Consider the following 144,179-nt stretch of genomic DNA (forward strand, 5'->3'; position numbering starts at 1 on the left):
AAAATCAGGTTAGAAATGTGCATATCCTTAGTCAGTACAATTGGATGTTTAGCTTCTTCAGGAATTTCTGCATTACTAAGACGACCACCAACTCTTAAAATACCAGACTGAAGTATGGGATTGAGATGGTAGAGAGAACTACTTCTCTTGACTACTCCGTTCTTTTGCAGACTTGTCAACTCATCAGAAAATTTCAACTCTTGACACAGTCGTATGATTTCCATTTCTGACTTTTCCAACTCCTCCAATGAAAGCAGGTCCTTGTGTCTAATAGATGTTAACTTTTGTATTCCTTTATCGACAGTTGTCATCTGCTGATATGGATCCACGGCCTGTGGCTGTTTCCGCTCTCTGACACGATCCAACAGTATTGTCTTTAAGCGAAGAATCCATGCAACAGCCTTTTTCAGTCGCATCAAAGAAGAAAAGTAATTAAAGAAGCGTAATAAGGAGTCTGATTCTTCCTTGACTTCTATCCTGTTTACCAAGACACTTCCTTTCATTTCAGGATCATTAGCCATCATTACATCTTGACATGTAGGATCTACTGGCCATTCTTCTTGTGGCTGGACAAGAAATGTAGGACCAGTAAGCCACATACTATTTTGTAGAAATGAAGCCACTTTTACTCCTATTGATGTCAAATCCGCTGGATTACTCAATGAATTCACATATTTCCATTGTGATATGTCAGAGTTCTTCAGAATTTCTGACACTCTGTTAGACACAAAGCACTTGAATGTTGTGGTCGTATTTCGTAAGTACTTAAGAACCGAAGTACTATCTGTACAGAAGACTGATTCCTGAAAGGGCATCTTAAGCTCTCTCATCCTTATGTTGTTAATGCGACTAGCAAGTGTGGCAGCTGTAAGCTCCAAGCGAGTGTAGCGGTAGGCCCATAAGGGAAAACATTTTACAATGTAGCTGCCTACGCCACCCTGTAAAACAGGGAAATAATATAATATAAATCAATTTTATTGAAAAAGGCTCACAGGAACACTGCTTCACAAGAAGGGGTCTTGAGACATGGATACCAAAAAATACAAAACTTTATTATGTTAAAACAGGAATATTAAAATCAGTTATGTACGATGGCATCAGGCTAGAAGATCTAGAAGTTACTATAAAGGAGACCGAGGCCTGCCTATGGTAGTCCAAATGAATTAAGGAGCACACAGCCCCGGGATCACTGCAACCTTAAACACCCGGTGCTCCACTCTCACCACACTACACACACAGGCATCAATGGTGAACACACTGCACTCCAAAAGTCCCACCACCGTACTTGAGGCCTACTAATGGACAGCCGGCAGCCTCGGCTCCTGTAACAAAGGAAGAATGAACCAAACAAAAGAAATTTTAGTATGAGAAACCTAAATTAAATAAGCAAAGAAAAAATTTCCAAAAGAAAACTACTAAACCACAAAATAACCCAGCTACAGAAATGAGGTCTTAGCAGAATGAAGGAGTGTACCTCCAAACTCACAGCAATTATCAAATGCTAGACCACATACAAAATACGTAACTGGGGCAAATACATAAAGAAAACAATGAAAACAAATGAAATTCAACACACAAACCAAATAAACAAAATAAGACAAATACTTACAAATAAACAAAAACCAAAACTACGTAAATACCACAAAATAATTCAAAATAAGTATTACACAAAAGAACCACAAAAGCTACCTGCATTACGATCAAAAGTCCAGCCAACTGGGGGAATGCACCTCAAGTTCAGATTAATGGTGCAGGACAATTTACAATCAAAGCAGGCAGAAACATAAGAAATACAAATAAATGAATAAACAAATTTAACCAAAAAAGACCCAATTATACATTTATTTAACTGGCTTTAGCCGACGCCTTAGCTTTAACTGGCTTTAGCCGACGCTCTGTCCCCAACGTCACGCAACGTTGATGCAAGCGGCTTTAAAGTTGCACCGTAGAAACAATCACAGACAAAGCAGCAGCATCATCATAAATAGTTGCCAGCTAATCATAGTCCCAAATCCAAATATTCCTCCTACAGGGAATTAATTTACAATTTTTCCAGCCTCATTAGAAATATTCCAGTGCAATAAAACTACACGTACCTTAAACGTCACTGCGATAGCGCACACACCCAATCGCAGCAGCCAGCACCAGTTTACACAGGAGAACATGCAGGAGCAGCCACGAATAGTAATTATTCACGAGCCATCCAAGAGCTATGAATCGAATGTTTAGACACTTATTTCAAGTCACACATTCAATAAGCGATAGGCTACACAACACACTCGCAAACCAAACACGTACCTTATTATGTCTTCACTGATCATGCACACACAAGGGCGGCGGCCGGCACGAGATTACGCCGGGGAAGGTTAGATACAGGAAGTGTCACAAATGATAATCAACACGAATGATCCAAGAGCTGCAAACAGAACAGGGCAAATGCGGAAGCGGGAGGAGCGAACCGGAAGGGGCGATCCCTGGCAATGACGCACGGAAGCGCTTCAACACACAAGCGGCATCTTACAAACCTGCTTATACCAGGCTACGTGATATCTAATTGGACCACTTGTACAGCTGTAGCAAATAAAAAAAAAGCCTAATAGAAAGGACATCCCACTACACGAGGAATCGTAGTGGATTTCAACGGCATAACTCTTGCCTTGCTTGCTAGAAGAGTTGAATGTGTCAAATTATTGGCGTTGTGAATCAACAGGTAAGACACCACACCGAATCCTTGTTCACTTGCGTCTGAAAAGTGGTGCATTTGAGCAGATGATACTTCACCAAATCCATCAGGCTTTATACACCTTTTGACCTTGAAACTTCCCAAATGATGCAGGTCATCTAGCCACTTCCTCCAACGTTGTATATAGTCTTCAGGAATAACATCGTCTCATCCAATTTCCTTTCTGCATAGATCTTGTAGGATTATTTTTGCTGATAGAATCACAGGTGAGAGGAATCCTAAAGGGTCATAAATGGAACTAACGACAGAAAGAATTCCCCTTCTGGTAAAAGGTCGTTCATGGACTACCACCTTAAATTGAAAGGAGTCTGACTGAGCACACCATTGTACTCCCAGGGCTCGTTCTAGTGGTAATACATCATGATCCAAATCCAGGTCCTTTACCTTGCTCTCACTGTCCTTTTCAGGTATGGCACTCAATACGACACAACTGTTACTCATCCACTTAGTTAAGTGAAATCCTCCATTGGCACACATATCAGTGAGGTTCCTGTACAGATGTACGGCATCAGATACAGATGTTACAGAGACGAGACAGTCATCCACGTAGAAGTTATTAAACACAACGTCCTTTGTCTTGTCATCATATAGGTCCTTTTGATCTGTTGCACATTTCCTTAATGCAAAGTTTGAGCAACTCGGTGATGATGTAGCACCAAATAAATGTACCACCATTCTGTATTCCTCCAAACTGTTGTTCACATTACCTTCAGGCCACCAAAGAAACCTTAAAAGATCACGATCTTCTGGGTGGACTTTCACCTGATGAAACATAGACTCAATGTCGGCCATCAGGGCAACAGTTTCTAGTCAGTTTCTAGTACGCTAACTAGTGAACTAGTTAGATCAGGGCCATGTAAGAGATTACCATTCAAAGATGTACCTTGATAAGAAGCGCTGCAATCAAACACAACCCTTATTTTGTGTTTTTTAGGATGGTATACACCATGATGTCGTATATACCAAAGATGTCCATCACATCTTTCCAACTCAGCCATGGGTACTCTTTCTGCATAACCCTTACTAATGACATCTTCCATGAAGGTGGTGTAGTTTGCATGAAAGGTAGGATTCACATTGAACCTTCTTTGCAGATCTACAGCACGTGAAGAAGTTTTATTTTAATCCCAATCTACATTAATATGATGAATATGAGTTTACCATTATAATCACACGTAATTTGTTTACTATGAAGTTATGCAGGTCATGTGTTATGTTGTGTGGATCGGGAGTTTGTTTGCCATGGGATTGCTATTGGAACCCAGCTGTGTGTCTTCATGTTTCAGGGCACAAAGGATTTTAGTATTAGCAAATAGCCAAGGGTCAAATAGGTCAAGGAAAGGAGACACTGGTCTGGTCTGGGGACTGTCATGTGATTCTTCAAGTTACAAGCCTGAACAGAAACATATTGTTAAAGCATATGGAGGGGAGGGACAAAGACCATATATATTTACCAAGCCTGGCTCAGAGCTTCAGACTGATTTGGAGAATGTCCCCAGAACTTCACTCGGGTTCTGGGGAGATTCATCAGGCAGCCTCGGCTTTTGTTTTGTCCGGAAAATAAAAGTCTATCTCTTGAAATCGGAACCTAAGACTGAAGATTGTTTTATTTGAGGAAAAGGAAAACCACAACATTTGGTGCCGAAACCCGGGATAGAAAAGAGCTGGACAGTCACACCACCTGGGCGAACCCGACGAGCAACACAAACAACGTATGGCCATAAGGTAAGCACTTTTTGCTTATTAAATTAGGTTTGTGTTGTTTGGCAGACTTTGCTCAACGTGGTGAGAAATTTAAGCTCTTCTAAATTTAAGAACCATACATGTGAACTGGGTTTTGATTTCAAGGGTACAATCTAATTAAGGCATGCATGCATGAATCTGTGTTAATTACTTTGGCTTTGAGGATCAAGGTGAATTGAAACAGATTTTAAGTTAAGAGAACGCGTAAGAGTTTTGTATGCAAGGTTGCATATGCTGCGTCTATCGGGGAAAAGGATGACGTAGAGGTTTAAGTAAAAGAGAACGCGTAAGAGTTTTGTATGCAAGGTTGCATATGCTGCGTCTATCGGGGAAAAGGATGACGTAGAGGTTTAAGTAAAAGAGAACGCGTAAGAGTTTTGTATGCAAGGTTGCATATGCTGCGTCTATCGGGGAAAAGGATGACGTAGAGGTTTAAGTAAAAGAGAACGCGTAAGAGTTTTGTATGCAAGGTTGCATATGCTGCGTCTATCGGGGAAAAGGATGACGTAGAGGTTTAAGTTAAGAGAACGGATAAGAGTTTTGTATGCAAGGTTGCATATGCTGCGTCTATCGGGGAAAAGGATGACGTAGAGGTTTAAGTAAAAGAGAACGCGTAAGAGTTTTGTATGCAAGGTTGCATATGCTGCGTCTATCGGGGAAAAGGATGACGTAGAGGTTTAAGTAAAAGAGAATGCGTAAGAGTTTTGTATGCAAGGTTGCATATGCTGCGTCTATCGGGGAAAAGGATGACGTAGAGGTTTAAGTTAAGAGAACGGATAAGAGTTTTGTATGCAAGGTTGCATATGCTGCGTCTGTCAGTAAGTGGATGACGTAGAGGTTTAAGTTAAGTGAACGGATAAGAGTTTAAATCGTTATGTGAATTAACGATTGGTTATTTGTTGAATGATTTGTGTTTGAGTGTGTATGTAGGCCTATGCAGCTGCATAATGTGTGTTAGTGAGAGAAATGTGAACGTGAATCTGGTAAACCAGGGAGAGGCTTTCCCTTGGGCAGTTGGGCTGTTAAGGGGGGTTTATCCTGTGAGTATAGGGTAAATTACTATGTTAGAGTGTGGAATAATGAGCCCTAAAAAAATTAAAAAAAAAAAAAATAAATAAATAAATAAATGCTAATGGGTTACTACTGAAAAATGGTTGGGTTAACAATTTGGTTTATAAGTTATCAAACATACATTTGAAATGTAAGGTTTGGTAAAAACAATTGACACCAGATGGGACATCAAAAGGAGCACAGAACCTGAGACCACAGCTGGCTTTCTCAATGGACAATGCAATCAGGTGGCCACCTACAGAGATGAGCAGTTTTGCTTGTTTAAAGATTGTATTGTTCACCTGAGATGGCTCGGGGTGGTCAAATCACAAGTGCTGGTCAAATCACAAATGCTCTTCCAAATTTAAGAATAAAAAGGGGAAATTAAAGATTACTAGATTAATGATAAGAATAAAGGGTTTCATTTTCAAAAGGAATGGGTGCTAGGACAGATGATGGTTTATGGTGTGAATGAGTTTTATTTTTGTCGTTGAGTGGCTTGGATAAAGAGTTAATGTTAAGTTGAGAAAATGCCTAAGAAGTTTCGCGAACCTGAGTGTTACCGTGTCGGGGCAGACACGTTGGGGTTCGGAGAGAAGAGTTATTAAAGTCCTGCAGGTCAGGTACGGTCTATGTGTTATTTGTTTTGTTGTTTTGGAAGGCCCGGGCTGATGAAAGATATTGTTTTTGTTTTATTTGTCATGTCGGATTGGTAAATTGTGTAAGTGAATCTTTTCCATGTCGACTGAAGTGTAGTGGAAAGATGAATTTGGCCAGGTAGTCTAGATAGAGTTGTTTTATTTTATTTGTGTGAGAATGCAATGTGTCTGGGATATAAGGAGTCTGAGTGTGAATGTATGAGATGGAAAGAGTGGGGGCTGAGTGAGTAGTGGGTGTGTCTTTCTTCTGTTGCTCTGTAGAGAGCACAGAGAGGTGTTGTGTTACAGGGGTGAAGATTGTTTAAAACTATAAAAAAGGGAGATAAAGTTTGAAATTATGAGTAAGAGTATGAATAAGAGACAGTTATAAATGCTGGGTATTAAAGATTAGAGTTGAAGACATTGTGGTTCTGAGGTATTGTAGCCAAAAATATTAGTTAGTACAAAAAGTATACAGCTAATTCTAGAAATTAAATAATTCGTTTAAATGATTGATTAAAATAAAAAAAATTGTGCTCAATAGGAAAAGATTGCTTGTCCAAAAAAGGACAGATGTTGGTGATGGTATTTGATTCTATTTGACGAAACACTACAAAATATTATAAAGGAAATTTTATTTTAAAGACACATTGGAAATCTAAGTAATTATTTGGATAATATATAAATTGGATAAATAAAAACAATAAGTTTGTGAAGTGGTTAAATGAGAAATAACTATAAAATATAAGGTGTGTTATATTGCAAAGGAAAGATTATGGCAGTCACATTAATGGAAAAATAAGGATTAAACAACTGTTGTGTGGAGAATTAGAAAATAGAATAATTGGGTGTTCAAATGAGGAAACATTTGATGTGGCATTGTGTGAGGAGAAGTACAACTAAATAAAAATATAAACTAATGAAATATAAGAGTAGATAAATCACAGACAAAGACATGCTCAAAGTGAGAAAGAGAGAGAGAGAGAGAGAGAGAGAGAGAGAGAGAGGGAGAGAGAGAGAAAGGGAAAAGGAAAGCCATAGTTCAAGGGAATTGTGAGATTAAAATCTAGCAGGAAGACAGAAGTAAAGCCTTGAAAAGAAAAAACAACAAATTAGAGAAAAAAGTAGAGACCAAGTTATTAAAGGTGGAAATAAAGAGGAAAATAAAAAGGTCAGAAAATTATTAAAAGGTGAATGACACAGATAAATTTTACAAAGATAAATTATTACAAAATGAAGAGGAGTCTTCATCTGATGATGGAAGGTGGTCACAAAATAAATTTTATTTTAAATCAAAAGGCAATATTTTGCATGGGTCAAGCTGAAACATTGAGGGGCTGATCATTCCCATCCTTTGACATTCAAGAAAAGTGAATAAAAAACTGGCAAGAAACAGACAATGAAAAACTGTGTGCAACAAAGTGTTGGAGGAGCAAAGAGGACTATATGAAGCAGTGAAGGGGGGCACTGCGCTGACAATTACAAAGACAAACACCAAAAAGACTGAGTGGAATCCAGAAAGAGACCCACAAAGACAATAATGTTCTTGGAGACAAGAGAACAACTGGACTATACTTTTTCTTCTTCATACAAGCCTTTGAATGAAAGAGGGGAAGAGTGAAAGCAGCCGTCCAATGTTTAGTTTGTAATTATAGGGACACAAACAATCTTTAGGGGAAAATCAGCTAGTCAAATTTAAAGGCTGATCAAGAACTTATGTTGTTAGGTGTGACTACCTTTTCTGAAATCAAATCAGACTCCTATTAATCTGACAGGAAGAAATGCATAATGAAATTTGGGGGGGGTTTGAATTTGGTATCTACAGAGGAAGTTAGAACTCCAATGATGGTACTAAGCTAAAAAGCAAATATAAATGGCATCGAACAGCTATGGCAGAAAGGAAAATAAAATAGATAAAAGAAATAAATTGAAAAAACACCATAGGATACTATAAAAGGTAACAAGAAAAAGCTGTGAGAATAGAAAAAAGAAATAACTAATTATTGTAACAAACATACGATTTAAGGAAATAAAACTAAATTGTATCTAGTCACGATTTAAGACCAATTAATGACAAGAAAAGATTGATGATCCAAAAAATTACATACTTTGCTTACAAGTGTTTCTCCATTTGATAAACATTTTTACTGTGAATTAGGATTTGCATAAGAAGTAGATACTTGCATTTACGTATTTAATTATAAGGAAAAATATTATACAGGTTTAGAATGGATGAACTACTATTACAACATGCGGAAAGTTAATTTGGTTGATTAATGCTAAAAAGTTGATAAAATGATTGGTTGTTATTGAGTTATAGGGACACAGGAGAACAGTTGATTTGCCAGCATGGGCAAACAGATGTGGAAGCTAAAAAGGGCCTCAGAGTGTCAGGAGATCTTTTTAGATTGTATAGAAGTGAAAAATCTCAGTCATAAATATTATTATCATAGATGTACATGGGGCAAATAAGTGGAATGAAAATAAATTATTTGATTCATGAGAAGAATAAGGATTTTGAGTTGAAATAAGAAGGGAAAAATTGATGTGACGGATAAGAGAGAAGAAAAATTTGACTATCATCTATAATCACAAAGGATGGTAGATAAAGATGTATAGAAAAGGAATAATCATCAAAGCCATACTTAACAAAATGTGTAAAAATACTAATCATAACAGAACTTATGTTTTACCTAAACTAACAACCGTACACCTTTAACACTGCATGAAATATTCGCCGATAGACCTATGCGTATTGTAAAAACATCTGGAATTAAGTGTTATATGAACAAACTAATTGTCTATGTATTGAGTTATTTGTGTACAGAAAAAGCTGAAAGGAGTGGAGGAGGAGATGAGAAACATGACTCCTTGTGTGAGATGATCTAGCTTATCTGAGGGTCGAGAGGTCGGAGGAGGCCAAACACGGCCACAGGGCGCCTAACTGGGGGAGACAAGATGAGACCAGCCCCAGAACGTCCAAGTGGGAGGAGCAGCCAATGTAGCAGAGCTCATAGGAAGGAGAGAAGGAGAAAGAATGCCAATGATATGAAAGAAGAAACATCAAAACCAAATCAAAGTTAAAGCAATTCGAGTATATCGACGGATGGAGAGCAAAGTTTTGAGCACCGAGAGGAAGAAGTGAAAAAGAGAAATTGTCAAAAGAAATTGATTTGAAAAGAATGAAACCGATAACTACAGAAGATTTGCATTTCTACAGTCAATTAAAGAACGAAGCTGATTATTACAGAAGATTTACATTGCTACAGTCATTTAAAATACAAAGCCAATTACTACAGAAGATTTGCAATGCTACAGTCAATTAAACTTCCTGGCGATGGACTTTTGCCTTGATGGACTTTTGCCTTAAACGAGGCCCAGTGAAAGATCTGCAATAATAATAATAATAAGGAACAGACTCTGAAAGAAAGACTGAAAACATAGAGACATTGAACAGAGAACTTAAGGTGGACATTTTATGGGAAACATCCCAAAGATAACAATGATACAAATGGGGAATATTTACAGTTAAGGAAATATATTTGCAAAACCAGATTTCAATAATGCAATAACATTTTCAAGTCCACATACTTTGGGGTGATAAATTCAACAAGAATTCTTATGGATTACGAGAAAAAGTTTAAGGTCAATTTATCTGGATAATATTTAGGTCTTTTGGGAAATTCTGAGTTTAAAAAATACATCTGGTAGGCCACAATTTGGAAATTTGTGTCAATGGTAGTAAATAACACTAAAAATAAAAAAGGAAAGATAGATATTTCAGAATGGTACAGTAAAATTCTGAATGGTACAGTAAGATTACAATCAAGAAAATATAAGCCTTATGGAATTATAGACTTAAGAAAATTAAATAGGAAATGTTTTATAACAAGAATTTTGAATGAATCAACTAAGAAACCTCTAGATCTATTATGAAGACATCAAAAAGTATAACTTAAGGTGTAAAAGTGAGAAGAGAAATGCTATTAGAAGAATAATATAATCAAATCAGAGCAACATATACAATGAAGGTATTGGAAGATCAAATAATATCGATTGGAGAATTATTTTGGATTGGTAGAAAAAGAAAATGCTTGACCTCATTAGGAGGGAGAGAAAAAGTACTTAAATATGATGGAGACAAGAAATCACTACAAAAGAAGGGTATTTAGAATCCTTATAAAAGGATGAACACAACAATTAATCATCAATTATATGTAGATTCTGTTGATCAACCAAATGGATACCAAATTAGATTAAGGCATGGGATTAAGCTAAATAAGGAACTTAATAAAGTTTTGTCAGAATAAGAATACAGAACAAATAAATTATGTACAGTACTACAATCAAAAAGTAGATTATTAAGTTTACAAATAAGGCATTAATTTATATCTTAGGATAACAACTAGATGCAGCCATTAGAAATACATGATAACATATACTGAATCAATTTTAATTAGAGGTTAGTGGGTAAATGAGGCATTGGTGTCTGGTTAGAGAACCAAATGAAAGTTAAAATATGATGGAAAAATTTACTTGAAATCAACAAGAATGTTATCAGGAATTACGTTACAAGACAGTAATGAATTTACAAATAGTAAACGAGAATTCAAGCAACTCTGATAAGGATGGAAAAAATTTATTTAAATTGTGATCAAGAATTATTATGGATGATTTACTTAGTTATATTATGGGTTATTTCCATTTACTAGTTTTATTTGAATTAATTACATTTATGCGTGTAATATGCAATCTTTAATTAGTTTATTATTGGTTATTTACATTTAATTGTTTTATTTGGAGTAATTTACTTTCATTTGTGTTGAAATCTTTCTTTACCTAGTTTTATTATTGGTTATTGCTCTTTACTTTGTTTATTTGAATGAACTTACATTTATACTTGTTTATTATAATTAATTTTTACTTTTTATGCTTCAATTCAGTATCAATTAGTTATATTTACTTGTTTTGAATTTGAACACTGAATCTATAACATTTAATTTGTGTTTATTATGCATACTTTACTTTTGTTTTATTATTTTTTACTTGGATTCATTAACGTTGACTTTACATTTACGATGCTTTATCATATACTCTACATAGCTAAAACGATAACTGTAAGCGTAGAACCAATTGCGCACAAACTGTTTAGGGCTTAAGTACTTTTACTTTTACATTCAAGTCAAAATGAGAATGGAAAGATGTTTGTCTTATTGTCCATAGTTCGAAGTGCAGTGGCATAATTTAGTAATTGGTAAGGTATAGTGGCTTTCTTTAGCCACAAGATATTAATAATTGAAACGCTGAATTATGAAACTGCACTCCGGATTAAAATAAACAGGAAAGGTGAGGCTAAATTAAGCCTCAGAGCGGGGATTATGAAGAAGTTTTATTTTAATCCCAATCTACATTAATATGATGAATATGAGTTTACCATTATAATCACACGTAATTTGTTTACTATGAAGTTATGCAGGTCATGTGTTATGTTGTGTGGATCAGGAGTTTGTTTGCCATGGGATTGCTATTGGAACCCAGCTGTGTGTCTTCATGTTTCAGGGCACAAAGGATTTTAGTATTAGCAAATAGCCAAGGGTCAAATAGGTCAAGGAAAGGAGACACTGGTCTGGTCTGGGGACTGTCATGTGATTCTTCAAGTTACAAGCCTGAACAGAAACATATTGTTAAAGCATATGGAGGGGAGGGACAAAGACCATATATATTTACCAAGCCTGGCTCAGAGCTTCAGACTGATTTGGAGAATGTCCCCAGAACTTCACTCGGGTTCTGGGGAGATTCATCAGGCAGCCTCGGCTTTTGTTTTGTCCGGAAAATAAAAGTCTATCTCTTGAAATCGGAACCTAAGACTGAAGATTGTTTCATTTGAGGAAAAGGAAAACCACAACACACGCTGCTCCACAACTTTATGATTCATTGGCATGATTACATCAGTGTTTCTGAATGGCAGTCCAATATGATAGTGACCATCAATGAGTTTTGCTGAACGGGACACAAAATCCATAAATTGTTGATCTTCGCTCGATGATCCAATCTGTTCATCATGAGCAGTCTCAGGAAAATCTGCCTTAAACTGTTGCTTCCACAGTTCTTCCAATTTCAGTACCGAAATCCTATTCACCATTACAGGAGATCGATTAATAGCATCTTCATTTGTGACCATTCCTTTAAGTGGTCCATTAATCGTCCAGCCAAACATAGTTTTTATTGCATAGGGACCATTATTCTGACTTCTTATGATCTGCCAAGGTTCTAATGCCTGTGGAGCATTGGCTCCAATCAAGAGTTCAACATCAGAGTCTATTGCAGGTAAGTTGAGGTGACACAAATTTGGCCAAGACTGAAGATCATTTTGTGAAGCTATATTAGCTGTGGTTACAGGCATAGCATCTTGAGTATATACCTCAGGTATTAAACAATAATGTTCCTGATTCAACCTAGACACTTCCAAATCATTCAGGACATAACTGCTGACTGATTTGTCTTGACTTATGGTCTTGAGAAGAACATTCACTTTTTTCCCAGGGAGATTGAGCTTATTCATTAAACTGAATGAAGCAGAGCTGCCTGAATCCAGAAAAGCGCAAGTTTTTACAACATTATTTCCCTTTTTTGACTTGACACACACAGGAACAATGGATAATGCACAGCAGTCTGTACCAGCCCCAGTATGAGCATTGGACTGTAGGGAAATCATAGCACTACCAATAGCAGTTTTGAATTCAGAATGCTTGTGTAAAGTATCTGACCTTTCACGTGGGAATATGTGAAGAAGATCTGGATGATTAAGATTACATACAGTGCAAGTTCTTCTCTTTTTGCAATCTCTGCTGATATGTCCAGTCTGTAAACAACCAAAACATATTCCTTTAACTTTCAGGAAGTTCATCTTTTCTCTGTGCCCTTTTTTGAAAGTTTATGACAAACACTCAATGCATGTTCTCCATCACAAAAGATACATTTGTTGTTAGTTAAGGTCTTACTGTGCTCCTTTACATCAGACATGGAAGAAATTGTGGTACCAAAACTACTTCTGGACTTTTGCTGAGTCATTTTTGCATTCACTTTGTTAGTTCCTGTGGAGGGTGTATCCTGTATACTCCCAAACACAGGATCTGAAAGGATTTTCACATGTTTCTCAATAAAATTGACAATATCAACAAAGGTAGTCTGACTGTTGTTTCGTTCCTTTAACTCGTATGCAACAATTCTCCATTTATCTCTGTATTTGTATGGAAGTTTTGAGAGAATGATCTGCATGTTGGAAGTGAGGTTTAACTCATTCATGTAATTCATACTTTGCATAGCATTGCAACAACTCCTTAGGAAGAGAGCATATTCTTCTTCAAATTTAATCACTTTCCATGAAAGAGCTTTGTTCATGTAAGAAGCAGCTATTTTCACCTCATCTCCAAAATTCTCCTTGAGTAAAGCTTTTGCCTTCAAGTAGCCTTGTAATGGAGTCATGTGTTGGCAACTTCGAACGATTTCTTTGGGCTGTCCTCTTGTATATTGTTCCAAAAAATGCAAGCAGTCATCTGGGCTATCTGCCATTTTTTCCACCACTTCCTCAAATGAGCGTAAGAATTCATGAAAGCGTAATGGATCTCCATCAAAGTAAGGTATTTCTCTAGGTGGAAGTGAAGATAGGGTATTCTGTTTAACCAACAAGGTAGTTATTTCATTCTGCTTATCAATAAGCTGTAGCATATTCATGTAACTGAGATCATTTTGAGTACTCATTCTATTACCAGTTCCATTTCCAGTATTCCGATTGTCCAATAATGACATGCTAGATGTAGGAATCTGAGAATGTTGTATTTTAGGTCTGGTTGATGGTTGTTGTACTTGAGCTTGAGCATGAGCTGAGATCCCCTGTGCAGCATGAGCTGACATCCCCTGTGCAGCATGAGCTGAGATGCCTTGTGCAGCATGAGCTTGAGATGTTCCATAAGCAGTCAAAGTTTGTGATACAAATGGCTCAGTATCTGAAGGAATCAATGCTTCCACATTAATATGACGAGAACTGGATTTAATTCTATTAGCAGAGGTATATGATCCTAGTTTTGCATTTTGATACACCTTTAATTTAGCCATTGACTCAGCCAGTTTGGTTTCCAACTCCAGATTTTCTCTTGTTTTCCTCAGTTGCTCTTCTTGCTCCTCCAATGCATGTTTCCTGTGTAACATTTGTTGAGCAGCTAATAATGCGGCCAATTCTGCTTCAGCTTTAAGACGTGTAGATGACACAGAAGAGCAGCTGGATCGAGATCCATGGGACATTACTCCAGAAGACCCTTTTTGCTTGTGTTTGAAACACTGTCATTTGGTTGAACATCGTCATTACAATCACCAGACTCAGTTTGTACAGGCTTGTGTTGAATATTACATGCTGTAGCAACAACAGAAGTAGATAACTCTGGTATACATGTCATTTGTGATACGATGACTGGTTCATGAGGGTTAAAAGCTTTTGGATTTTTAGCTTCAAAGAGCCATAATTCCAAATCCTCCACAAAACCATGATAACGGGTACAGATGGCATCAAACCATTCATTTTGTTTGCTCAGTTCATCCAGAGGTACAAGAGGTAGTAAACATTTGTGTGACACAATAGCTTCAGACATAGTCAGTTTTATACTTTCCAACATTGAGCTCAGTTGAGACGCATTTTCATCACATTTCATCAGTTCCATCATGATTCCAATCATACCTTTCACTTTGTTCACTTTAATCTTCGATCCTTTTGTAGCGATTCAATTTTTGCCAACAAAGCCTTAGCCGTGAGCTTACGCTCTCGTTTGCCACCATCAGCGTCTTGGTCGCTGCCATTAGCATTTTGCACGCCCCAATCGGCGTCTTGCTCGCTGCTATTAGCGTCTTGCATGCTGCAATCGGCGTCTTGCTCGCCGCTATCAGCGTTTTGCTCCATATAGTTCATCAACACAACAACGGAGTAAACTCAATTCCAAACAGCGCTGTCTTCGCTTACACAGAGCAACATCCACAATCATGAGCTCCAATTCCAATCCAACGTAGCAGTAGCATATAGCAGCGTCTTCCACAGCAACAACAAACACAGCTCACAAATAATTGAAATCGCTGACATACCTCAATTGGCGTTTTCGTGCGACAAGTATGTGTGGTGATGAGTCTTCTTATACAAACACAGGTAAGCAAATGAAGCCATTTCCAATTGCGTCCAAAACTTCCAAGCAAAGCCTTTTCTGTTGACTTATGTATAGCGGCAACCAATAACCGCTCAGGGGCGAAGTATCGAGAAGAAGCATTTGCTGACGCGTTCCAGTTGTTCTTTGATGATATTTATTGTTGAGACATTCATGTATACAAACAAACGAAAACAACAAATTCATAAACAAAAACGCATACGATGATGCAAAACACTAAAGACAGACATACTTTTAACTGATGATGAAGTCCATAAAGTCACATTAAAATAGACCAATAAAGTTTACGTGATGAAGTTTTACGTTAAGTTTTACGCCACAGTTTTACGTTCAACAGAAAGTAAGCTTTCCCGCTTACTTCCCCCCTGTTCCAATACACACACACACTAACAAACAGGAAATGGTAGTGATGGTCGTTTTCGAAGCACCGCTTCATGAGGCTTCGAAACATTTACGAATCTTTTGTTTCGAATCAGTGGTTCGGAGCTTGTTTCAAACTGGCCCAAGTCACATGATTTTAGCAAATGAGGCTTCATTACGTCATAACTGTTTCAAAACGTTTAGAAAATCCGATGGTTCACCACTAGGGGCATTTGATCACATGACCAGTGTATAATATGTTTAGGTGAACTCGGGTCAGTTTTACTATGAAAGTTCATAAAACATTTATCCTTCTGACTAATAACACTGCCATTTTGTCTGCTTTTTGTTTATAGACAGATTTAATTACAAAAATGTTCATAACTAAAAGGGTAGTTAGTTTTAATCATTTGTTTGCCCTAAATAAAACTAAAAACACATAATACACTTTGAACTATGTCTTAATTAAGCTAAATAATTTTTTGTAACATATTTTAATAAAAATCTTGCTATTATTTTGTAAAAAAAGTGTAAAATGTTTGGACATCTGCTTTTACACTATTTTGACCAGCAGGGGTCGCTAGCGTGTGTGGGTTTCGAACTGCTTCGAAAAACTGAATACATTTTCGAAGCAATTGGTTCAATTGATTCGAAGCTTCGAAAAGCTTCGTTTCTCCCATCACTAGGAAATGGAGTGAAATACTTATACAGGTGAAACCAGTGAAATACCATGACCTGGAAGTGAATCCTCAAAAAATTACAAAATAAAGGTTCAAACATATAGTGCCCTTACAATAACCTAAAAATAACTTATACATAACGTTCTCTAATGGTTATTTTTTGGTTATGTTTTTTTTTTAGGAAATGAAGTAAATGCATAATTAAACCCATTATTCCTTTAGTGTGCACGTCTAATATGCGCGTGCTTGTCTGCACGAGCTTACCGCCTTCTTCACGAGTACCCACTTTATCTTGTGCTCAGGAAAAGTTGTTAATTTAAAAAATAACGGTCCTTTCGTTTTTTTACCTCAGAGACTAACATTAGCGGTTCTTTTGTCTCTTTCTTGATATAGTAACTTAAATATGTGAGAAGAAATATATATATGAGTGATTTCCAATCGATTTGAGGAGAATTTGAGGAGAATATAATGTTAGAAACTTTTTATTGTTGTAAAAACAGATAGCCGACTAACTGTGGTAAGATCTTTTAACCTAAAGTGACTGATATTTGTCATTGCGTTTTTACTTCAGAGTATAACATTCTAGCGATTTCTTTTTTGTTTCTTCATTAGTAGCTTAAATATGTGAAAACGAAAATATATTTTAATTATTTCCATTAAGAGAATATGAAGTTAGAAGCTTTTGATTATTGTAAAAACTGAGAGAGAGATGCTGATTGTTGTTACTTAACCCATTTCAGCCAACCGGCAACTATAGTTGCCACAGTGCATAGTTGTCATTTTCCTTTTTAAAAGAATTTTTTAGATGTTATCCATGTTTTATTTCTCAATGACATGCAAGCTAACAATCAAATAAAGGATTTAAAAAAGAAAGAAAAGGTATTTATCTCCTTCCTGTCACATGAGGCTGTCAACTTCTTACCTCTTCTTGCAAGAAACATGGCGAAGGCAAACCCTCCCAAAGAAAGGTAATTTTCATTTTACTAACAAGTATTTTTGGTTGACATTTATGTATCTACATAATTATGAAGGTCTCTAGAGTCATCCAAACAAAACAAATCTTACAAGAGATCTATAGTTTTTTATATTGCCGGTGGGCAAATGCCTTGTAAGTACATATATCATGGGGAAATAGTGTATACTGTGTCAATAGGTTAATAATCAAGGTTATTGGTCTTTTTAGTGCTTTTTTCTTTCATAATATCCTAAAACCCTTTAACTAACATCTCTACTGTCCATTAGACCTTAATTTGATAGGGAATAAAATCCATTCATACAGGTCATTTAAAGTGGGAGACAGAGATCTCTTCTTCAATAGACTGGTTGCCCATTTTATTGATTTATTTTCATATTATTTTCATTAAAGGACAACTCCGGTGAAAAATGAACCTTGGGGTAATTAACACATGGTGACCGAGTAGATCGTTCTCTGGGATGCGTTTTCATGATAATCGAATGTAAAGAGTTTTTTATAAATAAAAACAGATTAGCGTATAGCGCTAGTATATGGGGCAAAGAGTAAGTACAAGTAAATCGCTAGTTAATTCCACTAACAAGGCTCAAAATAGCCTCACACTACCACAGTAGCATAATGAGGGTCCTTACATGCAAACCGAAGCATTGAGAACTTTGTAAGTGTACAAACAGTTTAATAAGAAGCTACTTTATAAAGACAGCACATTACGCGTATTCAGACAACAGACATCTTGAAAAACAGACTCGACAAGTCGAGCCACGAACGATGTGCTAAGTGATATGAACTAAGTGATATGAACTGACTTGGAGCTGACATATGGTCCGTTGTTTCTGGAAAAAAGCACTGAATGCAACAGAAAAATAAATAAATAAAAATAATAATAAAAAACCTGAACAAGTCACAGTTTATATCACTTAGCATGCGTTCGTAAATCTAAACTTAAGACATTCTTCTTTAACAAAGCATTCACATAAAATGTCCAGTAATTGTACTTGTCCCGCAATAGTTATTTTGTCTAGAACAAAGCACTCACATACCTCCTATGGGTAATATACTATTGCTGCAATAGGTAGCCTGTCTGGAACCGAGCGTTTTTAAACTACAATACTGCATGACACTTGCGTTTTATGCGACCGGCCCCTACGCTAATAGAATTCTGTTTCTCTCTCCCTGTCTCGTCCTCGACCCCGAGGACAATGGGACAAACAGACCCATTTCTTGTTGCTGTGAAGGTCATCACACCACTGATCTACTGGCTGTCCTTCAACGTGATGCCCAGCCGATGCGCGACCACCCGCTGAACCAGTTTAATCCGCTTATCCGCCTCCTATCCCTACCCTGTTTATATACTGTATATAAATATATATATTAATTTCTCCCAAGGGTTTTTGTCCTTCTAGGAGTTTTTCCCACAGGGTTTTCTCCTAGGGGGGTTTTCGTCCCCGAGAGAGTCAGCCAACTTTGGCTTAACTTAGCACTTTACTGTATACGTTACATTATTAATACGCTCGCTTGTACGGTTTATCCTTAGCTGCTATATTCTACTTCTACTTCTTATATTATCTATTGATTTTCTGTGTTCTCCTTTACATCTACTCATGTAAATCTGCTTTGCAACAACTAACAATTGTGAAAAGCGTTATATAAATAAAATTGAATTGAATTGAATTGAACAAGAGATTGTAAGCTAGATGCATTTTTATTTGGGGGGGGGTTCGCATCAAATGTTCTTTGACTGTTATACATAATAAATGTGTTTATGAACAAAGGTTGATCTGTTGAAAGCCGTTATTTTGAGTAAGATGCCAAATGTATTAAAATTTGACATTAAAGGGGTGCATACAACCTTTTTGCCCACCGGCAACTATAGTTGCCGCACATTCAAATATGATTTTCAAAAAAATAAAAATGGGGAAAATAAATGCAGAACATGTTTACAGAGGACAATATTAACACAATTATATGCATGAAACCATTCAGAAAAATTTGGGCACAAATGGGTGAATAATGGAGAGGCGGCTGCTGTAAGGTCTGTTAAACTAAAGTGAATTAAATGTTTATATATTTTCAATAAATATCTGTTTTAAGTCTTCTTTATTGTGTTGAAGTCACTGGTTATTTATATATTTGATAAAATAGAATGTTATCTAAATACATAATATGTGATGTGTTGAGGTATTTTTATATAAAATAACCTGTGTTATAATGGTATAATATTTTAATAGACATTTTTCCAGTAATAGCATAATTTAATTATTATGGATTTTGTATTAAATAAATTATTTTATTCCTCCTTATATGTGTTTTACTTATTTTAGATAGATATGATAGATAAAAACACAGCATGGGATGTACTAATAGACGTGCCGTACTTTTGTAAGCCTTCACTTCTTCACTGAGGCTGGAGTCTTGAACTCTGCGTGCTCTGTCAGTGCGTGCACGGAGCCGCGGCAAAGCGCCCTCGCGCCCTGGTGGTAGATCATTTTTCACTCCATGTCAACTGTGCATTTTCCAAGGTTTGTTTTTAGTTAGCCAGGAAAGTTTTCTTTACAGAAATACAACGTTATTTTTAGGTTATTTTAACGCTTTCCTAACGTTAGTTTTTGGTTCCCATAACGTTATTTTCCAAGGTTTGTTTTTGGTTAGCCAGGAAAGTTTTCTTTACAGAAATAGAACGTTATTTTTAGGTTATTGTAACGTTTTCCTAACGTTAAAATAACCTAAAAATAACGTTCTATTTCTGTAAAGAAAACTTTCCTGGCTAACCAAAAACAAACCTTGGAAAATAACGTTATGGGAACCAAAAACTAACGTTAGGGGAACGTTTTGAGAACCAAAAACTAATGTTAGGGGAACGTTTTGGGAACCAAAAATTGTTAGCTGGGAGGCCATTTTCCAGACAAATGTGTAAATAATTTAACAAAATAAATAACAGTAGCCTACTACGAATAGACGTCTTATCACACTATAATTTCATATATGTAATAAAATTATAAATATAATTAAAATATAAAATATAAGTGCAAGTTTGCATGTTCAGGCAGTTTCGCAGTTTTCTTTTACCCTATAGGTGCACACGCTTGTCAACATGAAACGTTGAATATGATTCGTCAGTCATTGTTAGTTCCGCCTACGTTGTTAGTCGCAAATCATCGAGTTTAACAGCCTTTCCACGATGACATCTGGGGCCCGTTTCAATAAGGAGGTTCAACCAACTCTGAGTTTAAACTTGAACTCTGAGTTGACTTACTCTGATATAGTAAACTCTGAGTTTTCGGTTACAGAACAGCTCATTTGAGTTAGTTCAATCGACTCAGAGTAGGTTGACTCTGAGTTAAGCGCGTGCACAGCCACAATGAAAAGCCATCATCAATGGAGCTCAGATTTTACGATTTACCATGACAACAGCACATGACAAAGAGGTCTTAATCATTTTTACTACTAAAACTGAAAGTGTTACTGCAAGTGTACAGCAACTACGAGCATATATTTTAAAGAAAAGAGTTGTTTTTGTAAATTGCTACTCTAGTAAATGCGTACATTTAATTTTTCATCACAGTTAAAAAATCTGAAGTAAATAAACTGAGGACTGTACGTTATTATATTCATTTACATGCACATGCAATCCCATGGACAAAAAGATGACAGCAGCTCAGCTAAAATAAAATTAAGCATAATACTGTGGCATATAAGGCTACGAACTTTACAAATGTTTGTCATTAATAAAAAAAAAAAAAATGTGCCCAGCCAGGATTCGAACTCCGATCGCCGACAGTACGTCTGGCCCAACTACTACACACAGCACTTCCCACTAGACCAGCGATAATGACGAGTGGATACATAAGAAATGTCAAGGCATCTGTATAAATGTAAGAGCACCACAAAGACTGATATTAGTCATATAATGATATTTACGTATATATCTAAAATTACTGCAAAAAATAATAATTTTGCTCACATAAATGTAAGCGGATATGATAAAAAACACTCGGGGTCTCAAAATCCACAAGCGACATAAATTTAACTTCTTACAAATGAATGCAACATCATCATCTACAAGATTCTCTATAAAAGTACATAACATTTTAGTCACTAAGACGATGCACCTAAGTATATCATATTAGCTTTACAAGTCATTTCAATTTACGGTTTTAATTTTTTTAGTTGAAAGTTTAGTGTAATATATAAAAATATAAAGTCGTAAGTTAAAATGGTTTGCACTGGCAATTTAATTATAACTTAAAGACAGGTAAAAAATATTTTACAGTGTACATGATAAAAATGTGCACAATGAATGAATGTACTAAAGCAACTAACAAGATTAAACACCGCTACTCCTTTAAAAATGGGGAGGAGACCACAAGAAACTCAGAGTTTACAGGATAAAACCTGCTCCCGACCAGGTTAGGTTTAGAGAGTATGTTATTCCGGAAACAGACTCTGAGTATAAGTTACCTCTCCTTCTGAAACAGGCTTGACTTACCCCGCCATCTCAGGTTTAACCTACCTCCCTTTTTGAAACGGAAAACTCAGAGTTTCCCTTATTTCAGGGTTAACAAACTCAGAGTTTGCACTTAACCACCTTTCTGAAACGGGCCCCTGCTGTTGTCTGTTTACTTTTGGAGACAGAGACAATTACAACACTCATGGAAATGTTGGATTACTGAGGACATTTTTTCAAACAAAATGAAACAAGCACTATTACTTTGATAATGACTTCATGCTGTGTTGAAAGACTGTTCTCCACAACATATACTGTATAAAAAACATATAACGTTACACTCATCGATGATAAATGCTCGTCTGAGAAATGTATTTCTGCTTTTCTTTGTGCGAAGGGACATATTATGATCAAAGATATTGGACTTTGTTATTATGATCGAGACTTTCTCCATCTTTAACATCTAGAAGCCCCGTCTCAGACTAGTAGGACATGTAATGGTGAGTTTAGACATTTTCTTAATGTTTATAGTGGTGTCATTATTATTTACAATTTATAGTCAGGAGTATTACTCCAGTCAACTATTTAGGGGGGCAGACTCTGTGTCGTGTGACTGTATGATTTACTTTTGTTGGAATAAAATGTACACTTAAATGACAACACATGCAATTTTGTATTGCGCCATGTTGTTTGATGGTCATTTTATCATTAAATAACAATCTCTCAAACGAGTTCTTTAGTAAAATCACTACCTGTTGAATCTGTCGTAGCCTACACTCTAAAAAATGCTGGGTTGTTTTTTCAACCCAAATGCTGGGTTGAGACTGTTGGGTAATGATGTTGGGTTAATGTAACCCAATTTGGGTTGAAAATCGTTTTTAATCTGTAACCCAGCGGTGCTGGGTTGGGAACGCGGATGTGAAAGAGAGCATGCACGTCACGCAACAACTCGGAGGACACCAGTTGGAGAAGCCGCCATTTTCTTAGCGCCTTCAGGTGGAAGAAAAAAGACGTTTATGCAGTTTAAGGTAAATAAACATACAAATTTCAAGTAATTATCAATTTGTTTTTATCCAAGAGCATTTTAAGATTTCGTGGAAGGTGGAAAAGTCAGAAAAGAGTTATAAGGAAAATTCGCGCTTTTTGCCTCAAGTCTTAACTGCCGCTTTTATTGGTTTTCTTATGTCTTATTTCCAAAAATGTTGTTAATAGAGTCACAATACATTATCACTATCATATTCACTATTTCTGTAACGATTTTACTGTATAAACGCAGTTTTACACATCTCTGCTGCTCAGTCGACTGCGAAGAAAGTGCGCCACACACTGTCATTGAGACGCTGGGCTTATGAAGGGAAAATGTAAGTCTATATTTTAAAATTGCTTCTGAATATGTTAACTTTATTTTATATGATTTGCTGTATTAGCTTTGAGTTTGATTCGGTGAAGTTTATCTTACTTTGCTATGTTTATCTTAATTTAACCATAAAAAGGCGCAAAAGTGAGCAGTTTTCTGTATGCACAGACGCACATGTGGTGTGTCCGGTCCAAATCCGGACAAAAAGTAAAACTCAAAAGGTAATAGGATGGTTAACAGCAACAAAATGGGCAGCCTACGGCTGTACTTCGTTTAAACATCCACATACTGCGATACCTATTCTTATTAAAGGAATTATAATCTGTAAAACTAAATCAGTTATCTATCAGTTATTATCTGCTGTGACGGATCGCAGTTGATCCGTACGGATCACGAACCACGGTTCGGTTCCCATGCGATTCGCGGATTAATACGCAAAATTAAATAAGGAAAGTTCATTTGCAAGATCATTTGCACGTGTTTCAAAGGCTTGCAAATTTTAACATTCAAGTGATCTTAAAAGTGAGCAGCATTCTGAACGCACAGACGCACATGCGGTTGATTGTGTTCGGTACAGTTCCAAACAGATATCCTCACTGTGCCCTTCAAAGATTAAAACGCTTGATGTGTAAACTTTAGAGAGAGTTGCGCAACTGTGTCTCATACTGTAGTCGATTAAAATACATTTGGTGAATAGAGCAATGAAAAACAACGTAACGTTTTTATGTGGAGCGATTGCATATGCTGCGTCGTTTGTAATTCGTTTTGTAATTCATCTTTTGAGTGCACTTAATGCTTAAGTGCACTCAGAAGTGCACACACGGAGAGAAAAGCAAGAGAACATACAACCTTTCTGTTCTTGACAGGGCACAAACAAAATGATCTCCGCAGTATTCTTTTTCTAATGAAAACATTTGATTATGTCTAAAGTTTATGTATAGATTACAGTCAGAAACCAGTCACCTATAGTAACTTATATTAACCTACTTAAGTTTGTGTCATTAATGTTAATCAAACAACCCAAGACAAAGAGAAAATCACTTCTGTAGCTCTAAAAAATAATTTTATTTAATTCATACAATAAAGACTTGTAAATTATGATTTATTTGATTCAATTTCTGTACCTAATGCTAATTGTAGACGTTACTTAATGTGCAACTTTCTTCTTTTTTATAAATGTTTGTAATTTTTTGTTATTAGATTTTTCCCACCCCTTTTTTTGCTGAACCGTGAGTTGTGTCATCTGTCACAACCCTATTATCATAGTAAATCATATGTCTGATGTCACATGAGTTATCCCTTGGCTGGCCATTTTGTTGAGTTTAACCATCCTATTACCTCCCTACATTATGTAGGCATTGAGCGAGTTCCTTTACCAAGGAGAGGTGGTGATTTTCTATTTATGCTCGTTTCATTCTGAGTGAAAATATAGCTTGAGTTTGAGTGTGCTGTCACAGTTTTTTCTTACACATTTGGATTTATCAATTAAAGAGCAATGAGACATTATACATGTTTTCAGTTCTATAGAGACACAGAGCGCCATAACCACACTGTCAAAGTCCCCATTGACTTTGTATTCCGAGAGGCTGCCTCCTTGTCATTTCTGGCTTATAACAAAAAACAGAATAATGCCTAAAAGCTGCTGTGTGACAGTATGTATTCAGCTAATAAGCAAAAAAAAAACAGAAATACCTTTTTATAAGCTGTCGACCCCAAAAAACGAGCGTTTAAATACACAAAAGTGGAAACAGGCAACTTTTCAAAGATCTACTATTAGTAGAACAGCACCCACTAGGAGGATCCACTTTTTTAAAGGCTGGGTTTTTTCCTTAAAGGTGCAGTGTGTACATTTTAGCGGCATCTAGTGGTGAGGTTGTGAATTGCAACCAACGCCTCAGTCCACTGCTCACCCCTCGCTTTTGAAACGCATAGAGAAGCTACGGTAGCCACCACCGGAAAACAAAATAAACACATAACGGTACATAATGAAAGGTCTTTATACACCCCTGATCATATAGTTTTGTATATTATTTTGCATTTCTGTCAAGAGATCTTTCTAAAAATGACACACTGCACCTTTAAAGGCTGGGTTTTACGACTCGACAGCTTATAAAAACTTATTTCTGAGTTTTTTGGCTTATTTCTGTTTTTTTACACCTTGTCACACAGCAGTTTATAGGCATTATTCTGTTTTTGTTATAAGCCAGAAATGACAAGGAGGCGACCTCTCGCAATACAAAGTCAATGGAGACAGTTGCATTGTTTTCCCCCTGGTGGGCGTGGTTTTCAAATTTGCAAAACTGCGCTCCGTCTCTATTGAACTAGGCAACTGTAGTCAGGTTTATAATGTTAACTAGCATCATGACCGACAATTTTGCCTTGCCACTTGATTGGGAATTGGGAAACTTTATTAAATTGGGATGTACATATTTTTGTCATAAAATGTATTTATCTGTTATTTTCTCTTAGATGGACGAATGTGAAAGCTAAACTAAGAGAATGGAATCTTGAAGAGTTAATTCCCACATTTGAAGGTATGTAGTAATATTTTACAGGGTTCATTGTAATCATAAGCAGTGGTAGGTTAATACAGAAGCAGAAAAACAACCTAAGGTGGGTAAGTGCTCACGTGAATATGTGACTAATCTCACTTGAGGTTCTTTCAGCTCACAGTTTGCAAAATGTTTTATGAACAATGTCTCAGGCAGGATGGACACACTTGATCCTGTATCCACAATTAATTCCACTGGAATTTTGTTTCCTTGTGGTGCTTCCAGTTCTACTTGGCAGCGGATTTTGTCAGGAGACTGATTTACAAGCAACACAGTCAGTTCAGGCACTATAACTTCTTTCACTTCTTTGACACTGGCCGTTTTACATACCTTAGCAAAATGTCCTTTCTTTCCACAGTGGTGACATGTAGCAGAGGCAGCAGGACAAGTGTGTGCGTTGGCCAAGTGAGTATTTGATCCACAGTGAAAACAGCATCTTTTATTTGAAGTCTGTGGCTTTCCATATTGTGATGTCTTTTGTTTACCTCTTTTGAAACTGGATTTTGTCCTCGAGATGGCTTGAACCTGAGCAGGATTTGAACTAGCAGTTGAAAAAAGTGTTGCATTTTGTACGGCCGATTCCACCTGAAGCGCTAACGTAGTAGCGCGATCTAATGTAAGTTCCGACTCGAGTAGTAGTCAGGAAAGGCCGTTCAATGAGTTGGTCCCATAGCATTTCATCCTCAATTTCTCCAAACTGACAATCCACTGCTAGATGACGTAACTCCGATATGTATTGACTTACGGTTTCATCCGAGCGCTGTGCGCGCTGTCTGAATTTATGTCGTGCAGCAACAACGTTCACTTTGGGCGTGAAATGAGCATCAAGAGCCGCCATGGCTTCATTATAAGTCGTACCTCCATTTGGCAGTGTGTAGAAAAGTCTCTGGCCCTCCGTACCGAGACAATGTAATAAAACTGCACAAACTCTGGCATCAGGCCATGCATCACCCTGTGCTCCGATAACAAGCAAGTAGTTTTGGAAGATTTTCTTCCATGTAGAAAACGGAACAGTGGGTTCTCCGACCGTTGGAAGAAAAAATGCAGGCATGGGTACAGATGCAGACATCGTCGCCAATTTTTGTAATGTTTGGAGCTTAATATGTAAGGATTGTAAACGAAGAAAGCATCACACGGTTCCAACATTACTCTTACTTTATTCTTCTCAATCAGTATTTCTACAGAACATTTAACTCCTGCAGCCTCTAGCGGGCTGGTTCAGTATTGCAGTATATTAACATTAACACAGGACATAACATAAATCAATATGTCTCTGCATCCCCTTGTTCCTACGAATGCACGTTAAAAGAGATCGCATTCAGCCATCGTGGTTGGTTTTTGGAAGAGAGACGCTATAAAGGTTGTCTCTGCACATTCTTTTGTTAAATGGATTTCGGTTTAATAATGTGGTTAAAAGTTGATTTCACTTTGCACTGTAGTTGCAACCCAACGTTTTTCCTTAATTTATATTTGTTAATAATTTGAGTGACAGGCGTCCTGTTATATTTTTTTCTGTGACGAAAAACTAAACAGCAATAAAAATCTTATTGAAACAATAAAAATCTTGCTTATATTAAACAGCTTTTTATTAATAAAACTAATTAGACGGATGATATGGTATCTGGGTTGTAACAAAAATAAATGAAAGACAAGTTACTACGAATGCTTAGTATTTGTCCATAATTCATTTTATTAAAACAGAACAACAATAATTTGTAAAAGGGAGTTGCTTATTTTAAACAGAACATTTAACAAAAACAAATAGACCGAAAACGTAGGCTACCCGAGTTTCTGATAAATTGATTTACGTTTTTTTATTTATAAAACGACAACAGTATAAAACATGAACAAACTCACTTAAATTAAGTGAAGAAAATAAACTTTTATTATTTACCGTATCCTATGTATTAAACAAGATTTCAGATTTTCACATAGCCTCTAAATTCTGCTGGTTTATTTTTAATACTGCGTACTAAATATCGGACAGAACACATGTTGGGTTACTAAATACACCTATGTTGGGTTGTTGAATGCAGTATAATTTAATCAATAAATGAATTATTAAATGTACTTTAAGTAACACTGGTAACGCTTTAGATTATGACCCTCAATGTACTGCGTAATTAAACAGAATTTACAGCGTACCACGGAGTAGCCTATCTTCAGTAGGTTACGTATAAGGGAATATGTTATATGTTTGTGTAAAGGGTTAAGAAAATGTAAAATTATAAATTATTTATACCACATTTTATAAAATTTTATGTTACACTGAAAAAAAATTATTCACTCAATTTACTCATTTTTTAAGGTAAGTGGTTGCAATCAGTTTATTTAGGCTACATTTGAAAAAAAACAATAATAAAACTTTTGTTTAAATGGAGCTTAAATAAATTGATGAAAGTATGTATACAGTGGACATCTACGAGCCACGTTGGCAAATAAAATATAACACATTACTTTTATTTTAGTAGCCTAAATGCCTGTTAATAGCAAAAGTCCAGCTGATTTAATGTGGTTATCCGTTTTTTAAGGCAAGCACATTATAAATAGCAACTTCTCCCCTATTTACCAGCTATAACATATGTGGGCTGTAATTTGAAGTGGTGTTCTATGAAATCAAGTAAAGTGTGCTGTATAAGAACACATGCATAGACTGCAAAATATTGTAAAATTTGATTAGGGTCAGCGTATTGGAATTGATACTGTAAATGTTATTTACCCTTTTTATGTATGTTTTTTTTTCTCTTTTATGTTTTGTGTTTTTATTCATTATATATTATAAAAGCAATAATTATTTTATAATTTTATTTTCTATTTTTACTTATTGTCACCATTAGAATTAGGCAACTATTTTATTATTTCTCTAATCTTTGTTGGTCTTTTTATGTTTTGTCTTGTTGGTCGTAAGATGTATGTATACATAAATGTTAAAAATCTAAAAAAAAAAAAAACAATAAAAAAGTGTGCTGTATAAAATCGGATATGCTTGACTTTGAAACTTATGTCAAAAATATTTTATTTCAAATGACACAATAATGACAACAAAGCCGCACCTATTTTATTTGTTTTAATGAGTGTTATTATTGGGAGAATGAAACGTTGCAGTATGTGTGTAAATACAAGCATTTTAGCCAAATATATTTATGCAACGTCAAACCAGAACGAAACAACAGATGGGTATCGCGCTGAAGCAGGCTATGATCCATATTGCGCAAATGCAGAGCGCACGCCTGTCTGCTTGAGGCTTGCTGGAACGCGATCCTGAGGCGAAATCTATTTAGGGTTTAAAAACTTTCTACACTATGGAGTACGGCTGTGAGTGATGTGGGCAGACTGGATAAGGTGACTGGTTTTGTTAATGTTTTTTTTTTAAGAAAGTTGTCAGCTAGCAAGTAACAACAGGTTAAGTTAAGTTAGCCTAAAGTCAACAATACCACAATAACTGGCTTGATTTCTGTCAAGGCACAGTGAAGAAACATTTAGGCTTTATATGTAATGCAGAACAGCTACATTTGTGAGATTACAGCAACTCAACATCTGAGTCCTTGTTGGAACAGAAGACCAACAATTGGAGAAAGGCGAGCAGCAAAAACATCGGAAAATTGTCATTACTTTTTATTTCACAAAAAAAAAGGATGAGTCTTGACTTAAATAGTGTTGTAAAGATGTTTTGCAATAAGTTGTTTTATAAAATAAAGATGACAGTATTGTGTATGTTTATGGGTTTTACCTATAACTATATTTGTAACAAGAGGTAAACAAAGCACCACTTTTTTACACTCTGCAAACGTAAGAGTTACTTGGTAACTCATATAGCTTATACAGAACAAAGAGGTACAAGTTGCTAAATTTTATTGTACTACACAGATAACCAAATTAAGTCAGCTGCACTTTTTCTATTATAATACAGTCTATAACGAAATAAAGTGATGTGCTGTTATATTTTATTTACTGGCGTAGTTCGTGTACAATGCACTTTCATAAGGTATATTAAATATGAACAAATCAAAATAAAATTATTTTAAAAAAGTAATAAAATACTACGTAATATTACAATGTTATAAAAAACGTAAAGATTATAAATAATCCATAATTTTCCATTTTCTTAGTTTTAGCAGTCATGTCAAAGGAATTAGCCAATCAGTTTACTACCATCTTAGAAGCCAGAATTGGATTACTGTAATGGACTCATCACAAGAGGGGGCGAGTCAGCATTTTACCGTATCTATCTGGAATCTGCTTTAACAAGAGATCAGATGTACACTTTTACATTGAGATAACATTCGTTTTTTTACTAACATTTGTTTATTTTACCTCAGTCTTCTTCTGTTGCTTAATTCTTTTAAAAGATTAAACCAACTTTATTCCCTTTTTATTGCCATTTTAAATTCTTTAATGTCATGTAATTTTACACAATTTGCAGGCGTAGACGTCACGTTGGGCACGCGTTCGAGTGAAGTGCAGACGTAGACGTCACGTTGGGCAGACGCAGACGTCACGTTGGACAGGCGTTCCAGTGAAGTGTAGACGCAGACGTCGCGTTCGGAAGACGCAGACGTCGCGTTGGGCAGACGCAGACGTTGCGTTCAGTGACACGAGTGTGTGTTGCAGAGTCATAATTTAGATCCTTTTGGAACTCTATACGAACAAGCCTATTCTCTTCTCATCAGTTCACCAGCGCAGCGCGTACACTGGCGCGGAGCAGAGCGAGACCTCTATGGATTTTAAACCCTGCATATGTATCCGAGTCCTGATCGGGAGACAACGTCCGATTCCGATCGAGTCTGAAACCACGTAATCGGGGCATCCCTAGCTTCATTTTCCAGGTTTCAAAATTATTTTAAGATAATGTAAAAAGTTAGAGAGGCTGAAGTACATTGTAATAAAATAAAAATAAAATCTTTTTTAATACTAAAAATCTTAATGATAAATATGTGTGTGTAAGACAGTGGCGAAGCTACCCAATCAGAAGCCCAGCAAACACAGAACGTTCCCCTAACGTTAGTTTTTGGTTATATTTTGGTTATTTTTTTGGGAACCAAAAAATAACGTTCTGGGAACATTATTTTTAGGTTTTATTTTTTGCAACCATAAAATAGCGTTCCCATAACGTTGTAGGGTGGTTATTTTTAAATAACCTAAAAATAACTTATACAGAACGTTATTTTTGGGGAATTTTTTTGGAACCATAAAATAACGTTCCCATAACGTTGCAGGGTGGTTATTTTTAAAATAACCTAAAAATAACTTATACAAAACGTTATTTTTTGGAACCAAAAAATAACGTTCCCATAACGTTGCAGGGTGGTTATTTTTAAAATAACCTAAAAACAACTTATACAGAACGTTATTTTTTGGTTATTTTTTTGGAACCATAAAATAACGTTCCCATAACGTTGCAGGGTGGTTATTTTTAAAATAACCTAAAAATAACTTATACAAAACGTTATTTTTTGGTTATTTTTTGGAACCATAAAATAACGTTCTCATAACGTTGCAGGGTGGTTATTTTTAAATAACCTAAAAATAACTTATACAGAACGTTATTTTTTGGTTATTTTTTGGTTATTTTCTGGAACCATAAAATAACAGTATAGCGGCAACCAATAACCGCTCAGGGGCGAAGTATCGAGAAGAAGCATTTGCTGACACGTTCCAGTTGTTCTTTGATGATATTTATTGTTGAGACATTCATGTATACAAACAAACGAAAACAAACTAATTTATAAACAAAAACGCATACGATGATGCAAAACACTAAAGACAGACATACTTTTAACTGATGATAAAGTCCATAAAGTCACATTAAAATAGACCAATAAAGTTTACGTGATGAAGTTTTACGTTAAGTTTTACCCCACAGTTTTACGTTCAACAGAAAGTAAGCTTTCCCACTTACTTCCCCCGTGTTCCAATACACACACACAATAACAAACAGGAAATGGAGTGAAATACTTATACAGGTGAAACCAGTGAAATACCATGACCCGGAAGTGAATACTCAAAAAATTACAAAATAAAGGTTCAAACATATAGTGCACTTACATTCCAGCCCCTGATTATTACACAATACATCTGTAATAATCATCAAATATAATTAAGAATAAATATAATCATTTACACTGCACTATGGCACATACATTTTCATTGAGTTTTTTCTTTTTCTTTTCAATAAAAGTCTGTTTAGTTCATCTTTGTAGATACAAAGTTTGTCCTCAATAATGTAAGAGTTATGTCATGTCCGTTGAGAGCTCTCAAATGTCACTATAAGAAGTTAGTCCGTAGATTCCTTATGTTCCTCAGCTTCAAGAAGACAACAAATTTTTGTAATTGGTCTAGTTAAGAGGGAACTCTTAGTCTTGATTTTGACTTGTCGTACAAATCCTTTTTTGTCCTTTATGGTGTCCACAATTCTACCCATATTCCAGGAGCTCCTTGGTGCATTGTCGTCAACTACAAGCACAACATCTCCCAACTGAAAGTTGCGTGTTTTTACAATCCACTTCTGTCTCTCCTGTAGTAGAGGTAGGTAATCGGTTATCCATCGCTTCCAAAAGAGATTTGACATGTACTGAACTTGACGCCATCTTCTACGCGTATACAAGTCCTCTTTTGTGAAGGTTCCAGGAGGTAATGTCAAATTTGTCTTCAATAGGAGAAGATAATTAGGTGTTAAGACTTCTAAATCATTAGGGTCAGAAGAAGCTCTTGAAGCTCAGAAAAATGTAAGACCTTCTTCGTCCAAGCGCTGACCTTGAACAATAGCATTCAGGATTTTCCTTATAGATCGTATTAATCTCTCCCAAATTCCTCCATGATGCGAACCAGTAGGTGGATTGAATGTCCATTTTATCTTCTTTTGAAGAAGAACGTCGTTGATCTGATTTTGGTTCCAATTTTGTATTGCTTCTCGTAATTCACGTTCAGCTCCGACAAAATTTGTCCCATTATCGGAGCATATTTCAGCCACTTGTCCACGTCGTGCAATAAAGCGTCTTAATGCATGAATAAATGAATCTGTATCCAAGGATGTAGTCATTAGTCACAAGATAACACCGTAGCGTTTTAGAGTGACTCTTCCACGTTTTATCTCAAAGGGACCAAAACAATCTACTCCAACATGAGTAAACGGTGGTTTATCTGGTAAAACTCGATCTGGTGGTAAATCTGCCATTTGTTGATGTCCTGCAGTTCCATGGAACTTTCTACATACAACACATTTTGATAGAATTCTTCTTATGGCTGCAGCAGCTCCAGTGATCCAATATTGTTGTCGAAGGATAGCCAGCATGTAGTTTCGCCCACTATGTCCAACCTGTTCATGAATGTGGTGCAAAATCAGGTTAGAAATGTGCATATCCTTAGTCAGTACAATTGGATGTTTAGCTTCTTCAGGAATTTCTGCATTACTAAGACGACCACCAACTCTTAAAATACCAGACTGAAGTATGGGATTGAGATGGTAGAGAGAACTACTTCTCTTGACTACTCCGTTCTTTTGCAGACTTGTCAACTCATCAGAAAATTTCAACTCTTGACACAGTCGTATGATTTCCATTTCTGACTTTTCCAACTCCTCCAATGAAAGCAGGTCCTTGTGTCTAATAGATGTTAACTTTTGTATTCCTTTATCGACAGTTGTCATCTGCTGATATGGATCCACGGCCTGTGGCTGTTTCCGCTCTCTGACACGATCCAACAGTATTGTCTTTAAGCGAAGAATCCATGCAACAGCCTTTTTCAGTCGCATCAAAGAAGAAAAGTAATTAAAGAAGCGTAATAAGGAGTCTGATTCTTCCTTGACTTCTATCCTGTTTACCAAGACACTTCCTTTCATTTCAGGATCATTAGCCATCATTACATCTTGACATGTAGGATCTACTGGCCATTCTTCTTGTGGCTGGACAAGAAATGTAGGACCAGTAAGCCACATACTATTTTGTAGAAATGAAGCCACTTTTACTCCTATTGATGTCAAATCCGCTGGATTACTCAATGAATTCACATATTTCCATTGTGATATGTCAGAGTTCTTCAGAATTTCTGACACTCTGTTAGACACAAAGCACTTGAATGTTGTGGTCGTATTTCGTAAGTACTTAAGAACCGAAGTACTATCTGTACAGAAGACTGATTCCTGAAAGGGCATCTTAAGCTCTCTCATCCTTATGTTGTTAATGCGACTAGCAAGTGTGGCAGCTGTAAGCTCCAAGCGAGTGTAGCGGTAGGCCCATAAGGGAAAACATTTTACAATGTAGCTGCCTACGCCACCCTGTAAAACAGGGAAATAATATAATATAAATCAATTTTATTGAAAAAGGCTCACAGGAACACTGCTTCACAAGAAGGGGTCTTGAGACATGGATACCAAAAAATACAAAACTTTATTATGTTAAAACAGGAATATTAAAATCAGTTATGTACGATGGCATCAGGCTAGAAGATCTAGAAGTTACTATAAAGGAGACCGAGGCCTGCCTATGGTAGTCCAAATGAATTAAGGAGCACACAGCCCCGGGATCACTGCAACCTTAAACACCCGGTGCTCCACTCTCACCACACTACACACACAGGCATCAATGGTGAACACACTGCACTCCAAAAGTCCCACCACCGTACTTGAGGCCTACTAATGGACAGCCGGCAGCCTCGGCTCCTGTAACAAAGGAAGAATGAACCAAACAAAAGAAATTTTAGTATGAGAAACCTAAATTAAATAAGCAAAGAAAAAATTTCCAAAAGAAAACTACTAAACCACAAAATAACCCAGCTACAGAAATGAGGTCTTAGCAGAATGAAGGAGTGTACCTCCAAACTCACAGCAATTATCAAATGCTAGACCACATACAAAATACGTAACTGGGGCAAATACATAAAGAAAACAATGAAAACAAATGAAATTCAACACACAAACCAAATAAACAAAATAAGACAAATACTTACAAATAAACAAAAACCAAAACTACGTAAATACCACAAAATAATTCAAAATAAGTATTACACAAAAGAACCACAAAAGCTACCTGCATTACGATCAAAAGTCCAGCCAACTGGGGGAATGCACCTCAAGTTCAGATTAATGGTGCAGGACAATTTACAATCAAAGCAGGCAGAAACATAAGAAATACAAATAAATGAATAAACAAATTTAACCAAAAAAGACCCAATTATACATTTATTTAACTGGCTTTAGCCGACGCCTTAGCTTTAACTGGCTTTAGCCGACGCTCTGTCCCCAACGTCACGCAACGTTGATGCAAGCGGCTTTAAAGTTGCACCGTAGAAACAATCACAGACAAAGCAGCAGCATCATCATAAATAGTTGCCAGCTAATCATAGTCCCAAATCCAAATATTCCTCCTACAGGGAATTAATTTACAATTTTTCCAGCCTCATTAGAAATATTCCAGTGCAATAAAACTACACGTACCTTAAACGTCACTGCGATAGCGCACACACCCAATCGCAGCAGCCAGCACCAGTTTACACAGGAGAACATGCAGGAGCAGCCACGAATAGTAATTATTCACGAGCCATCCAAGAGCTATGAATCGAATGTTTAGACACTTATTTCAAGTCACACATTCAATAAGCGATAGGCTACACAACACACTCGCAAACCAAACACGTACCTTATTATGTCTTCACTGATCATGCACACACAAGGGCGGCGGCCGGCACGAGATTACGCCGGGGAAGGTTAGATACAGGAAGTGTCACAAATGATAATCAACACGAATGATCCAAGAGCTGCAAACAGAACAGGGCAAATGCGGAAGCGGGAGGAGCGAACCGGAAGGGGCGATCCCTGGCAATGACGCACGGAAGCGCTTCAACACACAAGCGGCATCTTACAAACCTGCTTATACCAGGCTACGTGATATCTAATTGGACCACTTGTACAGCTGTAGCAAATAAAAAAAAAGCCTAATAGAAAGGACATCCCACTACACGAGGAATCGTAGTGGATTTCAACGGCATAACTCTTGCCTTGCTTGCTAGAAGAGTTGAATGTGTCAAATTATTGGCGTTGTGAATCAACAGGTAAGACACCACACCGAATCCTTGTTCACTTGCGTCTGAAAAGTGGTGCATTTGAGCAGATGATACTTCACCAAATCCATCAGGCTTTATACACCTTTTGACCTTGAAACTTCCCAAATGATGCAGGTCATCTAGCCACTTCCTCCAACGTTGTATATAGTCTTCAGGAATAACATCGTCTCATCCAATTTCCTTTCTGCATAGATCTTGTAGGATTATTTTTGCTGATAGAATCACAGGTGAGAGGAATCCTAAAGGGTCATAAATGGAACTAACGACAGAAAGAATTCCCCTTCTGGTAAAAGGTCGTTCATGGACTACCACCTTAAATTGAAAGGAGTCTGACTGAGCACACCATTGTACTCCCAGGGCTCGTTCTAGTGGTAATACATCATGATCCAAATCCAGGTCCTTTACCTTGCTCTCACTGTCCTTTTCAGGTATGGCACTCAATACGACACAACTGTTACTCATCCACTTAGTTAAGTGAAATCCTCCATTGGCACACATATCAGTGAGGTTCCTGTACAGATGTACGGCATCAGATACAGATGTTACAGAGACGAGACAGTCATCCACGTAGAAGTTATTAAACACAACGTCCTTTGTCTTGTCATCATATAGGTCCTTTTGATCTGTTGCACATTTCCTTAATGCAAAGTTTGAGCAACTCGGTGATGATGTAGCACCAAATAAATGTACCACCATTCTGTATTCCTCCAAACTGTTGTTCACATTACCTTCAGGCCACCAAAGAAACCTTAAAAGATCACGATCTTCTGGGTGGACTTTCACCTGATGAAACATAGACTCAATGTCGGCCATCAGGGCAACAGTTTCTAGTCAGTTTCTAGTACGCTAACTAGTGAACTAGTTAGATCAGGGCCATGTAAGAGATTACCATTCAAAGATGTACCTTGATAAGAAGCGCTGCAATCAAACACAACCCTTATTTTGTGTTTTTTAGGATGGTATACACCATGATGTCGTATATACCAAAGATGTCCATCACATCTTTCCAACTCAGCCATGGGTACTCTTTCTGCATAACCCTTACTAATGACATCTTCCATGAAGGTGGTGTAGTTTGCATGAAAGGTAGGATTCACATTGAACCTTCTTTGCAGATCTACAGCACGTGAAGAAGTTTTATTTTAATCCCAATCTACATTAATATGATGAATATGAGTTTACCATTATAATCACACGTAATTTGTTTACTATGAAGTTATGCAGGTCATGTGTTATGTTGTGTGGATCAGGAGTTTGTTTGCCATGGGATTGCTATTGGAACCCAGCTGTGTGTCTTCATGTTTCAGGGCACAAAGGATTTTAGTATTAGCAAATAGCCAAGGGTCAAATAGGTCAAGGAAAGGAGACACTGGTCTGGTCTGGGGACTGTCATGTGATTCTTCAAGTTACAAGCCTGAACAGAAACATATTGTTAAAGCATATGGAGGGGAGGGACAAAGACCATATATATTTACCAAGCCTGGCTCAGAGCTTCAGACTGATTTGGAGAATGTCCCCAGAACTTCACTCGGGTTCTGGGGAGATTCATCAGGCAGCCTCGGCTTTTGTTTTGTCCGGAAAATAAAAGTCTATCTCTTGAAATCGGAACCTAAGACTGAAGATTGTTTCATTTGAGGAAAAGGAAAACCACAACATTTGGTGCCGAAACCCGGGATAGAAAAGAGCTGGACAGTCACACCACCTGGGCGAACCTGACGAGCAACACAAACAACGTATGGCCATAAGGTAAGCACTTTTTGCTTATTAAATTAGGTTTGTGTTGTTTGGCAGACTTTGCTCAACGTGGTGAGAAATTTAAGCTCTTCTAAATTTAAGAACCATACATGTGAACTGGGTTTTGATTTCAAGGGTACAATCTAATTAAGGCATGCATGCATGAATCTGTGTTAATTACTTTGGCTTTGAGGATCAAGGTGAATTGAAACAGATTTTAAGTTAAGAGAACGCGTAAGAGTTTTGTATGCAAGGTTGCATATGCTGCGTCTATCGGGGAAAAGGATGACGTAGAGGTTTAAGTAAAAGAGAACGCGTAAGAGTTTTGTATGCAAGGTTTCAATTTGTGCGTCCATGGGGGTATAGGTTGACGTAGAGGTTTAAGTATAAGAGAACGCGTAAGAGTTTTGTATGCAAGGTTGCATATGCTGCGTCTATCGGGGAAAAGGATGACGTAGAGCTTTAAGTAAAACAGAACGCGTAAGAGTTTTGTATGCAAGGTTGCATATGCTGCGTCTCTCGGGGAAAAGGATGACGTAGAGGTTTAAGTTAAGAGAACGGATAAGAGTTTTGTATGCAAGGTTGCATATGCTGCGTCTATCGGGGAAAAGGATGACGTAGAGGTTTAAGTAAAAGAGAACGCGTAAGAGTTTTGTATGCAAGGTTGCATATGCTGCGTCTATCGGGGAAAAGGATGACGTAGAGGTTTAAGTAAAAGAGAATGCGTAAGAGTTTTGTATGCAAGGTTGCATATGCTGCGTCTATCGGGGAAAAGGATGACGTAGAGGTTTAAGTTAAGAGAACGGATAAGAGTTTTGTATGCAAGGTTGCATATGCTGCGTCTGTCAGTAAGTGGATGACGTAGAGGTTTAAGTTAAGATAACGGATAAAAGTTTAAATCGTTATGTGAATTAACGATTGGTTATTTGTTGAATGATTTGTGTTTGAGTGTGTATGTAGGCCTATGCAGCTGCATAATGTGTGTTAGTGAGAGAAATGTGAACGTGAATCTGGTAAACCAGGGAGAGGCTTTCCCTTGGGCAGTTGGGCTGTTAAGGGGGGTTTATCCTGTGAGTATAGGGTAAATTACTATGTTAGAGTGTGGAAGAATGAGCCCTAAAAAAATTTAAAAAAAAAAAAATAAATAAATAAATAAATGCTAATGGGTTACTACTGAAAAATGGTTGGGTTAACAATTTGGTTTATAAGTTATCAAACATACATTTGAAATGTAAGGTTTGGTAAAAACAATTGACACCAGATGGGACATCAAAAGGAGCACAGAACCTGAGACCACAGCTGGCTTTCTCAATGGACAATGCAATTAGGTGGCCACCTACAGAGATGAGCAGTTTTGCTTGTTTAAAGATTGTATTGTTCACCTGAGATGGCTCGGGGTGGTCAAATCACAAGTGCTGGTCAAATCACAAATGCTCTTCCAAATTTAAGAATAAAAAGGGGAAATTAAAGATTACTAGATTAATGATAAGAATAAAGGGTTTCATTTTCAAGAGGAATGGGTGCTAGGACAGATGATGGTTTATGGTGTGAATGAGTTTTATTTTTGTCGTTGAGTGGCTTGGATAAAGATTTAATGTTAAGTTGAGAAAATGCCTAAGAAGTTTCGCGAACCTGAGTGTTACCGTGTCGGGGCAGACACGTTGGGGTTCGGAGAGAAGAGTTATTAAAGTCCTGCAGGTCAGGTACGGTCTATGTGTTATTTGTTTTGTTGTTTTGGAAGGCCCGGGCTGATAAAAGATATTGTTTTTGTTTTATTTGTCATGTTGGATTGGTAAATTGTGTAAGTGAATCTTTTCCATGTCGACTGAAGTGTAGTGGAAAGATGAATTTGGCCAGGTAGTCTAGATAGAGTTGTTTTATTTTATTTGTGTGAGAATGCAATGTGTCTGGGATATAAGGAGTCTGAGTGTGAATGTATGAGATGGAAAGAGTGGGGGCTGAGTGAGTAGTGGGTGTGTCTTTCTTCTGTTGCTCTGTAGAGAGCACAGAGAGGTGTTGTGTTACAGGGGTGAAGATTGTTTAAAACTATAAAAAAGGGAGATAAAGTTTGAAAATATGAGTAAGAGTATGAATAAGAGACAGTTATAAATGCTGGGTATTAAAGATTAGAGTTGCAGACATTGTGGTTCTGAGGTATTGTAGCCAAAAATATTAGTTATTACAAAAAGTATACAGCTAATTCTAGAAATTAAATAATTCGTTTAAATGATTGATTAAAATAAAAAAAATTGTGCTCAATAGGAAAAGATTGCTTGTCCAAAAAAGGACAGATGTTGGTGATGGTATTTGATTCTATTTGACGAAACACTACAAAATATTATAAAGGAAATTTTATTTTAAAGACACATTGGAAATCTAAGTAATTATTTGGAGAATATATAAATTGGATAAATAAAAACAATAAGTTTGTGAAGTGGTTAAATGAGAAATAACTATAAAATATAAGGTGTGTTATATTGCAAAGGAAAGATTATGGCAGTCACATTAGTGGAAAAATAAGGATTAAACAACTGTTGTGTGGAGAATTAGAAAATAGAATAATTGGGTGTTCAAATGAGGAAACATTTGATGTGGCATTGTGTGAGGAGAAGTACAACTAAATAAAAATATAAACTAATGAAAGATAAGAGGAGATAATTAACAGACAAAGAAATGCTCAAAGGGAGAAAGAGAGAGAGAGAGAGAGAGAGAGAGAGAGAGAGAGAGAGAGAGAAAGGGAAAAGGAAAGCCATAGCTCAAGGGAATTGTGAGATTAAAATCTAGCAGGAAGACAGAAGTAAAGCCTTGAAAAGAAAAAACAACAAATTAGAGAAAAAAGTAGAGACCAAGTTATTAAAGGTGGAAATAAAGAGGAAAATAAAAAGGTCAGAAAATTATTAAAAGGTGAATGACACAGATAAATTTTACAAAGATAAATTATTACAAAATGAAGAGGAGTCTTCATCTGATGATGGAAGGTGGTCACAAAATAAATTTTATTTTAAATCAAAAGGCAATATTTTGCATGGGTCAAGCTGAAACATTGAGGGGCTGATCATTCCCATCCTTTGACATTCAAGAAAAGTGAATAAAAAACTGGCAAGAAACAGACAATGAAAAACTGTGTGCAACAAAGTGTTGGAGGAGCAAAGAGGACTATATGAAGCAGTGAAGGGGGGCACTGCGCTGACAATTACAAAGACAAACACCAAAAAGACTGAGTGGAATCCAGAAAGAGACCCACAAAGACAATAATGTTCTTGGAGACAAGAGAACAACTGGACTATACTTTTTCTTCTTCATACAAGCCTTTGAATGAAAGAGGGGAAGAGTGAAAGCAGCCGTCCAATGTTTAGTTTGTAATTATAGGGACACAAACAATCTTTAGGGGAAAATCAGCTAGTCAAATTTAAAGGCTGATCAAGAACTTATGTTGTTAGGTGTGACTACCTTTTCTGAAATCAAATCAGACTCCTATTAATCTGACAGGAAGAAATGCATAATGAAATTTGGGGGGGGTTTGAATTTGGTATCTACAGAGGAAGTTAGAACTCCAATGATGGTACTAAGCTAAAAAGCAAATATAAATGGCATCGAACAGCTATGGCAGAAAGGAAAATAAAATAGATAAAAGAAATAAATTGAAAAAACACCATAGGATACTATAAAAGGTAACAAGAAAAAGCTGTGAGAATAGAAAAAAAGAAATAACTAATTATTGTAACAAACATACGATTTAAGGAAATAAAACTAAATTGTATCTAGTCACGATTTAAGACCAATTAATGACAAGAAAAGATTGATGATCCAAAAAATTACATACTTTGCTTACAAGTGTTTCTCCATTTGATAAACATTTTTACTGTGAATTAGGATTTGCATAAGAAGTAGATACTTGCATTTACGTATTTAATTATAAGGGAAAATATTATACAGGTTTAGAATGGATGAACTACTATTACAACATGCGGAAAGTTAATTTGGTTGATTAATGCTAAAAAGTTGATAAAATGATTGGTTGTTATTGAGTTATAGGGACACAGGAGAACAGTTGATTTGCCAGCATGGGCAAACAGATGTGGAAGCTAAAAAGGGTCTCAGAGTGTCAGGAGATCTTTTTAGATTGTATAGAAGTGAAAAATCTCAGTCATAAATATTATTATCATAGATGTACATGGGGCAAATAAGTGGAATGAAAATAAATTATTTGATTCATGAGAAGAATAAGGATTTTGAGTTGAGATAAGAAGGGAAAAATTGATGTGACGGATAAGAGAGAAGAAAAATTTGACTATCATCTATAATCACAAAGGATGGTGGATAAAAAGGTATAGAAAAGGAATAATCATCAAAGCCATACTTAACAAAATGTGTGAAAATACTAATCATAACAGAACTTATGTTTTACCTAAACTAACAACCGTACACCTTTAACACTGCATGAAATATTCGCCGATAGACCTATGCGTATTGTAAAAACATCTGGAATTAAGTGTTATATGAACAAACTAATTGTCTATGTATTGAGTTATTTGTGTACAGAAAAAGCTGAAAGGAGTGGAGGAGGAGATGAGAAACATGACTCCTTGTGTGAGATGATCTAGCTTATCTGAGGTTCGAGAGGTCGCAGGAGGCCAAACACGGCCACAGGGCGCCTAACTGGGGGAGACAAGATGAGACCAGCTCCAGAACGTCCAAGTGGGAGGAGCAGCCAATGTAACAGAGCTCGTAGGAAGGAGAGAAGGAGAAAGAATGCCAATGATATGAAAGAAGAAACATCAAAACCAAATCAAAGTTAAAGCAATTCAAGTATACCGACGGATGGAGAGCAAAGTTTTGAGCACCGAGAGGAAGAAGTGAAAAAGAGAAATTGTCAAAAGAAATTGATTTGAAAAGAATGAAACCGATAACTACAGAAGATTTGCATTTCTACAGTCAATTAAAGAACGAAGCTGATTATTACAGAAGATTTACATTGCTACAGTCATTTAAAATACAAAGCCAATTACTACAGAAGATTTGCAATGCTACAGTCAATTAAACTTCCTGGCGATGGACTTTTGCCTTGATGGACTTTTGCCTTAAACGAGGCCCAGTGAAAGATCTGCAATAATAATAATAATAAGGAACAGACTCTGAAAGAAAGACTGAAAACATAGAGACATTGAACAGAGAACTTAAGGTGGACATTTTATGGGAAACATCCCAAAGATAACAATGATACAAATGGGGAATATTTACAGTTAAGGAAATATATTTGCAAAACCAGATTTCAATAATGCAATAACATTTTCAAGTCCACATACTTTGGGGTGATAAATTCAACAAGAATTCTTATGGATTACGAGAAAAAGTTTAAGGTCAATTTATCTGGATAATATTTAGGTCTTTTGGGAAATTCTGAGTTTAAAAAATACATCTGGTAGGCCACAATTTGGAAATTTGTGTCAATGGTAGTAAATAACACTAAAAATAAAAAAGGAAAGATAGATATTTCAGAATGGTACAGTAAAATTCTGAATGGTACAGTAAGATTACAATCAAGAAAATATAAGCCTTATGGAATTATAGACTTAAGAAAATTAAATAGGAAATGTTTTATAACAAGAATTTTGAATGAATCAACTAAGAAACCTCTAGATCTATTATGAAGACATCAAAAAGTATAACTTAAGGTGTAAAAGTGAGAAGAGAAATGCTATTAGAAGAATAATATAATCAAATCAGAGCAACATATACAATGAAGGTATTGGAAGATCAAATAATATCGATTGGAGAATTATTTTGGATTGGTAGAAAAAGAAAATGCTTGACCTCATTAGGAGGGAGAGAAAAAGTACTTAAATATGATGGAGACAAGAAATCACTACAAAAGAAGGGTATTTAGAATCCTTATAAAAGGATGAACACAACAATTAATCATCAATTATATGTAGATTCTGTTGATCAACCAAATGGATACCAAATTAGATTAAGGCATGGGATTAAGCTAAATAAGGAACTTAATAAAGTTTTGTCAGAATAAGAATACAGAACAAATAAATTATGTACAGTACTACAATCAAAAAGTAGATTATTAAGTTTACAAATAAGGCATTAATTTATATCTTAGGATAACAACTAGATGCAGCCATTAGAAATACATGATAACATATACTGAATCAATTTTAATTAGAGGTTAGTGGGTAAATGACGCGTAGGTGTCTGGTTAGAGAACCAAATGAAAGTTAAAATATGATGGAAAAATTTACTTGAAATCAACAAGAATGTTATCAGGAATTACGTTACAAGACAGTAATGAATTTACAAATAGTAAACGAGAATTCAAGCAACTCTGATAAGGATGGAAAAAATTTATTTAAATTGTGATCAAGAATTATTATGGATGATTTACTTAGTTATATTATGGGTTATTTCCATTTACTAGTTTTATTTGAATTAATTACATTTATGCGTGTAATATGCAATCTTTAATTAGTTTATTATTGGTTATTTACATTTAATTGTTTTATTTGGAGTAATTTACTTTCATTTGTGTTGAAATCTTTCTTTACCTAGTTTTATTATTGGTTATTGCTCTTTACTTTGTTTATTTGAATGAACTTACATTTATACTTGTTTATTATAATTAATTTTTACTTTTTATGCTTCAATTCAGTATCAATTAGTTATATTTACTTGTTTTGAATTTGAACACTGAATCTATAACATTTAATTTGTGTTTATTATGCATACTTTACTTTTGTTTTATTATTTTTTACTTGGATTCATTAACGTTGACTTTACATTTACGATGCTTTATCATATACTCTACATAGCTAAAACGATAACTGTAAGCGTAGAACCAATTGCGCACAAACTGTTTAGGGCTTAAGTACTTTTACTTTTACATTCAAGTCAAAATGAGAATGGAAAGATGTTTGTCTTATTGTCCATAGTTCGAAGTGCAGTGGCATAATTTAGTAATTGGTAAGGTATAGTGGCTTTCTTTAGCCACAAGATATTAATAATTGAAACGCTGAATTATGAAACTGCACTCCGGATTAAAATAAACAGGAAAGGTGAGGCTAAATTAAGCCTCAGAGCCAGTGTTGCCAGATAGAGTTGATGGTTTCCAGCCCAAAAGTGTTCCAAAACCCGCCCAAACGCACAAAAAACCGCCCAAAATATTTAAATCAACATTTTGGTTTAATTTGATTAGCATTTAGTTATTTTAACTTACACAATTAATGCAACATACTATAGCTAGCGACACCAGAACAGAACCACACTAGCAAAATGACATAACTTGTTCACAACAGCTACATTATGCTCCCTCGCCCACACGCACAATGCACTTTTACAGCGTAATTTAAGTGTTTTATGATTATTCAAATACCCAATTCGTTAATAACGTTTTTTATCTATTTATATTATTATTAATAATGTATTTTTACTCTTGATAAATAGGTGTGTGTGAGAGAGAGATCGTAAATAGGCTTACCTTAAGCAGTAAATGCAGAACAATAATAATGGGCTGTTGGTTGTGCGTTAACTTGCAAGGAAGCTGAAGAACACTGTGAACATCTGAACTTTTCAGAACTATGTACAGTCTGGCTGAAGTTCATGGTTCCACAATTGACTAAATGACAGCCGAACATTTGGTTCTGTTCACCTGAAATGCTCCGATAATTCATCCACGGCTCAAACACGTGTAATTGATGTCCGTTTCTCACTCCAGCTGCAGCCTGCGGAGGTCGCGTATGCAGGGTGCATACGTCATCAAGCCTGGTTTATTTTATTTAACTGACCATTTCATTCGCAAGGTATAAGCATATTACAACAATTTACTATAAACTAAGAATAAAAGTCAACTTTATAACTGTTAATATTCTAAAACAAGAGTCGATGACGTATATGGAGCCTAGAAATGCGACCTCCGGAGGCTGCAGCATTCGCATTGAGACACGGCCGATGTGTGACAAGCAACTTATATGTTGCAATCCGGAGTCCGTGTTGCAGAATTTGCAGTGCTATTTTCCGATTTAAAAGGCATTATCCATTTGCTTCAGGCCCGGCCCGGGTCACTCTCCAACTCCTATCTGTAACATCTTGATTTCCCGCTGAGAGAGCTGGCTGGCTGCTATCACTTGTGATTGGCTAAACGCGGACACATCATCGGCGTGGCGTCAACACAAACACATGCAGTGGGCGTGTGTTTAGTAACGTCATGAAATACATGCACATTTGGGTTTTTTGTTAAATAATAAGCCTATAAAATGCACGTTTCAAACCCGCCCAACTGATCCCAAACCAGCCCAATTTTTGCACAACCGCCCGAGCCAATTTTTACCCGCACAATCAAATTCAAAACCGCCCAATTGGGCGGGAACCCGCCCAATCTGGCAACACTGCTCAGAGCGGGGATTATGAAGAAGTTTTATTTTAATCCCAATCTACATTAATATGATGAATATGAGTTTACCATTATAATCACACGTAATTTGTTTACTATGAAGTTATGCAGGTCATGTGTTATGTTGTGTGGATCAGGAGTTTGTTTGCCATGGGATTGCTATTGGAACCCAGCTGTGTGTCTTCATGTTTCAGGGCACAAAGGATTTTAGTATTAGCAAATAGCCAAGGGTCAAATAGGTCAAGGAAAGGAGACACTGGTCTGGTCTGGGGACTGTCATGTGATTCTTCAAGTTACAAGCCTGAACAGAAACATATTGTTAAAGCATATGGAGGGGAGGGACAAAGACCATATATATTTACCAAGCCTGGCTCAGAGCTTCAGACTGATTTGGAGAATGTCCCCAGAACTTCACTCGGGTTCTGGGGAGATTCATCAGGCAGCCTCGGCTTTTGTTTTGTCCGGAAAATAAAAGTCTATCTCTTGAAATCGGAACCTAAGACTGAAGATTGTTTCATTTGAGGAAAAGGAAAACCACAACACACGCTGCTCCACAACTTTATGATTCATTGGCATGATTACATCAGTGTTTCTGAATGGCAGTCCAATATGATAGTGACCATCAATGAGTTTTGCTGAACGGGACACAAAATCCATAAATTGTTGATCTTCGCTCGATGATCCAATCTGTTCATCATGAGCAGTCTCAGGAAAATCTGCCTTAAACTGTTGCTTCCACAGTTCTTCCAATTTCAGTACCGAAATCCTATTCACCATTACAGGAGATCGATTAATAGCATCTTCATTTGTGACCATTCCTTTAAGTGGTCCATTAATCGTCCAGCCAAACATAGTTTTTATTGCATAGGGACCATTATTCTGACTTCTTATGATCTGCCAAGGTTCTAATGCCTGTGGAGCATTGGCTCCAATCAAGAGTTCAACATCAGAGTCTATTGCAGGTAAGTTGAGGTGACACAAATTTGGCCAAGACTGAAGATCATTTTGTGAAGCTATATTAGCTGTGGTTACAGGCATAGCATCTTGAGTATATACCTCAGGTATTAAACAATAATGTTCCTGATTCAACCTAGACACTTCCAAATCATTCAGGACATAACTGCTGACTGATTTGTCTTGACTTATGGTCTTGAGAAGAACATTCACTTTTTTCCCAGGGAGATTGAGCTTATTCATTAAACTGAATGAAGCAGAGCTGCCTGAATCCAGAAAAGCACAAGTTTTTACAACATTATTTCCCTTTTTTGACTTGACACACACAGGAACAATGGATAATGCACAGCAGTCTGTACCAGCCCCAGTATGAGCATTGGACTGTAGGGAAATCATAGCACTACCAATAGCAGTTTTGAATTCAGAATGCTTGTGTAAAGTATCTGACCTTTCACGTGGGAATATGTGAAGAAGATCTGGATGATTAAGATTACATACAGTGCAAGTTCTTCTCTTTTTGCAATCTCTGCTGATATGTCCAGTCTGTAAACAACCAAAACATATTCCTTTAACTTTCAGGAAGTTCATCTTTTCTCTGTGCCCTTTTTTGAAAGTTTATGACAAACACTCAATGCATGTTCTCCATCACAAAAGATACATTTGTTGTTAGTTAAGGTCTTACTGTGCTCCTTTACATCAGACATGGAAGAAATTGTGGTACCAAAACTACTTCTGGACTTTTGCTGAGTCATTTTTGCATTCACTTTGTTAGTTCCTGTGGAGGGTGTATCCTGTATACTCCCAAACACAGGATCTGAAAGGATTTTCACATGTTTCTCAATAAAATTGACAATATCAACAAAGGTAGTCTGACTGTTGTTTCGTTCCTTTAACTCGTATGCAACAATTCTCCATTTATCTCTGTATTTGTATGGAAGTTTTGAGAGAATGATCTGCATGTTGGAAGTGAGGTTTAACTCATTCATGTAATTCATACTTTGCATAGCATTGCAACAACTCCTTAGGAAGAGAGCATATTCTTCTTCAAATTTAATCACTTTCCATGAAAGAGCTTTGTTCATGTAAGAAGCAGCTATTTTCACCTCATCTCCAAAATTCTCCTTGAGTAAAGCTTTTGCCTTCAAGTAGCCTTGTAATGGAGTCATGTGTTGGCAACTTCGAACGATTTCTTTGGGCTGTCCTCTTGTATATTGTTCCAAAAAATGCAAGCAGTCATCTGGGCTATCTGCCATTTTTTCCACCACTTCCTCAAATGAGCGTAAGAATTCATGAAAGCGTAATGGATCTCCATCAAAGTAAGGTATTTCTCTAGGTGGAAGTGAAGATAGGGTATTCTGTTTAACCAACAAGGTAGTTATTTCATTCTGCTTATCAATAAGCTGTAGCATATTCATGTAACTGAGATCATTTTGAGTACTCATTCTATTACCAGTTCCATTTCCAGTATTCCGATTGTCCAATAATGACATGCTAGATGTAGGAATCTGAGAATGTTGTATTTTAGGTCTGGTTGATGGTTGTTGTACTTGAGCTTGAGCATGAGCTGAGATCCCCTGTGCAGCATGAGCTGACATCCCCTGTGCAGCATGAGCTGAGATGCCTTGTGCAGCATGAGCTTGAGATGTTCCATAAGCAGTCAAAGTTTGTGATACAAATGGCTCAGTATCTGAAGGAATCAATGCTTCCACATTAATATGACGAGAACTGGATTTAATTCTATTAGCAGAGGTATATGATCCTAGTTTTGCATTTTGATACACCTTTAATTTAGCCATTGACTCAGCCAGTTTGGTTTCCAACTCCAGATTTTCTCTTGTTTTCCTCAGTTGCTCTTCTTGCTCCTCCAATGCATGTTTCCTGTGTAACATTTGTTGAGCAGCTAATAATGCGGCCAATTCTGCTTCAGCTTTAAGACGTGTAGATGACACAGAAGAGCAGCTGGATCGAGATCCATGGGACATTACTCCAGAAGACCCTTTTTGCTTGTGTTTGAAACACTGTCATTTGGTTGAACATCGTCATTACAATCACCAGACTCAGTTTGTACAGGCTTGTGTTGAATATTACATGCTGTAGCAACAACAGAAGTAGATAACTCTGGTATACATGTCATTTGTGATACGATGACTGGTTCATGAGGGTTAAAAGCTTTTGGATTTTTAGCTTCAAAGAGCCATAATTCCAAATCCTCCACAAAACCATGATAACGGGTACAGATGGCATCAAACCATTCATTTTGTTTGCTCAGTTCATCCAGAGGTACAAGAGGTAGTAAACATTTGTGTGACACAATAGCTTCAGACATAGTCAGTTTTATACTTTCCAACATTGAGCTCAGTTGAGACGCATTTTCATCACATTTCATCAGTTCCATCATGATTCCAATCATACCTTTCACTTTGTTCACTTTAATCTTCGATCCTTTTGTAGCGATTCAATTTTTGCCAACAAAGCCTTAGCCGTGAGCTTACGCTCTCGTTTGCCACCATCAGCGTCTTGGTCGCTGCCATTAGCATTTTGCACGCCCCAATCGGCGTCTTGCTCGCTGCTATTAGCGTCTTGCATGCTGCAATCGGCGTCTTGCTCGCCGCTATCAGCGTTTTGCTCCATATAGTTCATCAACACAACAACGGAGTAAACTCAATTCCAAACAGCGCTGTCTTCGCTTACACAGAGCAACATCCACAATCATGAGCTCCAATTCCAATCCAACGTAGCAGTAGCATATAGCAGCGTCTTCCACAGCAACAACAAACACAGCTCACAAATAATTGAAATCGCTGACATACCTCAATTGGCGTTTTCGTGCGACAAGTATGTGTGGTGATGAGTCTTCTTATACAAACACAGGTAAGCAAATGAAGCCATTTCCAATTGCGTCCAAAACTTCCAAGCAAAGCCTTTTCTGTTGACTTATGTATAGCGGCAACCAATAACCGCTCAGGGGCGAAGTATCGAGAAGAAGCATTTGCTGACGCGTTCCAGTTGTTCTTTGATGATATTTATTGTTGAGACATTCATGTATACAAACAAACGAAAACAACAAATTCATAAACAAAAACGCATACGATGATGCAAAACACTAAAGACAGACATACTTTTAACTGATGATGAAGTCCATAAAGTCACATTAAAATAGACCAATAAAGTTTACGTGATGAAGTTTTACGTTAAGTTTTACGCCACAGTTTTACGTTCAACAGAAAGTAAGCTTTCCCGCTTACTTCCCCCCTGTTCCAATACACACACACACTAACAAACAGGAAATGGTAGTGATGGTCGTTTTCGAAGCACCGCTTCATGAGGCTTCGAAACATTTACGAATCTTTTGTTTCGAATCAGTGGTTCGGAGCTTGTTTCAAACTGGCCCAAGTCACATGATTTTAGCAAATGAGGCTTCATTACGTCATAACTGTTTCAAAACGTTTAGAAAATCCGATGGTTCACCACTAGGGGCATTTGATCACATGACCAGTGTATAATATGTTTAGGTGAACTCGGGTCAGTTTTACTATGAAAGTTCATAAAACATTTATCCTTCTGACTAATAACACTGCCATTTTGTCTGCTTTTTGTTTATAGACAGATTTAATTACAAAAATGTTCATAACTAAAAGGGTAGTTAGTTTTAATCATTTGTTTGCCCTAAATAAAACTAAAAACACATAATACACTTTGAACTATGTCTTAATTAAGCTAAATAATTTTTTGTAACATATTTTAATAAAAATCTTGCTATTATTTTGTAAAAAAAGTGTAAAATGTTTGGACATCTGCTTTTACACTATTTTGACCAGCAGGGGTCGCTAGCGTGTGTGGGTTTCGAACTGCTTCGAAAAACTGAATACATTTTCGAAGCAATTGGTTCAATTGATTCGAAGCTTCGAAAAGCTTCGTTTCTCCCATCACTAGGAAATGGAGTGAAATACTTATACAGGTGAAACCAGTGAAATACCATGACCTGGAAGTGAATCCTCAAAAAATTACAAAATAAAGGTTCAAACATATAGTGCCCTTACAATAACCTAAAAATAACTTATACATAACGTTCTCTAATGGTTATTTTTTGGTTATGTTTTTTTTTTAGGAAATGAAGTAAATGCATAATTAAACCCATTATTCCTTTAGTGTGCACGTCTAATATGCGCGTGCTTGTCTGCACGAGCTTACCGCCTTCTTCACGAGTACCCACTTTATCTTGTGCTCAGGAAAAGTTGTTAATTTAAAAAATAACGGTCCTTTCGTTTTTTTACCTCAGAGACTAACATTAGCGGTTCTTTTGTCTCTTTCTTGATATAGTAACTTAAATATGTGAGAAGAAATATATATATGAGTGATTTCCAATCGATTTGAGGAGAATTTGAGGAGAATATAATGTTAGAAACTTTTTATTGTTGTAAAAACAGATAGCCGACTAACTGTGGTAAGATCTTTTAACCTAAAGTGACTGATATTTGTCATTGCGTTTTTACTTCAGAGTATAACATTCTAGCGATTTCTTTTTTGTTTCTTCATTAGTAGCTTAAATATGTGAAAACGAAAATATATTTTAATTATTTCCATTAAGAGAATATGAAGTTAGAAGCTTTTGATTATTGTAAAAACTGAGAGAGAGATGCTGATTGTTGTTACTTAACCCATTTCAGCCAACCGGCAACTATAGTTGCCACAGTGCATAGTTGTCATTTTCCTTTTTAAAAGAATTTTTTAGATGTTATCCATGTTTTATTTCTCAATGACATGCAAGCTAACAATCAAATAAAGGATTTAAAAAAGAAAGAAAAGGTATTTATCTCCTTCCTGTCACATGAGGCTGTCAACTTCTTACCTCTTCTTGCAAGAAACATGGCGAAGGCAAACCCTCCCAAAGAAAGGTAATTTTCATTTTACTAACAAGTATTTTTGGTTGACATTTATGTATCTACATAATTATGAAGGTCTCTAGAGTCATCCAAACAAAACAAATCTTACAAGAGATCTATAGTTTTTTATATTGCCGGTGGGCAAATGCCTTGTAAGTACATATATCATGGGGAAATAGTGTATACTGTGTCAATAGGTTAATAATCAAGGTTATTGGTCTTTTTAGTGCTTTTTTCTTTCATAATATCCTAAAACCCTTTAACTAACATCTCTACTGTCCATTAGACCTTAATTTGATAGGGAATAAAATCCATTCATACAGGTCATTTAAAGTGGGAGACAGAGATCTCTTCTTCAATAGACTGGTTGCCCATTTTATTGATTTATTTTCATATTATTTTCATTAAAGGACAACTCCGGTGAAAAATGAACCTTGGGGTAATTAACACATGGTGACCGAGTAGATCGTTCTCTGGGATGCGTTTTCATGATAATCGAATGTAAAGAGTTTTTTATAAATAAAAACAGATTAGCGTATAGCGCTAGTATATGGGGCAAAGAGTAAGTACAAGTAAATCGCTAGTTAATTCCACTAACAAGGCTCAAAATAGCCTCACACTACCACAGTAGCATAATGAGGGTCCTTACATGCAAACCGAAGCATTGAGAACTTTGTAAGTGTACAAACAGTTTAATAAGAAGCTACTTTATAAAGACAGCACATTACGCGTATTCAGACAACAGACATTGAAAAACAGACTCGACAAGTCGAGCCATGAACGATGTGCTAAGTGATGTGTGCTAAGTGATATGAACTGACTTGGAGCTGACATATGGTCCGTTGTTTCTGGAAAAAAGCACTGAATGCAACAGAAAAATAAATAAATAAAAATAATAATAAAAAACCTGAACAAGTCACAGTTTATATCACTTAGCATGCGTTCGTAAATCTAAACTTAAGACATTCTTCTTTAACAAAGCATTCACATAAAATGTCCAGTAATTGTACTTGTCCCGCAATAGTTATTTTGTCTAGAACAAAGCACTCACATACCTCATATGGGTAATATACTATTGCTGCAATAGGTAGCCTGTCTGGAACCGAGCGTTTTTAAACTACAATACTGCATGACACTTGCGTTTTATGCGACCGGCCCCTACGCTAATAGAATTCTGTTTCTCTCTCCCTGTCTCGTCCTCGACCCCGAGGACAATGGGACAAACAGACCCATTTCTTGTTGCTGTGAAGGTCATCACACCACTGATCTACTGGCTGTCCTTCAACGTGATGCCCAGCCGATGCGCGACCACCCGCTGAACCAGTTTAATCCGCTTATCCGCCTCCTATCCCTACCCTGTTTATATACTGTATATAAATATATATATTAATTTCTCCCAAGGGTTTTTGTCCTTCTAGGAGTTTTTCCCACAGGGTTTTCTCCTAGGGGGGTTTTCGTCCCCGAGAGAGTCAGCCAACTTTGGCTTAACTTAGCACTTTACTGTATACGTTACATTATTAATACGCTCGCTTGTACGGTTTATCCTTAGCTGCTATATTCTACTTCTACTTCTTATATTATCTATTGATTTTCTGTGTTCTCCTTTACATCTACTCATGTAAATCTGCTTTGCAACAACTAACAATTGTGAAAAGCGTTATATAAATAAAATTGAATTGAATTGAATTGAACAAGAGATTGTAAGCTAGATGCATTTTTATTTGGGGGGGGGTTCGCATCAAATGTTCTTTGACTGTTATACATAATAAATGTGTTTATGAACAAAGGTTGATCTGTTGAAAGCCGTTATTTTGAGTAAGATGCCAAATGTATTAAAATTTGACATTAAAGGGGTGCATACAACCTTTTTGCCCACCGGCAACTATAGTTGCCGCACATTCAAATATGATTTTCAAAAAAATAAAAATGGGGAAAATAAATGCAGAACATGTTTACAGAGGACAATATTAACACAATTATATGCATGAAACCATTCAGAAAAATTTGGGCACAAATGGGTGAATAATGGAGAGGCGGCTGCTGTAAGGTCTGTTAAACTAAAGTGAATTAAATGTTTATATATTTTCAATAAATATCTGTTTTAAGTCTTCTTTATTGTGTTGAAGTCACTGGTTATTTATATATTTGATAAAATAGAATGTTATCTAAATACATAATATGTGATGTGTTGAGGTATTTTTATATAAAATAACCTGTGTTATAATGGTATAATATTTTAATAGACATTTTTCCAGTAATAGCATAATTTAATTATTATGGATTTTGTATTAAATAAATTATTTTATTCCTCCTTATATGTGTTTTACTTATTTTAGATAGATATGATAGATAAAAACACAGCATGGGATGTACTAATAGACGTGCCGTACTTTTGTAAGCCTTCACTTCTTCACTGAGGCTGGAGTCTTGAACTCTGCGTGCTCTGTCAGTGCGTGCACGGAGCCGCGGCAAAGCGCCCTCGCGCCCTGGTGGTAGATCATTTTTCACTCCATGTCAACTGTGCATTTTCCAAGGTTTGTTTTTAGTTAGCCAGGAAAGTTTTCTTTACAGAAATACAACGTTATTTTTAGGTTATTTTAACGCTTTCCTAACGTTAGTTTTTGGTTCCCATAACGTTATTTTCCAAGGTTTGTTTTTGGTTAGCCAGGAAAGTTTTCTTTACAAAAATAGAACGTTATTTTTAGGTTATTGTAACGTTTTCCTAACGTTAAAATAACCTAAAAATAACGTTCTATTTCTGTAAAGAAAACTTTCCTGGCTAACCAAAAACAAACCTTGGAAAATAACGTTATGGGAACCAAAAACTAACGTTAGGGGAACGTTTTGAGAACCAAAAACTAATGTTAGGGAAACGTTTTGGGAACCAAAAATTGTTAGCTGGGAGGCCATTTTCCAGACAAATGTGTAAATAATTTAACAAAATAAATAACAGTAGCCTACTACGAATAGACGTCTTATCACACTATAATTTCATATATGTAATAAAATTATAAATATAATTAAAATATAAAATATAAGTGCAAGTTTGCATGTTCAGGCAGTTTCGCAGTTTTCTTTTACCCTATAGGTGCACACGCTTGTCAACATGAAACGTTGAATATGATTCGTCAGTCATTGTTAGTTCCGCCTACGTTGTTAGTCGCAAATCATCGAGTTTAACAGCCTTTCCACGATGACATCTGGGGCCCGTTTCAATAAGGAGGTTCAACCAACTCTGAGTTTAAACTTGAACTCTGAGTTGACTTACTCTGATATAGTAAACTCTGAGTTTTCGGTTACAGAACAGCTCATTTGAGTTAGTTCAATCGACTCTGAGTAGGTTGACTCTGAGTTAAGCGCGTGCACAGCCACAATGAAAAGCCATCATCAATGGAGCTCAGATATTACGATTTACCATGGCAACAGCACGTGACAAAGAGGTCTTAATCATTTTTACTACTAAAACTGAAAGTGTTACTGCAAGTGTACAGCAACTACGAGCATATATTTTAAAGAAAAGAGTTGTTTTTGTAAATTGCTACTCTAGTAAATGCGTACATTTAATTTTTCATCACAGTTAAAATATCAGAAGTAAATAAAGTGAGGACTGTACGTTATTATATTCATTTACATGCACATGCAATCCCATGGACAAAAAGATGACAGCAGCTCAGCTAAAATAAAATTAAGCATAATACTTTGTCATATAAGGCTACGAACTTTACAAATGTTTGTCATTAATAAAAAAAAAAATGTGCCCAGCCAGGATTCGAACTCCGATCGCCGACAGTACGTCTGGCCCAACTACTACACACAGCACTTCCCACTAGACCAGCGATAATGACGAGTGGATACATAAGAAATGTCAAGGCATCTGTATAAATGTAAGAGCACCACAAAGACTGATATTAGTCATATAATGATATTTACGTATATATCTAAAATTACTGCAAAAAATAATAATTTTGCTCACATAAATGTAAGCGGATATGATAAAAAACACTCGGGGTCTCAAAATCCACAAGCGACATAAATTTAACTTCTTACAAATGAATGCAACATCATCATCTACAAGATTCTCTATAAAAGTACATAACATTTTAGTCACTAAGACGATGCACCTAAGTATATCATATTAGCTTTACAAGTCATTTCAATTTACTGTTTTAATTTTTTTAGTTGAAAGTTTAGTGTAATATATAAAAATATAAAGTCGTAAGTTAAAATGGTTTGCACTGGCAATTTAATTATAACTTAAAGACAGCTAAAAAATATTGTACAGTGTACATGATAAAAATGTGCACAATGAATGAATGTACTAAAGCAACTAACAAGATTAAACACCGCTACTCCTTTAAAAATGGGGAGGAGACCACAAGAAACTCAGAGTTTACAGGATAAAACCTGCTCCCGACCAGGTTAGGTTCAGAGAGTATGTTACTCCGGAAACAGACTCTGAGTATAAGTTACCTCTCCTTCTGAAACAGGCTAGACCCCGCCATCTCAGGTTTAACCTACCTCCCTTTTTGAAACGGAAAACTCAGAGTTTCCCTTATTTCAGGGTTAACAAACTCAGAGTTTGCACTTAACCACCTTTCTGAAACGGGCCCCTGCTGTTGTCTGTTTACTTTTGGAGACAGAGACAATTACAACACTCATGGAAATGTTGGATTACTGAGGACATTTTTTCAAACAAAATGAAACAAGCACTATTACTTTGATAATGACTTCATGCTGTGTTGAAAGACTGTTCTCCACAACATATACTGTATAAAAAACATATAACGTTACACTCATCGATGATAAATGCTCGTCTGAGAAATGTATTTCTGCTTTTCTTTGTGCGAAGGGACATATTATGATCAAAGATATTGGACTTTGTTATTATGATCGAGACTTTCTCCATCTTTAACATCTAGAAGCCCCGTCTCAGACTAGTAGGACATGTAATGGTGAGTTTAGACATTTTCTTAATGTTTATAGTGGTGTCATTATTATTTACAATTTATAGTCAGGAGTATTACTCCAGTCAACTATTTAGGGGGGCAGACTCTGTGTCGTGTGACTGTATGATTTACTTTTGTTGGAATAAAATGTACACTTAAATGACAACACATGCAATTTTGTATTGCGCCATGTTGTTTGATGGTCATTTTATCATTAAATAACAATCTCTCAAACGAGTTCTTTAGTAAAATCACTACCTGTTGAATCTGTCGTAGCCTACACTCTAAAAAATGCTGGGTTGTTTTTTCAACCCAAATGCTGGGTTGAGACTGTTGGGTAATGATGTTGGGTTAATGTAACCCAATTTGGGTTGAAAATCGTTTTTAATCTGTAACCCAGCGGTGCTGGGTTGGGAACGCGGATGTGAAAGAGAGCATGCACGTCACGCAACAACTCGGAGGACACCAGTTGGAGAAGCCGCCATTTTCTTAGCGCCTTCAGGTGGAAGAAAAAAGACGTTTATGCAGTTTAAGGTAAATAAACATACAAATTTCAAGTAATTATCAATTTGTTTTTATCCAAGAGCATTTTAAGATTTCGTGGAAGGTGGAAAAGTCAGAAAAGAGTTATAAGGAAAATTCGCGCTTTTTGCCTCAAGTCTTAAACTTCTTCCACCCTGAAGCTATTTTGGGGATTTTCGCCTGGATTTGGCCTACCCAATTTCAAAAGCTTCCCATACCCACATGCAGAGGTTTACATACAAATGTTTGGTATCATTTTACAGGAAACCCTTTGAAATTACATAAAACACTGTTGAAAGTGCTAAACATGGTTGTATGTGATGTCAGTCCTCTAATAAACACAAAAATAAATAGGCGCTTTTTGATGTTTTTTTTCTAAAGTTTTTATTTAAAAGTGTATAACTCTGGCCCTGAGTGCCTCAGCTCCCTGCAGACAGTTTTGTTTGATTCCAGCAATTGCCAGCTTACAGAGGAAAAAAAGATTTTTTTCTCTATCATAATCTATGCAAAAGTTATTTTACTCCAACTGATGGGAGGAATAATACCCTTTTTGTATACAATTTCTGCCTAAAAACATTTGAAGTGCTCCCATAACCACATACAGTGGAATAAATGCAATTGCTTTATCTCATTTTAAAGAAAACCCTTTGAAGTTACATAAAAAGCTGCTGTTTGTGACAAATAGTGTTATTTATGTTGTTTTTCATATGATGAAACACCAAATTTTCTTTTTATATGTTGTAAATACTGCCTCTGATAGTGTATAACTCTGGTTCTGGGTGCTCTAGCAGACTGCAGACAGTTCTGGTTGTTACCAGCAGCAGACAGTAAACACCCAAAAAAAGAATGATCTCTTTAGCATGTCGCATTCAAAAGTTATTTTCATTTTACTGAAGTGTGCGAAAATACATTTTTCATATAAATATTAATTTTTTGTTTTGGACATATAATAAATAACAAGGGATTATTCATGCACACAACCAAAGAAAATGCTGTGAATGGACTCATTTTTTAGAGTAGGACCTAAAAGAAAAGATGGTGTATCATTTGTGGCTATATGTGCTATCTGAGGCAGTCCACACTCAATTTTCCCATATGTTTACAAAAGACGATTTTTTACCTTATTATTCATTCTACTATTGTTGGATATGTGTTAATAATAGAACAAAAATAACGCTGTAGCCTTATTCCTGAGAATGAGAGCTTTCATTTGATATAAGACTTGCCCATGTTTGTCATACTTGAAAAATATGAAATATGTGAATATTAAATCATATAAAAAATTATGGGGGGGTGATAGTGTAAATTAAGTGTAAATAACTTTCTTACAGTAAAAGATTTCTCAAAGTGATGCATATCTGGAGAAAGTAGAGAGTCTAAGCTTTCAAACAGTATCTCATATGTGTTACTGGGGTCCATGATGGACCATTAAAGATTAAAATAATATTTTATTTGAGTCAAAATACGAAATTTTGTCCCCGGGACTGGGTCCTCAGGGTTTAAGAGGTTAACTGCCGCTTTTATTGGTTTTCTTATGTCTTATTTCCAAAAATGTTGTTAATAGAGTCACAATACATTATCACTATCATATTCACTATTTCTGTAACGATTTTACTGTATAAACGCAGTTTTACACATCTCTGCTGCTCAGTCGACTGCGAAGAAAGTGCGCCACACACTGTCATTGAGACGCTGGGCTTATGAAGGGAAAATGTAAGTCTATATTTTAAAATTGCTTCTGAATATGTTAACTTTATTTTATATGATTTGCTGTATTAGCTTTGAGTTTGATTCGGTGAAGTTTATCTTACTTTGCTATGTTTATCTTAATTTAACCATAAAAAGGCGCAAAAGTGAGCAGTTTTCTGTATGCACAGACGCACATGTGGTGTGTCCGGTCCAAATCCGGACAAAAAGTAAAACTCAAAAGGTAATAGGATGGTTAACAGCAACAAAATGGGCAGCCTACGGCTGTACTTCGTTTAAACATCCACATACTGCGATACCTATTCTTATTAAAGGAATTATAATCTGTAAAACTAAATCAGTTATCTATCAGTTATTATCTGCTGTGACGGATCGCAGTTGATCCGTACGGATCACGAACCACGGTTCGGTTCCCATGCGATTCGCGGATTAATACGCAAAATTAAATAAGGAAAGTTCATTTGCAAGATCATTTGCACGTGTTTCAAAGGCTTGCAAATTTTAACATTCAAGTGATCTTAAAAGTGAGCAGCATTCTGAACGCACAGACGCACATGCGGTTGATTGTGTTCGGTACAGTTCCAAACAGATATCCTCACTGTGCCCTTCAAAGATTAAAACGCTTGATGTGTAAACTTTAGAGAGAGTTGCGCAACTGTGTCTCATACTGTAGTCGATTAAAATACATTTGGTGAATAGAGCAATGAAAAACAACGTAACGTTTTTATGTGGAGCGATTGCATATGCTGCGTCGTTTGTAATTCGTTTTGTAATTCATCTTTTGAGTGCACTTAATGCTTAAGTGCACTCAGAAGTGCACACACGGAGAGAAAAGCAAGAGAACATACAACCTTTCTGTTCTTGACAGGGCACAAACAAAATGATCTCCGCAGTATTCTTTTTCTAATGAAAACATTTGATTATGTCTAAAGTTTATGTATAGATTACAGTCAGAAACCAGTCACCTATAGTAACTTATATTAACCTACTTAAGTTTGTGTCATTAATGTTAATCAAACAACCCAAGACAAAGAGAAAATCACTTCTGTAGCTCTAAAAAATAATTTTATTTAATTCATACAATAAAGACTTGTAAATTATGATTTATTTGATTCAATTTCTGTACCTAATGCTAATTGTAGACGTTACTTAATGTGCAACTTTCTTCTTTTTTATAAATGTTTGTAATTTTTTGTTATTAGATTTTTCCCACCCCTTTTTTTGCTGAACCGTGAGTTGTGTCATCTGTCACAACCCTATTATCATAGTAAATCATATGTCTGATGTCACATGAGTTATCCCTTGGCTGGCCATTTTGTTGAGTTTAACCATCCTATTACCTCCCTACATTATGTAGGCATTGAGCGAGTTCCTTTACCAAGGAGAGGTGGTGATTTTCTATTTATGCTCGTTTCATTCTGAGTGAAAATATAGCTTGAGTTTGAGTGTGCTGTCACAGTTTTTTCTTACACATTTGGATTTATCAATTAAAGAGCAATGAGACATTATACATGTTTTCAGTTCTATAGAGACACAGAGCGCCATAACCACACTGTCAAAGTCCCCATTGACTTTGTATTCCGAGAGGCTGCCTCCTTGTCATTTCTGGCTTATAACAAAAAACAGAATAATGCCTAAAAGCTGCTGTGTGACAGTATGTATTCAGCTAATAAGCAAAAAAAAAACAGAAATACCTTTTTATAAGCTGTCGACCCCAAAAAACGAGCGTTTAAATACACAAAAGTGGAAACAGGCAACTTTTCAAAGATCTACTATTAGTAGAACAGCACCCACTAGGAGGATCCACTTTTTTAAAGGCTGGGTTTTTTCCTTAAAGGTGCAGTGTGTACATTTTAGCGGCATCTAGTGGTGAGGTTGTGAATTGCAACCAATCAGTCCACTGCTCACCCCTCGCTTTTAAAACGCATAGAGAAGCTACGGTAGCCACCACCGGAAAACAAAATAAACACATAACGGTACATAATGAAAGGTCTTTATACACCCCTGATCATATAGTTTTGTATATTATTTTGCATTTCTGTCAAGAGATCTTTCTAAAAATGACACACTGCACCTTTAAAGGCTGGGTTTTACGACTCGACAGCTTATAAAAACTTATTTCTGAGTTTTTTGGCTTATTTCTGTTTTTTTACACCTTGTCACACAGCAGTTTATAGGCATTATTCTGTTTTTGTTATAAGCCAGAAATGACAAGGAGGCGACCTCTCGCAATACAAAGTCAATGGAGACAGTTGCATTGTTTTCCCCCTGGTGGGCGTGGTTTTCAAATTTGCAAAACTGCGCTCTGTCTCTATTGAACTAGGCAACTGTAGTCAGGTTTATAATGTAAACTAGCATCATGACCGACAATTTTGCCTTGCCACTTGATTGGGAATTGGGAAACTTGATTGAATTGGGATGTACATAATTTTGTCATAAAATGTATTTATCTGTTATTTTCTCTTAGATGGACGAATGTGAAAGCTAAACTAAGAGAATGGAATCTTGAAGAGTTAATTCCCACATTTGAAGGTATGTAGTAATATTTTACAGGGTTCATTGTAATCATAAGCAGTGGTAGGTTAATACAGAAGCAGAAAAACAACCTAAGGTGGGTAAGTGCTCACGTGAATATGTGACTAATCTCACTTGAGGTTCTTTCAGCTCACAGTTTGCAAAATGTTTTATGAACAATGTCTCAGGCAGGATGGACACACTTGATCCTGTATCCACAATTAATTCCACTGGAATTTTGTTTCCTTGTGGTGCTTCCAGTTCTACTTGGCAGCGGATTTTGTCAGGAGACTGATTTACAAGCAACACAGTCAGTTCAGGCACTATAACTTCTTTCACTTCTTTGACACTGGCCGTTTTACATACCTTAGCAAAATGTCCTTTCTTTCCACAGTGGTGACATGTAGCAGAGGCAGCAGGACAAGTGTGTGCGTTGGCCAAGTGAGTATTTGATCCACAGTGAAAACAGCATCTTTTATTTGAAGTCTGTGGCTTTCCATATTGTGATGTCTTTTGTTTACCTCTTTTGAAACTGGATTTTGTCCTCGAGATGGCTTGAACCTGAGCAGGATTTGAACTAGCAGTTGAAAAAAGTGTTGCATTTTGTACGGCCGATTCCACCTGAAGCGCTAACGTAGTAGCGCGATCTAATGTAAGTTCCGACTCGAGTAGTAGTCAGGAAAGGCCGTTCAATGAGTTGGTCCCATAGCATTTCATCCTCAATTTCTCCAAACTGACAATCCACTGCTAGATGACGTAACTCCGATATGTATTGACTTACGGTTTCATCCGAGCGCTGTGCGCGCTGTCTGAATTTATGTCGTGCAGCAACAACGTTCACTTTGGGCGTGAAATGAGCATCAAGAGCCGCCATGGCTTCATTATAAGTCGTACCTCCATTTGGCAGTGTGTAGAAAAGTCTCTGGCCCTCCGTACCGAGACAATGTAATAAAACTGCACAAACTCTGGCATCAGGCCATGCATCACCCTGTGCTCCGATAACAAGCAAGTAGTTTTGGAAGATTTTCTTCCATGTAGAAAACGGAACAGTGGGTTCTCCGACCGTTGGAAGAAAAAATGCAGGCATGGGTACAGATGCAGACATCGTCGCCAATTTTTGTAATGTTTGGAGCTTAATATGTAAGGATTGTAAACGAAGAAAGCATCACACGGTTCCAACATTACTCTTACTTTATTCTTCTCAATCAGTATTTCTACAGAACATTTAACTCCTGCAGCCTCTAGCGGGCTGGTTCAGTATTGCAGTATATTAACATTAACACAGGACATAACATAAATCAATATGTCTCTGCATCCCCTTGTTCCTACGAATGCACGTTAAAAGAGATCGCATTCAGCCATCGTGGTTGGTTTTTGGAAGAGAGACGCTATAAAGGTTGTCTCTGCACATTCTTTTGTTAAATGGATTTCGGTTTAATAATGTGGTTAAAAGTTGATTTCACTTTGCACTGTAGTTGCAACCCAACGTTTTTCCTTAATTTATATTTGTTAATAATTTGAGTGACAGGCGTCCTGTTATATTTTTTTCTGTGACGAAAAACTAAACAGCAATAAAAATCTTATTGAAACAATAAAAATCTTGCTTATATTAAACAGCTTTTTATTAATAAAACTAATTAGACGGATGATATGGTATCTGGGTTGTAACAAAAATAAATGAAAGACAAGTTACTACGAATGCTTAGTATTTGTCCATAATTCATTTTATTAAAACAGAACAACAATAATTTGTAAAAGGGAGTTGCTTATTTTAAACAGAACATTTAACAAAAACAAATAGACCGAAAACGTAGGCTACCCGAGTTTCTGATAAATTGATTTACGTTTTTTTATTTATAAAACGACAACAGTATAAAACATGAACAAACTCACTTAAATTAAGTGAAGAAAATAAACTTTTATTATTTACCGTATCCTATGTATTAAACAAGATTTCAGATTTTCACATAGCCTCTAAATTCTGCTGGTTTATTTTTAATACTGCGTACTAAATATCGGACAGAACACATGTTGGGTTACTAAATACACCTATGTTGGGTTGTTGAATGCAGTATAATTTAATCAATAAATGAATTATTAAATGTACTTTAAGTAACACTGGTAACGCTTTAGATTATGACCCTCAATGTACTGCGTAATTAAACAGAATTTACAGCGTACCACGGAGTAGCCTATCTTCAGTAGGTTACGTATAAGGGAATATGTTATATGTTTGTGTAAAGGGTTAAGAAAATGTAAAATTATAAATTATTTATACCACATTTTATAAAATTTTATGTTACACTGAAAAAAAATTATTCACTCAATTTACTCATTTTTTAAGGTAAGTGGTTGCAATCAGTTTATTTAGGCTACATTTGAAAAAAAACAATAATAAAACTTTTGTTTAAATGGAGCTTAAATAAATTGATGAAAGTATGTATACAGTGGACATCTACGAGCCACGTTGGCAAATAAAATATAACACATTACTTTTATTTTAGTAGCCTAAATGCCTGTTAATAGCAAAAGTCCAGCTGATTTAATGTGGTTATCCGTTTTTTAAGGCAAGCACATTATAAATAGCAACTTCTCCCCTATTTACCAGCTATAACATATGTGGGCTGTAATTTGAAGTGGTGTTCTATGAAATCAAGTAAAGTGTGCTGTATAAGAACACATGCATAGACTGCAAAATATTGTAAAATTTGATTAGGGTCAGCGTATTGGAATTGATACTGTAAATGTTATTTACCCTTTTTATGTATGTTTTTTTTCTCTTTTATGTTTTGTGTTTTTATTCATTATATATTATAAAAGCAATAATTATTTTATAATTTTATTTTCTATTTTTACTTATTGTCACCATTAGAATTAGGCAACTATTTTATTATTTCTCTAATCTTTGTTGGTCTTTTTATGTTTTGTCTTGTTGGTCGTAAGATGTATGTATACATAAATGTTAAAAATCTAAAAAAAAAAAAAACAATAAAAAAGTGTGCTGTATAAAATCGGATATGCTTGACTTTGAAACTTATGTCAAAAATATTTTATTTCAAATGACACAATAATGACAACAAAGCCGCACCTATTTTATTTGTTTTAATGAGTGTTATTATTGGGAGAATGAAACGTTGCAGTATGTGTGTAAATACAAGCATTTTAGCCAAATATATTTATGCAACGTCAAACCAGAACGAAACAACAGATGGGTATCGCGCTGAAGCAGGCTATGATCCATATTGCGCAAATGCAGAGCGCACGCCTGTCTGCTTGAGGCTTGCTGGAACGCGATCCTGAGGCGAAATCTATTTAGGGTTTGTACAGCCTCCTGTTGCGCGAACTACATTGTCAAGTCGGATTCAGGCTTTCGCAATTATCGGAGCGGACGAAGGTTTGCCATTTGTCACCTTTGCTTTCGGACATCGCATTGGCTGGACAACAGACGTTGCACTGTGCGGTTTCCGGTTTTCGGTTGAGACGACGTGCTGAGTGTGTGCTCTAATCAACTAGGAAAACTGTTGAAGTTTCTGTGTTTGGCGTTGAGAAAACGATGCCATGCCTCCTAAAAAGTATCCAGCACAGGCGGAGGAGGTCGACGATATAAAGCGATCACTCGACATGTTGACGGAGGAGGTTTCTGTTGTAAGACAACAACAGAAAACCATCATGAGTTTGGTGGAGGAAGTTAAAGCTCTGAGGCTTCAAAACATTGAGAAAGACAAGCGGATTATATCGCTGGAAAATCGGGTGGCCGATCTGGAACAATATACTAGAATGAATGATATCATACTCACTGGGTTGGTGGTTAAACCACGCTCTTATGCCCATGCGGTGGCGACACTGAATGAAGGGGAGACGACCGAGAAAGACGCTACATCGGTGGAGAAACAAGTGACGGCGTTCCTACACTCAACGGGGATTGAGTTGGACAGGGACAACATTGAAGCTTGTCATACTCTCCCACGGAGAAACAAGACTGACAAACCAGCCATAATAATTCGTTTCACAAACAGGAAGCATAAGATTGAACTGTTGAAACAAGGAAGACGACTGAAGGGCACGGATGTATATCTGAACGAACATTTAACCAAAAAAAACGCTGACATTGCCAGAATGGCCCGACTCCTTAGAAAGCAGAAAAAAATACATTCCACATGGACAGCCAACTGCAAAGTATTTATCAAGACGAATGGATCACCAGAGCAAGCCAAAGTGCTAGTTGTTAGGGATCTGGAGGAGCTGGAGAAATATCAGTAAGGAAAACGAGTAAGGTAATGCAAGAAACCCAGTAGTAACGAAATAAGATAAATATGCATAAATGACTAAAAAATCTATGTCACTGGCTGAAAATAAGTTATGTACTGCGGAACTAGAAAATTTTGTATATACTGAGTATAAAATGCAAGACATGGAAAATCATATTGATCCAGAAAATAATTTGCTTATTAATATTAATAACAGTTGTAGCTATTATACAGATGAACAATTCAATATAAAATTCCAACTACAGCAAGATATTTCAATAATCCACTTTAATAGTAGAAGTTTATATGCCAATTTTCAAAGCATTAAAGATTACTTAACACAATTAAAGAATTTATTCAGTATCATAGCAATATCAGAGACCTGGATTAATGATGATAAAGGGGTGGATTTTGAGATCGATGACTATGAACTGAATTATAGAAATAGAGTGAATAGAAATGGAGGAGGTGTGGCAATATATGTGCATAATAGTCTGAAATATAAGGTGGTGGAGGGTATGACAATAGCTGTTGATGATTTGTTGGAATGTATTACAATAGAAATATGCATGGAAAAGTTAAAGAACATTGTTGTGAGTTGTATATACAGAACTCCTGGATCAAACATTGAAATATTTAATGATTGGATGGAAAAACTATTCACAAAAACACTCCAAAAGACTATGTTTATATGTGGAGATTTAAATATAGATTTACTAAATCCAAAACAGCATAAATCAACAGATGATTTTATTAATATAATGTATAGCATGGGGTTGTATCCAACAGTTAGTAGACCCAGTAGAATCACATCTTATAGTGCTACATTAATTGATAATATATTTACAAATATTATGGATAACAATATAGAGAGTGGACTATTATATAATGACATTAGTGATCATCTACCTGTTTTTATTGTTTATCACTGTAAGTACAGGAAATCCAATGACAGTAGTTATATCACTTCATACAAAAGAGTAAGAACGGCAGAAAGTATAAATGCTTTTAAGAACGAACTACTGGAACAAAATTGGAATTTAGTATATGAAGAGGAGGATGTTGATAAAGCATATAATGAATTTCTAAATGTCTTTGCATCATTATATGATAAACACTGTCCTGTAAAACAATATAGAAACAAACGTAATCAAACAAATAGTCCATGGATCACAAAAGGTTTATTGAATGCCTGTAAGAAGAAAAACACACTTTATAGACAATTTATCAAATATCGTACCCCAGAAGCAGAAAATAAATATAAAAAGTACAAGAATAAATTAATTGGAATCATGAGGAGGTGTAAAAAAGAATATTATAATAACATATTAGAGATTAATAAAAATAATATGAAAGGTTTATGGAATATCCTAAATAGTATAATTAGAAATGGAAAAAAAACTAAAAAGATAAGTTTTCCGGAATATTTCGTTGATAAAGATAAGATAATAAGCAACAAAGAAGATGTGGTTAATGCTTTCAATAATTTTTTTGTAAACGTGGGACCAAATCTGGCAAAAGAAATAAATGACTCCGAAAATACTGATGGGGTGGATGTAGTAAATTGGAATAGAAATCCTAGCTCGATTTTCCTTAGAGCAGTGGAAAGGGAAGAGATAATAGATATTGTAAGAAATTGTAAAAACAAATCTTCTGTGGACTGGAGTAATATCGATATGATTATAGTAAAAAAAGTAATTGAGGAAATTTCACAACCATTAACCCATATCGCAAATTTGTCTTTTCAATATGGTAAGTTTCCAAATAAAATGAAAGTGGCAAAAGTAATACCAGTATATAAAACTGGGGATAAACACCTTTTTACAAATTATAGGCCTGTTTCTATACTGCCCCAATTCTCCAAAATCCTAGAAAAACTGTTTACAGAAAGATTGGATGATTTCATTGAAACACATAAATTGCTAGTAGAGAGTCAATATGGATTTAGGTCAAACAGATCAACATCTTTGGCTTTAATGGAATTAATTGAGGAAATAACAAATTGTATAGATACTAAAAAATATGTGTTAGGAATATTTATAGATTTAAAGAAAGCATTTGACACCATAAATCATGACATTTTATTACAGAAATTAGAGAGGTATGGGATCAGAGGAGTCGGATTGAATTGGGTAAGTAGCTATTTGAGAAGCAGGCAACAATTTGTGGAAATTGGTGATCAAAAATCTATATTTATGGACATGACATGTGGAGTACCACAGGGATCGGTCCTTGGCCCAAAACTTTTCATTATTTACATTAATGATATATGTAGAGTATCAAATATTTTTAAATTAATTTTGTTTGCTGATGATACAAATATTCTTTGTATGGGGGACAATTTTCAGCAGCTTATGGAGGCGATAACAAAAGAAATTATTAAATTAAAACAGTGGTTTGATGGAAATAAATTATCATTAAATATAGCTAAAACAAAGATTATGTTATTTGGAAAGTATACTAAACCTGAAGTAAAACTTAAAATTGATAATATTAATATAGAACGAGTATATGAAATTAAATTTCTAGGTGTCATTTTAGACCACAAAATTAGCTGGAAACCACATATAAAACACATCAAATCAAAATTGGTAAAGACTATAGCAATATTAAATAAAGCAAGACATATTCTGGATAAAAAATCATTGCATATTCTATATAATACACTCATTGTACCATATTTAAGTTATTGTGTGGAAATCTGGGGAAATACCTAAGGGTTTAAAAACTTTCTACACTATGGAGTACGGCTGTGAGTGATGTGGGCAGACTGGATAAGGTGACTGGTTTTGTTAATGTTTTTTTTTTAAGAAAGTTGTCAGCTAGCAAGTAACAACAGGTTAAGTTAAGTTAGCCTAAAGTCAACAATACCACAATAACTGGCTTGATTTCTGTCAAGGCACAGTGAAGAAACATTTAGGCTTTATATGTAATGCAGAACAGCTACATTTGTGAGATTACAGCAACTCAACATCTGAGTCCTTGTTGGAACAGAAGACCAACAATTGGAGAAAGGCGAGCAGCAAAAACATCGGAAAATTGTCATTACTTTTTATTTCACAAAAAAAAAGGATGAGTCTTGACTTAAATAGTGTTGTAAAGATGTTTTGCAATAAGTTGTTTTATAAAATAAAGATGACAGTATTGTGTATGTTTATGGGTTTTACCTATAACTATATTTGTAACAAGAGGTAAACAAAGCACCACTTTTTTACACTCTGCAAACGTAAGAGTTACTTGGTAACTCATATAGCTTATACAGAACAAAGAGGTACAAGTTGCTAAATTTTATTGTACTACACAGATAACCAAATTAAGTCAGCTGCACTTTTTCTATTATAATACAGTCTATAACGAAATAAAGTGATGTGCTGTTATATTTTATTTACTGGCGTAGTTCGTGTACAATGCACTTTCATAAGGTATATTAAATATGAACAAATCAAAATAAAATTATTTTAAAAAAGTAATAAAATACTACGTAATATTACAATGTTATAAAAAACGTAAAGATTATAAATAATCCATAATTTTCCATTTTCTTAGTTTTAGCAGTCATGTCAAAGGAATTAGCCAATCAGTTTACTACCATCTTAGAAGCCAGAATTGGATTACTGTAATGGACTCATCACAAGAGGGGGCGAGTCAGCATTTTACCGTATCTATCTGGAATCTGCTTTAACAAGAGATCAGATGTACACTTTTACATTGAGATAACATTCGTTTTTTTACTAACATTTGTTTATTTTACCTCAGTCTTCTTCTGTTGCTTAATTCTTTTAAAAGATTAAACCAACTTTATTCCCTTTTTATTGCCATTTTAAATTCTTTAATGTCATGTAATTTTACACAATTTGCAGGCGTAGACGTCACGTTGGGCACGCGTTCGAGTGAAGTGCAGACGTAGACGTCACGTTGGGCAGACGCAGACGTCACGTTGGACAGGCGTTCCAGTGAAGTGTAGACGCAGACGTCGCGTTCTGAAGACGCAGACGTCACGTTGGGCAGACGCAGACGTTGCGTTCAGTGACACGAGTGTGTGTTGCAGAGTCATAATTTAGATCCTTTTGGAACTCTATACGAACAAGCCTATTCTCTTCTCATCAGTTCACCAGCGCAGCGCGTACACTGGCGCGGAGCAGAGCGAGACCTCTATGGATTTTAAACCCTGCATATGTATCCGAGTCCTGATCGGGAGACAACGTCCGATTCCGATCGAGTCTGAAACCACGTAATCGGGGCATCCCTAGCTTCATTTTCCAGGTTTCAAAATTATTTTAAGATAATGTAAAAAGTTAGAGAGGCTGAAGTACATTGTAATAAAATAAAAATAAAATCTTTTTTAATACTAAAAATCTTAATGATAAATATGTGTGTGTAAGACAGTGGCGAAGCTACCCAATCAGAAGCCCAGCAAACACAGAACGTTCCCCTAACGTTAGTTTTTGGTTATATTTTGGTTATTTTTTTGGGAACCAAAAAATAACGTTCTGGGAACATTATTTTTAGGTTTTATTTTTTGCAACCATAAAATAGCGTTCCCATAACGTTGTAGGGTGGTTATTTTTAAATAACCTAAAAATAACTTATACAGAACGTTATTTTTGGGGAATTTTTTTGGAACCATAAAATAACGTTCCCATAACGTTGCAGGGTGGTTATTTTTAAAATAACCTAAAAATAACTTATACAAAACGTTATTTTTTGGTTATTTTTTGGAACCAAAAAATAACGTTCCCATAACGTTGCAGGGTGGTTATTTTTAAAATAACCTAAAAACAACTTATACAGAACGTTATTTTTTGGTTATTTTTTTGGAACCATAAAATAACGTTCCCATAACGTTGCAGGGTGGTTATTTTTAAAATAACCTAAAAATAACTTATACAAAACGTTATTTTTTGGTTATTTTTTGGAAACATAAAATAACGTTCTCATAACGTTGCAGGGTGGTTATTTTTAAATAACCTAAAAATAACTTATACAGAACGTTATTTTTTGGTTATTTTTTGGTTATTTTCTGGAACCATAAAATAACAGTATAGCGGCAACCAATAACCGCTCAGGGGCGAAGTATCGAGAAGAAGCATTTGCTGACACGTTCCAGTTGTTCTTTGATGATATTTATTGTTGAGACATTCATGTATACAAACAAACGAAAACAAACTAATTTATAAACAAAAACGCATACGATGATGCAAAACACTAAAGACAGACATACTTTTAACTGATGATAAAGTCCATAAAGTCACATTAAAATAGACCAATAAAGTTTACGTGATGAAGTTTTACGTTAAGTTTTACCCCACAGTTTTACGTTCAACAGAAAGTAAGCTTTCCCACTTACTTCCCCCGTGTTCCAATACACACACACAATAACAAACAGGAAATGGAGTGAAATACTTATACAGGTGAAACCAGTGAAATACCATGACCCGGAAGTGAATACTCAAAAAATTACAAAATAAAGGTTCAAACATATAGTGCACTTACATTCCAGCCCCTGATTATTACACAATACATCTGTAATAATCATCAAATATAATTAAGAATAAATATAATCATTTACACTGCACTATGGCACATACATTTTCATTGAGTTTTTTCTTTTTCTTTTCAATAAAAGTCTGTTTAGTTCATCTTTGTAGATACAAAGTTTGTCCTCAATAATGTAAGAGTTATGTCATGTCCGTTGAGAGCTCTCAAATGTCACTATAAGAAGTTAGTCCGTAGATTCCTTATGTTCCTCAGCTTCAAGAAGACAACAAATTTTTGTAATTGGTCTAGTTAAGAGGGAACTCTTAGTCTTGATTTTGACTTGTCGTACAAATCCTTTTTTGTCCTTTATGGTGTCCACAATTCTACCCATATTCCAGGAGCTCCTTGGTGCATTGTCGTCAACTACAAGCACAACATCTCCCAACTGAAAGTTGCGTGTTTTTACAATCCACTTCTGTCTCTCCTGTAGTAGAGGTAGGTAATCGGTTATCCATCGCTTCCAAAAGAGATTTGACATGTACTGAACTTGACGCCATCTTCTACGCGTATACAAGTCCTCTTTTGTGAAGGTTCCAGGAGGTAATGTCAAATTTGTCTTCAATAGGAGAAGATAATTAGGTGTTAAGACTTCTAAATCATTAGGGTCAGAAGAAGCTCTTGAAGCTCAGAAAAATGTAAGACCTTCTTCGTCCAAGCGCTGACCTTGAACAATAGCATTCAGGATTTTCCTTATAGATCGTATTAATCTCTCCCAAATTCCTCCATGATGCGAACCAGTAGGTGGATTGAATGTCCATTTTATCTTCTTTTGAAGAAGAACGTCGTTGATCTGATTTTGGTTCCAATTTTGTATTGCTTCTCGTAATTCACGTTCAGCTCCGACAAAATTTGTCCCATTATCGGAGCATATTTCAGCCACTTGTCCACGTCGTGCAATAAAGCGTCTTAATGCATGAATAAATGAATCTGTATCCAAGGATGTAGTCATTAGTCACAAGATAACACCGTAGCGTTTTAGAGTGACTCTTCCACGTTTTATCTCAAAGGGACCAAAACAATCTACTCCAACATGAGTAAACGGTGGTTTATCTGGTAAAACTCGATCTGGTGGTAAATCTGCCATTTGTTGATGTCCTGCAGTTCCATGGAACTTTCTACATACAACACATTTTGATAGAATTCTTCTTATGGCTGCAGCAGCTCCAGTGATCCAATATTGTTGTCGAAGGATAGCCAGCATGTAGTTTCGCCCACTATGTCCAACCTGTTCATGAATGTGGTGCAAAATCAGGTTAGAAATGTGCATATCCTTAGTCAGTACAATTGGATGTTTAGCTTCTTCAGGAATTTCTGCATTACTAAGACGACCACCAACTCTTAAAATACCAGACTGAAGTATGGGATTGAGATGGTAGAGAGAACTACTTCTCTTGACTACTCCGTTCTTTTGCAGACTTGTCAACTCATCAGAAAATTTCAACTCTTGACACAGTCGTATGATTTCCATTTCTGACTTTTCCAACTCCTCCAATGAAAGCAGGTCCTTGTGTCTAATAGATGTTAACTTTTGTATTCCTTTATCGACAGTTGTCATCTGCTGATATGGATCCACGGCCTGTGGCTGTTTCCGCTCTCTGACACGATCCAACAGTATTGTCTTTAAGCGAAGAATCCATGCAACAGCCTTTTTCAGTCGCATCAAAGAAGAAAAGTAATTAAAGAAGCGTAATAAGGAGTCTGATTCTTCCTTGACTTCTATCCTGTTTACCAAGACACTTCCTTTCATTTCAGGATCATTAGCCATCATTACATCTTGACATGTAGGATCTACTGGCCATTCTTCTTGTGGCTGGACAAGAAATGTAGGACCAGTAAGCCACATACTATTTTGTAGAAATGAAGCCACTTTTACTCCTATTGATGTCAAATCCGCTGGATTACTCAATGAATTCACATATTTCCATTGTGATATGTCAGAGTTCTTCAGAATTTCTGACACTCTGTTAGACACAAAGCACTTGAATGTTGTGGTCGTATTTCGTAAGTACTTAAGAACCGAAGTACTATCTGTACAGAAGACTGATTCCTGAAAGGGCATCTTAAGCTCTCTCATCCTTATGTTGTTAATGCGACTAGCAAGTGTGGCAGCTGTAAGCTCCAAGCGAGTGTAGCGGTAGGCCCATAAGGGAAAACATTTTACAATGTAGCTGCCTACGCCACCCTGTAAAACAGGGAAATAATATAATATAAATCAATTTTATTGAAAAAGGCTCACAGGAACACTGCTTCACAAGAAGGGGTCTTGAGACATGGATACCAAAAAATACAAAACTTTATTATGTTAAAACAGGAATATTAAAATCAGTTATGTACGATGGCATCAGGCTAGAAGATCTAGAAGTTACTATAAAGGAGACCGAGGCCTGCCTATGGTAGTCCAAATGAATTAAGGAGCACACAGCCCCGGGATCACTGCAACCTTAAACACCCGGTGCTCCACTCTCACCACACTACACACACAGGCATCAATGGTGAACACACTGCACTCCAAAAGTCCCACCACCGTACTTGAGGCCTACTAATGGACAGCCGGCAGCCTCGGCTCCTGTAACAAAGGAAGAATGAACCAAACAAAAGAAATTTTAGTATGAGAAACCTAAATTAAATAAGCAAAGAAAAAATTTCCAAAAGAAAACTACTAAACCACAAAATAACCCAGCTACAGAAATGAGGTCTTAGCAGAATGAAGGAGTGTACCTCCAAACTCACAGCAATTATCAAATGCTAGACCACATACAAAATACGTAACTGGGGCAAATACATAAAGAAAACAATGAAAACAAATGAAATTCAACACACAAACCAAATAAACAAAATAAGACAAATACTTACAAATAAACAAAAACCAAAACTACGTAAATACCACAAAATAATTCAAAATAAGTATTACACAAAAGAACCACAAAAGCTACCTGCATTACGATCAAAAGTCCAGCCAACTGGGGGAATGCACCTCAAGTTCAGATTAATGGTGCAGGACAATTTACAATCAAAGCAGGCAGAAACATAAGAAATACAAATAAATGAATAAACAAATTTAACCAAAAAAGACCCAATTATACATTTATTTAACTGGCTTTAGCCGACGCCTTAGCTTTAACTGGCTTTAGCCGACGCTCTGTCCCCAACGTCACGCAACGTTGATGCAAGCGGCTTTAAAGTTGCACCGTAGAAACAATCACAGACAAAGCAGCAGCATCATCATAAATAGTTGCCAGCTAATCATAGTCCCAAATCCAAATATTCCTCCTACAGGGAATTAATTTACAATTTTTCCAGCCTCATTAGAAATATTCCAGTGCAATAAAACTACACGTACCTTAAACGTCACTGCGATAGCGCACACACCCAATCGCAGCAGCCAGCACCAGTTTACACAGGAGAACATGCAGGAGCAGCCACGAATAGTAATTATTCACGAGCCATCCAAGAGCTATGAATCGAATGTTTAGACACTTATTTCAAGTCACACATTCAATAAGCGATAGGCTACACAACACACTCGCAAACCAAACACGTACCTTATTATGTCTTCACTGATCATGCACACACAAGGGCGGCGGCCGGCACGAGATTACGCCGGGGAAGGTTAGATACAGGAAGTGTCACAAATGATAATCAACACGAATGATCCAAGAGCTGCAAACAGAACAGGGCAAATGCGGAAGCGGGAGGAGCGAACCGGAAGGGGCGATCCCTGGCAATGACGCACGGAAGCGCTTCAACACACAAGCGGCATCTTACAAACCTGCTTATACCAGGCTACGTGATATCTAATTGGACCACTTGTACAGCTGTAGCAAATAAAAAAAAAGCCTAATAGAAAGGACATCCCACTACACGAGGAATCGTAGTGGATTTCAACGGCATAACTCTTGCCTTGCTTGCTAGAAGAGTTGAATGTGTCAAATTATTGGCGTTGTGAATCAACAGGTAAGACACCACACCGAATCCTTGTTCACTTGCGTCTGAAAAGTGGTGCATTTGAGCAGATGATACTTCACCAAATCCATCAGGCTTTATACACCTTTTGACCTTGAAACTTCCCAAATGATGCAGGTCATCTAGCCACTTCCTCCAACGTTGTATATAGTCTTCAGGAATAACATCGTCTCATCCAATTTCCTTTCTGCATAGATCTTGTAGGATTATTTTTGCTGATAGAATCACAGGTGAGAGGAATCCTAAAGGGTCATAAATGGAACTAACGACAGAAAGAATTCCCCTTCTGGTAAAAGGTCGTTCATGGACTACCACCTTAAATTGAAAGGAGTCTGACTGAGCACACCATTGTACTCCCAGGGCTCGTTCTAGTGGTAATACATCATGATCCAAATCCAGGTCCTTTACCTTGCTCTCACTGTCCTTTTCAGGTATGGCACTCAATACGACACAACTGTTACTCATCCACTTAGTTAAGTGAAATCCTCCATTGGCACACATATCAGTGAGGTTCCTGTACAGATGTACGGCATCAGATACAGATGTTACAGAGACGAGACAGTCATCCACGTAGAAGTTATTAAACACAACGTCCTTTGTCTTGTCATCATATAGGTCCTTTTGATCTGTTGCACATTTCCTTAATGCAAAGTTTGAGCAACTCGGTGATGATGTAGCACCAAATAAATGTACCACCATTCTGTATTCCTCCAAACTGTTGTTCACATTACCTTCAGGCCACCAAAGAAACCTTAAAAGATCACGATCTTCTGGGTGGACTTTCACCTGATGAAACATAGACTCAATGTCGGCCATCAGGGCAACAGTTTCTAGTCAGTTTCTAGTACGCTAACTAGTGAACTAGTTAGATCAGGGCCATGTAAGAGATTACCATTCAAAGATGTACCTTGATAAGAAGCGCTGCAATCAAACACAACCCTTATTTTGTGTTTTTTAGGATGGTATACACCATGATGTCGTATATACCAAAGATGTCCATCACATCTTTCCAACTCAGCCATGGGTACTCTTTCTGCATAACCCTTACTAATGACATCTTCCATGAAGGTGGTGTAGTTTGCATGAAAGGTAGGATTCACATTGAACCTTCTTTGCAGATCTACAGCACGTGAAGAAGTTTTATTTTAATCCCAATCTACATTAATATGATGAATATGAGTTTACCATTATAATCACACGTAATTTGTTTACTATGAAGTTATGCAGGTCATGTGTTATGTTGTGTGGATCAGGAGTTTGTTTGCCATGGGATTGCTATTGGAACCCAGCTGTGTGTCTTCATGTTTCAGGGCACAAAGGATTTTAGTATTAGCAAATAGCCAAGGGTCAAATAGGTCAAGGAAAGGAGACACTGGTCTGGTCTGGGGACTGTCATGTGATTCTTCAAGTTACAAGCCTGAACAGAAACATATTGTTAAAGCATATGGAGGGGAGGGACAAAGACCATATATATTTACCAAGCCTGGCTCAGAGCTTCAGACTGATTTGGAGAATGTCCCCAGAACTTCACTCGGGTTCTGGGGAGATTCATCAGGCAGCCTCGGCTTTTGTTTTGTCCGGAAAATAAAAGTCTATCTCTTGAAATCGGAACCTAAGACTGAAGATTGTTTCATTTGAGGAAAAGGAAAACCACAACATTTGGTGCCGAAACCCGGGATAGAAAAGAGCTGGACAGTCACACCACCTGGGCGAACCTGACGAGCAACACAAACAACGTATGGCCATAAGGTAAGCACTTTTTGCTTATTAAATTAGGTTTGTGTTGTTTGGCAGACTTTGCTCAACGTGGTGAGAAATTTAAGCTCTTCTAAATTTAAGAACCATACATGTGAACTGGGTTTTGATTTCAAGGGTACAATCTAATTAAGGCATGCATGCATGAATCTGTGTTAATTACTTTGGCTTTGAGGATCAAGGTGAATTGAAACAGATTTTAAGTTAAGAGAACGCGTAAGAGTTTTGTATGCAAGGTTGCATATGCTGCGTCTATCGGGGAAAATGAAGACGAAGAGGTTTAAGTAAAAGAGAACTCGTAAGAGTATTGTATGAAAGGATGCATATGCTGCGTCTATCGGGGAAAATGATGACGTAGAGGTTTAAGTAAAAGAGAACGCGTAAGAGTTTTGTATGCAAGGTTGCATATGCTGCGTCTATCGGGGAAAAGGATGACGTAGAGGTTTAAGTAAAAGAGAACGCGTAAGAGTTTTGTATGCAAGGTTGCATATGCTGCGTCTATCGGGGAAAAGGATGACGTAGAGGTTTAAGTTAAGAGAACGGATAAGAGTTTTGTATGCAAGGTTGCATATGCTGCGTCTATCGGGGAAAAGGATGACGTAGAGGTTTAAGTAAAAGAGAACGCGTAAGAGTTTTGTATGCAAGGTTGCATATGCTGCGTCTATCGGGGAAAAGGATGACGTAGAGGTTTAAGTAAAAGAGAATGCGTAAGAGTTTTGTATGCAAGGTTGCATATGCTGCGTCTATCGGGGAAAAGGATGACGTAGAGGTTTAAGTTAAGAGAACGGATAAGAGTTTTGTATGCAAGGTTGCATATGCTGCGTCTGTCAGTAAGTGGATGACGTAGAGGTTTAAGTTAAGATAACGGATAAAAGTTTAAATCGTTATGTGAATTAACGATTGGTTATTTGTTGAATGATTTGTGTTTGAGTGTGTATGTAGGCCTATGCAGCTGCATAATGTGTGTTAGTGAGAGAAATGTGAACGTGAATCTGGTAAACCAGGGAGAGGCTTTCCCTTGGGCAGTTGGGCTGTTAAGGGGGGTTTATCCTGTGAGTATAGGGTAAATTACTATGTTAGAGTGTGGAAGAATGAGCCCTAAAAAAATTTAAAAAAAAAAAAATAAATAAATAAATAAATGCTAATGGGTTACTACTGAAAAATGGTTGGGTTAACAATTTGGTTTATAAGTTATCAAACATACATTTGAAATGTAAGGTTTGGTAAAAACAATTGACACCAGATGGGACATCAAAAGGAGCACAGAACCTGAGACCACAGCTGGCTTTCTCAATGGACAATGCAATCAGGTGGCCACCTACAGAGATGAGCAGTTTTGCTTGTTTAAAGATTGTATTGTTCACCTGAGATGGCTCGGGGTGGTCAAATCACAAGTGCTGGTCAAATCACAAATGCTCTTCCAAATTTAAGAATAAAAAGGGGAAATTAAAGATTACTAGATTAATGATAAGAATAAAGGGTTTCATTTTCAAAAGGAATGGGTGCTAGGACAGATGATGGTTTATGGTGTGAATGAGTTTTATTTTTGTCGTTGAGTGGCTTGGATAAAGAGTTAATGTTAAGTTGAGAAAATGCCTAAGAAGTTTCGCGAACCTGAGTGTTACCGTGTCGGGGCAGACACGTTGGGGTTCGGAGAGAAGAGTTATTAAAGTCCTGCAGGTCAGGTACGGTCTATGTGTTATTTGTTTTGTTGTTTTGGAAGGCCCGGGCTGATGAAAGATATTGTTTTTGTTTTATTTGTCATGTCGGATTGGTAAATTGTGTAAGTGAATCTTTTCCATGTCGACTGAAGTGTAGTGGAAAGATGAATTTGGCCAGGTAGTCTAGATAGAGTTGTTTTATTTTATTTGTGTGAGAATGCAATGTGTCTGGGATATAAGGAGTCTGAGTGTGAATGTATGAGATGGAAAGAGTGGGGGCTGAGTGAGTAGTGGGTGTGTCTTTCTTCTGTTGCTCTGTAGAGAGCACAGAGAGGTGTTGTGTTACAGGGGTGAAGATTGTTTAAAACTATAAAAAAGGGAGATAAAGTTTGAAAATATGAGTAAGAGTATGAATAAGAGACAGTTATAAATGCTGGGTATTAAAGATTAGAGTTGAAGACATTGTGGTTCTGAGGTATTGTAGCCAAAAATATTAGTTAGTACAGTGAAGTATACAGCTAATTCTAGAAATTAAATAATTCGTTTAAATGATTGATTAAAATAAAAAAATTGTGCTCAATAGGAAAAGATTGCTTGTCCAAAAAAGGACAGATGTTGGTGATGGTATTTGATTCTATTTGACGAAACACTACAAAATATTATAAAGGAAATTTTATTTTAAAGACACATTGGAAATCTAAGTAATTATTTGGAGAATATATAAATTGGATAAATAAAACAATAAGTTTGTGAAGTGGTTAAATGAGAAATAACTATAAAATATAAGGTGTGTTATATTGCAAAGGAAAGATTATGGCAGTCACATTAATGGAAAAATAAGGATTAAACAACTGTTGTGTGGAGAATTAGAAAATAGAATAATTGGGTGTTCATATGAGGAAACATTTGATGTGGCATTGTGTGATGAGAAGTACAAATAAATAAAAATATAAACTAATGAAAGATAAGAGGAGATAATTAACAGACAAAGAAATGCTCAAAGGGAGAAAGAGAGAGAGAGAGAGAGAGAGAGAGAGAGAGAGAGAGAGAAAGGGAGGGGGAAAGCCATAGCTCAAGGGAATTGTGAGATTAAAATCTAGCAGGAAGACAGAAGTAAAGCCTTGAAAAGAAAAAACAACAAATTAGAGAAAAAAGTAGAGACCAAGTTATTAAAGGTGGAAATAAAGAGGAAAATAAAAAGGTCAGAAAATTATTAAAAGGTGAATGACACAGATAAATTTTACAAAGATAAATTATTACAAAATGAAGAGGAGTCTTCATCTGATGATGGAAGGTGGTCACAAAATAAATTTTATTTTAAATCAAAAGGCAATATTTTGCATGGGTCAAGCTGAAACATTGAGGGGCTGATCATTCCCATCCTTTGACATTCAAGAAAAGTGAATAAAAAACTGGCAAGAAACAGACAATGAAAAACTGTGTGCAACAAAGTGTTGGAGGAGCAAAGAGGACTATATGAAGCAGTGAAGGGGGGCACTGCGCTGACAATTACAAAGACAAACACCAAAAAGACTGAGTGGAATCCAGAAAGAGACCCACAAAGACAATAATGTTCTTGGAGACAAGAGAACAACTGGACTATACTTTTTCTTCTTCATACAAGCCTTTGAATGAAAGAGGGGAAGAGTGAAAGCAGCCGTCCAACGTTTAGTTTGTAATTATAGGGACACAAACAATCTTTAGGGGAAAATCAGCTAGTCAAATTTAAAGGCTGATCAAGAACTTATGTTGTTAGTTGTGACTACCTTTTCTGAAATCAAATCAGACTCCTATTAATCTGACAGGAAGAAATGCATAATGAAATTTGGGGGGGGTTTGAATTTGGTATCTACAGAGGAAGTTAGAACTCCAATGATGGTACTAAGCTAAAAAGCAAATATAAATGGCATCGAACAGCTATGGCAGAAAGGAAAATAAAATAGATAAAAGAAATAAATTGAAAAAACACCATAGGATACTATAAAAGGTAACAAGAAAAAGCTGTGAGAATAGAAAAAAGAAATAACTAATTATTGTAACAAACATACGATTTAAGGAAATAAAACTAAATTGTATCTAGTCACGATTTAAGACCAATTAATGACAAGAAAAGATTGATGATCCAAAAAATTACATACTTTGCTTACAAGTGTTTCTCCATTTGATAAACATTTTTACTGTGAATTAGGATTTGCATAAGAAGTAGATACTTGCATTTACGTATTTAATTATAAGGGAAAATATTATACAGGTTTAGAATAGATGAACTACTATTACAACATGCGGAAAGTTAATTTGGTTGATTAATGCTAAAAAGTTGATAAAATGATTGGTTGTTATTGAGTTATAGGGACACAGGAGAACAGTTGATTTGCCAGCATGGGCAAACAGATGTGGAAGCTAAAAAGGGTCTCAGAGTGTCAGGAGATCTTTTTAGATTGTATAGAAGTGAAAAATCTCAGTCATAAATATTATTATCATAGATGTACATGGGGCAAATAAGTGGAATGAAAATAAATTATTTGATTCATGAGAAGAATAAGGATTTTGAGTTGAGATAAGAAGGGAAAAATTGATGTGACGGATAAGAGAGAAGAAAAATTTGACTATCATCTATAATCACAAAGGATGGTGGATAAAAAGGTATAGAAAAGGAATAATCATCAAAGCCATACTTAACAAAATGTGTGAAAATACTAATCATAACAGAACTTATGTTTTACCTAAACTAACAACCGTACACCTTTAACACTGCATGAAATATTCGCCGATAGACCTATGCGTATTGTAAAAACATCTGGAATTAAGTGTTATATGAACAAACTAATTGTCTATGTATTGAGTTATTTGTGTACAGAAAAAGCTGAAAGGAGTGGAGGAGGAGATGAGAAACATGACTCCTTGTGTGAGATGATCTAGCTTATCTGAGGTTCGAGAGGTCGCAGGAGGCCAAACACGGCCACAGGGCGCCTAACTGGGGGAGACAAGATGAGACCAGCTCCAGAACGTCCAAGTGGGAGGAGCAGCCAATGTAACAGAGCTCGTAGGAAGGAGAGAAGGAGAAAGAATGCCAATGATATGAAAGAAGAAACATCAAAACCAAATCAAAGTTAAAGCAATTCAAGTATACCGACGGATGGAGAGCAAAGTTTTGAGCACCGAGAGGAAGAAGTGAAAAAGAGAAATTGTCAAAAGAAATTGATTTGAAAAGAATGAAACCGATAACTACAGAAGATTTGCATTTCTACAGTCAATTAAAGAACGAAGCTGATTATTACAGAAGATTTACATTGCTACAGTCATTTAAAATACAAAGCCAATTACTACAGAAGATTTGCAATGCTACAGTCAATTAAACTTCCTGGCGATGGACTTTTGCCTTGATGGACTTTTGCCTTAAACGAGGCCCAGTGAAAGATCTGCAATAATAATAATAATAAGGAACAGACTCTGAAAGAAAGACTGAAAACATAGAGACATTGAACAGAGAACTTAAGGTGGACATTTTATGGGAAACATCCCAAAGATAACAATGATACAAATGGGGAATATTTACAGTTAAGGAAATATATTTGCAAAACCAGATTTCAATAATGCAATAACATTTTCAAGTCCACATACTTTGGGGTGATAAATTCAACAAGAATTCTTATGGATTACGAGAAAAAGTTTAAGGTCAATTTATCTGGATAATATTTAGGTCTTTTGGGAAATTCTGAGTTTAAAAAATACATCTGGTAGGCCACAATTTGGAAATTTGTGTCAATGGTAGTAAATAACACTAAAAATAAAAAAGGAAAGATAGATATTTCAGAATGGTACAGTAAAATTCTGAATGGTACAGTAAGATTACAATCAAGAAAATATAAGCCTTATGGAATTATAGACTTAAGAAAATTAAATAGGAAATGTTTTATAACAAGAATTTTGAAATGAATCAACTAAGAAACCTCTAGATCTATTATGAAGACATAAAAAAGTATAACTTAAGGTGTAAAAGTGAGAAGAGAAATGCTATTAGAAGAATAATATAATTAAATCAGAGCAACATATACAATGAAGGTATTGGAAGATCAAATAATATCGATTGGAGAATTATTTTGGATTGGTAGAAAAAGAAAATGCTTGACCTCATTAGGAGGGAGAGAAAAAGTACTTAAATATGATGGAGACAAGAAATCACTACAAAAGAAGGGTATTTAGAATCTTTATAAAAGGATGAACACAACAATTAATCATCAATTATATGTAGATTCTGTTGATCAACCAAATGGATACCAAATTAGATTAAGGCTGGGATTAAGCTAAATAAGGAACTTAATAAAGTTTTGTCAGAATAAGAATACAGAACAAATAAATTATGTACAGTACTACAATCAAAAAGTAGATTATTAAGTTTACAAATAAGGCATTAATTTATATCTTAGGATAACAACTAGATGCAGCCATTAGAAATACATGATAACATATACTGAATCAATTTTAATTAGAGGTTAGTGGGTAAATGAGGCATTGGTGTCTGGTTAGAGAACCAAATGAAAGTTAAAATATGATGGAAAAATTTACTTGAAATCAACAAGAATGTTATCAGGAATTACGTTACAAGACAGTAATGAATTTACAAATAGTAAACGAGAATTCAAGCAACTCTGATAAGGATGGAAAAAATTTATTTAAATTGTGATCAAGAATTATTATGGATGATTTACTTAGTTATATTATGGGTTATTTCCATTTACTAGTTTTATTTGAATTAATTACATTTATGCGTGTAATATGCAATCTTTAATTAGTTTATTATTGGTTATTTACATTTAATTGTTTTATTTGGAGTAATTTACTTTCATTTGTGTTGAAATCTTTCTTTACCTAGTTTTATTATTGGTTATTGCTCTTTACTTTGTTTATTTGAATGAACTTACATTTATACTTGTTTATTATAATTAATTTTTACTTTTTATGCTTCAATTCAGTATCAATTAGTTATATTTACTTGTTTTGAATTTGAACACTGAATCTATAACATTTAATTTGTGTTTATTATGCATACTTTACTTTTGTTTTATTATTTTTTACTTGGATTCATTAACGTTGACTTTACATTTACGATGCTTTATCATATACTCTACATAGCTAAAACGATAACTGTAAGCGTAGAACCAATTGCGCACAAACTGTTTAGGGCTTAAGTACTTTTACTTTTACATTCAAGTCAAAATGAGAATGGAAAGATGTTTGTCTTATTGTCCATAGTTCGAAGTGCAGTGGCATAATTTAGTAATTGGTAAGGTATAGTGGCTTTCTTTAGCCACAAGATATTAATAATTGAAACGCTGAATTATGAAACTGCACTCCGGATTAAAATAAACAGGAAAGGTGAGGCTAAATTAAGCCTCAGAGCCAGTGTTGCCAGATAGAGTTGATGGTTTCCAGCCCAAAAGTGTTCCAAAACCCGCCCAAACGCACAAAAAACCGCCCAAAATATTTAAATCAACATTTTGGTTTAATTTGATTAGCATTTAGTTATTTTAACTTACACAATTAATGCAACATACTATAGCTAGCGACACCAGAACAGAACCACACTAGCAAAATGACATAACTTGTTCACAACAGCTACATTATGCTCCCTCGCCCACACGCACAATGCACTTTTACAGCGTAATTTAAGTGTTTTATGATTATTCAAATACCCAATTCGTTAATAACGTTTTTTATCTATTTATATTATTATTAATAATGTATTTTTACTCTTGATAAATAGGTGTGTGTGAGAGAGAGATCGTAAATAGGCTTACCTTAAGCAGTAAATGCAGAACAATAATAATGGGCTGTTGGTTGTGCGTTAACTTGCAAGGAAGCTGAAGAACACTGTGAACATCTGAACTTTTCAGAACTATGTACAGTCTGGCTGAAGTTCATGGTTCCACAATTGACTAAATGACAGCCGAACATTTGGTTCTGTTCACCTGAAATGCTCCGATAATTCATCCACGGCTCAAACACGTGTAATTGATGTCCGTTTCTCACTCCAGCTGCAGCCTGCGGAGGTCGCGTATGCAGGGTGCATACGTCATCAAGCCTGGTTTATTTTATTTAACTGACCATTTCATTCGCAAGGTATAAGCATATTACAACAATTTACTATAAACTAAGAATAAAAGTCAACTTTATAACTGTTAATATTCTAAAACAAGAGTCGATGACGTATATGGAGCCTAGAAATGCGACCTCCGGAGGCTGCAGCATTCGCATTGAGACACGGCCGATGTGTGACAAGCAACTTATATGTTGCAATCCGGAGTCCGTGTTGCAGAATTTGCAGTGCTATTTTCCGATTTAAAAGGCATTATCCATTTGCTTCAGGCCCGGCCCGGGTCACTCTCCAACTCCTATCTGTAACATCTTGATTTCCCGCTGAGAGAGCTGGCTGGCTGCTATCACTTGTGATTGGCTAAACGCGGACACATCATCGGCGTGGCGTCAACACAAACACATGCAGTGGGCGTGTGTTTAGTAACGTCATGAAATACATGCACATTTGGGTTTTTTGTTAAATAATAAGCCTATAAAATGCACGTTTCAAACCCGCCCAACTGATCCCAAACCAGCCCAATTTTTGCACAACCGCCCGAGCCAATTTTTACCCGCACAATCAAATTCAAAACCGCCCAATTGGGCGGGAACCCGCCCAATCTGGCAACACTGCTCAGAGCGGGGATTATGAAGAAGTTTTATTTTAATCCCAATCTACATTAATATGATGAATATGAGTTTACCATTATAATCACACGTAATTTGTTTACTATGAAGTTATGCAGGTCATGTGTTATGTTGTGTGGATCAGGAGTTTGTTTGCCATGGGATTGCTATTGGAACCCAGCTGTGTGTCTTCATGTTTCAGGGCACAAAGGATTTTAGTATTAGCAAATAGCCAAGGGTCAAATAGGTCAAGGAAAGGAGACACTGGTCTGGTCTGGGGACTGTCATGTGATTCTTCAAGTTACAAGCCTGAACAGAAACATATTGTTAAAGCATATGGAGGGGAGGGACAAAGACCATATATATTTACCAAGCCTGGCTCAGAGCTTCAGACTGATTTGGAGAATGTCCCCAGAACTTCACTCGGGTTCTGGGGAGATTCATCAGGCAGCCTCGGCTTTTGTTTTGTCCGGAAAATAAAAGTCTATCTCTTGAAATCGGAACCTAAGACTGAAGATTGTTTCATTTGAGGAAAAGGAAAACCACAACACACGCTGCTCCACAACTTTATGATTCATTGGCATGATTACATCAGTGTTTCTGAATGGCAGTCCAATATGATAGTGACCATCAATGAGTTTTGCTGAACGGGACACAAAATCCATAAATTGTTGATCTTCGCTCGATGATCCAATCTGTTCATCATGAGCAGTCTCAGGAAAATCTGCCTTAAACTGTTGCTTCCACAGTTCTTCCAATTTCAGTACCGAAATCCTATTCACCATTACAGGAGATCGATTAATAGCATCTTCATTTGTGACCATTCCTTTAAGTGGTCCATTAATCGTCCAGCCAAACATAGTTTTTATTGCATAGGGACCATTATTCTGACTTCTTATGATCTGCCAAGGTTCTAATGCCTGTGGAGCATTGGCTCCAATCAAGAGTTCAACATCAGAGTCTATTGCAGGTAAGTTGAGGTGACACAAATTTGGCCAAGACTGAAGATCATTTTGTGAAGCTATATTAGCTGTGGTTACAGGCATAGCATCTTGAGTATATACCTCAGGTATTAAACAATAATGTTCCTGATTCAACCTAGACACTTCCAAATCATTCAGGACATAACTGCTGACTGATTTGTCTTGACTTATGGTCTTGAGAAGAACATTCACTTTTTTCCCAGGGAGATTGAGCTTATTCATTAAACTGAATGAAGCAGAGCTGCCTGAATCCAGAAAAGCGCAAGTTTTTACAACATTATTTCCCTTTTTTGACTTGACACACACAGGAACAATGGATAATGCACAGCAGTCTGTACCAGCCCCAGTATGAGCATTGGACTGTAGGGAAATCATAGCACTACCAATAGCAGTTTTGAATTCAGAATGCTTGTGTAAAGTATCTGACCTTTCACGTGGGAATATGTGAAGAAGATCTGGATGATTAAGATTACATACAGTGCAAGTTCTTCTCTTTTTGCAATCTCTGCTGATATGTCCAGTCTGTAAACAACCAAAACATATTCCTTTAACTTTCAGGAAGTTCATCTTTTCTCTGTGCCCTTTTTTGAAAGTTTATGACAAACACTCAATGCATGTTCTCCATCACAAAAGATACATTTGTTGTTAGTTAAGGTCTTACTGTGCTCCTTTACATCAGACATGGAAGAAATTGTGGTACCAAAACTACTTCTGGACTTTTGCTGAGTCATTTTTGCATTCACTTTGTTAGTTCCTGTGGAGGGTGTATCCTGTATACTCCCAAACACAGGATCTGAAAGGATTTTCACATGTTTCTCAATAAAATTGACAATATCAACAAAGGTAGTCTGACTGTTGTTTCGTTCCTTTAACTCGTATGCAACAATTCTCCATTTATCTCTGTATTTGTATGGAAGTTTTGAGAGAATGATCTGCATGTTGGAAGTGAGGTTTAACTCATTCATGTAATTCATACTTTGCATAGCATTGCAACAACTCCTTAGGAAGAGAGCATATTCTTCTTCAAATTTAATCACTTTCCATGAAAGAGCTTTGTTCATGTAAGAAGCAGCTATTTTCACCTCATCTCCAAAATTCTCCTTGAGTAAAGCTTTTGCCTTCAAGTAGCCTTGTAATGGAGTCATGTGTTGGCAACTTCGAACGATTTCTTTGGGCTGTCCTCTTGTATATTGTTCCAAAAAATGCAAGCAGTCATCTGGGCTATCTGCCATTTTTTCCACCACTTCCTCAAATGAGCGTAAGAATTCATGAAAGCGTAATGGATCTCCATCAAAGTAAGGTATTTCTCTAGGTGGAAGTGAAGATAGGGTATTCTGTTTAACCAACAAGGTAGTTATTTCATTCTGCTTATCAATAAGCTGTAGCATATTCATGTAACTGAGATCATTTTGAGTACTCATTCTATTACCAGTTCCATTTCCAGTATTCCGATTGTCCAATAATGACATGCTAGATGTAGGAATCTGAGAATGTTGTATTTTAGGTCTGGTTGATGGTTGTTGTACTTGAGCTTGAGCATGAGCTGAGATCCCCTGTGCAGCATGAGCTGACATCCCCTGTGCAGCATGAGCTGAGATGCCTTGTGCAGCATGAGCTTGAGATGTTCCATAAGCAGTCAAAGTTTGTGATACAAATGGCTCAGTATCTGAAGGAATCAATGCTTCCACATTAATATGACGAGAACTGGATTTAATTCTATTAGCAGAGGTATATGATCCTAGTTTTGCATTTTGATACACCTTTAATTTAGCCATTGACTCAGCCAGTTTGGTTTCCAACTCCAGATTTTCTCTTGTTTTCCTCAGTTGCTCTTCTTGCTCCTCCAATGCATGTTTCCTGTGTAACATTTGTTGAGCAGCTAATAATGCGGCCAATTCTGCTTCAGCTTTAAGACGTGTAGATGACACAGAAGAGCAGCTGGATCGAGATCCATGGGACATTACTCCAGAAGACCCTTTTTGCTTGTGTTTGAAACACTGTCATTTGGTTGAACATCGTCATTACAATCACCAGACTCAGTTTGTACAGGCTTGTGTTGAATATTACATGCTGTAGCAACAACAGAAGTAGATAACTCTGGTATACATGTCATTTGTGATACGATGACTGGTTCATGAGGGTTAAAAGCTTTTGGATTTTTAGCTTCAAAGAGCCATAATTCCAAATCCTCCACAAAACCATGATAACGGGTACAGATGGCATCAAACCATTCATTTTGTTTGCTCAGTTCATCCAGAGGTACAAGAGGTAGTAAACATTTGTGTGACACAATAGCTTCAGACATAGTCAGTTTTATACTTTCCAACATTGAGCTCAGTTGAGACGCATTTTCATCACATTTCATCAGTTCCATCATGATTCCAATCATACCTTTCACTTTGTTCACTTTAATCTTCGATCCTTTTGTAGCGATTCAATTTTTGCCAACAAAGCCTTAGCCGTGAGCTTACGCTCTCGTTTGCCACCATCAGCGTCTTGGTCGCTGCCATTAGCATTTTGCACGCCCCAATCGGCGTCTTGCTCGCTGCTATTAGCGTCTTGCATGCTGCAATCGGCGTCTTGCTCGCCGCTATCAGCGTTTTGCTCCATATAGTTCATCAACACAACAACGGAGTAAACTCAATTCCAAACAGCGCTGTCTTCGCTTACACAGAGCAACATCCACAATCATGAGCTCCAATTCCAATCCAACGTAGCAGTAGCATATAGCAGCGTCTTCCACAGCAACAACAAACACAGCTCACAAATAATTGAAATCGCTGACATACCTCAATTGGCGTTTTCGTGCGACAAGTATGTGTGGTGATGAGTCTTCTTATACAAACACAGGTAAGCAAATGAAGCCATTTCCAATTGCGTCCAAAACTTCCAAGCAAAGCCTTTTCTGTTGACTTATGTATAGCGGCAACCAATAACCGCTCAGGGGCGAAGTATCGAGAAGAAGCATTTGCTGACGCGTTCCAGTTGTTCTTTGATGATATTTATTGTTGAGACATTCATGTATACAAACAAACGAAAACAACAAATTCATAAACAAAAACGCATACGATGATGCAAAACACTAAAGACAGACATACTTTTAACTGATGATGAAGTCCATAAAGTCACATTAAAATAGACCAATAAAGTTTACGTGATGAAGTTTTACGTTAAGTTTTACGCCACAGTTTTACGTTCAACAGAAAGTAAGCTTTCCCGCTTACTTCCCCCCTGTTCCAATACACACACACACTAACAAACAGGAAATGGTAGTGATGGTCGTTTTCGAAGCACCGCTTCATGAGGCTTCGAAACATTTACGAATCTTTTGTTTCGAATCAGTGGTTCGGAGCTTGTTTCAAACTGGCCCAAGTCACATGATTTTAGCAAATGAGGCTTCATTACGTCATAACTGTTTCAAAACGTTTCGAAAATCCGATGGTTCACCACTAGGGGCATTTGATCACATGACCAGTGTATAATATGTTTAGGTGAACTCGGGTCAGTTTTACTATGAAAGTTCATAAAACATTTATCCTTCTGACTAATAACACTGCCATTTTGTCTGCTTTTTGTTTATAGACAGATTTAATTACAAAAATGTTCATAACTAAAAGGGTAGTTAGTTTTAATCATTTGTTTGCCCTAAATAAAACTAAAAACACATAATACACTTTGAACTATGTCTTAATTAAGCTAAATAATTTTTTGTAACATATTTTAATAAAAATCTTGCTATTATTTTGTAAAAAAAGTGTAAAATGTTTGGACATCTGCTTTTACACTATTTTGACCAGCAGGGGTCGCTAGCGTGTGTGGGTTTCGAACTGCTTCGAAAAACTGAATACATTTTCGAAGCAATTGGTTCAATTGATTCGAAGCTTCGAAAAGCTTCGTTTCTCCCATCACTAGGAAATGGAGTGAAATACTTATACAGGTGAAACCAGTGAAATACCATGACCTGGAAGTGAATCCTCAAAAAATTACAAAATAAAGGTTCAAACATATAGTGCCCTTACAATAACCTAAAAATAACTTATACATAACGTTCTCTAATGGTTATTTTTTGGTTATGTTTTTTTTTTAGGAAATGAAGTAAATGCATAATTAAACCCATTATTCCTTTAGTGTGCACGTCTAATATGCGCGTGCTTGTCTGCACGAGCTTACCGCCTTCTTCACGAGTACCCACTTTATCTTGTGCTCAGGAAAAGTTGTTAATTTAAAAAATAACGGTCCTTTCGTTTTTTTACCTCAGAGACTAACATTAGCGGTTCTTTTGTCTCTTTCTTGATATAGTAACTTAAATATGTGAGAAGAAATATATATATGAGTGATTTCCAATCGATTTGAGGAGAATTTGAGGAGAATATAATGTTAGAAACTTTTTATTGTTGTAAAAACAGATAGCCGACTAACTGTGGTAAGATCTTTTAACCTAAAGTGACTGATATTTGTCATTGCGTTTTTACTTCAGAGTATAACATTCTAGCGATTTCTTTTTTGTTTCTTCATTAGTAGCTTAAATATGTGAAAACGAAAATATATTTTAATTATTTCCATTAAGAGAATATGAAGTTAGAAGCTTTTGATTATTGTAAAAACTGAGAGAGAGATGCTGATTGTTGTTACTTAACCCATTTCAGCCAACCGGCAACTATAGTTGCCACAGTGCATAGTTGTCATTTTCCTTTTTAAAAGAATTTTTTAGATGTTATCCATGTTTTATTTCTCAATGACATGCAAGCTAACAATCAAATAAAGGATTTAAAAAAGAAAGAAAAGGTATTTATCTCCTTCCTGTCACATGAGGCTGTCAACTTCTTACCTCTTCTTGCAAGAAACATGGCGAAGGCAAACCCTCCCAAAGAAAGGTAATTTTCATTTTACTAACAAGTATTTTTGGTTGACATTTATGTATCTACATAATTATGAAGGTCTCTAGAGTCATCCAAACAAAACAAATCTTACAAGAGATCTATAGTTTTTTATATTGCCGGTGGGCAAATGCCTTGTAAGTACATATATCATGGGGAAATAGTGTATACTGTGTCAATAGGTTAATAATCAAGGTTATTGGTCTTTTTAGTGCTTTTTTCTTTCATAATATCCTAAAACCCTTTAACTAACATCTCTACTGTCCATTAGACCTTAATTTGATAGGGAATAAAATCCATTCATACAGGTCATTTAAAGTGGGAGACAGAGATCTCTTCTTCAATAGACTGGTTGCCCATTTTATTGATTTATTTTCATATTATTTTCATTAAAGGACAACTCCGGTGAAAAATGAACCTTGGGGTAATTAACACATGGTGACCGAGTAGATCGTTCTCTGGGATGCGTTTTCATGATAATCGAATGTAAAGAGTTTTTTATAAATAAAAACAGATTAGCGTATAGCGCTAGTATATGGGGCAAAGAGTAAGTACAAGTAAATCGCTAGTTAATACCACTAACAAGGCTCAAAATAGCCTCACACTACCACAGTAGCATAATAAGGGTCCTTACATGCAAACCGAAGCATTGAGAACTTTGTAAGTGTACAAACAGTTTAATAAGAAGCTACTTTATAAAGACAGCACATTACGCGTATTCAGACAACAGACATTGAAAAACAGACTCGACAAGTCGAGCCATGAACGATGTGCTAAGTGATGTGTGCTAAGTGATATGAACTGATTTGGAGCTGACATATGGTCCGTTGTTTCTGGAAGAAAGCACTGAATGCAACAGAAAAATAAATAAATAAAAATAATAATAAAAAACCTGAACAAGTCACAGTTTATATCACTTAGCACGCGTTCGTAAATCTAAACTTAAGACATTCTTCTTTAACAAAGCATTCACATAAAATGTCCAGTAATTGTACTTGTCCCGCAATAGTTATTTTGTCTAGAACAAAGCACTCACATACCTCATATGGGTAATATACTATTGCTGCAATAGGTAGCCTGTCTGGAACCGAGCGTTTTTAAACCACAATACTGCATGACACTTGCGTTTCATGCGACCGGCCCCTACGCTAATAGAATTCTGTTTCTCTCTCCCTGTCTCGTCCTCGACCCCGAGGACAATGGGACAAACAGACCCATTTCTTGTTGCTGTGAAGGTCATCACACCACTGATCTACTGGCTGTCCTTCAACGTGATGCCCAGCCGATGCGCGACCACCCGCTGAACCAGTTTAATCCGCTTATCCGCCTCCTATCCCTACCCTGTTTATATACTGTATATAAATATATATATTAATTTCTCCCAAGGGTTTTTGTCCTTCTAGGAGTTTTTCCCACAGGGTTTTCTCCTAGGGGGGTTTTCGTCCCCGAGAGAGTCAGCCAACTTTGGCTTAACTTAGCACTTTACTGTATACGTTACATTATTAATACGCTCGCTTGTACGGTTTATCCTTAGCTGCTATATTCTACTTCTACTTCTTATATTATCTATTGATTTTCTGTGTTCTCCTTTACATCTACTCATGTAAATCTGCTTTGCAACAACTAACAATTGTGAAAAGCGTTATATAAATAAAATTGAATTGAATTGAATTGAACAAGAGATTGTAAGCTAGATGCATTTTTATTTGGGGGGGGGTTCGCATCAAATGTTCTTTGACTGTTATACATAATAAATGTGTTTATGAACAAAGGTTGATCTGTTGAAAGCCGTTATTTTGAGTAAGATGCCAAATGTATTAAAATTTGACATTAAAGGGGTGCATACAACCTTTTTGCCCACCGGCAACTATAGTTGCCGCACATTCAAATATGATTTTCAAAAAAATAAAAATGGGGAAAATAAATGCAGAACATGTTTACAGAGGACAATATTAACACAATTATATGCATGAAACCATTCAGAAAAATTTGGGCACAAATGGGTGAATAATGGAGAGGCGGCTGCTGTAAGGTCTGTTAAACTAAAGTGAATTAAATGTTTATATATTTTCAATAAATATCTGTTTTAAGTCTTCTTTATTGTGTTGAAGTCACTGGTTATTTATATATTTGATAAAATAGAATGTTATCTAAATACATAATATGTGATGTGTTGAGGTATTTTTATATAAAATAACCTGTGTTATAATGGTATAATATTTTAATAGACATTTTTCCAGTAATAGCATAATTTAATTATTATGGATTTTGTATTAAATAAATTATTTTATTCCTCCTTATATGTGTTTTACTTATTTTAGATAGATATGATAGATAAAAACACAGCATGGGATGTACTAATAGACGTGCCGTACTTTTGTAAGCCTTCACTTCTTCACTGAGGCTGGAGTCTTGAACTCTGCGTGCTCTGTCAGTGCGTGCACGGAGCCGCGGCAAAGCGCCCTCGCGCCCTGGTGGTAGATCATTTTTCACTCCATGTCAACTGTGCATTTTCCAAGGTTTGTTTTTAGTTAGCCAGGAAAGTTTTCTTTACAGAAATACAACGTTATTTTTAGGTTATTTTAACGCTTTCCTAACGTTAGTTTTTGGTTCCCATAACGTTATTTTCCAAGGTTTGTTTTTGGTTAGCCAGGAAAGTTTTCTTTACAAAAATAGAACGTTATTTTTAGGTTATTGTAACGTTTTCCTAACGTTAAAATAACCTAAAAATAACGTTCTATTTCTGTAAAGAAAACTTTCCTGGCTAACCAAAAACAAACCTTGGAAAATAACGTTATGGGAACCAAAAACTAACGTTAGGGGAACGTTTTGAGAACCAAAAACTAATGTTAGGGAAACGTTTTGGGAACCAAAAATTGTTAGCTGGGAGGCCATTTTCCAGACAAATGTGTAAATAATTTAACAAAATAAATAACAGTAGCCTACTACGAATAGACGTCTTATCACACTATAATTTCATATATGTAATAAAATTATAAATATAATTAAAATATAAAATATAAGTGCAAGTTTGCATGTTCAGGCAGTTTCGCAGTTTTCTTTTACCCTATAGGTGCACACGCTTGTCAACATGAAACGTTGAATATGATTCGTCAGTCATTGTTAGTTCCGCCTACGTTGTTAGTCGCAAATCATCGAGTTTAACAGCCTTTCCACGATGACATCTGGGGCCCGTTTCAATAAGGAGGTTCAACCAACTCTGAGTTTAAACTTGAACTCTGAGTTGACTTACTCTGATATAGTAAACTCTGAGTTTTCGGTTACAGAACAGCTCATTTGAGTTAGTTCAATCGACTCTGAGTAGGTTGACTCTGAGTTAAGCGCGTGCACAGCCACAATGAAAAGCCATCATCAATGGAGCTCAGATATTACGATTTACCATGGCAACAGCACGTGACAAAGAGGTCTTAATCATTTTTACTACTAAAACTGAAAGTGTTACTGCAAGTGTACAGCAACTACGAGCATATATTTTAAAGAAAAGAGTTGTTTTTGTAAATTGCTACTCTAGTAAATGCGTACATTTAATTTTTCATCACAGTTAAAATATCCGAAGTAAATAAACTGAGGACTGTACGTTATTATATTCATTTACATGCACATGCAATCCCATGGACAAAAAGATGACAGCAGCTCAGCTAAAATAAAATTAAGCATAATACTTTGTCATATAAGGCTACGAACTTTACAAATGTTTGTCATTAATAAAAAAAAAAATGTGCCCAGCCAGGATTCGAACTCCGATCGCCGACAGTACGTCTGGCCCAACTACTACACACAGCACTTCCCACTAGACCAGCGATAATGACGAGTGGATACATAAGAAATGTCAAGGCATCTGTATAAATGTAAGAGCACCACAAAGACTGATATTAGTCATATAATGATATTTACGTATATATCTAAAATTACTGCAAAAAATAATAATTTTGCTCACATAAATGTAAGCGGATATGATAAAAAACACTCGGGGTCTCAAAATCCACAAGCGACATAAATTTAACTTCTTACAAATGAATGCAACATCATCATCTACAAGATTCTCTATAAAAGTACATAACATTTTAGTCACTAAGACGATGCACCTAAGTATATCATATTAGCTTTACAAGTCATTTCAATTTACTGTTTTAATTTTTTTAGTTGAAAGTTTAGTGTAATATATAAAAATATAAAGTCGTAAGTTAAAATGGTTTGCACTGGCAATTTAATTATAACTTAAAGACAGCTAAAAAATATTGTACAGTGTACATGATAAAAATGTGCACAATGAATGAATGTACTAAAGCAACTAACAAGATTAAACACCGCTACTCCTTTAAAAATGGGGAGGAGACCACAAGAAACTCAGAGTTTACAGGATAAAACCTGCTCCCGACCAGGTTAGGTTCAGAGAGTATGTTACTCCGGAAACAGACTCTGAGTATAAGTTACCTCTCCTTCTGAAACAGGCTTGACTTACCCCGCTATCTCAGGTTTAACCTACCTCCCTTTTTGAAACGGAAAACTCAGAGTTTCCCTTATTTCAGGGTTAACAAACTCAGAGTTTGCACTTAACCACCTTTCTGAAACGGGCCCCTGCTGTTGTCTGTTTACTTTTGGAGACAGAGACAATTACAACACTCATGGAAATGTTGGATTACTGAGGACATTTTTTCAAACAAAATGAAACAAGCACTATTACTTTGATAATGACTTCATGCTGTGTTGAAAGACTGTTCTCCACAACATATACTGTATAAAAAACATATAACGTTACACTCATCGATGATAAATGCTCGTCTGAGAAATGTATTTCTGCTTTTCTTTGTGCGAAGGGACATATTATGATCAAAGATATTGGACTTTGTTATTATGATCGAGACTTTCTCCATCTTTAACATCTAGAAGCCCCGTCTCAGACTAGTAGGACATGTAATGGTGAGTTTAGACATTTTCTTAATGTTTATAGTGGTGTCATTATTATTTACAATTTATAGTCAGGAGTATTACTCCAGTCAACTATTTAGGGGGGCAGACTCTGTGTCGTGTGACTGTATGATTTACTTTTGTTGGAATAAAATGTACACTTAAATGACAACACATGCAATTTTGTATTGCGCCATGTTGTTTGATGGTCATTTTATCATTAAATAACAATCTCTCAAACGAGTTCTTTAGTAAAATCACTACCTGTTGAATCTGTCGTAGCCTACACTCTAAAAAATGCTGGGTTGTTTTTTCAACCCAAATGCTGGGTTGAGACTGTTGGGTAATGATGTTGGGTTAATGTAACCCAATTTGGGTTGAAAATCGTTTTTAATCTGTAACCCAGCGGTGCTGGGTTGGGAACGCGGATGTGAAAGAGAGCATGCACGTCACGCAACAACTCGGAGGACACCAGTTGGAGAAGCCGCCATTTTCTTAGCGCCTTCAGGTGGAAGAAAAAAGACGTTTATGCAGTTTAAGGTAAATAAACATACAAATTTCAAGTAATTATCAATTTGTTTTTATCCAAGAGCATTTTAAGATTTCGTGGAAGGTGGAAAAGTCAGAAAAGAGTTATAAGGAAAATTCGCGCTTTTTGCCTCAAGTCTTAAACTTCTTCCACCCTGAAGCTATTTTGGGGATTTTCGCCTGGATTTGGCCTACCCAATTTCAAAAGCTTCCCATACCCACATGCAGAGGTTTACATACAAATGTTTGGTATCAATTTACAGGAAACCCTTTGAAATTAAATAAAACACTGTTGAAAGTGATAAACATGGTTGTATTTGATGACAGTCCTCTAATAAAAACAAAAATAAATATGCGCTTTTTGATTTTTTTTTTATAAAGTTTTTATTTAAAAGTGTATAACTCTGGCCCTGAGTGCCTCAGCTCCCTGCAGACAGTTTTGTTTGATTCCAGCAATTGCCAGCTTACAGAGGAAAAAAAGATTTTTTTCTCTATCATAATCTATGCAAAAGTTATTTTACTCCAACTGATGGGAGGAATAATACCCTTTTTGTATACAATTTCTGCCTAAAAACATTTGAAGTGCTCCCATAACCACATACAGTGGAATAAATGCAATTGCTTTATCTCATTTTAAAGAAAACCCTTTGAAGTTACATAAAAAGCTGCTGTTTGTGACAAATAGTGTTATTTATGTTGTTTTTCATATGATGAAACACCAAATTTTCTTTTTATATGTTGTAAATACTGCCTCTGATAGTGTATAACTCTGGTTCTGGGTGCTCTAGCAGACTGCAGACAGTTCTGGTTGTTAGTAGCAGCAGACAGTAAACACCCAAAAAAAGAATGATCTCTTTAGCATGTCGCATTCAAAAGTTATTTTCATTTTACTGAAGTGTCCGAAAATACATTTTTCATATAAATATTAATTTTTTGTTTTGGACATATAATAAATAACAAGGGATTATTCATGCACACAACCAAAGAAAATGCTGTGAATGGACTCATTTTTTAGAGTAGGACCTAAAAGAAAAGATGGTGTATCATTTGTGGCTATATGTGCTATCTGAGGCAGTCCACACTCAATTTTCCCATATGTTTACAAAAGACGATTTTTTACCTTATTATTCATTCTACTATTGTTGGATATGTGTTAATAATAGAACAAAAATAACGCTGTAGCCTTATTCCTGAGAATGAGAGCTTTCATTTGATATAAGACTTGCCCATGTTTGTCATACTTGAAAAATATGAAATATGTGAATATTAAATCATATAAAAAATTATGGGGGGGTGATAGTGTAAATTAAGTGTAAATAACTTTCTTACAGTAAAAGATTTCTCAAAGTGATGCATATCTGGAGAAAGTAGAGAGTCTAAGCTTTCAAACAGTATCTCATATGTGTTACTGGGGTCCATGATGGACCATTAAAGATTAAAATAATATTTTATTTGAGTCAAAATACGAAATTTTGTCCCCGGGACTGGGTCCTCAGGGTTTAAGAGGTTAACTGCCGCTTTTATTGGTTTTCTTATGTCTTATTTCCAAAAATGTTGTTAATAGAGTCACAATACATTATCACTATCATATTCACTATTTCTGTAACGATTTTACTGTATAAACGCAGTTTTACACATCTCTGCTGCTCAGTCGACTGCGAAGAAAGTGCGCCACACACTGTCATTGAGACGCTGGGCTTATGAAGGGAAAATGTAAGTCTATATTTTAAAATTGCTTCTGAATATGTTAACTTTATTTTATATGATTTGCTGTATTAGCTTTGAGTTTGATTCGGTGAAGTTTATCTTACTTTGCTATGTTTATCTTAATTTAACCATAAAAAGGCGCAAAAGTGAGCAGTTTTCTGTATGCACAGACGCACATGTGGTGTGTCCGGTCCAAATCCGGACAAAAAGTAAAACTCAAAAGGTAATAGGATGGTTAACAGCAACAAAATGGGCAGCCTACGGCTGTACTTCGTTTAAACATCCACATACTGCGATACCTATTCTTATTAAAGGAATTATAATCTGTAAAACTAAATCAGTTATCTATCAGTTATTATCTGCTGTGACGGATCGCAGTTGATCCGTACGGATCACGAACCACGGTTCGGTTCCCATGCGATTCGCGGATTAATACGCAAAATTAAATAAGGAAAGTTCATTTGCAAGATCATTTGCACGTGTTTCAAAGGCTTGCAAATTTTAACATTCAAGTGATCTTAAAAGTGAGCAGCATTCTGAACGCACAGACGCACATGCGGTTGATTGTGTTCGGTACAGTTCCAAACAGATATCCTCACTGTGCCCTTCAAAGATTAAAACGCTTGATGTGTAAACTTTAGAGAGAGTTGCGCAACTGTGTCTCATACTGTAGTCGATTAAAATACATTTGGTGAATAGAGCAATGAAAAACAACGTAACGTTTTTATGTGGAGCGATTGCATATGCTGCGTCGTTTGTAATTCGTTTTGTAATTCATCTTTTGAGTGCACTTAATGCTTAAGTGCACTCAGAAGTGCACACACGGAGAGAAAAGCAAGAGAACATACAACCTTTCTGTTCTTGACAGGGCACAAACAAAATGATCTCCGCAGTATTCTTTTTCTAATGAAAACATTTGATTATGTCTAAAGTTTATGTATAGATTACAGTCAGAAACCAGTCACCTATAGTAACTTATATTAACCTACTTAAGTTTGTGTCATTAATGTTAATCAAACAACCCAAGACAAAGAGAAAATCACTTCTGTAGCTCTAAAAAATAATTTTATTTAATTCATACAATAAAGACTTGTAAATTATGATTTATTTGATTCAATTTCTGTACCTAATGCTAATTGTAGACGTTACTTAATGTGCAACTTTCTTCTTTTTTATAAATGTTTGTAATTTTTTTGTTATTAGATTTTTCCCACCCCTTTTTTTGCTGAACCGTGAGTTGTGTCATCTGTCACAACCCTATTATCATAGTAAATCATATGTCTGATGTCACATGAGTTATCCCTTGGCTGGCCATTTTGTTGAGTTTAACCATCCTATTACCTCCCTACATTATGTAGGCATTGAGCGAGTTCCTTTACCAAGGAGAGGTGGTGATTTTCTATTTATGCTCGTTTCATTCTGAGTGAAAATATAGCTTGAGTTTGAGTGTGCTGTCACAGTTTTTTCTTACACATTTGGATTTATCAATTAAAGAGCAATGAGACATTATACATGTTTTCAGTTCTATAGAGACACAGAGCGCCATAACCACACTGTCAAAGTCCCCATTGACTTTGTATTCCGAGAGGCTGCCTCCTTGTCATTTCTGGCTTATAACAAAAAACAGAATAATGCCTAAAAGCTGCTGTGTGACAGTATGTATTCAGCTAATAAGCAAAAAAAAAACAGAAATACCTTTTTATAAGCTGTCGACCCCAAAAAACGAGCGTTTAAATACACAAAAGTGGAAACAGGCAACTTTTCAAAGATCTACTATTAGTAGAACAGCACCCACTAGGAGGATCCACTTTTTTAAAGGCTGGGTTTTTTCCTTAAAGGTGCAGTGTGTACATTTTAGCGGCATCTAGTGGTGAGGTTGTGAATTGCAACCAACGCCTCAGTCCACTGCTCACCCCTCGCTTTTGAAACGCATAGAGAAGCTACGGTAGCCACCACCGGAAAACAAAATAAACACATAACGGTACATAATGAAAGGTCTTTATACACCCCTGATCATATAGTTTTGTATATTATTTTGCATTTCTGTCAAGAGATCTTTCTAAAAATGACACACTGCACCTTTAAAGGCTGGGTTTTACGACTCGACAGCTTATAAAAACTTATTTCTGAGTTTTTTGGCTTATTTCTGTTTTTTTACACCTTGTCACACAGCAGTTTATAGGCATTATTCTGTTTTTGTTATAAGCCAGAAATGACAAGGAGGCGACCTCTCGCAATACAAAGTCAATGGAGACAGTTGCATTGTTTTCCCCCTGGTGGGCGTGGTTTTCAAATTTGCAAAACTGCGCTCTGTCTCTATTGAACTAGGCAACTGTAGTCAGGTTTATAATGTAAACTAGCATCATGACCGACAATTTTGCCTTGCCACTTGATTGGGAATTGGGAAACTTGATTGAATTGGGATGTACATAATTTTGTCATAAAATGTATTTATCTGTTATTTTCTCTTAGATGGACGAATGTGAAAGCTAAACTAAGAGAATGGAATCTTGAAGAGTTAATTCCCACATTTGAAGGTATGTAGTAATATTTTACAGGGTTCATTGTAATCATAAGCAGTGTTTCCGCTATATACATTCAACCGTGGCGGCCCGCCATGCCTAAAACATCCCCGCCATGCCTGCGGTTGTGGATAGAAGGGATACAGCAAACGAAATCTTGCCTGATGAGCACTGTTTTTATCTTAATCCTTCAACCAAACACAACTCTAAAAACAAAATTTCACATGATTGTAGGATGTATTTGTATATCATTTAGCCAGAGCCGCTGTTTTCATTCTAATAATCCTACCTCCAAATCTAATACTAAACTTTTCGGCATTTGCTGTATCCCTTCTAGGCAGCTCGCAAAATAAACCTACCAAAATGTCCGCCCTGCCAGACTGGCTGTCTTAGAAATAAATTCCTTTCTGGAGTCGCGTTGTACACTCATTTATAAATAAATCTCCTAAAATATCATAATTTCCTCCATGGGTTTAGTTTCATGCACAAATAGATTTAAATCAACAGATGATGATTAGGCTACGTCTCTGTTTTGAGAAATAACAATAAAATAAATAAGCCTACACAAAATATGTTACACTTAAATAATTATTAAATCGACAAAATGAATAAAAAAGTATTTGAGTTTGTGTTCTTTTTTTTGTGACACGCTCTAAAACCAAAGCAGCAGAAGGCACGTCATGTTTTTAATGATTTTAAATAAGCACAAGGTTTTCACCTTATTGTGAGTTTAAACAAATAAAAATACACCATTTAGAATGTTGTTTTACTTTTATCTTTATGACTATAAATTTAGGGTAATTTAAGGTGCAAGGTCATCACGCGTATGCTGTTCACCGGCGCATATCTACACCGACGCAGCGCAGGGCTGTGAGAAAAGACATGATTAAACTTTCGATTTAACATATTACGAGTATTTTTGGTCATTCATTTGGAATCACTGTACTCTTATAATTAACTTATCGGGCCATTAGTATTCAGAATATAGGCTATAAGCGCTGCGCGCTGCTGACCGCTCAGCTGTCAATGTTCCGTTCTTCGACACTCACATTGACATCGTGGCTGAAACAATATACTGTGCAGACCTAACATACTGTAAAAATGCATACATGTGCATTACTATTACATTTTTCTATTAAAGGAATCAAATGAAGAGCTTGCAACTACACCTACTATTTCACCTACTATATCAAGGGAGCAGCAGCAGCAAAGGATATCTCTGGAGCAAGTAGCCGCATTTGTAAGTTTGTGTTTATTGATTTCTCGTTTTGGGACTGTTGCTGAAAAAGGCGTTGTCTCTCTCTCTCTCTATCTTTTTTTGTATTAAATTAAAGAAATGTGTATAATTTTTTTTAGAACGTAAGAGACATCCTTCTTGCAACACCCAATGGCAGAGGTATTGTAGATACTATTGAAACCAAGAACTGCATTTCACTTAATGAGAGACAAGCCATGGTTCGGATCTTGGTGTCACATCTTATTGAACGCTTTGGAGAAAAGTAAGTACACATTTTCAATACAAATTGAAGTGAAACATTTTAATCCTAAAATATTTTTGGATAATTAAATATCTTGGTGTGTACATTTGCACTATTGTTAACATTAAAAATATAAAATTGTTTCTTTTAGCCCAAGTGCAAGTACAAAAGTTACCCTGGCTTCATCAGGAGTTGAACAATTTCCATGCCTTAAGGATTGCCAGGGCAAAGGCTATGTGAGTACAGTGTCTAACACAGGGATGTGATTTTGCTGTATTTATATGGACTTCTGTATTTCTGAACTTAGAAGTATAAAATAATGGCTGTTTTTACACCTGTTTTAAACCTGTGCTTAAAGGGATAGTCCATCGTTTTGTCATATTAAACTATGTTATTACCTTAACTAAGAAGAGTTGATACATGCGTCTATCATCTTACTGCGTGCACTTAATTGCTGTGGCACGCGGCGACACTTTGGTAGCACTTAGCTTAGCTCAGTTCATTCAATGGTACCAAACAGACATGAAGTTAGAAATGACCAAAAACATCAACATTTTCCCTATTTGAAACAAGTACTTATACGACCAAATATGGTGGCACAAAAAAAAACCTGGCGCTTTTCAAAGTGGTTTTAAAGGGACTGTAAGTAGGATTTTAAGTGTTTTATTAATCAAAATCAATGTCTTTATTCATAAATATATCCTTGTTGGTGTCAAATGACCTCTGCCAATGATCTGACTTTTCTTTGTAAGCTTAGAATTTCTTCTCTTTACTTACATTGAACGGGTAAGTCCAAGGAGGCGTCCATATCTTTCTTCCATACTGATAAACTATAATAGCAGAGAGGGACTACCAACGCGTTTCCACAACACGTTTTCATTCAGAATCAGCTGCAATGGACAAGGAGATCAGTGAGAACATAACAGCTACACGCATTTGGAAAGGGGAGGCGCTAGAGAGCAATGTTCGTTTGAATTCAAAATACAATTCCACCACTAGATGGGGGTAAATCCTACTTATTGACCCTTTAAAGGGTAACTATAATATATGGTGGAATAGCATCTTTGGGAGTATTTCGACTCGGCGAAGTACTCCCAAAAGTGCTATTCCACCATACATTATAGTTACACTTTTTAACCCATTTAGAAAAGCGCCACGTTTTATTTAAAAGCACTCATTTTAAATAGGGTAAACGTCGATGTGTTTGGTCATTTCTAACTTCATGTCTGTTTGGTACCATTGAAAGAACTTGGATAAGCTAAGTTCTATCAAAGTGTTGCCACGCGCCACAGCGATTAAGTGCACACACTAAGATAATAGAGGTATGTATCAACTCTTCTTAGTTAAGGTAATAACATAGTTCAGTGTTTCCCACGGGACTTTGAGAGACTGTGGCAGTGATGACGTCACACGCCGATTAGCATAAATGTAACGTCAATGCGTCATGTTTTACCCTTTGATCTGTCACATTATATTGCATTTTAACACAATTGAATGCTTTACATATTTGTTCTGTTGTCTATTAAATAGTGACTGAACACAACCCAGTAATGAACCAGCTCTTTCTTTAACTTTAACGTGATAGAAGATTTTGGTCATATCGCCAGGTATGTACGTATATCTGTGTCTAATATATATGAACGAATAATTCTAAAAATGAATTACTATCTCTCATGTCATTCTAAAAAAGGAGAGATTTTCCCTGTTTACAATTACGGTTTGTCATGACAGTTTCCATTTTAATTTTACTAACTTTTTTTGTAACACAATTAATAAATTAATGTAGTACATCCAGATTTATTTTTGTCAAATTTTATTGCAGTTTTGTTAAAGGAATATTCCATTTTCTTAAAAGAAAAATCCAGATAATTTACTCACCACCATGTCATCCAAAATGTTGATGTCTTTCTTTGTTCAGTCGAGAAGAAATTATGTTTTTTGAGGAAAACATTGCAGGATTTTTCTCATTTGAATGGACTTTAATAGACACTAACAATTAATTCTTAACTCAACACTTAACAGTTTTTTAACAGGACTATAAACAATCCCAAACGAGGCATAAGGGTCTTGTCTGGCGAAACGATTGTCATTTTTGACAGGAAGAATAGAAAATATACACTTTTAAACCACAACTTTTCGTCTAGGTCCGGTCCAGCGTGACCTAACGTAAATGCGTGGTGACGTAGGGAGGTCACGTGTTACATATATAAAACGCACATTTGCGGACCATTGTAAACAATAAACTGACACAAAGACATTAATTAGTATCAGTTAACATACAACACAGTAGGAACGGCCCTCTTTCAAGACGCTTGTAAACACTGGGGCGGAGTTTTGCATTCGTCTTCTGTGACCTCTTGACGTCATGACGTATTGCGTGGGGTCAGCTGGCGCATCACGACTGGATCTACATGACGAGAAGTTGTGCTTTAGAGGTGTATGTTTGTTGTTTTTCTTGTCAAGAGTGACAGTCGTTTTGCTGGTTGGGACCCTTGTGCCTCGTTTGGGATTGTTTATAGACCTTTGAGAGCTTTCTGTCTCACTATTGACATGCAATTACCACTTTGATGCTACAAAAAGTTAATAAAAAGATTGTAAGAGTAATTCATATGAATCTACTGTATTTCAAATTTTCCTAAGAGACTTGATTGCTTTATATGATGAACAGATTTAATTTAAATATTTATTTTTCGGTGAACTAACCCTTTAAGGTCATGACACACCAAGTCGACATAAAAAAACTAGTGACATCAACACGGGTCCGACTAGTGCATTGACCGATTGTTGGCTTGGTGTGTCATAGTCTCTAGTGTTCCTAAAGGTATTTACATTAGTTTTAAATTTTTGTGTTCTAAATTGATGCCAAATCTGCCCTCTAATTTTTTCTTTTTTGTTGTCAGATTGGGACCAATATGGCTGAGTACCTGCGATCAAGAGACAGAATTTCCGCATGTTCTCATGCTTGGAGACAACCAGTGCTTTCAAGCCTTTGCCATTATAAATGGAGAGGCACTTGAGCAAACTACATTGCTTGTTGCAGTTGATGTTTGCTTTAAGGCATTCTACGTATTTGATGTAGACTACCCAAAGCAGTGTTCCACAGTGTGGCAGTTTTAACAGACTGTGGTGAATGGACTTTCTGGGGATGAAACACCAACAATAAGAGTTTTGCGAACATTCTTTTTTGCTGACAAACAGTAATCTTTCTTATTACTGTCTGTGACCTTGCCTCTTTTTATGCTGTTGTTCTTTTTATATTTACAATTACTTTAAATACTTGTACTTTTCTTCTACCGTACAATTACACTTCAATTGATTCTTACTGTGAGTATTTCTCTCACGTGATATCTTCTGCTGAAGATGTTGATGTTAATGCTGTGTAATGTTTTAAGATTTCACATTCATATTTTCTTCAAAAGGTTCATTTTTCTGAATCATTTTTGCTGACAAACAGGTTATTACTGTCTGTGACCTTGCCTCTTTTATGCTGTTGTTGTTGTTTTTTTATTTACTTTTACTTCTAAATACTTGTACTTTTCTTCTACAGTACAATTACAAATTGATATGAGTATTTCTCACATGATATATTATGCTTAAGATCTTAAATGTTATGAATTGTTTTTACATTTCACTTCATATTTTCTTTAAGATGTTATTTCAAGTCTTTGTGATGTGGTTTCATGCATTTTCATTTAATTTTGTCAATGGGGAGAGAGTGATGGGAATTTTTTAAAAAATGTATTCACAAATTATAACTTGATTGAAATTGAAACAAAAATAAATTTTCAGATTTTGATTACTGAAGTCTGTGTTGCTGTAGATGTGTTATTTTAGTCTTTTAATTACTAAAATTTCACTAACATTTTAAAATTAAAATTAAAATTTTGGGTTACATTAACCCAGCACTGTAGTCATTTTCAACCCATAATTGGGTTAAAATGATAACCCAGCATGCTGGGTCAAACATCTAACCCAACTTGTTGGGTTAAAACAACCCAACGCTGGGTACGTCCCTTTTTGACCCAGCGCTGGGTTGCCAAAATAACCCAAATTGGGTTGTTTTTAACCCAGCATTTTTTAGAGTGTATGGCGCTTTCATGCATTTTGCTGACGAGGAATGACATATTGTTCGGATCTACGTTCACGCAACGTAAATAATGTAAAAACTAATTCCGATACTAATTCAGTTTATATTGAGTTCTGTGTTTTCAAGTGGATTAATAATTTGTTGGGGCACTGCCCATATGTATAAAACAGGCACAGCCTCACCTGCCCATATACTGTTGGTTATAAGTTGGTTATAAGTTGTTTTGTAATTTTCCCTTTGAAACATTGTGCTGCCTGCATGGCATCAAGGTAACTTGGCTTAGGTAGCGAGCACACCAAAGCTTTTAAACGCGGTTGAAAAAGCATGAAGGATGCCGAATGCCAGCTGTTTTTTCAACTAAGCGCTTTGGTTGCTGTGATACTTGAGCTGTGAGCCAGTTGGTTGTTGTGATATTTGTCCCGCCCTTCGTCCACTGTAATTGGATGGCCGTGTGAGAACTTACATTGACGAGCTGAGTTTTTCATCCAAAGCTGAATATTTTTTGACCACAGCGCGGAAAAAAAACGGACAGCTGCTGGCTGTTTTGAAAAAAGCCGTGCTTCCATTGGAAAAAAACATACGACGGCCACGGGCGTAAACACTTTGTTGTGCACGCCCCCAGTTTATGTACTATTTTATCCGTGTGTCTCAATTCGTTCCCTAGCTCCCGAGGTCGTGAATCAGTATCTCGTGTACACAGGTTCGGGCACTGGTAAGGACCCTAGCTCACTTCACATTGGGACAATGTTCACTTATTTTTCTGTCACGTGGCTGCCTAAAGGTGCTCTAAGCGAATTGACGCGTTTTAGACCATAAAACATTTTTTGTTACATACAGCAAACATCTCCTCACTATCTGCTTGCTGCCTGTCCGCTGATCAAACTGTAAAAAAACGCGATCTCTGAAGACAGCTCAGGCTTGACAAATGGCAATATCAACATAGTGGCAAAACCTAGCACAACAAAACATAACAAAGTGTTCCAGCCAATAAAGGACAAGAAGGATTTGGGGGTGGGGGTTGGGCGCGTTCATGAAAGCACGGACGGGAGAGGGAGGGGGAGGCGTTAGCTACGCTCCGTTTGTTTGAAAACAGTTCAAACATCAACAGGAAGTGTCGCACAGTATTCGCTTTGTAGTCACTCACAGCTGTTACTCTTCAACAACCGGCAAAACCAACATCTCTCTGACATAATTTTAAAAACAGTACATTGTGAAAAATGCTGTCATTATTCTCTTACATATCTGTGCATAAAATTGGAGGCATATAATTACATTTTAAATGTAATAAATATATTTACAATTTTAAATAAATATTATTATTTTAAATATTGAGTAGATTGTGGTCCCTTACTGTGTAACAATGTGTGTTTATATTTACAACTAAAACAAACTTGTCTTTATAAAAGTTCTGTAACATTTCATAAAGTTTATTGAGTTGGACCACGTGATGTTCGGTTGGCGAGCTTCAGAAAAGGTCACGTGATTTCCGGTTAGGGAACATAGGGACCATCAATGCTCACTGGTTTTTGCGTTCCATTGTGGGAATTTTTAGGGAACGAAGGTTCCAGTGCACTGAACGGATTTTGCGATTGAGACAGCCCTTAAAATGGCCGACTCCCAGCTCACCCACTTGAACATTTCTGGAGATGGGTCTGTCTGCGGACCGCAAGAGAGGGGCGTGCCGTTAAGGGGCGTGACTTTTAGCAGGGGGCGTAACTTTAAGTTGTCCAAGTTACACAGAACCACGCGAGACGTCAGGACGAGATGTTGTCATTCTGTCTTCTCTTCTGCCCGCATAAAGATACGGTGGCTAAAGGCGTTATTAAAGTTGCTCATTCAAGCGCCCTCATGTTTGTTCGTACCAATTTTAATGGACGGGAAGCCGACTGACGAACATCCTTTTCCCGAGAAATGGTTCGGCTACGACACATGTTAAGAAGTCACGCCAGGGGCTGAATTAAGGTCGACCGTTTCAGGTAAGCTCGCTAACGTTAGCTAACTTATGTGTTGTTAGCCCAATGTTAGATTTGTGAAGTCCGTTCTATGATTACACTTATGATCAGAAATGAGTAGTTAACAAAATGCAACAAATCTTGCATGAGTTTCATTCCTCACCTATATATTTTCCTGTTTACGATAGTAACGTTAGATATTAGTACATTAGAATCTTACAGTTATTCCTGTAAGTTGTCGACATTTCAAATGACTAAAATAATTAATTAATGACCTATTAAACGTCATAATAACACTGGAGTTAAAGGTTGTGAGTACTACTGTCTCGTTTTTAATGTATCTCTCTCAAACCCTATACTGTTTAAGTATGGGGGCCATTGCATATTCTCATAATGTAAGCTTATTTTAAGTACAAATGTAAAATATGTTTATGGTTATTATTTTACAGCTGCATTGATGTGAAGTGATGCAGTAGACAACTTGTGAGGGTGATACCATCCACATGCACCTTAACTGTGATGCAGAAATACAATAGGAGGATCCATCTGTCTACACTTCAAAATCACAACTCAACCTTAAACAACCCATATCTGTTATGGTAAAACAATGTGGCGGTTTTCCAGACAGGGCTTATACTGTTCCCGGGCTAAAATGCATGTTTGAGCTACTGTAATTAAGAAAACACCTTGTACTGACACATCTCAACATATATCTGTGCCATTTTTTTGTTTCAAGATGCACACCAGTCTTGTTTTTGTAAGGTTTGTTTGTAAAAACTAAAGTGCCCAGTCCTGGTTTAATCTAAACCATTGGTGACCAAACCTGTGTCTTGAGATCTACTGTCCTGCAGAGTTCAGCTCCAACCCCAATCAAACACACCTGAACCTGCCAATCAAGCATTTCAGGGCAACCTTAAAATTATAGTCAGGTGTGTTTGTTAAAGCTGGGTTGGAGCTGATATATGCAGGAGGGTAGATCTCCAGGAACAGGGTTGGTCACCCCTGATGTAAACAAAGGGTTTCCAAACTGTGTCCTGCAAAGTTTAGCTCTAACCCTAATCAAACACACCTGAAGCAGCCAATTAAGGTCTTACTAAGCATATTAGAAACTTACTGGCAGGTGCTCTGATGCAAGTTAGAGCTAAACTCTGCAGGACACCGGCCCTCCAGGACTGGGTTTGGGCACCCCTGACTAAGCCCTGCCTGGGAAACTGCACCAATGTGTTGAGCTGGCACCATTGGACATTACTGCTGCCGAGAAACAACCACGTTTCTCAGCTCTACACAGGGTTGACATTGGATGCATTATTATTATAAAATGCATTCATGTGCACTTTACCAATACTGTACATCAACAGCTTCCAGCTATACACTTGAGATCACCTCCTGATGCCTCTCATAATGCTGTGTTATAATTTATTGCAGGGTGATCTTGCTGAAAGGATATTTTTATAAACCTTTACAATGTCACCAGATGTTACCTGTTGTGAATAATTATTTTATAAACCTTTACAATCTCACCAGTTGTTACATGTTGTGGATAGTTATTTTTATAAACCTTTACAATGTCACCAGATGTTACATGTTGTGAATGGTTATTTTTATAAACCTTTACAATGTCACCAGTTGTTACATGTTGTGCATAGTTATTTTTATAAACCTTTACAATGTCACCAGATGTTACCTGTTGTGAAAAGTTATTTTTATAAACCTTTACAATGTCACCAGATGTTACCTGTTGTGAAAAGTTATTTTTATAAACCGTTACAATGTCACAAGATGTTACCTGTTGTGAATGGTTATTTTTATAAACCTTTACAATATTACCAGATGTTATCTGTTAGCCATTTCTTATAAAACCATGTGAGCTCTGTAGATTCCTCTACAGATTCCTGTACAATATATGTTTGCCTTATTGTAATTGTATGTTAATGCAGAAAAAAAAAAGGATGTGCCGTGTCAGTTTAGCGGAAGTCGGACATCTCGCGGGATTCTGTGTGACTTGGACAACTTAAATTTCCGCCCCCTGCTAAAAGTTACACCGCTTAACGGCACGCCCCTCTCTTGCACTCCGCAGACAGACACTATTGCATTTCTGGCTTGGCCACTGGTGTAAGTGGTAGGACATTAGAACCCAGTAGCCGTCATCCTAGAACGCATCATCGCTTAGCTGGCTATTTAATGTGACGTAGTCACAGAGCGACAAGCCAAGTTAGCATTTCAGCATAGCGTGTCTGTATAGCGTGGGTAATGAAAGCATCCGGATTTATGGTTTAAACCAGTGTTGTTGCCACTGTTTGAGGTCGGAGATTGCCCGGTGGATAAATCCGTTAGTCTGGACAACCTGTTGCAGGCACCAAGGCAGATTATGAAATGTTGTGAATGATTGTAAAAGCTTTGTATATTGATTTTTGTATTTTCTGTCACAGTAACACAGTTTGAGATTGTGTTGAAGATACATCCTATTGTTACGGTAAGGCGGTGAGATTGTGAAGACACATTGTGCAAACATTTGTTTGCTATTGGTAAGAATATGCCTATAACTATTGTTTGTTTGTCGTTATAAAAGAAATTTATTTCATGACATTTTATTATTGTTATAGGACGTGTGACCAGTCACTGTTTTTCTTAGTTAGTTTTAGTTATACATACTGCCTACCACATTTTATTTATTGTTTTTTGATGCCCCAGGGGCATGCAGACCTGCCAACATTGGAAATTTTTGTTGAGTACAGTAGCATCGGCCGAAAGGACAGAACACAGGTTTTTAAAGCAACACTAAAGAGTTTTTTTTTACCTTAAAATAACGTTTCCAAAAAAGTTTCAGTCATTCATCCACTCGAAACAGGGTGAACGGCACTTTCACATTCGCTTTGCAGCCCTCTATTGGCCAAAACCGCACTAAAGAAGTTTCAACTGTCGGGTAGCGGTCCTGTAGTTCGCGTAAAAACTACAAAAACTTGCTTTACGGCAGTGGAGCATCCTGCAGGCTGTGGGTGGAGCGTACTCGGCAGGTACATACAAAAGAAAGATACCGTTACCTAGCGTTCATGCCAGCTTTTCAATTCTCATCATGGCGGAGCCTGCGAAGAAAAAGAAGGGTTTGATGTCGGAGGAGGCGAAGAAAAGAAAACGGGAGCACGATAGAGAAAGAGCTCGAACCAGAGTGAATATAGGGCGGGCTTATGATCGTTGGCGAGAGCTGAAGGAGGCTACGAGTTGCAAGACTGATGGTGACCTGGCTTTGCTGCTACTAGACTTGTGAGTAACCGGTTTACAGATACTAAACATGTCAACTTGATCTCTTTTTTGTACAATGCATTGTAGATTGTTTTATATGATAGCACAATAGCTAACGCCTTAGCTAACATGAGCCAATTGATGCGTAAATATCGCCAAACGCGCAAGTTTGTGTTTGTAAGGCCTTTTGTTATACCACTATTGTTCTGAGTTGAACTATTCACTTCTATGACTGAAAATTTTGTAAGTTACGCAAACATGCCATGCACGTTACTGTTGTGAGGTTTACATGCGGACTAGATCTCTTTTTTGTACAATACATTATAGATTGTTTTATATGATAGCACAATAGCTAACGCCTTCGCTAACATGAGCCAATCGATATATACGTAAATATCACCAAACGCGGAAGTTTGTGTTTGTAAGGGCTTTTGTTGTACCACTACTGTTCTGAGTTGAACTATTCACTTATATGACTGAAAGTGTAGTAAGTTACGCAAACATGCCATGCACGTTACTGTTGTGAGGTTACAGATAGTAAAAATGCCAACTTGATCTCTCTTTTTTTGTACAATACATTGTAGATTGTTTTATATGATAGCACAATAGCTAACGCCTTCGCTAACATGAGCCAATCGATATATACGTACGTAAATATCACCAAACGCGGAAGTTTGTGTTTGTAAGGGCTTTTGTTGTACCACTACTGTTCTGAGTTGAACTATTCACTTATATGACTGAAAGTGTAGTAAGTTCCCTGCTGAAACAACCAGCATCAAACCAGCATGGACCAGCATGGGTATTATGCTGGTCTATGCTGGTTTAGCTTGTGGTCACCAGCATACCAGCACCAAAACACAACATATGCTGGTATGACCAGCATGGTATGCTGGTGCTAATGCTGGTTTAGCTGGTGCTAATGCTGGTGCTGATGCTGGTTTAGCTGGTGTTCACTAGCAAACCAGCACCAAAACACAACATATGCTGGTCTTGCTGGTATGCTGTTTTTTTCAGCAGGGTTACGCAAACATGCTATGCACATTACTGTTGTGAGGTTTACATATACAAAACATGCCGACTTGAACTCCTTTTTTTTCCCCACAGCTACCAGTCACGGCAAGTAACATCAACTCCTAGCAAAGCCAGACATGCACAACCACCACAACTGCCGGTGTCTAGCGTTACTGAGGAGTCTGACCGTGATAGGTAGCTTGTTTTGTTTGTTTTAATACTACAGTGTTTCAGTCTGCTTTGCAGATCTTTACTTATGTTGCTCATAATTCATTTTCTATTTTTTTGTGTTTAGAGATGACTTTACAGTCTTAGGTGTACAACAGCTGGATGCACAAAAAGTGGGTGTGCTAGAAGCAAGGTGGGTTTGCCTTATACATTGACACAATGGTTTGTAGTCTGTACTGGTTGCTCATTGACTGATTTTACATTTTCTTTTTCACTCGTTTATTTCTACCATGCTTGCAGCATGCACTCAATGAGTATTGCAGAGGAGGAGTGTGACAGTCCAGATGAAGCAAGGAACGATTTGAGAAATAGCACGTAAGACTTGCTGGGGAAATTTCGTATTTTTAATTTCTCTCTATTGCATGAATATGTTCAAGTATGTGTATCTGTTGATATGCAGCATTGACATGGATGAGAGGTGGACTGACCTTAGGTTTTGTGAAGATGCAGACAGTTCTGATGAAGATATTGCTTTTCTTCAGATACGGTATGTTGTATATTGCAGTTACCACTAGAACAGTAGCTACAGTACTAACTAGTCCAGGAGTCATGTTTGTTGATCTATGTGTTTATCTATCTGCAGTCCTGGAGGTGCAGCTGACATTGAACAGCTGCACGAGATAAGCCTGGATGAGGCCGTGCTTGATGTTGTGATGCCAACTGCCCCAGAAGATGATGAGCGCGACATTCCAGAAAATCAAAAGGTTGTTTGTGAAGATGACCTGGTTGGCAAGAAAGCCAGTATCGTTTATCATGAAAACCTAAACATGCTGGCCACCTACCTCCAATTGCCGATACAGAGGTGCAGTAACATCAACAAGGTTACAGGGGCAGTGTGCAAAGCAGGACCACCATTTGAGGTGACTCTGAAACCCAGGGGAACTGGAGTCATCTTGGAATGGGTAAATATAGTACCTTTTTTAATTGGTACATGTGTGGCATTGTAATCTGATAAAAACATCCCAGTTCAATTCGAGTGTGTAATGCTTTTGCAAACTACAATTGGCACAATTGTTGTCCTCATATGGCTAGATTAATATTTTGTAGGTAATCCATTGTTTCAGAGAATTTTTCTGGTAAACAACTTGTGTTTTTGCAGTTATTCTAACCAAGATTTGACATCCCTCCTCTATGATGTTCACTCGTTCTGGGATATTTTTCATTTACCCCTCCACTAATACAGCGATGTCCCTTTGGGCACACTTTGTGGCGGTGGAATTCACAGCCACTGATGAAATACGGCATGCAGGGGGGTGATTTCATGCTGGCCATCAACATACTGCTCTCCGGCAACAATTACAGGAAGATTGCCTTTCTGTTCAAGTTCATGCAAATGGGGATGGTGGCTGAACCTACCTTTTTCAAGATTCAAGACGCCTATTGCATTGAACCAGTGGAAGAGTTCTGGAAAATGATGAGGGCTGATGTTCTAAACCGATTGAAGGAGAAGGATGAAGTTGTTGTCCTAGGTGAGACACTTTTCTTCTGTCATCTTTGATTATAGCGACATATGCCTCTGACATGCTGTGAAAGTCAATAAAACCCTTTGAAATATTATTTTTTGTTTAATCCTTAGGTGATGGCAGAATGGATTCTCCAGGTGTGTGCGTGCATGGGTGTGGTGGAGACATCATGTGACACAGTTGGTTGTGGTGCATTTAGTTTACACACTGACACATTTTCTCCTCATTATACAGGTCACTGTGCACAGTATTGCACGTACACGACAATAGAGCAAGAGTCTCGTGACATTGTGCATATTGTTTCTGTCGACAAGCGAGAGACAAACAGAAATTCGGTGAGCCTGGAGAAGGAGTGTTTCATTAGGACAATATGTCACACCAAGGGGCTGGCTATCAATAGGCTAAAGCCACGCCCCTCTTCAACTTCCACCTCGAGGAGGTCCCCAAAGCCAACCCAATGACCAGACAACAACAAGGGCAGGTAAGTATAAAAATAATCTTTATTGATTTATTAAATATTTAAAATGTTCTTGGGAAATGGGGAGGGGGGAATTAAAACTAATATCCGTCTCTGCCCTCCAGGTGGGCCACGGACAGGGAACAAGGGGCAACGGAATGTCCAGGACACTGAGGACCAGGGGGGCGTGGGACTCAGGCTCCAACCTGGTCTAGACTATCCGTGGCGCGCTCCTTTGTCCTCCTGGAGGCAGAATCAAAAGCAAATGAGTGTTGTGGATTCTTATTTGGGCTGCGTACCTGGGTCTCCCTGGTGTGGGCTCTTCCTCGCACTTTCACAACTTTCGTCGGGTCACTCACTATTTCCTCTATCTCCTCCACAGGTAACAACTGGCGAAGAGACACAGTTAATCGGATGTGGATGGTTCTCACCTCCTGGCTAGACACAGCGTACCGTAAGTACAGGTTTCTTCGATCTCTCTTCAGGTTATTCACTCTCTCTGTTCTTTTCTCCACAGGTATCAACTTGGACACAAAAGCACAGTTATTTGGCTTTGAATGGCTCTCACCTCTCGGCTGGACACAGCGTACCGGAAGTACAGGTTTCTTTGATCTACCCTCAGGTTATTCACTCTCTCTGTTCTTTTCTCCACAGGTATCAACTTGGACACAAAAGCACAGTTATTTGGCTTTGAATGGCTCTCACCTCTCGGCTGGACACAGCGTACCGTAAGTACAGGTTTCTTCGATCTCTCCTCAGGTTATTCACTCTCTCTGTTCTTTCCTCCACAGGTATTAACTTGGGCGAAGTGTCTGATGAAGTAAGTTGTCCCTACGTGGCGTCGGGGGCGAACCTTCTCGACGGCTATGCGGTGGCAGGGGGGTGGGATAACTCAACGTCTCACCGGGCCGAGCGCTTCCCTTTCCTCGCTGCCGTCAGGCGTTCGAACTCTGGACAGGGGCGCCCCTTTGTAGAGGCCACGGGACGATGAGAATCACTTCACCTCGCTCTCTGCAACAATAAGACTCGCACAGTTTACAGTATTGAATGGTAGTAGCCACAAATCATACTCACAATGCTGCTGCTTCTCCAGCTCTTCGTTGTCGCTCGCACCACCCACCAAATGTCTAGGCGGGAAAGGATCGTCCCGGGGCACCGTGCTACTTTCTGAGATCTGAAACACGCTCACAACCTATGCAGGGTTGAGTCAAGCTAAGGCCAGCAGCCTCTTGGTCTTCCCTTAGCGGAGTGCGTGAAGGCGGGGGTCTGTCAGACAAGACATACAGCAATCCACAGCAACCCACAGCAATATACAACACCACGTCAAACTTAAAGGTTTTCACAGCACAAAGACTCACCCCCCACGCTCAGTGCACAAAAAGGACTCCCGTCTTCCTTTACTTCACTTCAGTCAGATCTGGCGATGGATAATGCGGCCCAGCTAGTGGTGTCGACGTTGTGACTGCTTCAGTAAAACGTCCACTCGGCTCACCCACCACGCTATAATAGGGGTAGGGTCGTTCTCTTCCTCCTGGAGGAATCTAACATACGGCTAGATCATTACACAAGGCATTTACAACTTGCACTTGGTACTCACAACAATGTCGGTTTCAATCCCCGTTTTCTCTTGGTCTCGATTCACCAAATACTCCGTGTGTTTTTCAACCTTTAAGGTTCGCGATGCCTTCCACAACCATACAGCCTGAGAGAGAGTTCAGCCTGAGAGAGAGTTTTAGACAGCCCACAGCAGCGCACCAAACGGCACAACACAGCGCTTCAAACACACCCCAAAAAGCTTCCCAAACTGTGAATAAACTTGGCCTTAAGTACTGCCTTGCTTGGCGTATCCTCCTAACTAGGCACAGGTGTATCGAATTCGCCGATTTTCCCGCTCGCGGCGCTTACCGGAAGTCCGGTGTTCGTCTTTTCCGGTCCGGGCGGAAACACTTCTGGGCAGAACCAAACTTCCATAATTTTGGTTCCGCCCAAAAGAAAAAAAGAGATCGTCACCTTGTGACAAATGGATGCACTTCTTCCAGAGATCCATGTGACAGAGGTGGTCACCGACGCACATCCGCAAATCTCAGCTTTGCTCAGTAAGGACATTTATTTGTTTTTGACCAAACTTGGTCTTTAGATTCCTGTTCATGTTGGTGTGTGTGATTTGTAATGAATACTATTTCTTAGATCTTGAACGTGGCAAATACAAGGCATGGAGTATAAAGCATTCCCTCGATATTTGGCATGCAGCCAAGAATTTGGGGAAGAAGATACGACGGGTATGCCATTTTATTTCACACCCTCACTGGATAGTTGAAGTGGTTCATGATGTAGCTGTGTAACATGTACATCTTTCTTTCAGGCTGGTACAGTGAGGGCCCAGTCAGACCTCCTGCCTTGGATAAAGGACATTGTTAACCACTTCTGGTATTGTGCCAAGCAAGCCTCTTCCGAGGAACAGTTCAAGGTAGGTTTATGTTAATTATAAAGTTGTAAACACAACCAATGTTTTTGGTTGTAAAAAAGTTGGTAGAGATGACATATGGTGTATGTGTGTTTTTAGCTGAAGTGGCATGGACTTCTGCATCATGTCCGCAACCAGCACACATGGTCAGTGGGATGCTGTGAGCATGAACCTCTAGGAGACGTAACCCAGGAGAAGCCTTGGTTAGAACAAGGTAATTGTAATGATTACAGTGATGATTGTCTTGACTTGTCTGACTATGTACGCACCATCAGCCTATTCACGATAGGAATACTTACAGGTTCGGCAGCTCACCAGGCTCTCACTGCTATTGTATTGGACAAGCGGTGGTTGAAGGATGTGGGGAAGTTCATTACCTTCAGGTAAGTTCTCAGTTTTCATTTCAAAACATTTATGTACAGGGCTATTACAATACATAAATTATTGAAATTATACTGTGTTCCAAAAAATTTCATTTTTGGTTATTTTTCAAAGAAAGTCAGTAAGTTTGTTACATGACAGTGTGGATTATTATATTAAACTGAAATAATAATACTTTAATAATTTGAAAAAATATGCTAAATATGCAAAATTTGTAAATGGCCTGTCAGCTTGGCATAGAGAAGCTATCTAAATGAAACTGTTCCCATAGAGTGACGCTGTTTATCAGTTTTTGTAATTGAAAGGAAGTTGTTGTTTTCTCACATTCTACAGGACAACGTCAGATCTGGAAAATTTCCAGAATCACATCCTGATGTACGCTGGAAAACGGTTTGCCTACAGTCCACCAGTGTACCGCACACGGACCCTGCTGGCGGCGATTGACTACAACAGTCATAATCATCGCCTTCCCGCGCGAAACAGAGATGGACAAAAGATGTAAGTGTTTTGTATAATGGTTTTACGCTTTTCCAAAGAAAACTATTTATGCCCAATAATCAGATTTGCTAAGACAATTCTACAAACTGTTTTCTTTTCAGGTACAGGCGCTACTACAATAAAAAATCAAAATGCTGGAGTGTGTATGGCCTGAGGGAGAAGAAGGACTATGGGTACATTCCAGACCTGCAGAGGGCAATTGTTCGGCAACGACTGAGAAGTGGAGCTGGTCTTCCAAGGAGACAGACTCTCCGGCTCGATGACCCTAGGCGCTTGGGTTTGCTGGCTGCTACACCACAACCATCCACCTCAGAACTGGTTCAGACTCACGTTAGACGTGGGGAGGGTGTCCCCCAAAGTGAGCGCTAAGTGTGTGCGTGCATGGGTGTGGGGTGTTTTTTATAATAAATTATCTTTTCCTAATATTTGTTCTTCAGTTGTATTTATTTTTTAAATAGTAAATAACAAATTGAAAGTATAACAAAAACATTACAACGTAACAAGTACTATTTACAATATCACACCGTAATAACTATTTACAATAAACATTCACAAGAGTCGTCGCACCCTGAAACCAGTATACTGACCCCTCGGGTCAGGAAAAGTCTCTCTGATCCTCCAGACACAACAGCTGGGAATCACCACTCTGTTCCCAACTCCAAGACGACCGTGCTGCCATAACACAAATTGCCGGTAGGCTGTGTGTCTGTATTGTCTTTGTTCAACCCCAGGCTCCTGTGCGTCATCAACAGCAAAAATGTCATTCCATGCAGCTCGGGCTAGCCTCAGAACACCCTCATCCAGGATGTAGTACTGCATGTAGGCCATCCTACTAATGCAGTTCTGTGGGGCCTGGCGGCAGCAGAGCCTCTCCAGGTCACTGTCCATTTCCCTGCAGTTGGTACACGTACACCAGTGTAGCCCACCCCCATCCGGTATTCTTGGCCTCTCTCCATCTTCATGCAAGGCCAGCACATCAAACATTACTCCTGGGAGCCTCAACATGACCTTTTGGAGGATGTGGTCCTTCTCTTGCGCTGTCAGGGACTGGATCTGGGTCTGGATTTCATTGTTTCTTCTCTCCTTCAGATTGTTTAGTCGTCTTTCTCTGTCAGGGTCAATGTCCTCCCTTCTCCCTTTTATACTTCCCTTTCCCACTTTCTTTTTTGGCCTTGCCCCTGTATTGGTTGGGGGTGTAAAATCTGATGAGGTAGTGGAATCCTGAAATAAATGACAACAAACTACTTATGGTAACTGTAACACAAACACTTGGAGGAATGAATCGTAATTATTGGTAATAAGAGAAAGTCTGTATAAATTAAAATGATTGTGTTTAATAAAATAACGACAATAACTATTATAAAAAGTAGAAGTATATCCGTCAAAGCTGTAAATTTATGGAGTAGTTGTGAAATAGAAATGTGTACAGCACTTAGTAAATCCAAATTGTATAAAAACAAGGTGAGAAAAAACTACATAAGTTCATATGAAATATCTGTGTGTAATATCTAAAATATTTATTACATCTTTGTTTCTAAAATTACTAATGTAATTTTTTTTGTCAAATTTCTTGTGCTATTTGAAGTAATCAAGTCCAAGGGGAAGTGACATTCATTTGATATGTATAAAGGGTAGGCATAAAGATATTTTTGTTATTTATTTTTCTTATGAATGAATAATTGATGGTTAATTGATTGTGAGGACCGAAATAACAAAGACATTTTATAATTTTGAACTTTAGTTCAACAAAAATCAAGAAGTTGCAATATAAGACAACGGGGCAGATTTGGCTAACTATGCCAAAAACACTAGCAATGCAGTCACTAAAACGTTCTCTGAAACTTTATTCAATAACATTCTCAAGATTTTCATACACAATGCAAATGGCTATTACAAGCTAAACTGTTAGGCAATACGTTTTTTTTCATCATTGTGTAAACTTAGCTTGCTATTGTTTCCATCAGTAGTTTTCAAATGTAGATTCACGAAAAAATAAAAGCATTGTCATCACTTTATTTTTCTTCGTTTCTGATGTTGCAATATATCATACTTTCATAACATCATGCAATATACTTCACCTTGTCACTGGACATAGTTATTTCCAAACCCCGTTCTAGATATAAACAAATAACGTGCATGCGACATATAACCTGACGTAATACTCTAAATTCTAGTCAGAATTTGAGTCTTCTCCATTGGCCTGTGATTATGGGGCGTATTTCAACCGAAGCAGGAAAAATGCCTCTGCACGCAATTGGATATACCTACAATCCAATCAGAGCCAGCTTTGCTGCGGTAGGCTTAAATTATTTACGACAGTGGTAATGGGCAATTCCGCTTCCAACCTGTAGGGGGAGCTAAGAGCCAGAGTTCTTTAGTGTTGCTTTAACATATAATTTAACACATGCACGCGCACACGCACGCACACACAAACACACACACACATACACACCTCTTGGTAACTTTCAAGGTAACATGCTGCACAATGCACTCACTTTTTTCCCATCCTGCCATAATCTGCTTTAAAAATCATTATAAATGTGAACAAAATCAATAAATGTTTAACAAAATTTGCCAAACATGGTAATTAATAACATTATTAATGTTAAATACTGTATTCTCCAAAGTTTAGCATGTCTGCACAAACACTGTTAAAGTGATATTCCTGTTAAATAGTGGGTGATAGTTCACACACAAATGACATTCTGTTATCATTTACTCACCCTCATATTATTTCTAACCTTAATGATTTATTTCTTGAGTGAGACACAGAAGAAATGATTTGGACAAAACATTTTTGTTTTCCCTGACTAGGAAAAAATACAATGGAGAGCAGTGGGGAACAGACACTGTTTGGTTACCAACACTTTTCAAAATAACTTGTGTTCCACACAATAAAGAAACTCAAAGGTTTCGACGGTCTGTTCTGATATGTAAACTATGAATGAATAAAATGTTTTAAGTTAACTATCCCTTTAAGACAGTATTTTAGAATTAACACTGCTTTAAATTCAACCATAACTGTGACAGTAGTGCTGTTTACTGTATGTCTGTCTTTATTTTATTGTAGCTTTGATTACAGTACAGTACAGAAAGGCATAGGCACCTATCACGTGGCTGCTCGAGACACAAGATATTCTCCATGTATAAAACGTCTCGGTTACGGATGTAACCCTCGTTCCCTGAAGGAGGGAACGGAGACGTCACGTCGTGACCGACGAATTGGGAACTCGCTTAGAGAGACCAATCTGCTTCGAATACTACTAAAACGCCAATGAACTTGGCATTGAGATATTTGCATAATGCTGGCGCCGCCCCGCCAGGTGCGTATATAAGGCACACGTGCAAATAGGGAAATCAGCTTCTGTTCGCTGAGAAAGCCGGAAGGTGACCGGCCTAAACAGCAGGTGACAGCACCTGTGGCGACGGGACGTGACGTCTCCGTTCCCTCCTTCAGGGAACGAGGGTTACATCCGTAACCGAGACGTTCCCTTTCAGTCGGTCACTACGACGTCACGTCGTGACCGACGAATTGGGAATCCCTACCAAAACGCCACTAGGGGCTGACCTCTTCCAGTGTCTGCAAAAAACTCTCCAAATCCCCCTTAAGGGAATGGAGAAATAAGGCAGAAGGCCGGGCACTAGATGTTCCTTTAACCCCACAGTAGTGCCAGCGACTGGGAAGCGCCCTACCAGAGCGGAATAGGAACGCTGCGGAAGCCACCGCCCCTTTTAAGGGCTAATGGTGGGCGAAAGTCAACCGTAGTTGAGGAAATGACAGCCGTGGCTGTGTAAGCAAAGCAGTGCTCTGCTAAGGGAAACGTGGGCTAGTAGGATTAACCCCACGGAATAATACTCACAAAGGAACCCGTTGGGACGCAATGTGGGGCCCAAGCCAAACACGTAGGTTCGTAAGAATACAGCTAGTGAAAGGCTGACAGCCAATGCTCCGCGACAAAGGCTGGCAAGGCAGTGGAGAGAGCAAATCAAACCATTACGCATTTTTGCTCTGTTAGCCTTCCATACTGAAAACTCAATTTGGAGCCTCAGTCGGAGGCTGCAAGCCGACTTGCGAGTCTGCTCTCCGTGCCCTCCCTGGTGAGGAAAGAACACGAGAGGATACAGGCTCGATACGAACATTAGGTGTCGCCCAACCAGCAGCTCTACAGATGTCTGTCAGCGAGGAACCACGAGCTAAAGCCCAAGATGAGGCAACACTCCGTGTGGAATGCGCTCTCAAATTAAAGGGGCAAGGAATGCCCTGCAAATTGTAAGCTAGGGCGATAGTATCAACTATCCAATGAGACATCCTCTGCTTAGTGACAGCTTTCCCTTTCTGCTGACCACCATAACAAACAAAGAGCTGGTCCGAGGTCCTGAAGCTTTGCGTGCGGTCCACGTAGAATCGCAGTGCGCGTACGGGGCACAACAAAGCCTCGGTTGGGTTTGCCTGCTCCAAAGGCAATGCTTGCAAGCTCACCACCTGATCTCTGAAGGGAGTGGTGGGAACTTTGGGCACGTAGCCTGGTCTAGGTCTCAATGTTACACTCGAGACAGCAGGGCCAAACTAAAAGCACGAATCGTCAACAGAGAATGCATGTAAATCCCCTACTCTCTTCATGGAGGCCAATGCTAGCAGGGTCAGAGTTTTCATTGATAAAAAACTTAGACTCGCAGACTGCAAAGGCTAAAATATGAGACCAGAAGGCTTCAGCACCATGGACAGGTCTCAGGAGTAAAGAGGGAGGGCGCGAGGGGTTTAGCCTGCGAGCGCCTCTTAAAATGTAATAATTAAATCATGCTGGCCAACTGATCTGCCGTAGATAAGTGAGTGATGAGCAGAAATAGCGGCGATATCAACTTTAATGGCGGAGGGACAGCCTACCATCTAACCTATGTTAAAGATATAAAAGCATAATGTTAAAGGGCATTCTCTGGGGTCCACGCGTTGCGAAGAGCACCGGGTGACGAAAAGGTTTCATTAAGCGCGTAAGCCCGTCTTGTGGACGGTGCTCGAACCACGTCGATGGTGTTAGATACCGCTTGCGATAAATCACCTAAACCTTGCGCGCGCTCAACGACCATACATGGAGATCCACAGGTCGGGGCGCGAGTGCCAAATGTGCCCCTTCCTTGAGAAAGAAAGTCCTTCCTCAGGGGAATCCGCCATGGAGGGCTGTCGCGAGGAGCATTAACTATGAAACCAATTCTTGGTCGTCCAGTACGGACGATTAATAAAAGGTTCTCCTCGTCCTGCCTGACTTTGCACAGTGTCTGCGCAATAAAGCTTACTGGAAGAAATGCGTAATTACGCACCCCCCGCGGCCAGCTGTGTGCCAACGCATCCACGCCGAGGCTGCCCTCGGTTAGCGAATAAAATAGGCGACAGTGGGTATCGTCCGGCGACGCAAACAGATCTATCTACGCACAACCGAACTTCTTCCAAATTAGCTGGACCGTCTGGGGGTGGAGTCGCCATTCGCCGGGGGCGCAGCTCGGGAGCGCGTCACCGCTGAATTGAACGATCCCGGAATGTAAATGGCACGAAGGGACCTTAGATGCTTCTGACTCCAAAGGAGGAGATGACGAGCGAGATGCGACAGGTGACGAGAGCGCAAAACCGTATTTACATTAACGGTAAATAACGCAACAGTCGCAATGTTATCTGTGTCTACTAATACATCCTTCCCTCGCATCTCCATAGCGGAGCGTACAAGTCCCAGATATACAGCGCACCGCTCGCGGCAGTTGGGGTGCTATGCACACCCCAGAGACTGCAAGCCCCTCATACGTGGCTGATCATCCCGTGCTTAGGGCATCGCATGCTACAGAATGCCAGGAGACCCCTCAGAGGCATATCTTGCTATCAGAAATGCTGGGTCTACTACGGGGAAATTTAAATGACACACAGGTGTAGTGTTTACACAATGTATGCCGGTGCGCCACGCTCTCCTCGAGACTCGATCGTAAAGCCAACGCTGAAGCGGTCTCATATGACACAGCTCGAGCAGTGTCACAGCCGCAGCATGCTGTCATATGTCCAGGAGCTTCTGAAATTGTTTCAGAAGGGCCGCCTACTTCCCTCGAATTAAACCGAGGCAAGTCAGAACTGACTGGTTGCGCGCTCTTGTAAAACACGCCAATTAGTCGATCGAGTTTAATTCCATACTGAGAAAAAGGATCCTCTGCACGGGGCAAAGTTGCTCTTTCCCAGTCGACCTGATGACTAAAACGAGCGAGATGCCGAAGCATTAACTCTCTGTGTTCGCGCACGTCTGCCAAGAACGGGCTATTATAAGTCAACGTAAATAAAAGCAGAATGCGAACAACGCTCTCTCTCTGATATTTTAATGCCGTGACTAGCACTTTCATGGAGACACGGAGAGAGAGAGACAGCTCGAATGGTGTACTTAAAGAGCACCTATTATGAGATACACGTTTTTAAACATCCTTTTGTGTGTAAGTGTGTATTAGTACATGCTAACGATATTCAAAAAGTACATACCTCAAAGAAAACGATGACGCGAGTTATCGTCTCTAACGTTCGAGGACTACAAAAAACACTCGGATTGTAGGCAACAGTTTACTTCCTGGGATTGGTGACGTAGATAAGACCAACATTATCATAGTTCAGCCCTCTCTGCTTGGCTTGGGTACGCCCTCAAAGATGGGGGTGGAGAGCGCTGAGTCAGAAGAGAGCTAAAATGGCGGAGGTTGGGAGTCCCTGCTTTGACCCTGTTTGCAAACTCTTGTTTCATTGTTTAAGCGATTAAATCTCTCGAGTAGACGCTGTCTCTTTAGATGCAAGGGCAAAATAGCACTTTATGGACTAACACAGAGGACATCATGTTTAATACGGTTCCGGAAAAATCCAGTCAGAAGTTGTTCACGGAGTTTTCACAATAACTGCCTCTCATGAACCAAAGCTGCGCGACGTCTCCTCCTGAAAGTTGGATTACCGTGCACTTCTGGATCACAGGCTGTAAGTATTCATGTTTATTATTTGCCTTTACTGTAAGTTACGTTACCTGTAACCGGAGCTTAACATTATGTGCTTGTAGAGCTCAGATATATATCTATGTGTAGAGCTAAGCTTGCAAGCTAATTGTTTTGTGTTGTAATAATGTATTTCATAAACAACGTACCATATTTACACACGTGTGTGTTGAATTATGCAGACTATCGTTTTTATCGATGTTTATTTAGACGTGTTTACAAACTTGCTAAGCTGTTCCAGCTAAACTGTTACCGGTAAAGTTTGTTCTCATGATCAAACTCAAGAAACTCGAAGTATAGATGATTTGTTTAACGTGATATGTATTTTACTGTTGTTTTTACTTTAAGCTTTCTTAGATTTTGAAACGAAGTAAACACGTAATGTGTGTTGCTAATGTTGGGCCATGTAACATGTAATACATTAACGTTTTAATGAATAGTCTAACGATTTATAATTGTTGTACTCTATTGTTATAATATGTCTTTTTGACTGAATACATGTTTGTTTTATTTGTCTATATCCTAGATTCGCAGCTGGACACATCCTTCTACACTGTATGCAAACATGCAACATCATTACACACAGTACAAGGCATATGAGGAGCAAAGGTGTGTAACACATATGATGTATTTAGCTAGTGAAACCACTACCAGTCTTAAATGTATAACTGATGATGACAAAGTTTTTTTCTCTGCATAATCATAGGAACCCAGGCAGTAGCATCGTTTCACAATGTTTCAATCACCATCATCAGTGGATGCCTTTGCCGTCCGTAGCCTGAGATTTCAGATTTGCAGCAAAAAATGTGACTTTCCCATTTATTGGAATGCTGTGCAGGTATTTAGGTATTTTAGTAACTGTGTTAAATAAATAAAGTAAAGTAGTATTTACTTTTAGAATAAATGAATTGCATATTTATATTTTTACAGGTTGTACCTTGCAGCCATCCATTACAATGTCACCAAGCCATAACAAAAGCAGGAGAGGGAAAGTACAAGGCTATGTTCCCAAAACACACAAGTGACATACTGTAAGCAGTAATGTTTTATTTCAAATACATTCATAATTAAAAACTTAATGTATGAAGCAGGGAAATAAATTATCAAAACAAAAGATTTATTGACTGCAATATTTGTACAGTTATGTGGATGATGTGATCAGGCTTGTGTTTGATGAGGTATTTGAAGATAAGCTGAAGGAAACCCCGATTCCAATGGACCTGGCATCACAGTTTGAGAGACCTTCAAAGGAGGACGTGATTGCATGCCATCTTCAGTGCAGGGGTCGTCGGAAGCCAACATTCCGATCAGGAAGCTCCAAGCATATCTGGAGAACAACACACGACAGGATGATAACCCTAAAGTGTCATCTTAGATAGCACCAGCTGACAAAGCTTTGATATGCCATTTATCTGAATAGATAGCTGTAAGAAGTGAATTGAACAATTTTTTGAAAGAAGAGCACAATATGGTTACTAAAGTATGTTTATTTGTATATTGTTTAACAGTTAAATATATATTTGTAATAAATAAACTTTTGACTGACTACTATATTTTCTTTAAAGGGATACTTCACCGATTTAGCATTCAGCTTTGTATCTGTAGAAACCCGGCAGTATTACTGAATGACCATGTTTCCCTCCATCATTTCCCCCTGAGAGGAGAGATATCTGCATTTTGGTTCTGCAAAAAAGTCCTCCGATGATGTAATATGACAATTTTTGCATCATCGGAGGACTTTTTTGCAGAACCAAAATGCAGATATCTCTCCTCTCAGGGGGAAATGATGGAGGGAAACATGGTCATTCAGTAATACTGCCGGGTTTCTACAGATACAAAGCTGAATGCTAAATCGGTGAAGTATCCCTTTAAAGTTACATCTTTTGTTCTTTTGGGTACTTTGTTACTATAATAATACTTTAGTGTTATTGGTTTAAAAATGTAATAAAACTTACTCTAGTCCTGCGCCTCAAAGGCTTATAGTCGGTACAATAAATGTTCTGTGTGTAGGGATTTAGACAATTTGTGCAAAACCTGGATGATGAATCACACAGGTAAGAGGCCCTGGAACCTGTTGCATTCTCCTTAAAACCTAATAAGTAAAAACATGGCACAGTAAAATAGTATGTAAGCAGTATTTTATAATGAAGTTTACTATAGTAAAATAATGTAGAAATTACCAAGTGAAATCGTTTTATAATCATTTCAACAAATACTTTCTATGTGCTACATTTGGTGTTTCCATATAGTTTGCACAGTAATAGAGTATGTAAACAGTCTTTTATAATACATTTTACTATAGTAAAATAATGTAGAAATTACCAAGTGAAATCGTTTTATAATCATTTCAACAAATACTTTCTATGTGCTACATTTGGTGTTTCCATATAGTTTGCACAGTAATAGAGTATGTAAACAGTCTTTTATAATACATTTTACTATAGTAAAATAATGTAGAAATTACCAAGTGAAATCGTTTTATAATCATTTCAACAAATACTTTCTATGTGCTACATTTGGTGTTTCCATATAGTTATGTAGTACGTTATAATTACCTTTTGGATGTTTTTGCAACACATTTTCGTCTTCGTTTAGCATTCTGGCAGAGCTAAGGACACCTAAAAAAGTTAAATCCAATCGCATTCATTGACGGAGATCGTTTATATCGTAACGGCCTTCTGAACTCTCTGGATCGAGCTCGAAGTGGTAAGGCAGTACAGACACCATCGTTTATAGAGAAATATAACGCTTGTTTACGTTGCCTCTGAGGCTGTGACTCTCTCAGTCAGAACCGGTGTGTCAACCCACACGTAGTCAGGGGCGTAACCTTTCAAACACACGACGAACCCAGCTGACCAATAACAGTTGAGTAGTCATCTGACCAATCCGATTACACTAGACATTTTGGGAGGCGGAGACAGGAACTAAACCGAGCGTTTTTCAGACAGTGGGAAATCGGTGAGGTATGTAAGCAATTTATAAGACTCACAATGCATTAGTTCAAGTTTTAATAACATGTATGTACTATGGGATACTGCATTTACGTGCTAACGTGCCAATTTATTAGCATAATTGGTGCTCTTTAATATTAATATGCCCACCCCACGACGCAGAGCGAAAAAACGGTCTAAGGCGAGGGGAGATGGACACAAAAAGTACACGTCTTACAGGTCTAAGGCTGCAAACCGATCTGAATATTGAAATACGAGCCTCTGCGTTATCATCCAAAAAAAAAAAGACCACCTTTGTAGAGCCGGTGCGTAAATCAAATCGATCGTAACCCACCGCGTATTTTGGGTACTATGAGATAAAGGCTGGAAAACCCTATCATCATATCATCATCTCGGTAAGAGGGACCGGCTCGATACATCCTTCGCCAGCAGGACATCGACTTATGCACGCAGTAAATGTGCATCGGACACTTTCACTATAGTGAAACGAAAGCCCGAGAATTTTGGGGTTGTGCCGGTAATTGTATTTCGTAACCGAGGCGGATCGTGCGTAAAACCCAACGAAACGGGCTGGGAACTGAAGCCAAGCACCCAGGCACCGTACGAGGAGAATTAACGACACTACCGAAGTACCCACGGTGGGGCAGCGAAGCGAGACAGGTGAGACTGCCGGTGCGTCTGCTGTGACAGCATAAGCATCTACAGTATGTGTGTGTGTGTGACACTGACCTGAGCCCGCTGAAGGTGACGGTCGTCTGGTCTCCTCTGCGGAGAGCACAGACTCCGATGAGGGTGCTGGTGGTCCAGTCTCCTCAGTGGAGGGCTTGGACTAGTCAGAACACCCGCTGGCGATAGAGGAGAGGTAGGGTGAGCTGGTGTGTGCCCGCTCAAGGCTCTCTCAATCCTCTGGAGACCTGGAGAGGGAAGAGGAATGCACTCTATGTGTGGTTAAGTGGGTACATATGCAAACCAAGAATTTTCCACCCGACCCTCTATCGGGGGAAGGAGCGAATCACCGTCTCCTGAAGAGTGATCCTCTGCCAATTACTGGCCACTTAAACTCCCGATTTCACGGGAAGCGGCTAAGCGGGCGGGCGAGCTGCTGACGACCGGTTCCCCCGCGCTGCCGAGATGGGGTCCGAGGAGGGGAACGGAGGTGGTCGCCGCAGGACGCCGACGGCGAGAGGCAGACTGAGGAGCCGGCGTGGTGGTTTTTACCAAGGGCAGCTCTCCTTCGCCGGGGCATGACCTAAGAGATCGCCTCAGTCTGCGCAGCGGAGCTGTACGACTCCACGGCCTCGCCGAAGAGGCCGGTCTGTGAGACAGAAGCATTCAAGAAGTTGTTCTTGCCTGCGTCCGTCAGCCAGACACAGCCAAAGGTGGCGATCTTGAACCACTGTGGTGGACATCGCACGACTGAAGGTCGCGGCTTCCCTCGTAAATCCTTGGTGAACCTGTAGCAACGTTATTGCGTGCAGGGCTGAAGCCGCCTCTCCGCATGCCTGACAGACAGCGCCCGTAACCGGACGACTGTCTACAAACACGGGAGGGAAGGGTTGGGTGGTCCCTCCAGGAACGCAGCTGCATCGCAACCCCCCGCTCCACTGAAGGGGTCCCCGCCCTTAGCGGCTCCATTGGTGAGGGAGGTGAGGGGTGAAAGCTGAAGCTGAACGACCGGATGGCCGCAAATCACGTCAGCTCTTCGTGCCGTCGGGAAGAAAGGCACAGGAGAAGAGGACCGAGAGGTCCGAGCAGCTCCGAAATACCAATCACGTGGGCGGTACGGTTCGGGCGGAGAGGGGTTAACCTCTCCAACTCTACCGTTTCCGCCGCTCGATCGGGCACGGCCGCCATCTCCGGAACGACTCCACTTCGGAGGAAAATTGGACACCCCTCTGATGCTGCAGAAGTGAACGGGACCAGAAGGAGGTCCAATGGATTCGGCAGAAATCGTAGAACACGACTCTGCCGTCTCCACCGGAGCCTCAACCGGCTGAGGATGAAAGGCCGGTAGGTGGAGGACGCATCCTCCGTCCTACTCAGTGTAGTGATGCGAAGAGCGTCATGCGAGCGCTTGACAGCCGCACCATGGCGGTGTCAGCACTGCAAAGGCGCGGACAGCATTCCCGTAGAAACGTCAGTCGTCTCCGCAATCCAAGAGGGTTATGCTCTCACAGAGAGAACAAAAACTCTCCACGAACGCAGCCTCAGAGTGCTTAATGCCCAAGCATGAAGACAGCGCTCGTGACCATAACTGGAACCCTTATTCCTCTCACATCCAAGATCGCACGGACGAAAAGCAATCCTGAAAAGAACGCTGATCTCCGAATATACGAGAGAGTGGCTGTCTTTAAAAAGACACAGAGCTCTCACGTATCACTCTTTAGGGAAATCACTCTTTAGGTGCTCAGCTGATGATGCGCACAGGGAAAGGCAACGCACACACTAAACTCAAAACAAAAAATATGCAGAGCAGTGGAATACTGCGAGCGTCCGCTGTGTTAGTACTGCTTGTCAATCAACTTCAGCAACCGTTCCCAGAAGAGCAGAAAGTAGCTTCTCAGTAGCAGATACTGCCGGCTTTCGAAGCGATAAAATGCTGATTTCCCTATTTGCACGTGCGCCTTATATACGCACCTGGCGGAGCGGCGCCAGCATTATGCAAATATCTCAATGCCAAGTTCATTGGCGTTTTAGTAGTATTCGAAGCAGATTGGGCTCTCTAAGCGAGTTCCCAATTCGTCGGTCACGACGTGACGTCGTAGTGACCGACTGAAAGGGAACTTTATTTGATGTGGTTTGTATATGAAGTTTTATTTTATTGACAATTATCAAGAGTGCGTTATTTCAGAGCGCATTTAATCCGCTTCACTCGGATGTCAGGTGAATTCCCTTCACTGAGAGTGAACTTTGCGTTTTTATTTGACTAAAACTGGATGCTCTTCCCATGGTAAAATCATGGTACTTTTTCGTAAGTGCTTAATTATAAATGATGCTAATTTACAAATCAGAAGTAATGTTAGCACATCTTGCGGTCAAGTGCACGTTATGAAACGGAGCCCGCGCGACCATCGACTTCATAGGATTAAGCTAAATCATTATTTCAACTTTGCACATCCACCCTGACCAGTTTACCTTACGGGGTCAGACGTCTTCACTCTCCGTTGAAAAAGATTGTCAGAAACTGCGGGTGGAGGAAGGAGATCACGCAGGATTTTGTGATTCCGTCGATACTTGACTCTTGTTACTGATTGGCCATATGACTTATCAATCATCCCCACTTTCTATTTTGTGGATGAGCCCAGTGCTATGACTGGACAGATTTTTCTTTTTTCTGTTGCTTGTTTTGAGTACTTCGCGCGGCAGAGGCATCACCAGGTTTTTGCGTAGTTTAGAGTGACAAACCGTACCACCGTACTTTGAGGTCAAAATGCGTACCTGCTAGGCAAAATGCGTAGGCTACAGGTTGGCAGGTCTGGGCATGTGAGGAGAGAGAGGGTTTTTTGTATTTTATATATTATATTGTTTTTGTTTGTTTTTGTTTTGTTTTGGTGTTGACTCTCTCGAATAATCTGTGTATGCCATGTGAGGTGCTTTAATTGAAATACCTGGGTTGAGTGCATGGCCGTAGCCAGCTATGAGGTCCCCGAGGTCCGGACCTCGGTAATTTTTTCATATTAAAAAATACAATTTGAAGTTCTCCGAATGACCAGGGATGGGCAGTATTTCAAATACATGTATTTAAAATACGTACTTGAAATACAAAATAGTATTTTGTATTTTAAAGCCTTTGAAAAAAATGAAATGTAATTTGTATTTAAATACATTTAAGATGAGTATTTTTGTATTTGTAAAATACTCAAAATACTTTGAGCCAGTCAACCAGTCAGGGTGCTGTTTTCATGCATCAACTAGTTCAGACCAGACAACAGAGTTCAGGTAAGCAAATATATCTGTGCAGCTTTTAGTGGGCAATAATTGAAATGTTGGAGTGGGAAATAAAGCAAAGGCGATTGAATTATTGGGTGTGATGTGATTTGTGTTATAACTGTCGCAAAAGGAAATTCAAATTCACACTTGCACGTTGGCAGGCAGTTGCACGCTACAGTTGCACTTGCACATTGCACGACTGAGACAGAGTGTGGAACGCTGACAAATTGGCCTACACTTTTGACTTAAAGGAAAACCACAATTTTTTTTATATTTTACTATGTTCTTACCTCAACTTAGACAAATTAATACATAACTATCTTTTTTTCAGTGCATGGAGAAAGAGCACATTGTGTAACTATGTAACAGTCTTTAAAATAGGGAAAACATGGAAGTGTTTGGTGGCTCATGACATGCAACATACTTCATGACATGCTGTGCAAAGATTAAGTGCACATACAGTATTGAAAAAAGATAGGCATGTATTAATTCATCAGGTAAGAACATAATAAAATATTGAAAAACTGTGTAAACCTAAAAGGCTTTTATGCTTGACGTGCTTTCCATTGTATAATTCTGTGAAATGACAGAGGGCGACTCGTGAGTAATTGTTCTCAAAACCATCAAAAAGCAGCAATGAGAGGAATTAGTTAGCCGAATAATTTGTCTCATGAGACGTTGGTAAATGCATGGATTTCTTAACATATAAACTGATTAGGTTGTGGGTTTTTATAAAACATCACTTTACTTGAAGGGGTGTTCATAAGGCTGACATGACACATTCATAATCATAACATGACACGTGTCATGAATATAAAGGAGATTTTATGGATGTTTATGACAACTGTCATTAAGTGTCATTTGTTCAATTATGTCATTTTTATTGCAAAGGTGACATTGTTTGAGATGTCTTTGTTATGACAACTTGACATTAAAGCAACACTATGTAGTTTTTTTTTACCTTTAAATAATGTCTCTAAAATTATTTCAGTGATAGAACAACTTTTAACTGGACAAATTGTACTGTTGCTGCAACCTGAGCAGCCTCCTAGCTGCTACAAGCACACTCTGAAAGTGGCGGTGAAGGGTAGGAAACACAGCCCCGCCCCTCCCCCTGCTTGCAGAAGAGTGTCTGATACCAGGCACTGTTGCACTTTTCAACCACATGGGGGAGCTGTAAGTCATTTTTACATGGAAACTACATTGTGTTGCTTTAACCCATACATCATAACTTGCCATGACAACTTGACATTAACCAAGACAACATAACTGACCACTTTTTACCAGTGATACAAATATAATTTGCATCAGAGCTCCGTCGAGTTTATCATCCAAATCCTATTTTCTGACTACCTTGTTCCTATTTATTTAATATAACATATTCGTTTATCTCAAGAATACTTTACCGTGTCGACTATTGAGCAGTACTACCACGTGAAACGATTTATCACTGTTAAACACCCAGTGTTAGCATATAGCCCGCTAGCATCAACAAACAGGTGCCGGTTTTAGTTACCATTTTGCCGATCTAATGGCGGACTCATCCACTGTATGCTATTCAGACCTGTCCTCACCTGAGCGGGAAGCTGTGGAGCAGTTGATACCCGGTTATCGCAGATCCTACGCGACGTACAGCGCCCAGTTCACCCAGGCTCCAGACATCCACAAGCAACCGAGAAGTGCAAAAAGCGAACACCCTACGCGGTGCAGCTTCACGGACCGCGCTCGAGGGAACGGAGACGCCATCGCCCAGAATGAAAGCGATCGGGAAGCCGTGGAGGAGCCGCTGCCCGGCCGTCGCAGATTCAGCATGCCTCACATCACACTGGCTACAGACGTCCGCAGGCGATCGGGGCGTGCTGCGAGTGAGCTTCCCTTGCGATGTAGCTTCACGGACCGCGTCCAGGCGACCAAAGATGCCATCATCCAACATGAAAGCGGTAAGACTGCGCTTGTTATTGTAACCTGCATTACTTGCCACATGTACAGTTTAGCTTCTTCCATCAGCACAGAGGGGTTTACTTGTGCTAAGTGTATTGAAGTAGTAAGGCTGACGGAGAAGATTGCAGAACTAGAAGCGCGCATCCAAACGCTAGTTGATGACAGCAATACCGCTAATGCTACGAACGCTAATACCGCTAATGCTACAAACGCTAATACCGCTAATGCTACAAACGTTATTACCGCTAATGCTACAAACGCTAATACCGCTAATGCTACAAACACTGTTTCGGGTGCGCCTAGTGTTAAACGTAATACACATAGCTCGGTTCCATCATCTGAGTCAAGGGGGCCGACTAACTGGGTGACTGTCAGGCGGCAAAGTCGTTTCCGGTGCCCACCCAAGACCCCCCTGGTAATTTCAAACAGGTTCGATATTCTAAGCAATACACCGACTGAGACGTCTGTTAAAAGTGTCTTGGTCATTGGAGATTCGATACTTAGGAACGCGAACATTGAAGCACCAGCCACCATAGTCGATTGTATACCGGGAGCCAGGTCTTCAGACATTAGATCAAAACTTAAAGTGCTGGCTAATGCTAAGCGTAAGTTTTCTAAAATTGTTATTCACGCCGGCACGAATGACACCAGACTCCGCCAGTCGGAGATCACCAAAGATAATATTAAAGAGATATGTGAAATCGCTAAAACAATGTCAGACAATGTAATATGCTCTGGTCCCCTCCCCGCCTACCGGGGGGATGAAACTTACAGTAGATTATTGTCTCTTCACGACTGGATGTCAAAATGGTGCCCTCAGCATAACGTAGGGTTTATAGACAATTGGAAGCATTTTCGGGGGAGACCTGACCTGCTAAAGAGAGATGGCCTCCATCCATCTCAGGAAGGAAGTGCGATTCTCTCTATAAATCTGACCAATAGTCTTACTTCGAATACAGTCTGACTATCCAGGGTACAAGTCAGGAAACAGACGGATCGGCTTAACCGTCCATCTGTTAGCTGCCGTGATATGTCAAGATCACTTATATCCCAGCACTTCGAGTCAATCTTACCAGAATATCAACACATTTCAACTGTATCTGTTCCCCGAACAAATAAATACAGAGCACCGCTTGCCACATCTGGTACAAATCTGATTAATATAAAATTAGAAAACAATACATTAACAGATGAACCTCGAATGTTAAAATTCGGCCTTCTGAACATTAGATCGCTTACCAATAAAGAACCTATTGTCAATGAAATAGTTACAGACCAAAACTTAGATGCACTCTGTTTAACAGAAACCTGGCTTAAAGCAGACGACTACATTAGTTTAAACGAATCCACCCCACAAGACTATTATTATAAACACGAACCTCGATTAAAGGGAAGAGGGGGTGGTGTAGCTACAATATACAACAAAATTTTTAAAGTAAACCAAAAATCTGAAGTAAAATTTAAATCATTCGAACTAATGTTGTTAAATATGGAAATAACCGATCGTAACCACAAACAGCTCTCTTTTGCCTTAGCTACAATCTATAGACCTCCGGGCCACCATGCAGATTTCCTTAAAGAAATAGCAGATTTCCTGTCTGAGCTTGTAGTCACTGTAGATAAAGCTCTTATCGTTGGTGATTTTTATATTCATGTGGATAACCCAAAAGATGCACTAGGACGTGCATTTATGGATGTTCTAAATTCTCTCAATATTAGACAAAACATGACAGGGCCAACGCATACTCGTAAGCACACATTAGACTTAATTCTGTCACTCGGGCTCAATATTAATGACATCAAAATATCACCTCAGAGTGATGCAGTTTCTGACCATTACCTTGTGTCATACACTGTACTTCTAGATAGGATCACTCAATCCACAACATGCTACAGATTAGCCAGAACAATAATTTCCACCACTAAAGATAGATTTATTAGCACTCTTCCAGACCTGTCCCAAATTAAACATGTAGCAGATAACTGTGACAATCTAGATATTGTAATAGAAAACCTAAACAATGTCTGTTCTAACACATTGGATGCCGTTGCTCCCATTCGAAAAAAGAGAATCAAAGAAAAACCGCCAGCTCCATGGTATGATCATCACACCGCAGCACTCAAAAAGGCAACTAGGCAAATGGAAAGAAATTATAGAAGCACAAAGTTAGAGGTATGGCGTGCAGCATGGAAAGAGAGTGTTAAACAATACAGACAGGCTATTAAAACCGCCAGATCTACCTATCTTAGCAAGCTTATAAATGAGAATCATAATAACCCTCGTTTCCTCTTCAGCACCGTTGCAAAACTGACTAGAAATAAAGAACAAACAGAAACCAATAGTAAACTTCAACACAAAAGTAACGACTTCATGAACTTCTTTTCTAACAAAATTACGGCTATAAGGGACAACATCGTAGCTACCCAGGCAGCCACCACTCTACCCGTTAGTTCACTTAACACTAGACTACCATACGAACATCTTGATTCATTTAAACCTACTACAATAGATGAGCTCTCTAGACTAGTTACATCATCCAAATCATCATCCTGTATATTAGACCCCGTTCCCACAAAACTGCTTAAAGAGGTATTCCCTGTAGTGTCAACCCCGGTTCTAAATATCTTTAACTCATCGCTAGAAATAGGATACGTTCCAACAGCTTTAAAATTGGCAGTTATTAGACCCCTCGTTAAAAAGCCGCACCCTGACCAGGGAGAGCTTAATTATTTTAGACCAAACTCAAATTTCCCTTTTCTTTCAAAAATATTAGAAAAGGTAGTGGCAAGCCAGTTACGCACATTCTTGACAAATAATAGTACATATGAAAAGTTCCAATCAGGATTCAGGCCCCACCATAGCACAGAGACAGCATTGCTTAGAGTTACAAATGACCTCCTATTAACATCCGATCGTGGTAAAATCTCAATTCTTATATTATTAGACCTTAGTGCAGCCTTTGACACAATAGATCATACAATCTTACTCAATAGACTAGAAAACTATGTTGGTATCAGTGGTCAGGCGCTAGCCTGGTTTAGGTCGTATCTAACCAATCGCTATCACTTTGTTTATGTAAACGAGGAAGAGTCATATCACTCCCTGGTTAAATACGGTGTACCGCAGGGTTCGGTTTTAGGTCCTATCCTGTTCTCGTTATACCTGTTACCTCTAGGAGACATTATCAGGAAACATAACATAAGTTTTCACTGCTATGCGGATGATACCCAGCTTTACATCTCCTCACATCCCAGCGAAACACACACGTTTTCTAAGCTAACAGACTGCCTTAGCGATGTTAGTGACTGGATAGCACATAACTTTCTTAAGCTGAACTCTAATAAGACAGAGATACTTATTATTGAACCGAATCGCTACAAACATAATATGTCAGATTACAAGTTGCACATAGATGGCTGCACTGTGGTGCCATCTTCCACGGTTAGGAACTTAGGTGTGATGTTCGACAGCAACTTATCCTTCGATAGTCATATCGCCAACGTCTGCCGCACAGCATTCTTCCATCTTAGAAATATCTCGAAAATACGCCATATACTGTCTACATCTGATGCAGAGAAGCTTATCCATGCTTTTATGACCTCTAGAATAGACTAATGTAACTCGCTACTTGGGGGATGCCATGCAAATCAAGTAAACAAGCTTCAGCTAGTTCAAAACGCTTCCGCAAGGGTACTTACTCGATCTAAAAAGTATGACCACATAAGCCCAATTCTGGCATCTTTACACTGGCTACCAGTTAAATATACCATACAATTTAAAATATCACTAATCACCTACAAAGCTTTAAATGGCCTAGCACCCTCATATCTTAGAGAATTACTATCAGAATACAATCCATCACGCACACTACGGGCGCAAAATTCTGGTCTCTTGATTATCCCTAGACTATCAAAAGTGTCTAAAAGTGGAAGGTCATTTTCCTACTTAGCCCCTAAGCTCTGGAATGATTTACCAACCGATGTCCGAGAATCAGACACAGTCGATAATTTTAAATCTAGACTTAAAACTTTTCTCTTCAACAAAGCATTCGCATAATTTGTCTAGTAAAAGTACTTAACTCGAAATAGTTATCTGTACGGAACAAAGCACTCGCGGTCATAACACAGACCAACCAAATAAATAAATAAAAACCTTATCTTAACCTATAGTCGGATTGCGATTTTGGAACTTTCGTGTTCTTGTGAATAGTATGCCATACAAACCCGTTTGCCACTGAACCTGCATTAACGACGACAGTGGGGCTTCCAGCCTTAGTCAAACGGGTTGGCACGTATGGTTGGGTTGTGATTTTGGCGCTTTCTTTGTATTGCAAATAGTATGCCATACAGACCCGTTTGCCACTGAACCTGCATTAACGACGACAGTGGGGCTTTTGGCCTTAGTCAAACGGGTTGGCACGTATGGTTGGGTTGTGATTTTGGCGCTTTCTTGTGTCTTGTGAATAGTATGCCATACAGACCCGTTTGCCACTGAACCTGCATTAACGATGACAGTGGGGCCTCCAGCCTTAGTCAAACGGGTTGACACGTATGGTCAGGTTGCGATGTTGGGCGTTTTCTCGTGATCTTGTAAATAGTATGCAATATAGACCCGTTTGCCACTGAACCTGCATTAACGACGACAGTGGGGTTACAGGCCTTAGTCAAACGGGTCGACAGGTTTCATTTTCTCTTAAAAATCGGAAGGTGACCCTTAGTTACCATATATACCGTCGCAGTGGGCCCCCAATTTGCAAAATCCTCAACTGTGGATAAAACGATTATGCCTCAATAGTTAGTCTGTCTGAAACTAAGCTGATTAAACCACATCACTGTGTGACACTTGCATTACATGTGAACGGCCCCTACGCTAATATGATCTTGTTTTTCTCTCCCTGTCTCGTCCCTGGGTCCCATTGACCCTGAGGACAATGGGACAAACAGACCCAGTTCCGGTAGATGTGAAAGTCGGCACACCTCTGATCTACTGGTCGTCCTTCAATGTGATGCCCAGCTGATGCCTGACCAACGACCACCGGCAGGACCCGCTTAATATCCGCTTAATCTCTGCTTAATCTCCGCTTAATCTCCGCTTAATCTCCGCTTAAGCTCCTTATCCGTTTATATGTGTGTATATACATGTATATCTCCCAAGGGTTTTTCCCTCCTAGGACTTTTATTTTTATTTCCTCGGCCAAACAACCCGGGGATTTTGTTTTTTTCTCCTAGGGGTTTTTTTACCCCGGGGAGGTAGCCTGCTTTGGCTTAACTTAGCTTCTTCTTCTAGACGTTACATTAGTAATATGCTTGCTCATAATGTCGCGTCATAGCCGCAGCAAATTTGACTGCTTATGCTATTGTGTATTATGTTATGCTTTCTGTCGTTTTTCTGTGCTTTTACTGCTTCTATTAATGTAAAGCTGCTTTGAAACAATTGAGTATTGTGAAAAGCGCTATATAAATAAAATTGAATTGAATTGAATAATTTGTCATTAAAATGTCATTAAGTGTTAATACTCTGTTAAATAGTTTTTATAACAGCATCATGAATATTCTTCAGTTCATAATGTTTATTTGACCGAGTATTAATAATATTTGACATAGTATTAACACTTAATGCCATTTAAATCATGGTTTAATGTAATGTTAACCCACAAAGCTAAGCCAGGTAGTTTCTTAAGTTTGATAATTATTGTTTATAATTTATAACAAGTTGTGTTGTATTGGTTTATGTGTCAAGTTGTCATAACAAAAATATTTCAAACAATGTCATCTTTGCATAAAAAATTACATAATTGAGTAAATGACACTTAATGGCAGTTGTCATAAATGTGCATAAAATCTTCTTCATGTTCATGACACATGTCATGTTATGCAGAGATGGGCATAAATACATGGAAATGTATTTCAAATACAAATACAAAATACTGTGTCGAAAAATGTATTTAAATACAAATACAAAATACTGTGAGGAAAAATGTATTTAAATACAAATACAGTATTTTGTATTTTGAAAATACACAAAATACATGTGAAATTGGTGATTCTGTGCAAGTATCCCTATTAGGCTGAAATCTATCTGGGTCTATTTGAAAAAGCATTTAGATGTGTGCAACTATTAGAAACGTTCATTTTATTTTACGTACCTCTTGCTTTCCCCTGCCCTGTTAAAAATAAAAAACTAGAAAAAAAACTTGGTAACACTTTACTTGAAGGGGTGTGCATAAGGCCGACATGACACATTCATAATCATAACATGACATGTGTCATGAACATGAAGAAGATTTTATGCACATTTATGACAACTGCCATTAAGTGTCATTTACTCAATTATGTAATTTTTAATGCAAAGATGACATTGTTTGAAATATTTTTGTTATGACAACTTGACACATAAACCAATACAACACAACTTGTTATAAATTATAAACAATAATTATCAAACTTAAGAAACTACCTGGCTTAGCTTTGTGGGTTAACATTACATTAAACCATGATTTAAATGGCATTAAGTGTTAATACTATGTCAAATATTCCCAGACAGCAAATTAGCTCTTACCGACGTTGGGGCGCATGTACTTGCCCGACATAAAGTGCCTCGGTGAGATGTCTTATGGAGATCGGTAGCTAATAGGCAAGATATCGGGAAGATGGTGGCATTAGAATGATCGCCGACCGTGAGCCAACGTAAACCCGCCCTAATTATTATGACCTATATGCGGCGCGATCCGCTTCGCTCTCCCATTGAACACAGCTGATTTTCGGCTGCATCGCTGTAAACGTCAAGGCATGCTTATAAAGCAGCTGTTCCAGTGTTAAAGGGAGCGAGGCGTCAGGATCCCACCGTTATATAATTGATTTGTTTAGGCCAGGGGTCTCCATGGTGCCAGCACATTCTATTAGTCTCAATTGTAATATTTATTTATTACATACATATGTTTTATATTAACTTGGCTTGGTTTACGTATGTTAACATATTAAACAATACTAAAACATATCAAAAAGTAAAATAAAATAAAATCAGTAAGTAAAACAAAAAAGTTTTGAGTAGAATAAATAAAAAAGTAGCCCTCCAGATTGTTTTATCCATATTGTTGTAGCCCTTGCTCACAATGTTGGAGACCCCTGCAAACTAACTCATTTCATATTGTGTATCAACAACAATCAACCCTCAATAACAGTTTATGTTGTGTTAATCATAAAATTTCTTCCCTAACAATTTGACAAGAGCTAGTTGAGAAGTAGGCAACTAGCCCACTTGCATGCAAGACTCCGTCCGTGGCTGCGCAGTCTGCAGCCGCTTCCTTTTGAGTTGCCAGGTTTTATGACAAAAAAAGTTTAAATTGAAAGTCAGTGATTGTTATGTGTAGGGTGTATTTCATACACAATATGACAACCTGGTAAATGTCAGTCTAACAGAAAAAAATGGATCAGTGAGTTTTCCAGGAGAAATAACAAAACAGAAGGGCATCTGGAATTTTTTTTTTACTTTGTTTTTGCAAAGGCAGTTTCATTTATTTTAACACTCCACAAATTACACTTTGGGGTGGTTTCCCGGACAGGGATTATCTTAAACCGGGACTAGGCCTTAGTTTAATTCTGAAATATAACTAGTTTTAATAACATGTCTTAATAAAAACATTACTTGTGTGCATTTTGAAGCATCACAAAAGACACTGATGTATTTTATGATATGTCAGTGCAAGTTGTTTTCAGTTTGGACAGCTCTTACATTTATTTTAGTCTAGAACTAGTCTAATCCCTGTCCTTGAAACCGTCCCATAGCAAACTGCAACAAAAATAAGAAATTCCCTCCAGAATAAGTCATACTCCAGAATCAGTCCAATCAATTATTTCACTTAAGATGCTTGCTTGTCCCGCCTTTGCCGCCCCCATTCCTGTCTCTGCTCAGACAGCCGCAGCCAGTTTCTCACAGTCATCTTTATATCAGCCTCAGTGGAACTTTGTAGGCAGGATTTCTTAACACAGCACCTAAAAAAAATGTAATAATAAAGCAACAGAAAAAAATAAGACAGCACAAAAGTCTATATATCTTCGTGGATGGTTTCATAAAAGACAATTCAGAAAAGTCAGAGCATTTTACAAAAAATAAAATCATGTTGTGTCAACACATTGTAGGACTTACTCAGGAGTACCTGATGAATAGGCTGTGATTTAAGGAGAGCACATCCCTTCATCACTGGGTGTGTCTTGCTGCCAATCATCTTGTGGCACTAGGAAATACAGAAAAAGTCCCGTTACACAAAGAACAGCATCACCCAGGTCCAACTAACAGAGCTAAACAAGTGACCCCACAGCAGTGGTTCTCAAACTTTTTCTGTCATTTTTGTCATTCCCCATTTTATGTACGACTGTGCTGTGTGTGTTCTGTGTATTTTGTGTGTGTGTGCCTGTCTCAGTGTGTTCTTGATCTGCATGCTAAACAGCTTATGTCAGGAGAGCCCAGCCCTTCATATTCATCTTCCTGCTGCCAATTAAAGGAATAGTCTACTCATTTTCAATATTAAAATGTTATTACCTTAACTAAGAATTGTTGATACATCCCTCTATCATCTGTGTGCGTGCACGTAAGCGCTGGAGCTAAATGCTATCGAAGCGTCGCAGCGCGCTCCAGCGCTTACATGCACGCACACAGATGATAGAGGGATGTATCAACAATTCTTAGTTAAGGTAATAACATATTTTAATATTGAAAATGAGTAGACTATTCCTTTAACGGTTGTCACTATGAAATGATAAAATCAGATTGTGAAACTGCTAAACAGTATGTAGGCTTTTTGCTCTCAAACTTTTCAAGTGCGCTTACAGCCACAAGTTTAAAGACCCAATAGACCCATTTACTGTTTGTACACAATGGTGACGTGGCAACGTATGCACGAGCAGTTTGGCAACGGAAGTATGGCAAGAATCAGCAGTGAAGTAACACAGACAGAGAAAGTTATTTTAAAAAGTTGACTTATCAACTTTTTCAACACATCTACCAGATCCGTGTACTATAGTGGAGTGGATAGAAGACGTTAGCAGATAGATGTATAACAAAGTAGATGAGGAAAACTAGAATGCTGTGTACTCAGCGCGCCGCCATTGTTTGTTTACATTGTGGAATGGTGCGCTGCAATCTGTGGAGCGGATTTATGGCATTCTGTAGAAAAGGAGGAGTGGCGTTTATTGCATTTTGGGAAAAAAGGGAGAAAAGTTTACAGAATAACACGGCGTATATTGGTTTTTGCGTAAAATTAAGAATTTACTTTTTATTACTGACCTGATATAATACTGATTCTGGCAGTAACTCATTTTTTTCGAAAATGGCATTTATTGAGTTTTGGAACCAAACTCTTCATATATACGTATATTAGTATATTACATTAGTACAAACAAACGCAACAACCAGACATTTGATGCTGGGAAACCGTTTTAATAAACTTTCTGAGTTGCTAACACGTTAGAACAACTGGTGAACAACAACACTGCGCGCGCAAACTATTTGATCACGTGGGCTGTAAAAGGGTCTATGCATCACATATTTAATGGAAACTTACATTCAGTACGAAGAAGGTCCTCATTCACTGATGTAATCACTTAAATGGAAAAAACACAAATGGCCCAGATCCAGCTTGATTTTAAAATCTGGCCCCAATTCATTTGCTATTGAATTATTCTGAAATGTATTCTTTTACTACCTCAGTATGATGTTCTGAGTAAAAAGTGCAGTATCATACATTACATGTAAAATATCTTACTATCGTTAGTCCTCTGACGGAGCCCTGGAAGAGGGTGACGTGGGGGCTGCTGCAAAGCACACAGGCCTTCGTTATTATTCGGTGTCACTAGAAAATACAGAAAAATGAAATTATTGGAGTGAACAGTAAGTCAAGTTTATCACAATTAGATAAACTAATGTCAGTGGGCTGAGTAATTGCTACACATTTCTACACACACTTGTCAGTGTTTTCATGGTCTGCGTTTTAAATGGCTTACAGTCAGGAAAGCCTTCAGTTCTCTGCGCCTCTTTCTGAATATTAACCGCAGTCTCTTGGAAAGACGGAAAACCTTGGTTTACTGATCACACTACTAATATAAACTCAAAAATCATATCTCTGGAACATCAAACTATGGTATGTGCTATGGACCTGTGGAGTACATTGTGTCTGCTTGAGTTTAGGGACCTGATGCATTTTACTATATAGGGTACACTTACCTTCACTCTACAAT

General features: G+C 37.7%; 1 protein-coding gene and 5 long non-coding RNA genes across 10 annotated transcripts in view; 4 read left to right on the plus strand and 2 right to left on the minus strand.

The window, feature by feature from the left end:
• The first annotated feature begins 3,974 nt into the window (after positions 1-3,974).
• LOC141358810 (uncharacterized) lies at positions 3,975-42,578 on the plus strand. The gene is made up of 2 exons (XR_012365253.1): positions 3,975-5,323; positions 38,079-42,578. It is a non-coding gene; the product is annotated as an uncharacterized lncRNA (long non-coding RNA).
• Positions 42,579-100,622: 58,044 nt separating this feature from the next.
• LOC141358929 (uncharacterized) lies at positions 100,623-106,072 on the plus strand. Of its 2 annotated transcripts, XR_012365468.1 has the most exons (6): positions 100,623-100,884; positions 102,011-102,109; positions 102,226-102,368; positions 102,499-102,583; positions 103,878-103,954; positions 105,248-106,072. It is a non-coding gene; the product is annotated as an uncharacterized lncRNA (long non-coding RNA). The 2 variants fall into 2 exon arrangements; XR_012365469.1 differs by lacking the exon at positions 103,878-103,954 and having other exon boundaries at positions 100,628-100,884.
• Positions 106,073-111,134: 5,062 nt separating this feature from the next.
• Positions 111,135-118,553, plus strand: LOC129430825 (uncharacterized). Its single transcript, XM_073860522.1, has 16 exons — positions 111,135-111,647; positions 112,731-112,832; positions 112,933-112,998; positions 113,106-113,180; positions 113,266-113,352; positions 113,449-113,767; positions 114,049-114,334; positions 114,442-114,465; positions 114,563-114,695; positions 116,805-116,881; positions 116,973-117,064; positions 117,148-117,252; positions 117,349-117,463; positions 117,551-117,632; positions 117,964-118,128; positions 118,230-118,553. The coding sequence occupies exons 1-16, from the start codon at positions 111,460-111,462 to the stop codon at positions 118,495-118,497; spliced, it is 2,184 nt and encodes a 727-aa protein (XP_073716623.1). The 5' UTR covers positions 111,135-111,459; the 3' UTR covers positions 118,498-118,553.
• A 6,237-nt stretch (positions 118,554-124,790) lies between these two features.
• LOC141358813 (uncharacterized) lies at positions 124,791-126,675 on the plus strand. Of its 2 annotated transcripts, XR_012365263.1 has the most exons (5): positions 124,791-125,110; positions 125,651-125,733; positions 125,831-125,962; positions 126,055-126,155; positions 126,266-126,675. It is a non-coding gene; the product is annotated as an uncharacterized lncRNA (long non-coding RNA). The 2 variants fall into 2 exon arrangements; XR_012365262.1 differs by having other exon boundaries at positions 126,055-126,675.
• LOC129449997 (uncharacterized) lies at positions 126,152-128,224 on the minus strand. The gene is made up of 3 exons (XR_012365264.1): positions 127,680-128,224; positions 127,080-127,216; positions 126,152-126,451 (listed from the first exon to the last, which is right to left on the minus strand). It is a non-coding gene; the product is annotated as an uncharacterized lncRNA (long non-coding RNA).
• A 13,190-nt stretch (positions 128,225-141,414) lies between these two features.
• LOC129434485 (uncharacterized) overlaps positions 141,415-144,179 on the minus strand; it is a 3,197-nt gene continuing 432 nt past the window's right edge. For 2 of the 3 annotated variants that reach the window (XR_012365413.1, XR_012365412.1), the window contains 5 exons: positions 144,166-144,179; positions 143,946-143,999; positions 143,708-143,794; positions 142,093-142,180; positions 141,415-141,938 (listed from right to left, as the gene is read on the minus strand). The exon at positions 144,166-144,179 is cut by the window's right edge. This is a non-coding gene — a long non-coding RNA (uncharacterized lncRNA). The remainder of the gene's footprint in view (positions 141,939-142,092; positions 142,181-143,707; positions 143,795-143,945; positions 144,000-144,165) is intronic. The other variant, XR_012365414.1, reaches the window with a different exon arrangement.

Source organism: Misgurnus anguillicaudatus, chromosome 22 (genome assembly GCF_027580225.2).
Source record: "Misgurnus anguillicaudatus chromosome 22, ASM2758022v2, whole genome shotgun sequence".
In the NCBI taxonomy this organism is placed as follows: Eukaryota; Metazoa; Chordata; class Actinopteri; order Cypriniformes; family Cobitidae; genus Misgurnus; species Misgurnus anguillicaudatus.

Coding starts and splice junctions, on each gene's coding strand:
- LOC129430825 (XM_073860522.1), top strand. CDS start 111,460: ATGGCGGAGCCTGCGAAGAAAAAGAAGGGTTTGATGTCGGAGGAGGCG. Junction 113,181..113,265: donor AACGATTTGAGAAATAGCAC/GTAAGACTTGCT, acceptor GTTGATATGCAG/CATTGACATGGATGAGAGGT. Junction 117,065..117,147: donor TGGGGAAGAAGATACGACGG/GTATGCCATTTT, acceptor TCTTTCTTTCAG/GCTGGTACAGTGAGGGCCCA.